Here is a 144,179-nt window from a genome sequence, read left to right on the forward strand (position 1 = left end):
GTCAACACCGTCCACATCAGAAACCGGAAAAGGAAATGTGATTGTGTACCATTGTGAAATATACTGAACATGCCAACGAGGTAGCAGCAAAAGATGTGTGTCTGCGCGCACACACACACACACTCCTACCTTAGAGGGAACATTGTGCCCAGCCCAGAAGAAGCAGCTGTTTCTCATGAAAACAGCCCTTGTCCTAATGCTACTGTATAGTAGCATTACCTTATCTGATGCTAGGGAAACTCAGCAATACCTTGTCCTTTGTAACTTTCAAAAACACTGTCAGTGTGAGACAGAAAGTTGTGTGAACTCCAAATAAAATAACAATAATTTTCCAGGCCTAGGTCATGAATACACCAATCAATGCTGTTTTTCTCTAGTTATGGAGACAGAACAGCATTTTTATTCTCTAATAAATGTAAATAAACCAAATAAATGTAAATAATCATGTAGGTCAGATCACCCCCAAACTTAATGAAATGATTACAGACCATTTGTAAGTTCAAAATGAATAAGAGCAGGTTTAATTTTAAGGGTCTCAAAGTTACCAACTCCAAGTATTAACATCATTGAATTAAATCTTTTATACGGTATGAATTGTAAAATGGAAAAAAAATCCGTTTGCTTTTCCAGATTATATCTTCACATCTATAGTTGTGAAGTGGCGGGCATACTGACTGGCTGTATCACAGCGTGGTATGGAAACACCACTCCCTTTGAACGTAAAATCCTACAAAAAGTAGAGGATATGGTCCAGTTCATCATGGGTAAAGCCCTCTCCACCACCCAGTTCATGCTCTCTTCTCGCTGCTGCCATCAGGAAGGTACGGGAGCATCCCAATTTACATCACCAGCTTCAGGAACAGTTATTATGTCTCATTCATAGGGCTCTTGAACCAGAAGCGATAACTTTACTTCCCAATCACGGAACCGTTCCCACAAACTATGGGCTCGATATCTCATGCTCTCGATATTTATTTATTTATTTTCCTTTTTCCTTTGTATTTGCAGTGTTTGTTATTTTTTGCACACTGGTTGTCCATCCTGTTGGGTGTGCTCTTTCATTTAATCTATTGCGATTATTGGATTTACAGAGTACATCTGCAAGAAAGTGAATCTCAGGGTTGTATACAATGACATGTATCTACTTGGATAATAAACTTACTTTGAACTTTGAAACCTAAAATATCTGTATTCCACTTCTGAATTAATTTTTGTATTCCACTGAAAACTCAGATCATGTTTTCAAGTAAATAAAAACATGAAAGTCTAAATAAATTTATTACTCCGAACAATGTAAAGGTGTGGACATTAAATGTATTTCTAGCGTTAAATAAAATATAATTCCAGTATTTATTACACTCTCAAGATACAGTTCTATAATACTTACAGATGCTTTATCCAGTACATTTTTAAAAATGATAATCAGTCACAGTATTTTTGAATCAACTAAAAGCTGTTTGAATAAATGATAACTCATACTACTAATTATTAAAGTAACATTTCTGCAGTAATTAGATATGCATTTCCATTCAATAAATATGCAAAGTGACAAAATGTCATAATTCAGTGACATTTGCAATGTTTCTAAAACGGGAAAAATATTTTCTGATTTTTTTTGTCTTCCTTCACTTTTCATATATGCTGAAAACGTCTGGGTAGAAACCACTCCAAATGCCTCAAATCATGTACAACCCACATTTCCACAGTGGACCCCTACTTGTGGACAAGCACAAATAAAACTCAATTGAAGAAATAAAGTTAACTGACATGAAAGTTTGCTTTTTGAATTTGAGACAGGCAACATCAAACAGGCATTAAACTAATCCACACACTTGTTTCTGTCCCACAACTGATTTCAAAGTAATAGTTTATTACATATACTTTGGTCAAGATGTTCATGGTAGAAATTCTTAGATTAGTGCCACAAATAACAGGATAGTCTGACATACTTAAATCAGAAATTTCCATTATCAATTTAAACAGGTATTTATAATTGCAAACACAAAGACAAAATAATACAATTTAAAAATGGCAAGTAAATGTCTGCATATGGCCTAATTCCACCTGTTCTTTATCACCCCTTTGACAAAAGTCTCTGTTTACAAACTCAAACTTCTCTTTGTGATATTATGTTGATTATTTGTAGATTTCTAATTCTTCTCTCTCCCATGCAACATGTACATGATTTCTAACTTAAAAGACAGACTTGATGGAAGTAGAACACACTAACTTCTGGAGGGTCTCAGCAGGTCAGACAGCATCTATGGAGATGAAAAGAGTCAACAGTCTGGGCTGAGACCTTTCATCAGGACCCATGGAGGAATTTGTACCTCTCCATAGATGCTGCCTGACCTGCTGAATTCCTCCAACATTTTGTGTGCATTACTCTGGATTTGCAGCATCTGCAGAATCCGTTGTGTTTATGAATTCCTGATTATATAATTTCAGCTTCTTTTGCCTTTGTTTTGTTTTGACAAGGTTAAAACAATTCAACAAAGGTACTTACTGTCGGAGAATCCTTAGTCAGCAAGGTAGACTACTGATTAGCCTGCAATTACATAGTTTGGAGTTGATAAAGCCTTGCACCCTTTTTTAACAAGTAGCCCTGGTCATTCAAAGAGTGGACAAATCCTTCGAAGTCAGATACCTGCATAATTTAAGACAATATAGTGGATTTTAATCTTGATCTGTGGTTACTAACACCGCAAGATCAGCAAAGCACCTTAAACATACAAGGTATTCCAAGGCTTTTTGCAGAGAAATACAATAAGGAAACATCAGAATTTAAAAAATGAGGATATTGAGATTCAGAAGAATTCACCAAGGTTAGGTGAAAAAGATAGGCTTGCAAGAGGTTTGAGGAGAAAAATGATTTGAGGCAACAGTTTCTAAGAAGAACCAAAATAACTTCCAAGTTCCACCAAAGGTGGGCTGAGAGAGCAGTCAGAAATTGCAATGTTGAATCAAGATGAGGCGGGTATGGAATGTAAAAGAATAGGGAAGACATGAAGGGAAAATAACTAAAGGACACAACAAATATAAAAAAAACAAATATCATTTATGCACTTATAAGCTTAGGGTATCTAAATTCATATGCCAAGCACCATATTTTTAAATTACAAGAAAGATTTACCTGTATTTGTATTTCTCTTGCTATTTCTTTGAGTTGGTGAAATTCAAAAATAGTTCTACAAGTCTGTTCTGCTATTCTGTTCAAAACAGCCACAAATCGTTTTGCCTGGGATCGTTTGCTCATACCAGATCCGTGCTGTGAGCGCTGAAAATCTAATCTTCCAAACTCATCAGAGAAAGTATCTAATAAGCTGTGAAAACAATGAAAATGATTTACTGCAACAAAAGAAATACATTAATGTGATAAAATAAATTATAAAGCATGCAATGTGGAACTGCCCAAACAAAAATCAACATGGCAGAAGTGAGTTAATGGAAGTTGTCTTTTAAGAATTTTAGTGTATAACTTTATTGATAAGGTATGACTGCCAAAAAAGATTAAGTAAATTTAATTGGCTGCAATGCGAAGCAAGGCATTTGATCTTTTGTTAACCACAGGACTTTTAAATTTGTTTAGTATAGAATCTAGAATACTAGTGCTGACTTTTATACATTTCTTAATATACTGTCTTATCTGATTAGGAAATTCCAATTTCTTAATGATCTGTGCCACCATTCAAAGTACTCCAACAAACTATCAATTTATATTTATTAGTCAGTTAATCCTATTACACTCTTAAATGGGGCTTTACAAAATTTTCAGAAGCTTCTTGCCACTCTCCAAACTACTAACATAGTAAAAATCAGGCCAATTCATACTATGTCAAATCCCAGAATCAGGAAAACCTTTGTCAGTTCTAAAGCACAATAACTTTCTGCTTTACTTCTCCGATGCTTTCTTGCAATCTTAAATTTTTATAAAAATCTTTGAAATAATTCACCTAATAGCATTCAACTAAACAGTACTAATTCTAACAAGAATCTTCTAGATTCATCAAATCAGTCATGGAATTAAAATGTTCATTCTGTTTCTCTCACAACTGATCCCACCTGACTTACTGGGTGCTTTCAGGATTTTCTGTTTTTATTTCATATTTCCTGAATATAAAGTTTTTTTTATTCACTGCCAACATTAAATACAATTATGAGGAAAAACTGAATTAGCCTATCTTCATAACTTAAGTTTCATAATGTAGCCTTGTATATTTTGCTCTTTAATTTCTACTTCTCATCCTGTAAAACAACATTTACAGGATATTCGCAAACACGAGGAATTCTGCAGATGCTGGAAATTCAAGCAACACACATCAAAGTTGCTCGTGAACGTAGCAGGCCAGACAGCATCTCTTGGAGGAGGTACAGTCGACGTTTCAGGCGAGACCCTTCGTCAGTCCTGAACTTTGATGTTTACAGGATATTTTCAAGTTTATTGAAAATACCTCAGTAAATATATTTAACACAAGATTGAATAGATTTTTGCCAAGTAGGGGAATTAAGGATTATGGGGAAAAGGCAGGCAGCTGATGAGTCCATGGTTAGGTCAGCCATAAACTTATTGAATGGTGGAGCCGGCTCGATGGGCCAGATGGCCTACTCCTGCTCCTATTTCTTATGTTCTTATTTGAAAGATTACCTGTGTTTCATGATATCCACAACATCCTCTGCATCACATTTTGATGCAGTTTCTCGAAGTTCTAATCTTGCTCTTGCCTTTGAAACAAAAATATAAACCAAGATTTATTTTCTAATATCTATACATATCAAACTGAACTAAACAACAAAGTATTCCCTACATAGAATGTGGTACAGCTATGCTTAAGATAACACTATTGATGACAGAAAACTCAGCCTGTTCCAAATATTTCAGGAGAGGATATCACTAATTTAATCACGAAGCACTTCACAAAAAGAATATTAAGGATCAAGATTAAAATAACCAGCAAAACACTTTTAATGAGACCATGGAAGATGAGGTTCAGATTGAGATTTAAGAACAATGAGTCAGAAAACTGCATCAATTCAGTTGAAAACATTGTTAATAATGGTGTACTGGAAGGAGTCTCAATGAGACCTTACCTATTAGATTTACCCTCCCAACCTGCACTCTGGACTACCAGTTTTGCCACTACATCTTAGGTTCAGGAACATCTACTTTCCTACATTTATCACTTTCTTGAACTGACCTGCATAACCCTAATTCTACCTCAGCAACAGAATACAATGGACTATCTCTTGTTTCTAATTGTTTTGCATGGTATTTTTCTTCACTGTTCATAATTGTCCATAATTCATGACTAATTTATGCTTTCTGTGTACTTTGAATCTCCATATATGCCTGCAATACTGCTGTAAGTTTTACATTGTATCTGTACTTCACCATGCTTGTGCATACAACAAAAAACATACAAATAAGTCCAGGAGAGAAATTCAGTAACTTATACCTTCATGATAGTGCTGAAATAAACGTAATTTTTTTCAAATTCATAAGCAGTTGTTAGGAAACTTTAGCAAGGTAAAGAAATGCTATGAGACACGACGCCAGAAATTAAAATTTGGGAGGACTAGAATTTAACAACTTGTAGCTCCAGAGACTGGTGAATCTTAAATAGCACCAGATAATCTCATATTCATCTCTAAAATATGAATACATAAAACTTGTCAAAGGAAATGAATCTGCATATTGGTCATTTGTTGTTGTTGTTGTTGTTCGTCCTTCTAAGTCGAAGATGACCATGGCTTAAAAGTCAAATGGGAGATTGGTGGCTGTGGGTCCGGAGGTGACTGATGAGGCCAATCCGGGCCCTGAATGCTCGCCCACATGTGGGACACAAGTGGGTGGGTGCTGTTGTGGCAGTGGATGCTGCTCGGGCCTTGCGCACAGCACGCTTTCGTTGCGCCTCGATGATGCGCCTGACTTCAACTGCACGGGCTCCTGTGGTGATCTTGCTGCGCCAAGCTGGACGGTCGAGGGCAAGCGTCTCCCACGTGGTGATGTCGACACCCAGGCCTTTGAGAGACGCTTTGAGGCAGTCTTTGTAACGTTTCTTCTGCCCCCTGACTGAGCGCTTGCCCTGACACAGTTCTCCGTACAGCAGCTGCTTAGGCAATGGGCTGTCTGGCATTCTGACCACATGTCCAGCCCACCTGGCTTGGGCTTTCAGCAGGAGGGTGTAGACGCTGCAGAGCCCAGCTCGTTCCAGGATTTCTGTGTCGGGGACTTTGTCCTGCCACCTAATGTGGAGGAGTCTGCGGAGACAGCTCAGGTGAAAGTGGTTGAGCTGTTTGGCGTGTCTGCTGTAGACAGTCCAGGTCTCGCTGGTGTAAAGGATGGTGGTAAGGACCACTGCACAGTAGACCTTCAGCTCTCCGCTCCCAGATGTTCTCACGGAGTCTCCCAAAGGCGGCGCTGGCTTTGGCAATCCTGTTGTTGACCTCAGCGACTATGTTCACTGCGCGAGAGAGTATGCTGCCCAGGTAGATGAAGTTGTCGACTGGCTGGAGGTTCTGGCCCTTCACCGTGATGCGCAGCTCCTGGTATGGCTTTCTTGGGGGAGGCTGGTACATAACTTCGGTCTTTTTGGTGCTGATAGTGAGACCGAAGTTGTCGCAGGCTTGTGAGAAGCAGTCCACTTCACGCTGCATCTCCTGCTCTGTGCTGGCGTTGAGTGCGCAGTCATCAGCAAACAAGAAGTCTCTGATGACAGTCTCTTGCACCTTTGTAACTGCCTGCAGGCGCCTAAGGTTGAACAACCTGCCGTCAGTTCTGTACCTGACGTGGATTCCTTCTTCGTAGTTACGGAAGGCATCTGTCAGCATGGCAGAGAATACCATACTGAACAGAGTCGGGGCAAGAACGCAGCCTTGTTTGACGTCATTTGTCACTGGGAAGGCCTCCGACTCGTCACCATCATCCAGAACTTTCACCATCATACCATCGTGGAACTGCCGGACGATTGTGATGAACTTGCTGGGGCAGCCAAACTTCTCCATGATCTTCCACAAGCCTTCTCTGCTGACCGTATCAAAAGCCTTGGTTAGATCGACAAAGGTCACGAAGAGGTCACTGTGTTGCTCCTGGCATTTTTCCTGGAGTTGGCGCGCAGCAAAAATCATGTCCGCGGTCCCACGTTCAGCACGGAAGCCGCACTGGCTTTCTGGGAGCGGACCTTGCTCAAGATGTTGGAGAAGGCGGTTGAGCAGGACGCGGGCCAGAATCTTCCCCCGCAATGGACAAGAGGGAGATGCCTCGGTGGTTGTCGCAAGACTGGCGGTTGCCTTTCCTCTTGTAGATGTGGACTATGCTGGCATCTTTCAGCTGTTGCGGGACCTGTCCCTTTTTCCACATGGACTGGAAGAGTACAGTCAGCTTTTGCATCAAGACAGGGCCTCCTGCTTTGTATACCTCAGCAGGGATTGCATCGGGTCCTGGCGCTTTGCCACAGGAGAGTTGCTTCACTGCCTTCCTGACTTCATCTACTGTGGGGAGGGTGTCGAGGTTCTTGTTGATCTCTACCTGGGGCAGGCAGGCATTTAGTAGTAACTTTATTTTAAATATTTTTAAAAAACTGGATGACTGAGAATTCCAGACTTCCTCTGGCAGCTGAAACCGGGGAAGGGTGAGTCCATGAGTGAAGTGACTTTGCAGCATTGTTTCTGGATCAGTAAGTACATAATCACCTGACCATCTAATTTCCCATTTTGACCCCAGCTGTTGACCCAGACCCCACGCAAACATGGGGATGTATATCCAAAATCTAAATCCTCCTTCCTCACACCATATCTGCGGCTCTTATCAGCCATGACCTCTTTAGAAAAACCTCCAATCCAAAAGGCAGAATTTACTCATATAAGTCACAACTTTATACTTTGAATAAGACTCAAAAACATGACCTGTTACAAGATCAAAATGTAGAACAAGGAAAATGGAAGACTCTGACATAATTATAAACTTTGTTTCTTTACGTCAAATGTAAAATAAGCATCACCAGACACGCCAAGAACATTACACGCACTCGATTAAAATTAAGAACTTACTCCATGAATTGCAAAGCCCACAATTTTCCTCTCAAGTCTTTTGTGCATTTGACACCTGAAAAGCTATCACAAGCTATCCACTCTTTAAGGAAGGAGGGGGGAAAAAATAGGAAATTATAAGCCAATAACCCTGACTTTAGGGTTGGAAAGATGTTGGAGTCCGTTAGTAGCTGACTGTGGGAAGCAAAAAGTGGGAATAAAGAAGGCCTTTTCTGGTTGGATGCAAGTGACAAGTGGTTTTCCACAGGTGTTGTACTGGGACAGCTTCTTTTACATTATATGACAATGATTTGGATGACAGAATTGATGGAATTATGGCCAAGTTTCAGGACGATAAAAGATAAATGGAAGAGCAGGTATTGTTGAGAAAGCATGGAGTCTGCAGAAGGACTAAGATTAGGAGAATAGACAAAGAAGTGGCAGACAGAGAACAGTGTAGGGAAGTGTATAGTCATGCACTTCAGTTGAAGGAACAAAGGTATATATTATTTCCTAAATAGGAAGCAAACTCAGAAATCAGAGCTGTAAGGGGACTTGGAAGTCCTCATGCAGGATTCCCTAAAGGTTAACTTAAAGGTTAAGTCAGTGGTAAAGAAGGTAAATGCAACGTTAGCATGTATTTTGAGAGGATTAGAATACAAGAGCAAGGATGTAATGCTGAGGCTTTATAAGGCATTGGACAGACTGCATTTGGAATATTATGAGCAGTTTAGGCCCCTTATCTAAGAAAAGATGTGCTCGCATTGGTGAGGGCCCAGAGAAATTTCATGAGAATGTTCCTGGGAATGTAAGATTTAACATACGAAGTGCATTTGTTAGCTCCGGGCCTGTACTCGCTAGAGTTTAGAAGAATGGGGGCAGGGTGATTTTATTGAAACCTATTGAATATTGAAAAGTCTAGAGTGGACGTGCAGAGGATGTTTTCTTTACAGAGGAGTCTAACAGCAATGAACACAGCCGCAGAATAGAAAGACATCCTTTTAGAAGAGATGAGGAAGAATTTCTTGAACCAGAGGGTTGCGAATCTATCAATTTCACTGCTACAGACTGCTTTGAAGGACAAGTCATTGGGCATATTTAAAGCAGAGGTTGATAGGTTCTTGGTTAGTAAGGGAGTCAAAGGTTACAAGGAAAAGGCCAGATAATGGGGTTGCGAAGGATAACAAATCAGACATTATAGAATGGTAGAGCCTACTTGATGGGCCAAATAGCCTAATTCTGCTCCTGTATCTTAACTTCTTATAGAAGTAGGAAACCTCTATGAATTTCAATTGCACGTATATACATGGGCTACATCTGAAGAAACAACTTTGCCCAGATAATGAGAGACATGCTTTGGCATAAGTAAAAAGAGGATCTGTCAGAGAATCTGGTGCTGAAAAACAGCTTTCGGTTGGGTTTACTCTTAAAATTAAAAATATAATGCTCAGAATGACTCTTGATTAATGACCCCCCCCCCCCCAAACCCAACTGCTTGATCCATTATCCCACATAACTAAATATGACACCCACCCTCTACAATTTTGAGGGTCCCCACTTACCTTGATCATGCCTCTTCTTCACAGCCCTTAGTCTAAAAGCAGAGTGTATGGTTTTGTCTACTGGTAAGAAGTAAGTCTTGTACAACACATACACAAGAGAATTTGTAGTTTCAGGCACTCTTAAGGGAAAAAAAATCTGTTGGCCCATTGAAAACTTCCCACTGAACTCATCCTTCCAGGCACCAAAGAATGTTTTAGCTTTTGAAAAGACATGCATATTTACCTCTGTGAGCCTTATAAGAGACTCCAGCTGTCTTGTGGTAATTGGAGTACTATCTGGGCCTTGATTTTGTCTTCTCAACTCTAGGTAAAACTCTTGCAGTACTTGAGCTGCTTCAGCTGATAACTTTGGACAAACATAATGACGCGCATATCCTACATATTTTCTTAGTAACTGATGAGGTATAGGATCAAAATTTTCTCCAGAGGAAACCTTTCAAACACAAACAGAATGTTATACTGTGAAGGTAATAGACATTAGATGTTTACAATTAATTATGGAAAATGACACCCCCAGTCAACAGGATGTACCTAATAAAGTAGCCACTAAGTTTGTATTCTTAGCCCACCCACTTCAAGATTTGATATGCTGTGTTTTCAGAGATGCTCCTCTGCACACCACTATTGTAACATGTGGTTAACTGAGCTACTGTTGCCTTCCTGTCAGCCTGAACCAGTCTGGCCATTCTCCTCTGAATTCTCTCATTAACAAGACATTTTCACCCATAGAACTGCAACTCAGTGGATTTTTTTTTTGTTTTTCGCATCATTCTCTGTAATCCCTAAGGGCTGTTGTGTGTGAAAGTCCCAGCAGATCAGCAGTTTTTGAGATACTCAAACCACCCCACCTGGCACCAACAATCATTCCATGGACAAAGTCACTTAGATCATACTTCTTTCCTATTCTGATGTTTGGGTCTGAACAACAACTGAACCTCTTGAACATATCTTTTATACATTGAGTTGCTGACACATGATTGGCTGATTAGATATCTGCATTAATGAGCAGGTGTAGACATGCACCTAGAAGTGGCCACTGAGTGTATATGCTTAAGTAGACGCAGAAGATTATTCAGTTTCTGAAATTCAATTCTGTTGGGACAGTAAAATGCACTAATGCTACATTATTGCACATTTATTGCTGCTGACAGGAAATTAATTTACAGACATGTGTATTCAATTATCCAAAAAGATACTTGTTTCAAATACAGAATGCTACTTCAGTGGAGCTTAGACAATCATAAAAGTCACAAAAATAGATTAATATGAGATTTTAGTTTTATGGGCCAGTACTCAATTACCTGGATCCTTAATTTCTAAATCCACATTGTTTCCCATTTCTTACTAAGTGACAATTGTCCAGGTCTCATGGAACAGTACTGCCTTCTTGGCACGTAGCTACAGCAGACATTAAAAACTATGAATTACGTATAAGTGCAGAAAAATCATCCTTTATTCTGTCCGTTATCCGTTATCAACCTAAACATCATTCTTCGAAATACATTATGAAGCTCAACTATGAATCTTATATATCTTATCCACACACCTGGTGAAAGGTACAAATGTACTAATTATGAAAAGATTTTGTTGTGCCTCCACACTCTAAACTTGATAAAAATTTATATCCAGACACCAACAGTGAAAGGATACATCCTCACCCAATGTAATGTACATTATCCCAGAAATTTTTTGATTCTAAATTTTGAAATTTTAGCAATTCCATTACAATTTCAGGTTTGGGTTATTGGCTGTTAAGAATTTAATACTTTAATTCCAATGCTGGTTAGGTGCTGCCTTAATCATGATTATTATATAATTAGATATCAATAAATATTAATAGTTTCATTATTTCTGCATGTGTCCTACCTTTAATCTGTCAGATAAAGGTCTATCTGATGCATTTTCAAGAAATGAACCATTTAAATCTTGTGTGCTTTGACGTGATATTGTGGCGCCGCTGAAGACTGCATTCTTCCCAGCATGCAAAGCCATCACATGTTCCGAGATAAGGTTGTCGTGATCTTCATTTGGAGTATCAAGCAGAATAAATACCAAATCAAACCTTGAAAGAAGGGCACTTCCCATTCTACAATATTAAATATAAAAATGTACTGTAGATATGAAACACCATTGTTATTTGTCTATAATTTCTTACCAAAAATGCAGTATATGATTCACACTGACTGCCATGCTTAGTATTAATCTACACAAAAAAAATCATATAGTTATCCTCAGGAAGCAATTTTTCCTCAAAAATACAACAAAATTTTACTATTTGAAACTTCAAGACCCTAAATTTAGTTCCCTCTAATTAATAAGGCTTAAGGAAAAGTGATAAGAAATTTGTAAGGAGAAATAGAACTATTATACAAGACAAAATGATATAGATTACATATACAGTATTATATATTATGGAATAATGGAAGGGCTGCCCGACACATAAGCAGAACTTACTTCAAATTCTCAGACACTGTTTTAGCTTTACTGTAGTGACCTCCTACTGGATTTGCAGCTGCAAGGATTGAAGTTCTGGCTGGTAAATTGCAAACAATTCCAGCTTTAGCTAGACTAATACTTTGTTGCTCCATGGCTTCCAGTAAGGCCTGATGTTGGTTTCCCATTTTATCAAATTCATCAATACAGCAAATCCCTGAAATGTGACAGAGAAAATTTAGTAAAATAACCTAACAGAAGAAATTTTAATTATACCAAAATGATTGAATAATACTTGTAGCTTCTGGCAAACTGATAACCCTACAATAATACAGACACAAGAAGGTCTGGAGGTGCTGGAAATCTTGAGCAACATACGGATAATGCTGGAGGAAATCGATATTGCAGGCAGCAGCAACTACGGATGGGAATAAACAGTCGACATTTTGGGGTGAGATCCTTCATCAGCACTAGAAAGAAAGTTTGGGGGTGGTAGAAGCCAGAATAAGGCAAGGGAAGGAGGAGGAATACCAGCTGGCTGGTGATAGATGAGACCAAGTGAGTGAGAATGTGTGTGAGTGGATGGAATGTATGATGTGAAAAACTGAGGCGGTGGATGGGAAGAGGTAAAGAGCTGAAGAAGAAAGAATCCAATAGGAGATGGCGTTGAACCATGCAATACAGGGAAGAGGGTAAGGAACACAAGAGAGGCAATGGGAAAGCTATGAAGGTGAGGGAAGGGAAGAGGGGAGAGGGTGGAAGTTCTATTTTACAGATCTTAATTCATGGAATAGTTTCTTAATTTTCCCTTTATTTTGCCACCTTTATTAGGAAGATGAAAGGTGCAGAAATATCCAACAATGATGAAATAGCAAAACCAGAAATGGATCCTCAAATTTGAATGGCTGTTTTCTCCTCACCTTTTCCTGCCTTTAGGAAAATAATCTCACCATTCCTTCAATCTTTACTTATAAACTTTATCCCAGATAAATTCATTCTGTAGTGTTTCCAATGTCTTGTCGAAACACAGAACTTTTCACCAAATTAAAGTCAACAAGCACAGAAACAGTCCTTCAGCCGACCAAGCTTATGCTCCCTTTCATAATCGTTCTATATGATTTCTTTTTTATTCTCCCCATTTCCAATACACTATACCAATCACTTACACAGTGGTGGGAATTTACAGTCGCCAATTAACGTACTGACAATGCAACTTTGGGACGAAGGTGGAAAATTAAGCAACCAGAATAAACCCATGCAGTCACAGAGGAATTGTCAAACACCACACAAACAGAACTTGAGGTCAGCATTCATCCTTAGAGTAAAAGGCAGTGGCTGTGCACAGAGGGACAAATAGTTACTTGCAAATGTGATTTCTTTATTTTGTATTCTCTGCCCCAAAATAAAAGTATCCCATACACTTTTCTCAGCTTCTTCACCAAGCTCATCTCAAAGATCAAAGTGTAAATTTATTATCAAACTACATATGTCACCATACAGAACCCTGAGATTCATTTTCTTGCAAGCATTCATAGTAAATACAAAGAAAACCAATAAAATCAATAAAAGACTGCACCCACTAAGACAAACACCGATGTGCAAATAAAAAAAGAGAAAAAAAACAATAGTGCAGGTTGAGTAGCCCTAATGCTTGCCGCCGGAAGTGGTTCAGTGTTTGGATATAGTTGGATTTTGGAATATATAATGAAATATATAGCTTGGGGTTGGCATAATTTCCAACTCTGACTTTATGTGTTACTGGTAGCAGTCACTGTCTTACACTTGTTCATCACACATATGTACCTAACAGTAAAAATTATTTCATATTATTAATATAATAAAAATATATTGTCCACAGGGTAACAAAAGCAGCACAGCAGCATTGGAAGAATACCTGAATCAGCTGTTCAACAACAAACAACGGCAGGCTTTCAGTCTCCACTTGTGATGCTGTGTTTTGATTAACAAGTTACAGTACACTGCATTTGTATTTTACTTTTTTTTAGGTTTTATGTAAGGTATAAAAACAATCAGTATTACATACTTGATCTGAAGTTAGATTTTCATCAGTAATGCTCTTCACAAACATCAATAAATTTCTCTGCTGCTTCGTCATCAGCAGATGCTTTATCTTTAAAAATTTTTTAATATTTTAAATTTGATGCCTTGCCTTTTCTTAATTTCTGTAACCAGCATGCTGAATACTCACAATTGCCTTCAATTTTCAGTTTGCTTGTTTCATGATCAGCATACCATTAAGCGGCATATGTTTAGTCTGATGCTGATGAATTCATTCTTTCAATGCACGATCGATTTCATTTTTCACTTTATGCAGTATTTTTCCTTTTTATTAATTTCTGTTCATTACGTATGTGCGGTCACTTCTCAGAAATGTTTGTGGTGTAGAGACTTGTGCATCACATGGGAACCTTCCTAGCACCTTGTGGAATTTTTCATTTGTAAAGCTGTCAGCCACTCAAAAAATTTTTGAATTTGGAATTTTGGATAAGGGATACTCAACCTGTAATAATAAATAAATAAGCAATAAATTTGAATAACATGAGATGAAGAGTCCTTGAAAAAGAGTCTATAGATTGTGGGAACAGTTCAGTGATGGAGTAAGTGAAATTAACTGAAGTTATCCCCTCGGGTTCAAAAGCCTGATGGTTGAGGAGTGATAACCGTTCCTCAACTTAGCGGTGTGGGCCTTGAGGCTCCTGTGCCTCCTTCCTAAAGGCAGCATCGAGAAGTTCATGCCCTGGATGGTGGGGTCTTTGATGATGGATGCTGCTTTCTTGTGACAGTGGTCCACGTAAGATGTGCTCAATGATGGGGAGGGCTTTACCCATGATAAACTGGGCCTTATCCACTACTTTTTGTTGGCTTTTCTGTTCAAGGGCATCGGTGTTTCCATACTCAGCCGTGAAGTAACCAGTCAGTATACTCTCCACCACACATCTATAGAAGTTTTAGATGACATACCAAATCTTCACAAACTTCTGAGAAAGTACAGGTATTGCAATGCCTTCTTTGTAATGACACTTACATGTAGAACCCAGGACAGATCCTCTGAAGTGTTAACACTGAGGAATTGAAAGTTTCTGACCTTGTCCACCTCTGATCTCTCAATGAGGACTGACTTATGGAACTTCAGTTTTCTCATCCCATAGTCAATAATTAACTCCTTGGCCTTGCTGACACTGAATGAGAGGCTGTTGTTGTGGCTTCTCAGCCAGATTTTCAACCTGCCACCTTCAGGAGGCAGGCATATTGAGCAGGTGAACAAGTTGAGCAGTATGGTACCCAACAAAGAGCTGGGGAAGGGGTTCCACTGAATGGGATCTTCAGAAGGAATTGTGATTTTTTTTCTTTTGCCTACTCTTATATGATACTTTTCTGCATTACTGTGTGCAATTATGCATCAGAAATTTAATATGTTAACTTCCAGCCACATTTGTTGCACATGTTAAGAGCATTTTTGTTTTTGAGTACTGGCATTGAAATTGCAGTGAACCCTAAGCAACATGTTAATTCAATACAAGGGCATTCAGTTGGAATAGCCCTTTATTTGTGATGACGTCATGTGCAATAGAGATTCCTCTAAATCAGGAAGTTGAAACAGAAGTTTCTCTTTAGGACTGCTGTCTCAGCATAAAGTGAAGGTAGCGCGGGTGGGGGGGGAAGGATTGTAGAGCTGTTGGGGTCAAGCGACAGTCCATAGAAAAGGAAAAGAGGTTGGGTGCCAGGAAGTTGGCAGTAAAAATCTGAGGGCATTGGCAGTGGAGAAACAGTGAAGTCTAGGAGAAAATCCAAAGAAAAACAACACTGGAAAGGTAGTGCAGTAACTCAGCAGGTGGAGCTGCTGTCTCACACCTTCAAGCACCTAGATCTCTGGTGCTGTGTACAGTTTGCATGTCTGCCCTTCACCCCTCACTCCCTCTCAGTTTCACTTATCACATACCACCTTCCACTTCTTCCTTCCCTCCCCCCTCATTCTTGCTCTGACTTCTCATCTTTTTCCAGTCCTGATGAAGAGTCTCGGCCCAAAGCATCAGTTGTTTACTCTTTTCCATAGATGCCACCTGGCCTGCTGAGTTCCTCCAGCGTTTTGTGTGTGTTTCTTGGTTGTATTTACTTTGTGACTATGAGATGGGGCAGGGAATGAAAAAGCAACAACACAGCTTTGTAATGTTATTACATAGAACAAAATCAGGATCAGGTTTATTCTAACGTTCATACAGTATGTTGCGAAATTTGTTGTTTTGTGGCAATAGTGGAGTGGAAGAAAAAAATTACTTCAAGTTACAATAAATTTATAGTGCAAAAGAGAAATAGTAAGGTCGTGTCATGGGCTAATGGACTGTTCAGAAATCTGATGGTGAAGGAGAAAAGGCTGTTCTAAAATGCTGAGTGTGGCTCTCCAGTTCCTATGCTACCTCCCTGATGGGTGTAATGAATATATGTCCCGGAGGGTGAGGGTCCTTGATGATGGATGCTGCCTTCTTCAGGAACTGTCCTTTGAAGACATCCTCCATGCTGTGGAGGGTTGCACCCACGATGGAACTGGCCAAGTCGGCATTCCTCAGCAAGTCAGTCCATGGCTTCCCCTGCCGCCGTGATGAGGCTACACTCAGGTTGGAGAAACAACACCTTGTATTCCATCTGGGTAGCCTCCAACCTGATGGCATGAACATCAATTTCTCAAACTTCCAGTAAATGCTCCCCCCGCCCTCTTCACCATTCCCCCATTCCGGTTTCATTTTCTCATCTTATCTTCTAACCTGCCTATCACCTCCCTCTGGTGCTCTTCCTCCTTCTCTTTCTTCCATGGTCTTCTACCCTCTCCTATCAGATTCCTCCTTCTCCAGCCCTTCATCGCTTTCACTAATCAACTTTCCAGCTCTTTACTTCACTCCTCTCCCCCTCCCGGTTTCACTCATCATCTACCACCCTGTACTTCCTCCTCCCCTCCCCCCCACCTTCTTGCTCTGACTTCTCATCTTTTTCCCCAGCCCAAAATATTAACTGTTTACTCTTTTCCATAAATGCTGCCTGGACTGCTGAGTTCCTCCAGCATTTTTTGTCTGTTGCTCGGATTTCCAGCATCTGCAGATTTTCTTGTATTTGAAATACTACCAAGAATTCTATTTGAAATCTACCGTTCTTAGCACATTGCACCTAGTTTCCTGTTTCATTTAAATAACTGGCAATTATTAACAGACAGCATCTCACAGACTGATGAATTAGACTAAATTAATTTTACAATTCTTAAACACTCAACTATGTACTGGGATGAGAAATACATTCAATGAACTTGCAGTTGTATTGTAATACCCAAGTTTTACAATATTATCAATATCTAATTTGTGAATTACCTTGATCGCCAAGTACAAGAGCCCCTGCTTCTAATGCAAAATCTCCTGATCCACTGTCCCGAGACAAAGTGACAGTAAGGCCTGAAGTGGTGGTGGTGTTGCCACAGACATATACTCCCCGTGGGGCAATATTGCATACTGCCTAAGAATAAAATTAGAGTAGGTATTCAAGTAGAAACTGTAGCTTAGCATACAGTGCTAAATTAACACCACAGTTACGCAGTCAATAGTCAGTAAAATCAAGAGAGCAAACTTGCTCACAGGTATTAAATCTTAGTACTTATTAAGCTTTTAATATTTCACAGTACACTATTTTTAAAAAGTATTCTCAACTAAATTTTTTAAAGGCATCCGTTAGTCTTGTGAGACCATGGATCTACGCCTGGAAAGTTTTCACTCTCCAGGGCGCAGGCCTGGGCGAGGTTGTATGGAAGAACAGCAGTTGCCCATGCTGCAAGTCTCCCCTCTCCACGACACCGATGTTGTCCAAGGGAACGGCATTAGGACCCATACAGCTTGGGACCAGTGTCGTCGCAGAGCAATGTGCGATTAAGTGCCTTGCTCAAGGACACAACACGTTTCCTTGGCTGGGCTCGAACTCACGACCTTCAGGTCGCTAGTCCAATGCTTTAACTACTTAGCCATGTGGCCACTCTCAACTAAATAAATCACATAAAATGCTCAACTATCCTACAGGGAACATCTGACTAAACAGAACAAAATAAATTTAAGGTATATAAATACAGATTTATTTTTTAACATCTACAACAGGTCCTTGATTTTAATGATATAACCTACAAGAATGGCATTCAAATTATAACATATCTATTTAACCATTTTCAGCCATTTACCAGGCACAGCTGTGTATTTCACCAATGAAAAAAGACCATTAAATTATTCTGAAATACTACTGCATGAGGAATCAACATATATGAAGTTACTTCATCAATATTTTATCTATAATAAAGGGTGCAATTCATATGCAATACATAAAAAGTGCTGGAGGAATTCAGCAGGTCTTGCAGATCTATGGAGTGAATTCTATTGAAGACCTATACATAGAGGGACGGTTTGCAACATTTAGTCTGCTGAAAGAGAAATTTGAGCTGCCTCATTTGCACTTTTTTCATTACTTACAAATTGGACACTACATTCAATCTAAGATATGTAATTTTTAAATCCTTCCAGGGAAACATATGTTTTTTGATATTTTAAAGAACCCTCCTGACTCCAGGCATCTCGTTTCTAAGTTCGTACTTTTGTTTGATAATTGCACTGTAGCGTTTACTGCAAAGATTAGAGACGCCTGGAGAGAGGAGTTGGGCATTGAATTATCTGAAGCTGCCTGGTAGAAGTGTTTGTCTATGATACAGGCTTGCCCTGTTAACAGCAGACACCAACTGATCCAGTTTAAAGTTGTCCACCGTCTCCATTACTCTAAAGTTAGATTGCACAGGATTTACCCTCCTGCCTCGCCAATGTGTGATAGATGCCAAGGGATGGAAGCCACGTTGTCACACACCTTTTGGTTTTGCCCATTATTGACTGGATTTTGGTCCAAAATATTTGACTGGTACTCAAAGGCCTATAAAAGATCATTCCCCTTGAAAGCTGGTCTCGCTATATGTGGCTGCTCGCAATCTACTATTTGTTTCCCCACAGCCATACAACAGTCTCTGATGCCAGGGATGATTGTTGCCAAAAGACTTATCTTGAGGGAATGGAAATCACCTTCTCCCCCTTCATTTCGCAGATGGATGGCTGATATGGTCTCAGTCATACAGATGGAGAAACTTAGGTTCTTGAGAACCAATTCAATTAAAAATTTTCAGCTATCTGGGATTCATTTCTTACCTACCTGGACGAGGCCGGGGGCGGATGAGCAATTTCTCACCAGCTGATTTCTCACGGCCCTCATTTGAGATTTAATGTTTAGTATTTTTGAGCATTTTGCACAATAGGCATCCCTCTAATGTTATGTCTTTTTTTTTGTTTATTTCATTTTTATACATGTCTGAGCTGGTACGTTCTTGTTGATTTCTTTTTTTTTGAAAATTTTTAAAATAAAGTATTAAAAAAAAGAAAAAAAAAGATCTATGGTGGGAAATGAACAGTTGATGCTTAGAGGCAAGACCGTTCATCAGAATCTCTTGTGGCACAAATCATAATGGGTATCAAATTGCTTAAATGTGCTTTGTTTCATAAGTGAGGTTGATAATGCAGAGACAAAAAAAATCCAGGAATCTTTTTTCCTAACAGTGCACTTAGTTTGCCCATTATAACCTGCTTTGGAATCAGCATGTCTCATTTGTATACTGAACTTTATCCAATGGTCCAATGAAAACAAACTAAATTGAACAGCATGAAAACTTAGGTTTTCTACAGTGCAATAGTATTAGCAGACACAGCAATGTAGAATTCAGTGGTGGGATTAAAGAACAAGAAACACATTCAGCAAAAAAAAAAAAAAAAAAGATACTATCGTAGTCCTGCTCTCATTTGCTGACATCCATTCTGGCTGAAATTTTTAGTTGTAAGATATCAGTTTGAGAAAAATCAGTTAGACATCCTCATCTTAAAAATACATTCAGCCTCTAAAGATATTTGATATTGATATGGAACCAGTATCAGATGGCAGCTGACTCTCCAGCTGCTGTGCCTTAGTCCACAACTCAAGAATAAAAAATGTTGAAGATATTTTGTTTTAAGGAAATTATTTATGCAAGTCTGATAATGGTCAAGTTTTGCTTCTAAAGGAGATACCTGTACTTTAATACTTGCCTGTAAGAGTTGGCTTTTTCCAAGTCCAGGATCACCAACTATCAGCACATGAGGATCACCTCGAACAGGAATACGATTTTTATCATCCACATATTTTTGGCAGCCTCCAAAGAGTGCTAATACTAATCCTGCTTTGACAAGCTACAAATAATGAAATAATTATTTATCTGTTGTTTAAGTTGTATTAAAAATGCTGAATTAAATATGTTTGAACAGGGGATAAAGTTGTGACTTTTTAAAAACTATACTGACACACTCACCTCATGACCATATATGGCAGGACATAATGAACTGCAAAACAAAATATAAATGTATATCTTTAAAATTGTGCAATTATTCTGAAAGGCAATTAAAGATGTAAGAATCAACATACTTAACAAATAACTTGAGAAGATTTTCTTCAGCCTGAATCTCTTGAATTGCATAAAGATCTTTAAGTGTAAACTCCATGGAAGATGAATCACCAGAAACTTCTTCAGAACTCATGTTCCTCCGTCCTTTACTATTACTTATAGAGTTGGCCTCAATATACAAGAGAAACATGCATTTGTCATCTTTGTTTTTAGATTTTCCTGAAGAGATATCAAACAGAATAATTAGTGCATAGATAAAATATAGAGGACGAGTATATTTTCCTTGAACCTAGTCACAGTTAACCAAAAGAATGAATGGAGTAAAAATTGCACAGGCTAGGAACAGTCTCCCACATTGATGTGATTTTCTGTATGCATCTGGTAAAGAATTCTACCAATTTCAAGCAGCTTTTCTGGAATATAAATGTGGGAAACCCCAAGTATTACTTAGCCCCTATAATTTGTTTGATTCAGAAACTGCCGCTAAGGGCACAATTTCCTTTATTATATCTACATGCAGCCAAAAATGACATCTTTGGCATAATGAACTCACCAAATGCACCATTTTTTTAAGCTGAAACATATCTCAGTGATTTAGGTTGCATTGAAAAATTAACTGGATGACTTACTGCTTTGAAGCACCCTCCATTCAAATCAGTTTTCTGATAGTAAAACCCATAAGACATAGGAGCAGAATTAGGCCATTCAGCCCATCGAGTCTGCTCTGCCATTCCATCATGGCTGATCCTGGATCCCACTCAACCCCAGACTCAGGAGCACTTAGTTTGGACCATTCTTTCTTTGCTTTGGCATTCTAGATTAGCATTTGGAGTGTGGTGTAGAGTATTAGTTTCTAACTAAACTATCATTCTAGTACACATCACTAACCTAGATTATTTGAATCTTGTACAATAGAATCAGTTGCAAAATTCAACACTATCTGTCTTTAAAGAACGACACTTTAGATTGAAAATACTTTACTAAATTCTTTCAAACAATCTTACATCATTTCTGATTGCTATGAAAGTTTCAAAGGAAATAATGTGGCAAAACAAGTTAGTTGGAAGTGTTAAATAATTTGAGTGCATAATATGTTGACAGGGGAAAAAACACTGAATGCAGCAATGGCACAAACACAGAGAATCGCTCACAGTGATCAAGATGAGAAGCCAGTTTCTCAGAAAATGAGAAAAATGGCAGACATGGTGGACTGTCAACAAAACTTTCAGGTTTTAAACCTTCCACAGTGGTGAGGGTCATTTGGTAAATAGTGAGACCTGAGTCTGGGGCTGGATAGGCCCAGTTTTAGAACTACAAAGATAATGAAACAACCCTACCCTCAGGTCATCAATGTTGACTGTTACCCTATTCAGTCCCTAGTCCTACCATCAGTGTTAAAATGGAAACATAAGAGAATGCAGGTACTGAAAACTGGAGCAAAAAACAAACTGCTGGAGGAACTCAACTGGTGAAGCAGCATCTGTGGAGGGAAAAATGCTGGATTGAGACTCTTCATCTGGACAGTATGATGATTGAGGAGGACAAGAGAATATCAACAGGAGTGACAGGACGACATGATATGAGGTTTTAAAAAAATATAAGATATCCTATCGCCCCACAAGCTTCAGTAAACAAATCTGCCAACTGTTTTTTTGAAAATTATTGGTATTAATAAATGATCAATATTACTTTTCCAGTTTGTTTTGTCTGTAATAGGGTGCAAACTTTTACCATTCCTCCAGCAATTTTGGATAGGAGTTTATGCATAAAGCATTACCAATGGATGGATTTTTTTTGCAATAAGCAACCTCAAAATATAACTGAATTTGGTAGCAAGAAAAAGATATACAATTTACTTGAACGTCAGTCATACCTTCACTACTATTTGCCACTTTGACAATCCCTGTGACAGTTACCATATCACCCGGAACACAACTGTCTACCAAGTCCTGAACAAGTTCACATTCTATAGTTCGAGGAATTCTCCCAGCCTCTCGCTTATCATCTGATGCAAGTTCTTGGAGTCTGTGTAACAATAAAATACAATACTTTACCTAAATTTTAAATGGGTTTTCCAGGCTGAAATATTTGTCCCCGTGTGCATACGAGAAGTAAATTAGTACTTCTACTTTTAAGATTTTCTTCTTGGAAACAAGTCAATTCTACCACATTTCAAGTACAAACTGGAGCTCTTTGACATAGAAAGCACCACTGCCATTAACATATACATTAAGAAGGAAACAACATAGTGAAAATACTGCTGATTATTTCAACATAATATAAACGTAACAGGCTCAGGCAAAAATAAGTGAGCTACCCAGATTCAGGAAAGAATGAAGAAAAAATTAGTTTTTTTTTCTGGATAGAATGACATTAAGGACAAAGTTGTTTTGTGAAAATTTTCAGACACATGCGCTCACTGAAGCACTATGTAGGACCCAATAATTTACTATCAATAGAAAACTACCTCCTCCCTTCCTCACTTTGGCCAAATCATACCTTCCCCATCACAGACTAAAAGAAAGTAATTCTACTGGCTCTCCATCCTCACCAACCCACTGTGCTAATACAATTACCTCTAACATTGATATATGATGAAATGCTTCTCATTTAATGTACAGAACAAAATTAAACCAGGGCTTTAGATGTCCTTCAATTTTCTCAATTTCAATTTTTCTTTTCAATCTTCCCAATAAAGACAATCAAGCTAAAATAATTACAATTTCTTTTCTAATTTGTTTCCATTGAAGGGATAAATTGAATCACAAGTCATCCCTGATTGAATACTTATTCATGTGATGACACAAAGGTTGGGGGTGTTGTGGATAGTGTGGAGGGCTGTCAGAAGTTACAACGGGACATTGATAGGATGCAAAACTGGGCTGAGAAGTGGCAGATGGAACTCAACCCAGATAAGGGTGAGGTGATTCATTTTGGTAGGTCAAGTATGACAGTAGAATATAGTATTAATGATAAGACTCTTGGCAGTGTGGAGGATCAGAGGGATCTTGGGATCTGAGTCCATAGGCCACTCAAAGCTACTGTGCAGGTTGACTCTGTGGTTAAGAAGGCATACGGTGCATTGGCCTTCAGCAACCATGGAATTGAGTTTAAGAGCCGAGACATAATGTTGCACCTATACAGGACCCTGGTCAGACCCCACTTGGAGTACTGCGCTCAGATCTGGTCACCTCACTACAGGAAGAATGTGGAAACTACTGAAAGGGTGCAGAGGAGATTTACAAGGATGTTGCCTGGATTGAGGAGCATGCATTATGAGAATAGGTTGAGTGAACTTGGCCTTTTCTCCTTGGAGCGGCAGAGGATGAGAGGTGACCTGATAGAGGTGTATAAGATAATGAGAGGCTTTTTCCCAGGGCTGAAATGGCTAACACGAGAGGGCACAGTTTAAGGTGCTTGGAAGTAGGTACAGAGGAGATGTCAGGGGTAAGTTTTTTTTTAAAAACGCAGAGAGTGGTGAGTGCGTGGAATGGGCTGCCGGCAACGGTGGTGGAGGTGGGTACAATAGGGTCTTTTAAGAGACTCCTGGATAGGTACATGGAGCTTAGAAAAATAGAGGGCTATGGGTAACCCTAGTAATTTCTAAAGTAAGTACATGGACACACCATTGTGGGCCTAAGGGCCTGTATTGTGCTGTAGGTTTTCTATGTTTCTATGTATAGTAACTTCAAACAGAAATGCTAAAACTCAATAGTTCACTTACTTGATAGATTGCCAGTCTACCGTAACTGTTAATGATGAACTTCTATTCGGTGTAAATGATCGACTGCGACAATCAGGTGCCAAACACTAAATAAGATTTTTATAATCAGTTTAGACATTTAATCACCAATTTATCAGTACTTTTTCTCTGCAAAATCGTAATCCAAATACCTTTGTTGGGAGTGTGTATTTTCCATCAGGAAGAGGTAGACTTTGAATATCGCCACATGTATTGCACAAAAAAGCCATTCTAGTACAAAAAGGTTTGACGTTGCTGACACGGACAACAGTTCCGCGCAAAGAAATATACTTTCCATAGCAATTAGCTCGCAAATTTTTTAACAATGTCAAAGGCTCATAGTTATAGACCCTAAAAACGAACAAACATTGCATTAGTTATATATATATTTTCTTAATTAAAATAAAATCTTTCAGATATATTTTCACATATCTTAGTTTTCTACATCTTTACGCAGATTTTCTGGAAAAATTACAAATGCAAAATTTGAACTTATAATATCACGCTAGTAGGAAGGTGATATGGTGACCAGACATCACAAATAAACAAAGTAATACTTAGCTTTCCTTCCAGCACATTCATATATATATATATATATATATATATAGTAGCATAAAATATACATTAGGTGAACAGCTTAATACTTAAAACAAATCATACATAATCACAAGAATAGTATATATTCAACTCAAATTTTATGTCATATTGCTATGTACAATGGCATCAGTGAACATTAAATTGTGAAAAATATTATTTGGGATAACATAGCTGAGGCATAGATAGCTTCCTTATCTGAAATGTTCTGAACTAGTGTTAATAATAGCAAGTGTTTGGCAAAGTGCTTCTATTAATGAGTCTAACCAAAAACCCTTGAAAGTTTGATCAATGACTCTGGTATTTGCGCCAGACATGGTATTACCGAAACCTTTCCACTAGTCATCAAAAATACAACTTTCAAGAAAATATTTTCATTTCTTGTTGTTCTTGTTGTTCAAATTCTTGTTGTTTCAACATACCGTACATGAATGAATGGAACATTTACAATTGCAGTCTCTTCACTTGGTAACCCTTGCTCCAACTGAGCTGCTTGCTTTTCCAGATCTCTAGTTATTACCTGAATTAATGTAGTATACAAAGTTAGAGTCATAGAAAAGTAGAGCACAGAAACAGAGTGTTCGGTACTTTTAGTCCATACCAAACCATTTAAACTGCTAGTCTCATCAACCTGCATCCGGACTATAGCATCTAATACCCCTGCCATCCATGTACCTATCCAAACTTCTCCTGAACATTTAAATTGAGCTTGCATGTACCACTTGCGCTGGCAGCTCGTTCAACACTCTTACAATTCTCTGAATGAAGAAGTTTCACCTCATGTTCTTATTAAAGTTTTCACCTTTCACCCTTAATCAATGGCCTCTAGTTGTAATCCTTTCCAAACTTAGTGGAAAAAGCTTGCTCACATTTGCTTGATCTATACCCTCATAAACTGTAAATCTCTGATCGATTTTCTACATTCTAAGGAATAAAGTCCTAAACTATTTAATCTTCCCTTATAACTCAGGTCCGCTGAGCCAGCAATATCCTTGTAAATTTCCTCTATACCCTGTCAACCTTTTTTACATCTTCCCTGTAGGTAGGTAACCAAAACTGTACATAATACTCCAAATTAGACCTCATCGACATCTTATCCAACTTCAACATAACATCGATTTTCTGTACTCAGTACTTTGGTTTATGAAGGCCAATGAGCCAAAAGCTTTCTTTATGACCCTATCTACCTGTGTCAGCACTTTCCATGAATTATGGACCTGTATTCCCAGATCCCTTTGTTCTACCACACTCCTCAGTGTCCTACTGGTGTTGATTTTAATCAACATTTCGATGACAAATTCTGCCACCTTCAGAGTTTATCATTGAACTGTTGGTTAAAATTGATACTTGTACCCGGCTGAAAGCCCGAGAAGAGTTTATTCGTTAAATACACCGGGAAATCAGTAGACCCCTTTTCAGATTTGACAAACTCTGTCCCATCTAGTTCTTTTATGGTATCTGAGTCCCAGTCGATTTGTGGATAGTTAAAATCAACTATTATAACAACCTTATGTTTCTTGCAACAGTCTGCGGTAAAATTCTTCCTCTAAATCCCTAGGACTGTTGGGTAGTCTATAATATAAACCAATTAATGTGGTCATACCTTTCATATTCCTTAGTTCCACACATAAAGCCTCACTTCAATCTGTCCTGACTGAGCACTGCCATGACATTTTCCCTGACTAGTAACCACACCCCCCATCCCTCCCGCTCTGTCGATCTAAATCAACAGAACACCAGAATATTGACTGCTAGTCTTGCCCCTCCTGCAACGAAATCTCACTAATGGCTACAAAATATTAATTCTATGTGTTGATCCATGCCCTGAAGTCATTTGCCTTTCCTACGATACCTCTTGCATTGAAATACACACAGTTTGGGCCAGCTGGTGGCGCAATGATATCGGTGCCGGACCCGAGAGTGCAGGTTCCCGGGTTCGAAACCAGTCGGGTCCGCTCCCGAGTACACTTTCCATCCGTGCCGGGTTGAGTATCGAGATCGCAACTCGACCTCGTAAAATAAAGGGAAAAATACTGCCAAAATATCTGTGTGAGGAGTGGCGCGCCACACAGTCCCTCTCTTGCTCTGCGCCTTGTAAAAGCCATGAAAAAGACATCATCACAGACGCACGCACGCACAGACGCTCCCGCACACACACGCAGATGCACAGACTCGCACGCATGCAGGCACACGCCAAAAAAAAAAGTAATACACACAGTTTAGAACATTAACCATGCCATTCTCAATCTTCTGATTCATGACTTTATCTGAAGTCTTAACAACATCTTTCTCCACAACCTCTCCAATATATGTTATGGCACTCTGGTTCCCATCCTACGGTAGCTTTACATTTATAGAGTAGTTTACTTTTAAAAGATACATTGAGACTTAAGAATAGGATTTTCACAACAGTAGAATTTTTGTAAAATAGAGAATGCCCTTTTACCTTTCGTTTCAAAAGAACTAACCAAAAAAAGTATCCATTTGTTTTTGTAAAATAATGCACATCATTTGTGGCTCAGTATGGACAATTAACTAAATGACTATGCAAAGAGTTAGAAGATACTTTACCTGATGAACTGCCAAACCCAGGCAATCTAACAATTTTTCTGGCATATCCCTCAATTCAGTGGCCAAATCAGGCATGAGAACACTTAGCTCCTTATCGTTCACAAGCTCCTTAAAGTCAACCAGGATGCTTCCTTTTCTTTCTATTTCATCCTTAGAAGAGAAATACTTTATATTTTCAAATGAATTTCATTTTTTACTTCCCCTATTACTAATTGCATTAATAGTGAACAGTGAATTAAATTTACTTCCTTTTTAATAACACTCTAATGCAGTATAAGAGTACGGCATATCATAATTTGCATTGACTATTGCAGCATTTTGGAAAGCTTGACTGAGAAGTCTCTCAAAAAGTGAATGTGTACTTCTGATGTTAAAAAAACACAAATATCATAAGACTCTGTAATACACGTTTCCAATGCAATCAAATACAAGTCGACCTTCACTAATCCAACTACTTGTAATCCGGTTCCTTCGATAATCCGGCACTGATTATGCTCAATGTGATCCTTCTGTAATTCGGCATTTTCACTAATCCGGCACTCCTCAGGTCCCAATGGTGCCGGATTAGTGAAGGTTAGCTATTGCTTAATGTGATCTTTCTGTAACTCGGTATTTTCACTAATGCGGCACTCCTCAGGTTCCAATGGTGCCGGGATAGTGAAGGTCGACCTGTATATAAATTCACGGGTGTAGCAGTTAGTGCTGATCACTGATCGGGGTTCAATTCCCACTGTTATCTGTAAGGAGCTTGTAAGTTCTCCCTGTAACTGCATGGGTTTCATCAAGGTGTTCCAGTTTCCTCACATTAAAAAAAAACTGACATACAGGTTAGGGTTAGGGATTAGTAAATTGTGGGCATGCCATATTGATGCCTGAAGAATGGTGACACTTGTGGGCTGCCTCAGTACATCCTTGGATTGTGTTGGTCATTAACGCAACTGATGCATTTCACTATATGTTTCAATGTATTTGTCAAGTACAGCTAACCTACATTATCTTACCTTTAAAATAAACTCAAAAAAGTTTCTAATAAACACTAATGCTTTAAAAGCACTAAACTAGTTCCTCTTTATTACCCATTTTGTAAGTCAAGTACTTGTTATAAAAATACTGAGGCTCAAAAGTACATAAAAGTATCTTTACCTTATCATACAAATCAATATGATTTGTGAAGAACTTTTCAAAAGCTTTAATCTTTTGTACAAAAGGGGAGCTTGCAGAATAAGCTTTAAAAGAAAGTTGAAAATCAAATTATATCATTTGCTTTATGAATGCAACAATTTAAATATATTAGCCTTACTGGGAATCTCAAATAAAGTTTCACAATAAAATGAATAAATTACTCAATCAACTTCAAACATTGATAGGGATACCGAGGGTCTTTATATTTCACCATGTACTGTACAAAGTTTATTTTCTTCTTGAATTCTTTCTCCCATTTATGTTTTAATTAGGCACTTACATTACTTTAATAAAAGATTTGCAGATTACCATTTGAGCAGAGCTCTTCTGCTGAAAGGAAATGCTAACTTGAAAGTGGCAACCAGTTCCTCTCATTGAAACCTATTGAATAGTGAAAAGTCTGGATAGAGTGGATGTTGAGAGGATATTTCATACAGTGGGGAAGTCTAGTACCAGAGGGCACAGCCACAGAATAGAAGGCCATCCCTTTAGAATTGAGATGAGGAGGAACTTCTTCAGCCAGATAGAATTCACTGCCACAGATGGCTGTGGAGGCCAAATCATTGGATATATTTAAAGCGGATGTTGATTGGTTCTTGGTATGGGTGTCAAAGGTTATGGGGAGAAGGCAGGAGAATGGGGATGAGATGGGGTTAATAAATCAGCCATGTTGGAATATAAGAGCAGACTCGATGAATTGAATGACATTATTCTGTTCCTATCTCTATTAGCTTCTTATGTGCTTACCTTGTCTACCACCAGTTTTTACATCCATAACACCCATATATTGATGTAACTACCTAGTTAAACATTTAGTTAAAGTAAGTTATCAAAATCATCTAGGCCCAAAACATTGGTGGACTGTTTGCGGAAAATCAGGTATGTGGTTCCTGCTTTTTCCCATTGAAGGAAATCATAACCTGGTATTTGCATCACCAATTTTACCAACATTTGTCAGTTCAATTTCTTCACAGGATACTTTATCACTGGTTGTAAGAGCCAATATAAGCACTGAAATTTCCAAAAATTATCACGAGTAGGTAGAAATGTGCAGCTAAAGTTACAATCAGAATAGTCATAATTTTGTTGAATGGTGTTGACTGAAAAGGGCTGAGCTACTCAACCAGAATAGCCTTATCTCATTGAACGACAAAGCTAGCTCAAGGGGCCGTCACACAAACTTGTGACTAATTCATGGTGCCTGATCACAGATACACAAATATTCTCTATATTTGTTAAAATTAAAGGAAAATGCTAAAACTTTCATACAGACAATTGCAATTATGTTCAATATAATTCCTTTTGAAAGTTTACCTTCTGAAAAGTAAAGCTTCCAACCCTCATAGGGTATAAATTCATCCAAAGTTCCTTGAATTAGGCGGGGATGAAGCTTTGGCTGTTGAATACCTAAAATAAATGAGGATTTTCATTTATCAGAATTGTTTGCAATATTAAAAACAACTTTTAACATTTTCAACTAATTAATCTGTGAATCTTAGAACAAATTACTATAATTGGATTATTCATAGATAATAATGGATAAATATGCTGCAAAATATTTAGCTTTGTGCAAACATATATTGGAAACACAAAATCAGCTTACATGGCTAAACATGATTTCAGTCTTGGTTACCATTCAAAATTTAAAGTACTTATATGTCACCATATCCAACCCTGAGATTTATTTTCTTGTGGCCATTCTCAATACGACTGTAGCATAATAACCATAACAGAACCAATGAAAGACCATTCAACTTAGGCATTCAACCAGAATGCAGAAGACAAAGTGTGCAAATACAAAATGAAAGAAATGATAATCATAAATAAGAAATAAATATAGAGAACATGAGATGAAGAGTCCTTGAATGTGAGTCCATGGGTTGTGGGAACATTTCAATGATGGGGCATGTGAAGTTAAATAAAGTTATCCACTTTGGCTCAAGAGCCAGATGGACGATGAGTCATTCACTGTTCCCAAACTTGGAGGAGTGAGCCCTGAGGCTCCTGTACCTTTTTTTTGATGGCAGCAGTGAGAAAAGGCATGTTCTGGATGGTGGGGTCCCTAATGATGGATGCTGCTTTCCTGGAAACTCCTAAGTAGAGGTGCTGCTGTGCTTTCCTTGTAATTGCACTTACAGGTCCTCTGAAATTATAGCACTGAGGAATTTAAAGTTGCTGACCTTCTTCACCTCTTCCCTCTGATGATGACTGGCTCGTGGACTTCTGGTTTCCTTCTCTTGATGTCAATAATCATCCTCTTGGTTCTGCTGACAGTGAGTAAGAGGTTGTTCTGGCATCACTCAGCCAGATTTTCTATCTCCCTCCTATATGCTGATTGATCACCATCTTTGATTCAGCCTACAGCAGTGGTGTAGTCTGGAATCTTGAATATGGCATCTGAGCTTAGCCACACAGTCATAGTCTAAAGCAAGTAGAGCAGAGGGCTAAGCACACAGCCTTGAGGTGCACCTGCGCTGATGGAAATTCTAGAGATGCTGTTGCCAATCTGAACTGACTGGCATCTGCAAGTGAGGAAATTGAGAATCCACTTGCACAAAGAGATATTCAGGTCAAGGTCTTGAAACATAAACAGTATATGAAATTTGCTAGCAAATGTAAACAAGTGGCTTCCAAACGCAGCAAGTTAATTAAATTAGATTCGAATGGGGTTAAGCACATTTTTTCTTCTGGGAAAAAGTGTCTAATTCACCTGAACGTGATATATTTTGCTCCTTTGCGTACTCTGAAATATGCTCAACTTGACTAACTTTAAGCCTTGGTGGAAAAGGCTCAATAGTACAAAGTTAATTTGCCCCTGGATAGAGTCTTCTAAATTAGATTGTCAATGAACGATAGGGGAAACCTGTTGTTCTTATGAAACACAGTTTCTTTTTATTTTCAAGATGGGGTTGTGAAACTTTGATAGACCATTAGTTACCGAATCTAGATGTAGAAAGTCCCTGTTTTTAGAGGCCTTGTTGCTTAAATAACTGTAGCTTTTGTTATATAAAGATACTTATTGATACTTTTCCTTTCAATTCAGTGCAAACATCACATGTAGTTGGGCTGCTCATCTAAGAAAAGATGTACTGGCATTGAAGAGGGTTCACAGGAGGTTCACAAGGATGATTCCGGGAATGTAAGGGTTATCATACAAGGACAGTTTGATAGCTCTGGATTGTACTTGCTGAAATTTAGAAGGATGTGGGGCGGGGGGGTGGGATCTCATTGAAACCTTTGAAATGTTGAAAGGCCTAGACAGATTAGATGTGGAAAGGATGTTTCCCATGGTGGAGGAGTCTAGGTCGAGAGGGCACAACCTCGGATAGACCAGTGTCCAATTAAAACAGAGATGCATAGAAATTTCTTTAGCCAGATGGTGGTGAATTTGAGGAATTTATTACTCCAGACAGCTATGGAAGCCAGGTCATTGGGTGCATTTAAGGCAGAGCTTAATAGGTTCTTGATTGGACACAGCATCAAAGGTTACAGGGAGAAGGCTGGGGAGTGAGACTGAGGAGGGGAAAAAAAAGGATCAGCTATGATCGAATGGCAGAGAAGACTTGATGGGTCAAATGGCCTAATTCTGTTCCTAGGTCTTATGGTAGTTGAGCAAAGGAAGAAAAGTGAACTTAAAAGAACTTTCTACAGGGGCATAATTGAGATAATCCTGACTGGCTGCATGTCTGCCTGGTATGGGAACTGTACCTCCCTTAATCGCAGGATTCCGCAGACAGTGATGCGGACATCTGTAGTTGTGAACTTCCCATGATTCAGGACATTTACAATGACAGGTGTGAGAAAAGGTCCCGAAGGAGCACTGGGGACCCGAGTCACCACAACCGCAATCTATTCCAGCTGCTACCATCCAGGAAACGGTATTGCAGCATAAAAGCCAGGACCAACAGGCTCTGGAACAGCTTCTTCCACCAGGCCATCAGATTGATTAACTCACGCTGATTTAAGTGTATTTCAATGTTACATTGACTGTTCTATTTATTATAAATTACTATGATTGCACATTGCACACTGAGACGGAGATGTAACGTAACGATTTTTACTCCTCATGTATGTGAAGGATGTAAGAAATAAAGTCAATTCAATTTAATTATTGAGTTCCTTTATGGTCTTCAAGACACTACTTAACTTTTAATGAGAGCACTCGTTCTCCCTCCCCAAAAAAATCTCAATAAATCAACTAGTTTTAAAATGCAACACTAGGATTTTGCATGACACTTCCTGCCAAGTTTGATACAGATCCTCCAATGTTACTTGACTCTGTTTTCAAATGGCAATAAAGTAAAACTGAAAATTAACTAACACAAGGGATTCTGCAGATGCTGGAAACTTCGAGCAAACTAGACAAAATGTTGTAGGAACTCAGCAAGTTAGGCAGAATCTTATGGAATAGACAACTGATGTTTCAGGCTGAGATCAGAGCCCTAATGAAAGGTCTTGGCCTGAAACATCGACTGTGTATTCCCCTCAGCTGCCTGATTTACTAAGTTCCTCCAGCTTTTTGTGAGTGGGTTTGAAAATTCACTACTGTTTGCCATGTGGGAATTACACTTGCATTTAATGTTTTGATACACTCTAATTCTTGCTGTACCTGCTTCTCTTAGTATTTCTGAGCAAATGAAGTTATGAGCTAATTGTCAAAAATCATTAATCCTGAGAGAAAAGTTTACACATTTCATTTTAATGAAAGTTAATTTTCTTTACATGATAATCAATTTAATCAGTTTCCCCCTACCATTTTCCCAGATAAGTGAAGAGAATATGAAGGAATGGCTATTTTTTCCTCATTTATGTTATCACTCTATCATCACCCTGTTGCCATGCTCCACCATCAAGTTTTTGAATGGACCACTAGTTATTGTTCTCAAATTAGAAATATTAACTATGAAATGTTCCACAGCCATCATAAATTGATATAAAATCCATGATTGTCATGTAACTATCCCCATCCTTTATTCAATTACAGACCTTTCCAAATGATCATCTTCCAACTTTTTGTAGCAATTTTGAAAACTTTTCATTCTCCAACTTCTACTAGTTTGAAGTATCAACGTAAAACAGTAACTGGAATGTATTTACCTAGTGTTTTCTGTACATTTCAGATCTGCAGCATTCAGTCACAAAGTTAATAAGGTCCTAGCATGCACTTGTGCCAACAATAGAAGTAAAATTAAAAATTATATTACCTATAAGTTATTACTCAATGATAATAACCTATATTACAATTAACAAAGATTTTTCCTCACTTCCTGGGAGTAGGGGAAGTGCATACTAGAACAGAAAAATGACAACAAAGAAAAATTTTAAAATGGATCCTTTGAGAACAGCTACACAAGAAATAGCAGTGTTAGTACTGAATAGCAGCAAATGAAATCAAAGTGATTCAAGGTTGATGTCCTGTACAAGACACAAAAGGAAACTGGGAGGGCTAATTTTGCAAGCAGTTTTCAGGAAGGTAAAGTAATGCACAAAGATTATAATCTTATATTGTAAATACTGGAAAAGAAGTCATTCCCTGACACAGTGGTGTCAAGAAAACAACCTCTCCCTCTGTTGCAAAAACACAGGAACTGGTTGTGGACTAAAGGAGGAATGGAGACAGGCTAACCCCTATAGGTATCAATGGATCTGGGGTTGAGAGGGTGAACAGCTTTAAGTTCCTTGGCATACACATCACCGAGGATCTCACGTGGTCTGTACATGCCAGCTGTGAGGTGAAAAAAGCACAACAACCCCTCTTTCACCTCAGATGGTTGAAGAAGTTTGGTACGGGCCCCCAGATCCTAAGGACTTTCTACAGGGACACAACTGAGAGCATTCTGACTGGCTGCATTCCTGCAGAGAGTACTTCCCTCAATCGCAGGACTCTGCAGAGAGTGGTGCGGACAGCCCAGCGCATCTGTAGATGTGAACTCCCCACTACTGCATTCAGGACATTTACAGAGATAGGTGGGGACCCGCGTCACCCCAACTACAAACTATTCTAGCTGCTACCATCCGGGAAACAGTATCGCATCCTAACAGGCTCAGGGACAGCTTTTTCCACCAGCCCATCAGACTGATTAAATCACGCTGATAAAATTGTATTTCTGTGCTATATTTACTGTCCTGTTGTACATTCTATTTATTACAAATTACTATAAATTGCACATTAAGACAGACATAATGTAAATATTTTTACTCGTGTGTGAAGGATGTAAGTAATAAAGTCAATTCCATTCAAAAAGTCAAAACAGTGTAAAAAAAAAAGTGGTGTGCTAATAAACAGGAACGGGACTGAAAAGGTTTAGATGAATTGATGCTTAGGGAAAGTTCAAAACAAATGGTTAACTACAAAAAGTACCGTGACAAAAATGCATGCGGACTTCATCAGTTAAAAAATAAGTCATTAAGAAAAAGCAATGAGGTGGGATTGACTGGATAGCCTTACAATGAATTGATATGAATTCTATAAATTCCTGAATTCTACAATTCTATTCACTGGGTACGATCAAACATCCAACGAAGGAATCAAATGCAACAATGTTGAGTGGGCATAAGGTTTCGCAGCGAGTGAACATAGTGTCTTGGTAGGGCAGAGGACAATTGATGAAAGAAGGTGGCATCCCACGGGCTAATTGGGAATAATCGTTCACTATATTTCTCTCTCCATACATGCTGCACGACTTGATGCACGTTTCTAGCATTTTCTGTCTTTAATATATTTTGTTTTCAGATTTCCAGCTCCTGCCATTCAAGTTTAGACTTTCATCGGACTTACTTCCATCACCTCGGCTGGATCTGTCCCAATTTCCTCTTCCTCGCCACGGTCTCCCCCTCCACGTTTCTCTACCAGCCCCTCTGGCTCCCCTCCAGCTCCTGCCGCCTCTCCACCCGGCTGACATTTGCAGACCTTTCCTTCTTCACTTCACCTCAAACCGGTTTCGCTGACCGAGTAGGAGGGTCGCACGGCCGAGTACCAGAATCGCTAGCTGACTAACGCTCAATCATTTGAGCGGTTCAAAGCGGTACGCCGGCCCCGCGCGCTGCGGCACATCACTTCCGCTTCCTGCCTGTGCGTGCGCGAGCGAGCGAGCGAGCGCGGGTGAGCCCGGCCGGGTGGCTTGATACCGGGGAGCGCAGGCGGTTCGCTGTGCTGTGTCTGTTTTTGTTGTTTTGTGTGGTTCCACAGCCCTGTTCGTTGGTCTATTCGGAAGGAATGTTGGAAAATGGAAATAATTTGAATATCCCTAATCGTGGGGGGGAAGGCGATGAGGAAACGGTGGCGACGTCAGCCGTGGCATATGCACCGAGTCCCGACGCGATCTGTGAGGGACACCATGTGGTCCTAAAGCGAGATGAGGTCTTTAAAGCCGTGCAAGTGTACAAGAGGAGGTATTCCTTGCTTTAGTACCAGTATGCTCGCAACCTGGTCGTAGATGGTGACTTAGGGGTGACTTCTGCTCGAACATTTTTAGTTCTATTGTAGATTTATTGTCATTTATATTAACGATTTTAACGTTCACTTCATTGTTAAAGACGATTACTTGTGGCATTTTCTGCCTTTTGAGCAGTTAGATGTTACAGTTAATTAGGATATTAAGCTGGAAAATGCCTGTGCGTAAATTCTGTCAGTGGGAAGCAGCTGTTTAACTCTCAGCCTCTTCCTGGACTTGACAGTTAGATCTTAACGACTGTAAGGAGGACCAAAAACTACAAACCAGGCTCGGTTGCATGGACTTAGACATAATGGGTGTGAGCATTTTGATTACCCTACGCGTATGCATGTGCATCCTGTTCTCTCACACAGAATTTTTTCCTTGTGCCTATGATGGAGCTGGCTGAGCTCTGCAGCTTTTGATCTTAAAAACAACTTGTAAAGCACCTTTAGTTCAAAGTGCTTTACAACGGTATAGAGTGTGAGCATGAAAATAAAAAAAAACGTGCAAATAAAATAATATGTTAGTTCAAAGGAAAGTTAAATAAGTAGGCTTTGAACTGCCGTTTAAAAGTGTAAACTGATTTTGCATCCCTTATGGTTTTAGGTAGCCGCAGTTTAGGAGCATAATTGAGAATAGTGGACCTGCCAATTATCTTTTGTTAGTTTAAATTTAAGAGAGTGGAAAAAGACGAGAGCTCTTACAGAGTTATAAAAGGAAAACAGTTCTGTGATGTACTCTAGTCCCAGACCATTGCTTTTTAAAAACAAGTAAGAGATCTTTAAAATCAATTCTAAAAGATACAGGAAGTCCCCACCAAGTAGCTAGGACAAGAATGATCTTTTTCCTCATCCTAGATCTTGTACATTGGAGCCTCAAAACCAGGCTGTGATGCATCCAAACACAAAATAATCTGCAGGTGCTGGGATCAAAGCAACACTCACAACATGCTAGAGGAACTCAGTAGGTCGGGCAGCATCTGTGGAAACGATGAGTCAACGTTTTGGGCCGGAGCCCTTCGTCAGGACTGTAGAGGGAAGGGTCAGAGGCCCTATAAAGAAGGTGGGGGGAGGGTGGGAAGGAGAAGGCTGGTAGGTTCCAGGTGAAAAACCAGTAAGGGGAAAGATAAAGGGGTGGGGGAGGGGAAGCAGGGAGGTGATAGGCAGGAAAGGTGAAGAGGGAATAGGGGGAAAACACAATGGGTAGTAGAAGGAGGTGGAACCATGAGGGAGGTGATAGGCAGCTGGGGGAGGAGGCAGAGTGAAATAGGGATAGAGGAAGGGAGGGGTGGGAATTACCGGAAGTTGGAGAATTCTATGTTCATACCAAGGGGCTGGAACTCAGGTTGGAGGAGCAACACCTCATATACTGTCTAAGTAGTGAGGCTAAACTCAGGTTGGAGGAGGAACACCTCATATACCGTCTAGGTAGTCTCCAACCCCTTGGTATGAACATAGAATTCTCCAACTTCTGGTAATTCCCTCCCCCTCCCTTCCTCTATCCCTACTTCACTCTGCCCCCTCCCCAGCTGCCTATCACCTCCCTCATGGTTCCACCTCCTTCTACTACCCATTGTTTTCCCCTATTCCTTCACCTTTCCTGCCTATCCCCTCCCTGCTTCCCCTCCCCCACCCCTTTATCTTTCCCCTTACTGGTTTTTCACCGGGACCCTACCAGCCTTCTCCTTCCCACCCTCCCCCCACCTTCTTTATAGGGCCTCTGCCCCTTCCCTCTACAGTCCTGACGAAGGGTTCCGGCCCGAAACGTTGACTCATTGTTTCCACAGATGCTGACCGACCTGCTGAGTTCCTCCAGCGTGTTGTGATGCATCCAGTTGGAACATTCTCCACTGTTCTGTTGTAGAAATTAGCTAGAGTCTTTGGTGACATACCAAATCTCCTCAAGCTCCTAATGAGGTATAGCCCCTGGCATGCCTTTTTCATAATTACGTCAATATTTTGGGCCCAGGATAGATCCCAGATAGGTTGACGCACCTGGGTGTGCAGTCTCGTGACTGTTGAGCATGGTGTTCGGCTACTTGCAGGTTAACTTCCTGTTTTAATGAACAATCACACTAAACATTGTTTATTCACCTTTATCTTGCTACTTAAAATATTTATTTCCTTGACAGAGAATAGTCAATCTTCCATTTACACCCTTTTGCCTACTGAACCTATCCCTGTCTCTCTGCAGAATCTTTATCTCCTCTTGCAAGTTACTTTCTCACTTGACTTTGTATCCTAAGCAAATCTGGATAAGTTATTCATTTTAATCTCACTCATTAAGATGCTAAGAGTCCAGTGCTGAAGTTGTGGTATCTTACTATTTATTACCAGTAAGGAAGTTTTATTTTATTTAATCCTGAATCAACTGCAGGCAATGGGACTAGTTTAGATAGGGATCTTGCTCAGCATGATGAGTTGGGCTGAAGGGCCTGTTTCTATGTTGTATTACTCACTGACTTCTCTATCTGTGCTAATACATTACTCCCTACTGCATATACATGTAGGTAAGATTGAAGACACAAGGTTTTTACCTATTCAGCTGTCTTTTAAAATTCAGATGTACTACGTTGATTCCCACCTATTTTTACTGGTAGTTGCATCTTAATAAGAAAAAGTCTGTTCATCCAACCATAGTGTAGCTAGTCAGATAATAAATCTTCCATTCATAGAACCATGCGAGAACCATAGAACCATGAGTATTCTCAATGTTGTGTGTTATGAACTGTAACATTTTAGAAACAAACGGGCAGCAAGAGAGTCGCACTGAGTCAGGTTTTAATGTTAAAACCACTATCTTTATTAGTAACTACTTATAATGTAGTAACTTAACCAAGATAAACAAAAGGTAACAATGTTATGTGTATATATGTTTGTAAATATAACTATTGAGCTCGGGGAAGCAAGGCTTAGAGTCTTGAGATGGTAAAGTAGGAAAGTTCAGTAATCCACGAAGTAAATGATAGGAGAGAGATATTTGTAATCCAGGGTGAAACATAGAGGAAAGGTAAGTACGAAGCATTCCACAGGTACCATGCTGGTAAAACGAAATAACAGTCGCCGTAGGACTTGTCCGTTGTGCTGTTCCAAATCCGCATACAAATTATCACCGAAAGTGACCTGTCAGGGGAATATCGTCTTCCAGTGGTTATCACACAACATACCCAGGTAAGGGCTACAAAAATGGTCCCACAAGAAACCCCAAAACCCACTCCTATGGATTGTGCGAAGTGACAGTCACATATTCGTTGTGCACCGTGTGCCGATGTTTAACCCACCCTTGTGGGCATAGGAGAGTTCCAAGCCCCAGCTTAGGTTACACAACTACTTCTGGGATTTAAATTACTTGGATCCAAACCAATGTTCATGATATGCTGAAATGTGTTCTTGAAGTTTCAAAAGTGTTTTGGTGATGAGACTTGAGATGAAAAAATAATTTTCAGGTCAGAGCTTAATATATTGCAAACATTTTCTCTCCAGAAAGATCACCTTTGAGAAGCAGTGGTTTTACTTGGACAATGCAATTGGATGTAAATATGGCACAACTTTTGAAGTTTCTGCTGGTGGGGCACTGCAACCACGAAAAGCAGAATCTGAAGAAATTGAAGGTAATGACAAGCTCTTGTTTAGGATCTTGATCCATGAGTTATACCTTCTGCAGCTTAGTGCCAGTGGTGCTGTTGATATGCAATTAAGGAACTGAAAAAGAAGAGGAGTGAATTTGCTAACAAAATTAAATGTGATTTATTTGTTCCTTTTATTTGAAGAGAGGGGAAGAAGGGGAAAAATATGCTTAATTTTTTCTGGGTGTTTGTAAGAGTATCAACAATACGGTGTTGCTCATAAGATTGTGTGTTCAATCATAGAAATATGGAGTACACAACTATAGTTGCAAGAAAAAGTTTGTGAACCCTTTGCAATTACCTGGTTTTCTGCATTAATTATAATATGTGGTCAGATTTTCATCTGTAACAATAATAGAAGAACACATTCTACATAAACTAGTAACACACAAACAATTGTACTTCTCATCAATACTTAGTACACCTTTTAAACAATCACAGTCTAGGTTTAAAAAAAAAGTATGTGAACCACTGGAGTACTGCCTTCTACAAAAGTTATGCAAAGTCAGGTGTTCCAGTCAATGAAATGAGATTGGAGGTATGGGTTGTAGAAGTGCCTTGCCCTATTTAAAAAAAAAAGTCAGGTTACTGACAGAGTCTGCTCTTCTCAAGAAAGATCTCTTTATGTGCACTATGCCTCGATCAAAACAACTTTCAGAGGACCTTAGAAGAAGAATTGTAAAGATGCATGAAGCTGGAAAAGGCTGCAAAAGCATTTTTAAAGACCTGAGTGTTCATCAATCCACAGTAAAAGAAACTGTCTACAAATGGAGGGAATTCAGTACTGTTGTTACTCTCCCTATGAGTGGGCAACTTGCAAAGATCACACTAAGAGCACAACGTGCAATGCTGAATGAGGTGAAAAAGAACCCAAGGGTAACAGCAAAAGGCCTGTAGAAATATCTAGAACTTGCTAAAGTCTCTGTTCATGTGTCCACTATAAGAACAACACTGAACAAGAATGGTGTTCATGGAAGAACACCATGGAGGAAGCCACTGCTCTCAAAAAAAACCATTGCTGTACGTCTCAAGTTTTCAAGAGACCACCTGAATGTTCCACAATGCTTCTTGGACAGTGTTCTGTGGACAGATGTGACAAAGATTAAACTTTTTTGGCAGAAATGCACACCACTATGTTTGGAGGAAAAAGGGTACTGCACACCAACACCAAAACTCCATCCCAACTGCAAAGCGTGGTGAAAAGAGCATCAGGTTTGAGACTGCTTTGCTGCATCAGGGCCTAGACAGCTTGCAATTTTTGAGGGAACAATGAATTCAAAATTGTATCAAGACATCTTACAGGAGGATGTCAGGGTAGCTGTCTGTCGCCTGAAGCTTAATAGAAGTTGAACGATGCAACAAGACAATGATCCAAAACACAAGTAAATCAACAACAGAATGGATTAAAAAGAAGTAAATTCGTGTTTTGGAATGGCCAAGTCAGAGTCCAGACCTTTAACCCAATTGAGATGTTGTGGCATGACCCGAAGAGGGCTGTTCATGTAAGGTATTCCAGAAATATTGGTGAATTGAAATAATTTTGCATGGAGGAATGGTCTGAAAGTCCTCCTTGCCATTGTGTAAGTCTGATCAACAGCTACTGGAAACATTTCAGTGGAGGTTTTCGTTGCTATAGGAGGTTCTACCAGTTATTAAATGGAAGGATCACATACTTTTTCCAGCTTGAACTGTGAATGATTAAACAATGTGTTCAATATAGACATGAAAAGTGCCATTGTTCATGTGTTATTAATTTAGGCAGAATGTGTTTGTCTATTATTGTGACCTAGATGAAAATCAGACCACATATTATGAGTAATTAATGCAGAAAGCCAGGTATTTACAAAGGGTTCACAAACTTTTTCTTGCATGCTGCTATACTTGGCACTGTGTGCAGTGGAAGAGCTTTGTAATGATGTGTCAGATTAAATAGGGTGCTGGTTATTGCAAGATTGCATCCCAAATCCTGGGTAGCACAAAAACCCTGACCTTTAAGCTGACTGACTAGGTTCTTCAGAGAAGGAAATCTACCATCTTTCATGGTCTGACCTATATGTGACTGCAAACTCACCAATGTGTTTGATGCTTAATTGTCTCCTTGGTTCAATGGCAATTGGGAATAGGCTATAAGTATCAACATTTTGCCAGAGATGTCTGTGCTCCTTTAATGAATAAAACAAATTTTATTTGGTCCTGTGGCTTTATGCCAATTATTCATGGAAAAGTTGAGTAAATATTTATATAATTGATGGCAATATTTTCATTTAATTTGCTGTTGATATAATGGCCTATAAACATCAACAATTATTTTTAATTATACAAATCTTACAATTTTATTTGGACGTTTCTGATTACCAGATGCATACAGAAGTGGTTGGTAGTCTAGGGTCCTGTTGCATTGGCCTAGTCACCACTTCTCACAGAATGACCCAATGCAGGTGAAGCTTCAAGCTCAATTAGCCCTGCAGGGCAGCAGAAATTAATGGTGGAAACCACAATCAATGGTAGGGTGTAGGTAGGAATGCAGAATTGAGGTTGTAGCTTGATCAGCCATGATCTTATTGAATGACAAGTGATGCTTTATTGTGCCATATGGCCTGTTTTGAATTTGTGTGCGTGTAACTCATGGCACAGCCCTGTCAAACAACTTCAGGCGCAAGATGTCTTCTCAATTCCCAATTGTTATTAAATTAACTAGAATGCTTATACCTTGAAAATCAAATTAAACAAATGAGTGAAGCTAAATGTTTGTTCACCTTCACAAAGTAAAAAGAATTTGAGTGCTTTTGTTTTGGAACGTGACACATTTGTTTGCTACAGAACTCAATGAAGCTGGTATTGATAACCGAAACATAATTGATGATGGCAAGTCTCAGAGGCTCAGCAGAGACGATATTGAGGCACTTAAAGGGCAAGGCTTGAAAGGGCAGGTAGGAAATATTTTATACTATTGAGGATGGGCAATTGCAAAATGTTAAGTTTACGACTAGTATTCACAAAAAACACTTTATTCTTCAAAGCAGTCTTTTATTTTTGCAGGATATTGTTCAACGATTAATAGAAAACAGCACAACATTTAGAGATAAAACTGAATTTTCTCAGGAAAAATATATCAAGAAAAAGAAAAAAAAGTAAGCTTCTGTTCATTGAATGAGGGATGAGGAAACAATTTTTCCCGTTTTCACCAAATTTTCATCTTTTCTCAGTGGGTATAATTTATAAATCAGTGGAGGGGGTGGTTGGGTGGTGGATAGTGATACCAGTTTCATGTATTTTGATTGCTTTTTTTTGTTAGTTGTAATAAACAGTAGGAATTGTGTTTTGAGGTCAGTTTTTCCTTTGGTAAAATCCTGATTCAGCGGTTGTGGCATTACACTGCAATGAATACGGCATATGTAGTTAACCAATGTGTTGTATTGATACAAAATGTAAGCAAATTGCTAAACACTCGTATGGCAAACTTGTTTGTCTTTGTATGTGGAAGCAAATAGTTCGTGTAATTAATAATTAATAGTTAACTAACAGTTTTTGTAATACAGGCAGTCCCCAAGTTACGAATGAGTTCGGTTCCTGAGTCCGTCTTTAAGTCGGATTTATACGTAAGTCGGTCGGAACAGGTACATCCGGTTATTTAGCGTCAGTTAGTCAAATATTTGTCTTAGTATATAGTATATATTTTACCTTTAAGACACTTAAGAAACATTTGCATTTCAATAATTAAATCAGTGCGTTGCTTAGTAATAATTGTAGCTTTCATCGGGGCAGGGCCTTTCACATGCTCCATTATTCTCACTTTATCTTTTATCCTTTAAAATTGTTCCGGTTGTTGACCGACTATAGCTTAATGCTTTTCCAGTGACCGATGGCATTTCACCTCTTTCCGATCTCTTTATTATTTTCACTTTATTTTCAATCATGATCGTTTTCCTTCAACGGAACAGAAACACTGCCGATTCAGCAGCAGCCACGGGCGGCAGGGCCTGACCTGAGCTCCCCCGGGTCCTAAAGTCCACCCGTACTGAGACAGGTTAAATGGGACAAGTGGGCGGTGTTGACTAGAAAAAGGGGGGGGGGTTCAGGGTAAATCTTGCTAAGAAAAATTTAAGCCAAATGCAAAGTTACACGCTCAACAACGACTTAAAATGGTGGATGGCGTCATGATCCGACTTAAAATGGTGGACGGCGTTCTCCTTCCTCCGTTCTGAAGTACGAGTTGTTCGTAAGTCGGACGTTTGTAACTCGGGGACTGACTGTACAAAATTTTTATTTTTCTCCCAGATGGTGAACCCCAGATCCTAGTAACGTTTGAACTTGGTTACATCTTGTTCACAGGTATGAAGCATTTATAACTATCTTGAAACCCACTGCAAGAATAATGGCAATGATGTATCATTCCCGTGAACCAGGTAAAATTTGGTGAGTGATCGTGCTGATCTTTTTTCTCATTCATGTTTAAAACATATTCCAGACCAGTCACTGCTGCTGTTTCAGATCTATTTCAACAACTGCTGTTTCACCATAAATAAAGCAGTTTGATAGCTTGCTATAAAAGTCTCTGTGTGACTAATGGAGACTTCTTGATTAACATGTAGTGAAATTACTGTATCAATTGTAGGGCTTGTCAATGGGTTTGTTGTGCACTCAGGCTGTGCTATCTCCAATCACTTTACATAGAAAGATTAGCGTTAGTCTAGGATTGAAGGTTTGTGTTAGTATGTCTGTGAAAGTGATTTTTGTTTTGGGGGAAGGCACAAGGAAGAGAAAAGCAACCTGTTTGGCTCAGAAATCAGTTCTTCTACTAAACTTAATCTATTATTGTATTGGTTACTTCTGTATTTTTAATGAGTGGAAAATTTGGGTCATTTGTGTTTTATGAGGCCTGCGTCGTCAGAGTCGACCATGGATGTTGTGTCCTAGATGCTGAGATATGCCATCCAGGACGGTATGATATAGACAGCAAGCTGTTGCCAATGTAGCAAGCTCCTCTTCTCCATGTGTCTGATGAACCCAGAGGAACAGCAGAGACCGATACAGTTTGGTACCAGCAGCATTTGCAAAAGTTGCCAGTCAGCATTGAACTCGACATAAGGCTGCATTAAGGACTTCAGCTCTGGATTTCTCCCTCAGGATTTAGTTCCAAAGCCTCCCCTATGAGTGGGTATAGGCATAAGACAGTGGAGGTTTGATATCAGAGTTTTCCTTCACCTAGATGAGCTGTCAACCACAGCCCCATCTGTGTGAAGTGACTGGTTTTAAGGCACCAATAACCTGTCATTGCCCCTTTTCCTGGCAGAAGGAACAGTTCCACTGGGCTTAATACCTAAGCCACATGTGAAGGCCAGGAGCTGGACTTGGTTGTCAGAGGCTATTTGAGGTGCAGACCATTGGGAGCATTTAATAGGTAGCAGGAGCTTGTCCCTATAACCACCACATTTCTCCCCCCCCCCCCGAAGTTATAACAACCTTAAGGAACTCATTTGTGTTGAATACCACTGAGTTAATAGTGCATTACTTTCCAAAATGATTATGATTAATTGTCTGACAATGCCATTAAAAAAAAACTATTAACTAAACATTCTTTTCCAGCCATTTACGTTATGACACCCTGGCACAGATGCTCGCATTTGGGAATATCCACGCTGGCTGCAAAGTAATTGTAGTGGAAACATGTGCTGGCCTGGTACTAGGCTCTGTAATGGAAAGGTTAGGAGGTAAAAAAAGAAATCTAAATTTGCAGACTTCTAATGTGAGGATCTCAAATGTTGCAGACATATTTCTTTTAAAATTGCATTGTCTTCTTCCCCCATAACAACCCTCTCCCAACTCCCTGAGAACTCTGTTGCACAAAGCATTCATTATTTACACTGAGGTCCTAAAACACGGTAGGAACTTCCACACTCAGGCCCTGTCACATTAGCCTGATTGGCTTGTAAACCTCTGCCCTTGAAAATTGGTGGTTAATGGCTATTCCGCCTGCTTAAAGTACTAAACCCTTTTTCATAATCTGAAGTATTGAAAAATATTCCAAATCTGTTATGAAATCTATTAAATTTGAAATAGTTCCATTTAATATCAGAGAATGTATATGATATACAACCTGCAATTCTTGCTTTTCGCAGACATCCAGGAACACAAGAGTACCCCAAAAAATGACAGTACAAATGTTAGAACCCTATAGCTCTCTCCCTCCCCCCCGCACAAGCAGCAGCAAAGCAACAACCCTCCACTTTCCCTGACTTATTTCAGCAAAAAGCATCAGCACCCACTTATGTATAAATATTACATATTTCTGAAGGAAAAAGATTTTTAAAAAATCATGGGCTTAATTGATCCTGAATAACCATGCACATTACTCTCCTCTTGTCCAACTTCAACTCCCTCTAGTCTGGAAGGAATAGAGCTTCCCAAGTTACTTATAACTAACTTTGCAACTTTGTTGTTAAATCTTTGATCTAATACCACTCTATCACCTCCCCATTTGATGCTCTTGAGCAAATATCAGCCATTCCTACAAAATCTGTGTCCTTTTCAAATACACCACTATCTTTGCATCACGTGTGTGACCTTTAGCATAAATAGTAGTGTTTTCATCTCTTGAGTGAATAAGTTATGGGTCCATATTGCACTCTGGAGAGCTGAGCACAGAATTCCTGGCTGAAACTCCAATGCATGGTTGAGAGAGTGCTAATTTATCTAAGCTATTACCTTTTTTGATGAAGCATTACATTGAGGTATCATCAACTCTTGCAAGTACACATAAGCCAGGAGTTCCCAACCTGGAGTCCAGTGACCCCTCTGTTAATGGTAGGTGCCATGGCATAAAAAGGGTTGGGAGCCCCTGATGTAAGTAAACTCATGGCACTGTTTTGAAGGAGAATCACAGTTATATGACTCATGTTTTCATCAATCTAATCAGCACCATTAAAACAGATGTATTTGTTGACAATAGCATTGGTGGATTTTAGTTGATGAACTAGCCACCTTGATGCCAATGTTTACAGCAGTCATTACATTTCAAACATGCTTCATTAGGTATGGAACTCCTTGGGGTGTCCTGATATTGTCTACATAGATGCTGCTTTCAGTCATAAATGGTTTAACAGTCAATCTCCAGATCACTGCCTCACAATCTGACCCGCATGAAATCGAATCAAAGATAATCTGCACTGCTCTTAAGCCTACTTTGGCATTCATTAAGATAGCCCTTGATTCTCTTATTATCCAAAAATCTGTCAATCTCCACCTTAAATTTAATCAAGGCTGGCATCTATGGCTGTCTAGAGTATTTTCATCCCTTTGCATTTTTTTCTTCTTATGCCCTAAAACGCTGAATGTTTTATCCTACGAATATGCCCACAATTCTAACACTATGTCTCAAATCACATGGACTTTCAACTAACTGACTCCACAGAGTAAGGGAGCTAGGCAGGCAGGCAATTAGGGAGACTTCTAGAGTATATCTTACTCCACGTTCAGTGCTCTGTGTTGGAAAATAATAGGCTTATTTTATCTTTGAGGAATCTCAACTAGAATCAAGATTACAGACTGGGTAGCTGGGCTGCACTAGGGAAACAGATTAAAAGTCCAAGTGATGAGAGGAATGACGGGTGCTTCTGCAGTCAAAGACAGGAACGCAAGATTGTATTTTGCCTCTCCTTGGTACCAAGTTCACGGTTGTCCCAGAAAGGTTGCAGGACAATTGAAAGGAAGATAAACAGCCCAAAGTCATTGTCCACATTGTTTCTCAAGCTGTAAGTAAAAACGCAGGTGACATCTTTATTGAATACAGAGAAGAAGGAAATTGCAGTGGAAAGATTTGGGGAGGGGAATGAGGAAATTCTGCAATGTGTTATTATAAGGGGTATGGTAATTGCACTGTGGAGAGTGTAGTGGAGATCCACCAGGATGTTGCACAAGTCAGAGTGTTTCAGTTCTAAGAAGTGAATGGATCAGCTGGGTTTGTTTTCCTTGGAAAACAAAGTTGCTTTTATTGTCATATGCACAAGTACATGTATACACAGACACAGAATTATATAAGCAGAAACATACTGAACAGAAATTATGCACAAATTTTGTAAGAAAAATTTCATTTTAATGCAAAGTGATCAAAGTATTCATAGTATTTCAAAGATTCAAAGTACTTTTATTATCAAAGTATGTATACAGAATACAACTCTCAGATTCATCTTCCTGCAGACAGTCATGAAACAAAGAAAGGCCATGGAACTTGTTCAAAGAAAATATCAAACACCTGATGCTTAGTGAAACTGCCATGATTAGGGTTGTAATAATAGGTTCTAGAACCAAATGGTTGAAGAGAAGTAGTTTTTCTTGAACTTGGTAGAATAGGACTTCAAGTTTCTGTACTTCTTGCTCATTAGTGGCTGTAAAAAGAGGCAGGAGTCTGAAGTAAGACCTAATAGAAGTTTGCAAAATCATGAGGAGCATAGGTAATCTCCAAATTAAGAAGCTTTTCTTCATGGTGGAAGTGTCAGTCTTACAGGGGATTGCTTTTGCATAAGCAGTCAGATATTTAAAGGGAATGTTAGGAAGAACTTTTTATCCAGAGGGTAATTAAAATCTGGTAGGTGCTCCTTGAGTGAATGGTCAACACAATTCTAAGAAATATCTAGACATTCTCTTGAATTGGCAAGGTATAGAAAGCTATGAACCAAGTGTTAGTAAAAGGGATTAAAATAGATACTTGTTCTAGTGACCTATATTCTGGTACTCAGGCAACATTGTACCTCATTTTACTCTACTTTGTTGGCATGGTCATGGTGGGCTGAAGGGTCTGATTCTGTGATGCCCGCATCTTTAAATCTTTCAATGTTTTAAGAAATTCCCCTTTATTTTTCTATCAAAATGGATGACACTTTTGAACATTATATTCCATCCACCTGTCCTTGCCACCTAGTCTTTCTGCATCCCCTCAAAGCTTCTGCATAGCCACCTCATAATTTATCACTCAGTTTTGTATCATCAGTAAACTTAGCTCCATTAATTGTGATACCATCAAATAAATCACTGATATTGATTGTGCATAGACCTAAGCAGTAGTCCATACAACCACCTATTATTTACGGCCTCCCAAGCTGAAACTGGAAAAAAGTTTACATTTGCTATTCTGACTTTACACATAGTTGTTCAACTATCCTTAACAATTTACACTTGTATGTTACCTTTTCTATTGGTGTTTTAGTCATCTGTTCCAGATTACATAAACTCCAGCATGCAAGCAACTCTTGGCAACTTTTAGCTTCTTATTTCAGTTTATTGTTTTTTCTAAACTCCATAGGTTCTCAAAATGGAATATGTGGTTGTTGAGAATTAAAATACGTATATACATATTTGCTATTGTCTATCTGCTGGAAAGCCGTGTCTTATTTCCCAGTCAATCTTAACCAAATTGCCCATCAGGCCCATGTGATTTACTTTGTTTAAATACAAAATTCTAGTAGAGAATTGAATTACATTCACTGAAAACAAAATTCCTATATTTATGTAATAAATTTTCCTCTGAGGATTCTTTGCAATGAGATTAGTAATTAACCAGGCCATTTTTTATATAAGTTAAGTCCCAGTGTAGGTGTCCTTTATCCGTCTATATTCCACCTAAATATTTTGCTCCAAGATACTGTTCCAAATGCACCTCATTCTCTGCTTGATCAAGCACTGTTCAGGATTATCCAGAAAGTCTACTCTAATTCTTGATGTTTCATCGTCACTCCCGACAATCTCTTTGTATCCCATTTTTGCAGCCCTCCGGCTGATTGCTGATAAATTTGTGGGGTTTGTGAAATTACCTGCCACCAAAAATGAAGGCTATATATTTTGATATTCTTTCTCTTTACTAACACAATTTATAGAAGTATGAGCATAATAATCCTTGAAATCTTAATTTATTAATCTACAAGATAGCTCCAAACCAAATTACAAATGTATCTGAAATTAACATTCAATTTCTTATTTAACTTAAACTATTCAATTTTTCTCTGCAGGTTATGGCTCTGTTGTCCACATGTATCCAGGTAGCATGCCTGTTAGAGCAGCAATGGAGAACTTTGGATTTCCAAAATCATTTTATGATCACCTTTATGATTTTCCTATAAACAAATTAAACAGTCTTCTTTCTGGAAAATCTTTAGCAGAAAATGAAACATTACAGAATCAAACCAAAGTTATGTTGGGAGAAGGTAATAGGAGTCCACTGAGCACACATCGGGGTGATGAGGTGCCTTGTGCCAAAACTGTGATGGATAACAACCAAGCTGGGACAGCTGAGGATGTTGCTTTTTGCACAGAAGATAAAGACACAAATACAGCTAGGAAATCCAATGTAAGATTTGTTTCAGTAAGATATCGATGGAGAATGCTTCTGATTTGTGGGGCTCAGTAATGAAAACATTTATTGTGTGTGAGGGATAACTACTTCTTCAGACTGACTTTTTATCTGAAGATAGTCAATTTGGTTGATTGATGCTGAGAGCAGAAAATGGTGCCCATCCCCACTAACTTGAGCAAATATGAAGGCCAATAAAATAATGTTCAGTATTTTCCATTTTCACAATGAGGATAGTTGGTTTGCATTTTATAACTGAAATTATGTTTTAACGTAATTAACACCTTACTTAGCTCTGCTCTTGACTGTTTTGTAAGTTTGGTCTAGTGAAGGAATTGGGGTATGTACTTTAGCTGTCTAATGGCAGTGTCTCAGTCAATTATTTATCCATTCTCTCTTCACATGGGTCACAAGAACCATATCGCCGGTGTAGAAATACTTGCTGTGGTGTAGATTTCCTCACTGCAATCAATGCTGCAAATTACAGTATATATATTCTTATATTCATACTACGTGTAATGCTTGAATTTCAGCCTACAGAAATTCCCAAGAGGAAATGTTTCTTGGCAAATAAGTATATAACCATTGACTTAAAGCTATACCCAGAAAATTCTGAATAGTCCCTCTTTGAATGTCCCAGCTGAAACACATCCTGGGCAACTGTTGGCAACTGTTTTTTAAAGCTCACCTGCTTTTCTGCTGAAAAAATTTGGTGGGGAGAAGACTGGAAAGAGCTTGATCTTTCCCTTTCTTATAGTTCCTTACTTCCATATAGGGCCATGCTTTTCCTACCTGATTCTGGCTATTAGTTGATAGCAGTATTGTTGATTTACTTCCTGTAGGATGAGATTAATTTTAATATAAAAAAACTAAAGAGTGTGATCTTTAGGTAGATCTTGTTCTTGAAAAGCATTGTAAAGGCTTTTCAGAGCAAATTTATATTAACTTTTTTTTTTACACAAGTCTAAACATCTCTTGGCAGGTCGAAGAAAGGAACAGCAAGCAAGAAGATCGACTTAAGAAGCTACAGGCTGCTGCTGCTGTGCTTCAGGAGAGAAATGCAGATGGGTCTGTTTTTTTAAAACACTTACATTCTGTTGTTGAATGTCATAACAGATTTGGTGTGTATTTGATCTGTATTTTTAAGGTGAATATATCGTAGTTATGTTCATAATCAAGGGAGATGAGCCAAAGAAAGGAACTCATTGAATCATCACCGGGGCAGTTAATTTCCTGAAACTTTTAGCAACTCTTGCTATTTTGTAGCCCCATCTCCTCTGACCACCACCAGTATAACTGACACAGAACCAAACCTACATGTGTTAGACTCTACACATGCTCTTTTCCCTTTAACTCTCCTTTTTTTCCCCTCCACCTCTGTATGTGATGCCCCAGATGATGTGAATTATTGCCAGCTGATATCCATTAAAGGGCTCTCTCCAACATGTGTAGTCTTTTTAAGCAAATTTTATTCATTTGAAAATGAAACTATGACCCCTTCCATAAAATCTATGATAAGGTCAGATATTTTATGAATACCAATCTATTTGTAAATTATTTATAGATATGCATAATTGCTTGTTTGCAGCAATCTCTTCTGATATAGCTTGTCATGTTTGAATGTACTGTAATGTCTTTTGGTATCTCTTTCCTAAATCTATGCTTTCACTTCAGTTCTATCATTAAAATCTATTTTTAACCAAGTTTGTACTGATATAATTATAGTTTTGTGAACTCGCTTGGGACATTTTACTTTGGAAATGCATCATTCAAATGCAGTTTACTGGTAATGGCAGCTATATAGAAATGCTGTGTGCCCACTTTGCTTTCATATAGAACAATTATAGTAATTAGCTAACCTCATTTAAATGAAAATTCTTACTGTTTATTAAATTTTGATGTTTTAGGTTAATTATTGCAAGTCGACTGTATCCTAATCCCTTACTACTTTCTCTTCTGGAATTTGTGGCACCATCCAGACCATTTGTCATCTACTGCCAATACAAAGAGGTAAAAACTAGATATTTGATACATAATTAGTTCGATTGCATATTTGAGAGCATAGCTTAATTCATTGATTATTTTCTTACCCTGTCTAGCCATTGCTCACATGCTATGCAGATCTGCGAGAAAGAGGTGGAGTTATTAACTTACGACTATCTGAAACATGGCTGAGAGGTTATCAGGTAAATTTTAATTCTTGAAGTTTAAATGTGCAATCTCCCCACTGGAATTTCAGAAACACATTTATGGCATCTTCAATTTTTATTAAATCTTCTTCAAGGTTCAAAGTAAATTTTATTATCAAAGTACATATATGTCACCCATATACAATCCTGAGATTTATTTTCCTTTGGGCATACTCAGCAAAGCTATAGACTAGGAGCTATAACAGGATCAATGAAAGATCAACTAGAGTGCAGAAAACAGCAAACTCTGTAAATGCAAATATAAATAAGTTGCAATAAATAATGAGAACATGAGGCTCTATAAGGCACTCGTGAGACCACATTTGGAGTATTGTGTGCAGTTTTGGGCTCATTATAGAAAGGATATACTGACATTGGAGAGGGTTCAGAGAAGATTCACAAGAATGATTCCAGTAATCAAAGGGTTACCATATGAGGAACATCTGGCGTTTCTTGGGATGTATTCCCTGGAGTTCAGGAGAATGAGTGGGGGTCTCATAGAAACATTCCAAATGTTAAAAGGCCTGAACAGATTAGATATGGCAAAGTTATTTCCCATGGTAGGGGAGTTTAGGACAAAAGGGCACAACTACAGAATTGAAGGACGTGAGGCAGTGGGAGTGTTTAAAAGTGAGCAGATTGTGAAGGTTGGTGATTTCTTCGGCAGTTGAACGGGGCACAACTGCGCAAGCGCGTGTAAGTCGGACCGTGAGGCAGCGGGAGTGTTTAAAAGTGAGCAGATTAACAGAGTGGGCGATGGAGTAGAGGGAGGCAGAGTAGGAAGGCTTTGGCTCGAGAGGCTTCGGCGAGCAGAGGCTGAGGACCAGCTTCACTCCAAGTGAGGTAAGGCCGGGTAAGTTCCTTAAATTAATTTAATTACCTTAAGAGTAGGTAATGGAGGCATCAGTTAGGGCAGTTGAGTGCTCCGTTTGCAATATGTGGGAAGTCAGGGCGAGCACAGTTTTCCCTGATGACTACACCTGTGAAAGGTGAATCCAGCTGCAGCTTCTGACAAACTGAGTTAGGGAACTGGAGCTGGAGCTGGATGAACTTCAGATCATTCAGGAGGCAGAGGCAGAAATACACAGGAGTTACAGGGAGATAGTCACCCCTAAGAGTCAGAAGACAGGTAGCTGGGTGACTGTCAGGAGAGGGAAGGGGAATAGACAGAATAAGCAGAGCAGTGGGATGTCGTGGTCCATGTAGGTACCAATGACGTAGGTAGGAAGAGTGAGGAGGTCCTGAAAGGTGAGTTTAGGGAGTTAGGCGCCAAGTTAAAGGACAGGACCTCCAGGATAGCAATCTCAGGATTGCTACCAGTGCCACGTGCAGGCGGGTTTAGAAATAGTACGATAGCGCAGATCAACACGTGGCTGAAGACATGGTGCAGGAGGGAGGGCTTCAGATTTATAGATAATTGGACAGTTTTCCACGGAAGGTGAGACCTGTTCCAGCGGGACGGTTTACCTCTGAACTGGAGGGAGACAAATATTCTTGCAGGTAGGTTTGCTAGAGAGGCTCCAGTGGATTTAAGCTAGATACAAGGGGGAGAGGGGAACCAGAGTGTAGGAACAGATGTAGGGGAGAAGGAAGAAAAAGGAGATAGTAAAGTTGTTTGCACGGTTAGTAATAAACAGAGAGAAAGAGGTGAAAAATTTCTTAAATGCATTTATTTTAATGCTAGGAGCATTGTAAAAAAAGTGGATGAGCTTAGAGCATGGATTGATATCTGGAAGTATGATGTTGTAGCTATTAGTGAAACATGGTTGCAGGAGGGGTGTTGATTGGCAACTAAATATTCCTGGATTTCATTGCTTCAGGTGTGATAGAATCGGAGGGTCAAGAGGGGGAGGTGTTGCATTGCTTGTCAGAGAAAATATTACAGCGGTGCTCTGGCAGGATAGATTAGAGGGCTCGTCTAGGGAGGCTATTTGGGTGTAATTGAGGAATGGGAAAGGTGTAGTAACACTTATAGGGGTGTATTATAGACCACCAAATGGGGAGCGAGAATTAGAGGAGCAGATTTGTAAGGAGATAGCAGATATTTGTAGTAAACACAAGGTTGTGATTGTGGGAGATTTTAATTTTCCACACATAGACTGGGAAGCCCATACTGTAAAAGGGCTGGATGGTTTGGAGTTTGTAAAATGTGTGCAGGATAGCTTTTGCAGCAATACATAGAGGTACCAACTAGAGAAGGGACAGTGTTGGATCTCCTGTTAGGGAATGAGTTAGGTTAGGTGACAGAGGTTTGCGTTGGGGAGCACTTCGGGTCCGGTGATCACAATGCCATTAGTTTCAATATAGTTATGGAGAAGGATAGGTCTGGACCCAGGGTTGAGATTTTTGATTGGAGAAAGGCTAACTTTAAGGAGATGTGAAAGGATTTAGGAGGAGTGGGTTGGGACAGTTTGTTTTATGGGAAGGATGTAATAGAGAATTGGAGGTCATTTAAAGGTGAAGTTTTGAGAGTACGGAATCTTTATGTTCCTGTTAGGGTGAAAGGAAAGGTTAAAAGTTTGAGAGAGCCATGGTTTTCAAGGGATATTGGAAACTTGGTTCGGAAAAAGAGAGCTATCTACAATAAATATAGGCAGCATGGAATAGAAAGAAATTAGAAAAGCTAAAAGAAGATATGAGGTTGCTTTGGCAAGTAAAGTGAAAATAAATCCAAAGGGTTTCTACAATTATATTAATAGCAAAAGGATAGTGAGAGATAAAATTGGTCCCTTAGAGAATCAAAGTGGACAGCTATGTGTGGAGCCAAAAGAGATGGGGGAGATTCTAAACAATTTTTTTTCTTTAGTATTCACTAAGGAGAAGGATATTGAATTGTGTAAGATAAGGGAAATAGATAAGGAAGTTATGGAAACTATGAAGATTAAAGAAGAGCAAGTACTGGCACTTCTAAGGAATATAAAAGTGGATAAGTCTCTGGGTCCTGACAGGATATTCCCTAGGACCTTGAGGGAAGTTTGGAAATAGCAGGGGCTCTGACAGAAATATTTCAAATGTCATTAGAAACGGGGATGGTGCTGGAGGATTGGCGTATTGCTCATGTTGTTCCATTGTTTAAAAAGGGTTCTAAGAGTAAACCTGGCAATTATCAGCCTGTGAGTTTGTCGTCAGTGGTGGGTAAATTGTTGGAAAGTATTCTTAAGGATGGTATATATAAGTATCTGGATAGACAGGGTCTGACTTACGAACAGTCAACATGGATTTATGCGTGGAAGGTCATGTTTGACAAATCTTATTGAACTTTTTGAAGCAGTTACTGGGAAAGTTGACGAGGGTAAAGCGGTGGATGTTGTCTATATGGACTTCAGTAAGGCCTTTGACAAGGTTCCACACAGAAGGTTAGTTAGGAAGGTTCAATCGTTAGGTATTAATATTGAAGTAGTAAAATGGATTCAGCAGTGGCTGGATGGGAGACACCAGAGAGTAGTGGTGGATAACTGTTTGTCAGATTGGAGGCTGGTGGCTAGTGGTGTGCCTCAGGGATCTGTACTGGGTCCAATGTTATTTGTCATGTACATTAATGATCTGGATGATGGGGTGGTAAATTGGATTAGTAAGTATACAGATGATACTAAGATAGGTGGAGTTGTGGATAATGAAGTAGGTTTTCAAAGCTTGCAGAGGGATTTAGGCCAGTTAGAAGAGTGGGCTTGAAAGATGGCAGATGGAGTTTAATGCTGATAAATGTGAGGTGCTACATTTTGGTAGGACTAATCAAAATAGGACATACATGGTAAATGGTAGGGCATTGAAGAATGCTGTAGAACAGAGGGATCTGGGAATAATGGTGCATAGTTCCCTGAAGGTGGAATCTCATGTGGATAGGGTGGTGAAGAAAGCTTTTGGTATGCTGGCCTTTATAAATCAGAGCATTGAGTACAGGAGTTGGAATGTAATGTTGAAATTGTACAAGGCATTGGTAAGGCCAAATTTGTAGTATTGTGTACAGTTCTGGTCACCGAATTATAGGAAAGATGTCAACAAAATAGAGAGAGTACAGAGAAGATTTACTAGAATGTTACCTGGGTTTCATCACCTAAGCTACAGAGAAAGGTTGAACAAGTTGGGTCTTTATTCTTTGGCGCGTAGAAGGTTGTGGGGGGACTTGATAGAGGTATTTAAAATTATGAAGGGGATAGATAGAGTTGATGTGGATAGGCTTTTTCCATTGAGAGTGGGGAGATTCAAACAAGAGGAAATGAGTTGAGAGTTAAAGGGCAAAAGTTTAGGGGTAACATGAGGGGGAACTTCTTTACTCAGAGAGTGGCAGCTGTGTGGAACGAGCCTCCAGCAGAAGTGGTTGAGGCAGGTTCGATGTTGTCATTTAAAGTTAAATTGGATAGCTATATGGACAGGAAAGGAATGGAGGGTTACGGGCTGAGTGCAGGTCGGCGGGACTAGGTGAGAGTAAGAGTTCGGCATGGACTAGAAGGGCTGAGATGGCCTGTTTCTGTGCTGTAATTGTTATATGGTTATAGTCAGAGGGTGGTAAATCTGTGGAATTTGCTGCCACAATCGGCTGTGGAAGCCAAGTCATTGGATGCATTTAAGGCAGAGATACATAGATTCTTGATTGGCCAGGACATCAAACAGTATGGAGAGAAGGCAGGGGAGTGGGGATGACTGGAAGAATTGAATCAGCCCATGATTGAATGGCGAAGCGGACTCGATGGGCTGAATGGCCTACTTCTGCTCCTATATCTTATGGTCTTATAATCAGATAAGAATCATTAAAGTGATATTATCAGTTGCAGGAATATTTAGATGATTGGCAAGTAATTAGTTATCCCCTTTTGTTCAAGAGCCTGTTGATTGAGGGATAGTTACTGTTCTTCAACCTGGTGGTGTGGGTCCTGAGGCTTTTGAGTTCCACTCACTTACAGACTAGGGGGAATTTACAGTGGCGAACTAACCTGGGATGCATTGTTTGTACCATAAAGATGAATGTAAGATATATTTAATATGATCTTTTCACAACCTTCTTCAGGTGCTGATGTCACCTTGGAGATTTGTCTTCCTTTTTCAACACTTAAATTGTTGTTGTTTGTTCTTGTTTTCCTTGAGACTTTTCCTTCATGGTTTATTTTGTTTGTCCTTTTATACCGGAATCTGAATTTATTTCAGTCTAAGATTCTACTGCCAATATTTGGCTAATTGTTTTCTCCTTTGACTTAATCAACAAAACGAATCCTGTTTACTCAACCCTCCCATGGAACCATGGAATCTTTTCTCATTACTGGAATATTTTTTTGGATTAATATCATGGATTACCTCCGTAAATGTCTGTCTCTGCTTGCTCCCTTTCCACCTATTCTGTCTGCCTCAACCCCTTTAGCTAACTGCGTCCTTCCTTCAGTCAAACACAGTTGTTTCTAACCCTAGTTTCCACCTCCTCAAATCTAGTGGTAATCATCTCAAATAACCTATGCTAGGTTGATATAGAGACCCAAGTTTAGTGAAATGACTTTTAAATATTTTGATTGATTTTAAAACTTTAATTCTAATCTTTCTGATTTCAAACCCTTTTAATAGCTTGATCTGTTCTTAATCCATTTTATGTTTTTGAAATGTATCTTGAGAACATTGCAAACTTTTAGCAGCTTTTATGCTTCTAGCTAAGGCAAAGAAGTATGACTTAGTGTCACTTTTTTTCATCCGTTTTGTGTGCAAATCTTATCTTTCTTCCTACTGCGTTCAGACTTCATCCTCCACCTTCTCCCACCCTACCCTCACTGGCACTCCAGTGATACCATTTATATCATGAGTGACTTCTCTATACATTCTCAAATTATGACTAAGTCTTGTCCTGAAGATCCTCATGAAAATGAGTTTCAGAATGGCTGACTGTAAATTCTGGGCCATTGACACCTGTTCACAAATTGACCAAGCAATTACCACTTTTGTGAACAGCTATTTGAAATGTGTCACTTTATAGAAAATACACTGAATAACTTTCTAATCCTAGCTATTTATAACAGTGTACAAATTATTTGTCCAAATTTTTCAGGTTTTGCCTAACCGAACTCATCCAAAATTGACAATGAGTGGAGGTGGTGGTTATATCCTGACTGGTATCACTGTTGCTATGGATAGAGGCAAATCTGTTGCCAGTATTCCTGAGCCACAGAAGTTTGAAGAACCTCTAGCAAAAAGACAAAAGGTAGAAGAATTTATAAGTTAGCTGTGCATCGTCCCTTCAAGCATTAGTGATTATCCTGAAGCTGCTCAATACTGGAACATCGTGAGAAGTTCAAGCCCTGGGTTTTGAAAGAGAATTGTAAAATGGAATGTGTGCTTTTTGGAAAGAAAGTTCAAAAGGTGCAGTCAGTGCAGTAAAATATATAAATGTATATCATTGTAAAATCCTTATTTTTGTGTAGATTAAAAACGAAAGAAAGTATTTTGGAAAATGAGCACGCTGAAGTTTAGTTCAAGAGCAGGTTGTAGAACTCTTATGCAGACAATGCTAATTGATTATTCCATTTGTCTTGTGCTGTTGGGCCTCCAACTATAGAAAATAAAAGTCCTATTTATTCTAGAATTCTAGAGAGATAACTTGCAACAGGCCCTTTGGCCCATTGTCCATGCTGCCATCAACAACTCATTTGTCTTAGTCTTTTTTTTATTCCACCCATTTTCCACTGAGCTACATTATCAGGGACAATTTCAGCAGCCAATTGATGTGCAGCTTTGGGATGTAAGATGAAATTGGAGTGCATGGAGTAACACGAAGAATGTGTTAATAACTCTGCAGTCAATATTGAGGTCGTGATTGAACCCAAACCTCTGGTACTGTGGATTTTAATATATCTGTAAATCAAGTTGTGGAAGCTAATTTACTGCACTAAATGTTTTTTTACTCAGTATTTTTTTTAGTGGATTTATTTATATATTTTATAAATGTTTTCAAGAGTAATTTAACCACATGGTCCCATCATTTTAATCAACAAATGGAATTACTTCAGATTTAATCAAATTTGGCTGCATTTTAAAAGTTATTCTATGTATCTTTCTGATATGTCCAATTGCTTAGACAAAATACAAGGATAAAAAAACTCGTATAATGCTTCCTCTTTGCAAATCTTGTTACTTTGAAAACTATTTTATTCTTTAACCCTTTTTTAAATGCTTTAAAATCAACAGCTGCATGTGTGTTCAGAAAGCAACTTGTATTATAAAAGTTAGCATGCATGGAAGACTTATTATTTTGCTTTCTGGGTTATAAACCAAGTTCCCAAATTGTAATAGAAGTACTTCCATATTTAAATGTACTCATTTTAAATCGCAATAAATTGTCATTTAATTTGCTACAAAAAATCATTTATATACATTTGAAAGTCTTTAAGAATGTTTTGATCTATTTTAAAATTGTGACTTTTTGTTATCGTGCAAACGTTAATGTTCCTGTTTAATGTTCCTTTTGGTTTTGACTCTTTCATTTCATCTAGATGATTCTAACTATCTTAAGATCATAATTCACAGTGTTAGATGAGCCTTCACAGTTTTCACTCCCAACATTCTGTTTGCATGTACATTCTTATAATATTTAAAATGATTAAACCATTTCTGCCATATTCCTTGTATTGTTGTGTAATGTCATGTAATTTTTGTCATGTTTTGCTTATCTAGTAACAGTGAAAGTATGTGTGTCAGGAAGAGAAATCCATTTTGAGCACAAAGCATAAACGATGGTTGAATAGCTGTTAACTCATATTTATGATTGCTGTTGTTAACTTATTAGTGTTATGAGGAGGGTTGCCTGATTGGCACAAAAGCACACAATTCCCAGGGTGCATTTATAGAAAGTTAAACAAATGTTTGGAGTTATAGAGTGGGCAAGGGGCAATGTAAAAGTTAAAAGATGATACATACATGTATATAAAACAGAATTTATGGTCAAAGTGCGACACATCTTTCAGAACTTTGAGATTTTAATTTGGTCATGGTCACGAATATCAACAATACTACATTGCGGTACTTCCTAAAGCTATGGGTGGACGTAAATTAAGTGTTGATTCTCCAGACCTCTCTTGCCTTTTCAATAGCTTTGTGATTAGATCTGTACCCAAGTAGCAAATATACATAACATTGGAGGAGGATGGTGTTTTTCTTTTCCAGTCCTTGTGCCATGCCTATGTTGGGGGTGTCGTTGCTGCAACTGACAAAGTTCTAAACTAGTGATTCAAAGCAAACTAAAGCAGTTTTGCATATCTTCTAGGCACTGCCAAATGATCTTGGCATGCTTTTATTGTAAACCATTTGTTGCTAAAATGCTAAATAATTATAATCTGTCCCTGCTTTCAGAAAAGAGCCAAGCAGACTGCCAAAAGGAACCCTTAGGAGGTTGTGAATATAATATAACAGATTCACTCTGCAGTTTGAGAGGGAGAAGATTAAAGTCAGATGTATCAATATTACAGTGGAGTAAAGGAAATTACAGAGGCGCATGAGAGAGGAGCTGGCTAAAGTTGATTAGTAAGGGACACTTAACAGGGATGACAGCAGACCAACAATGGATGGAGTTTCTGTGGTCAATTTGGAAGGCAGAGGATAGATACATCCAAAGATGATGTATTCTAAAGGGAGGATGAGGCCACCATGGCTGGCAAGGGAAGTCAAAGACAGCATAAAAGTAAATGAGAGGGCATATAATATAGCAAAAATTAGTGAATTGAGAAGCTTTAAAAAATAACAAGGCAACTAAAAAAGATGACATGAAGGTAAGCTATCTAAGAATGTCAAACAGGATACCAAAAGTCTTTTTCAGATATATAACGGGTAAAGGAAAAGCATGAGTGGACATTGGACTGCTGGAAAGGTAGCAATAGGGGATAAAGAAATGGCAGACTAACCTAATAAGTATTTTGCACCAGTCTTCACAATATTGCATCAATTGGAGTGTGTTGGGGGCAGAAATAAATGAGGGCTTGGAGTAAATGAGGTGCTTGAGGAATATAAAGAATGTAAAAAGAATCTTAAGAAAGAAATTAGAAAAGCTAAAAGAAGATACGAGTTTGCTTTGGCAAATAAGGTGAAAATAAACCCAAAGGGTTTCTACAGTTATATTAATAGCAAAAGGATAGTGAGGGATAAAATTGGTCCTGTAGAGAATCAGAGTGGAGGGCTATGTGCGGAGCCAAAAGAGATGGGGGAGATTTTAAACAATTTCTTTTCTTCGGTATTCAGTAAAGAGAAGGATATTGAATTGTGTAAGGTAAGGGAAACAAGTAGGGTAGTTATGGAAACGATGATGATTAAAGAAGAGGAAGTAAAGTACTGGGGCTTTTAAGGAATATAAAAGTGGATAAGTCTCCGGGTCCTGACAGGATATTCCCTAGGATCTTGAGGAAAGTTAGTGTGGAAATAGCAGGGGCTCTGACAGAAATATTTCAAATGTCATTAGAAACGGGGATGGTAGGGGGACGTCACGTGATGACGTGGGATTGAGACGTATGAATCCAGCTCTCCCGTAAAAAAAATCAGCAAAGTACAGTTTAAACAAAGCAAATTTAATAAATACTTTCCGAAAACTACTTATAAACTTCTCAAGACTATTTTACGATATGCCTCGTAAATCGCAACAGAAGAAGTCTGCCGTTGTGAAGTCGCCGGGAGACGGGAAGAAAAAAAGGCCTGCACCGATGGATCCTCAGACTCAGGTTGGATCTCCTTCGGAGGAGACGCATTTTATCTCTGGCGTAGAAGAACGGAGCAATGGCGGTGGTAGTGGTCCCTGGGAAGAAGATGCCGGAATTGCGCATGTGCAAAGAAGTTGGCATGCGCAAAGCGATACTACTTAAACTACAAGAACCGACGGCCACTGCAAGCGAAAGTGACTCAGAGTCAGAATCAGATTCCGCAGAGAACACAGATGAAGAAGAGGAGGAAGAACTGGAAGAGACTAAAAGCAAAGGATATGATGGAGACATAAAAAAGGCTTTATTGCAAGTAATGACTGAATTAAAAGGAGTAAAAATAAAGATTAGAAACATGAAGCTGAGCTATGATAAAAGCTATGAGAAGACAGGAAAAAATAGATAAGAAACTTCAAAAGTTGGAAAGAACAATGGAACATATTAACGACAGAGTGGAAAAAACAGAAAATGATATGCTCGTCTGGAAAATGGAAAAAAATCGACTGTTGGAAAAAGTGGAGGTGCTGGAAAATTTTCGTAGACAAAATACTATTAAAATTGTTGGTCTTAAAGAAGGTATAGAGGGAGACAATCCAATAGAATTTTTTCAAAGATGGATCCTGGAAACTTTGCAAATGAAAGAGGAAGACCGATCAATTGAAATTGAACAGGCACATAGAGCTCTAAGACCAAAACCACAAGATGACTAATATCCATGATCAATTTTAATAAAATATTTAAGATTTCAAGACAAAGGATTCTACGGATGGCTGCTCAAGGTGCCAAGAATAGAAAAGGGCCATTGATGATAGAAGGGAAGAAAATTTTTTCTACTCAGACATAAGTTATGAACTTTTGAAGAGAAGGAAGAAATTTAATCCAGTGAAAAAAGTCCTTTGGGATCACGGTTATCAATTTATACTGTGCTATCCTGCAACCTTGAAGATTTTTTTGGCTGCCGGAGAAAAAAGATTTTTTTGATGACTACCAGAAAGTGGAGGAGCTTGTGCGAGAGTCTTTGAAGATACAAGAACAAACCCAGGGGAGCGAGATGGATTAAAGATGAAGATTTTGTCAAGGAATAGACTTGGTGGATTTTTAAAGGCGAAAGAATATATAAATATATTATTAATTATATGATAGAGGGGAAGAAAGGTTAAAGTTTGAAGAATATTAGTTGGGAATAGTGACATTAACTTTTCTATATATATATACCATTTTTTTGTTACCGGGGAGCTGGAAGAAATACTGACCAATCACTACAGAATTCATGTGTGCAAGCGTGGCTATAGCCACGACCCGCAAAATGGATGGGGGTAGTGTTGTGCTTTTTTTCATTCACAACATTAGTATGGGGATATTTTGTTGTTTTTCTTTTTGTATCGTATCTATCTTTTATTTCTTTCTTTTTGCCTGGATGATTGGGAGGGAAACACATAGCAACATGGTGAAGTTTAAAGAGATTCCCCAAGGAACTATGAAAGTTGAGATGTTAAGTAATGTTTTAGATTGGAGTAACTTTGTTAAGAATAATGATTAATTTATTGAATTTTTTTGAGTTTTAATGTTAATGGGGTTAATGGACCGGTGAAAAGAAAAAGAATCTTAACACATATTAAGAAAATGAAGGTAGATTTGGCCTTCTTACAGGAAACACATTTAACAGAAGCAGAACATCAGAAATTAAAGAGAGATTGGGTGGGTAGTGTTGTTGCAGCTTCATTTAATTCAAAAGTGAGGGGAGTAGCAATTTTGATTAATAAAACATTACCAATTAGAATACAAAATGTAATAACCGATTCTGCGGGGAGATATGTGATTATACACTGTCAACTTTTTTCTGAATTATGGACTCTCATGAATATTTATGCACCAAACGAAAATGATGCAAAATTCATACAAGAAGCTTTTTTGAATTTGGCTGATGCACATGAAAAAATATTAATAGGAGGAGATTTTAATTTTTGCCTCGACCCAGTCTTAGACAGATGAACTAAGGCTGTCACAAAATCGAAGGTAGTAAAACTAACTTCATCATTGATGAAAGATTTAAATTTGATTGCTATATGGAGAAGAATATTCTAATAGACACAAAACTTACTCAAGGATGGATTTTTTCCTATAATCAATCAATATTCAACACAATGAAAAATATGGAATATAAAGCAAGAATATTGTCAGATCATTCTCCTTTTTTAATGACAATAATAATGACTGATAAGGAAGAAGTGACTTATAGATGGAGATTTAATTCAACATTATTAAAACGTAAAGATTTTTGTGATTTTATGAAAAAACAGATCCAATTTTTTTTGGATACAAACTCTCATTCAATGGATGATAAATTTATACTATGGGACGCGATGAAAGCATATTTGAGGGGTCAGATAATAAGTTATATGACTAAAATTAAGAAAGAATATATGGCAGAACTAGATCAATTGGAAAAAGATTACAAAATTAAAAAGAATCTCAAAGACATATGACAGAAGAAAAATGAAGACAACTTGTCAATAAGGAGTTACAATATAGTATGCTTCAGACATATAGAATGGAAAAAGCAATCATGAGAACTAAGCAAAGGTATTATGAGTTAGGTGAGAGAGCACACAAAATTCTTGCTTAGCAGTTGAATACAGAACAAGCTTCCAAAACGATAAATGCAATTAGAACAAGTGCAAATAAAATTACTTATAAACCTCTAGAAATTAATGAAACCTTCAAAAGTTTCTATTCTGAATTATATCAATCTGAATCACACAATGATGTTAATGAGATAGAAAGGTTTTTATCACAAGTAACTCTTCCAAAATTGAATTTGAAAGAACAGAAGGGATTAGATACGCCTTTTACATTAAAAGAGGTTGAAGAAGCTTTAGGATCACTCCAAAGTAATAAATCTCCAGGAGAGGATGGTTTTCCACCTGAATTTTATAAAAAGTTTAAAGAATTACTATTTCCTCCTTTTATAGAGTTAATACGCCAAGTGGAAAAAATACATAAACTCCCAGAATCTTTTTCAATAGCGATTGTAATAGTATTGCCAAAAAAAGATAGAGATCCTTTAAAACCAGCATCATATAGGCCTATTTCTTTGTTGAACATGGATTATAAAATAATAGCAAAAATTTTATTGAATAGATTATCTAAATATTTACCAAAATTAATACATACGGATCAAACAGGATTTATTAAAAATAGACAATTGGCAGATAATGTATCTCGGCTACTCAGTATAATTCATTTGGCACAAAAAAGGGAGGAGATGAGTATAGTAGTAGCCTTGGATGCAGAAAAAGCACTTGATAGATTGGAATGGGATTTCTTATTTAAAGTATTAGAAAAATATGGGTTAGGATCACCTTTTATAAACTGGATTAAAACTTTAAATACTAACCCTAATGCTAAAGTAGTGACAAATAGTCAAATTTCTACGCCATTCCAGTTAAAAAGGTCAACTAGACAAGGTTGACCATTATCACCTGCTTCATTTATACTGGCGATAGAGCCATTAGCAGAACTAATTAGAATTGATCCAGATATTATGGGTTTTAGAGTTAATCAGGAGGAATATAAAATTAACCTATTTGCTGATGATGTTTTGATTTATTTAACAAACCCACAGCATTCGTTACATAAATTATCTTCTAGATTGGATGAATATGGGAAAGTATCAGGGTATAAAATAAATTGGGATAAAAGTGAAATTTTACCTCTTACTAAAGGAGACTATAGCCAATGTCGATTAGCAACCCAATTTAGATGGCCGGTAAATGGTATAAAGTATTTAGGTATAAGACTTGATAATGATGTAAAGAATTTATATAAATTTAATTATTTGCCACTATTGAAAAAAATTCAAGAAGATCTTGACAAATGGATGATACTACCAATAACATTAGTGGGTAGAGTCAATGTTGTAAAAATGAATATATTTCCTATATTACAGTATTTGTTTCAAACATTACCGATACAATTGCTACAGAAATTTTTTCAAGAGTTAAATAAATGTGTGAGAAAATTTCTTTGGAGAGGTAAGATGTCAAGAATATCATTGGAAAAATTGACATGGAATTTTGAGTTAGGAGGGTTACAATTTCCAAACTTTAAGAATTATTATAAAGCAAATCAACTTAGATTTGTTGCATCTTTCTTTGATGAACGAAAACCGGCATGGATTAGAATAGAATTAGATAAGATAGGAGAAAATACACCCGAAGGTTTTATATATAAATGGGAATCTAAATGGATACGGAAAAAGAAAGAATCTCCTATATTAAAATAATTGATAGATCTATGGAATAAGATAAATGTTGTTAATGAAATAAAGATATCTTTGTTAGCAAGGAGACCTTTGTTCCAAAACAGACTTATTCCTTTTACAATGGATAATCAACTTTTATATAATTGGTACCAAGAAGGGATTAGACTGTTATGAATGAGGTATATTGATGTCATTTGAACAACTAAAGAATAAATATAAAATATCAAATAACACTTTCTTTTGTTAACCTTCAATTAAGGGCTTACTTAAAAGGCAAACTGGGTCAAACAATGTTTTTGCCAAAACCCAATGAAATTGAAATTTGAATTCAAAAAGGAAACATTAAAAAATTTATTTCTTGTATTTATAATTTGATTCAAAAACAGACAATTAATCAAGGAATCCTCAAGTCGAAACAAAAATAGGAAACGGCTCTGAATATTAATATTGATGAAACAAATTGGTGAAGACTGTGTCTTGACAGTATGACAAATACAATAAGTGTTCAACTTAGATTAGTACAATATAATTATTTACACCAATTATATATTACACCACAAAAAATAAATAGATTAAATTCAAACTTATCTGATCAATGCTTTCGGTGTAATCAAGAAATTGGTACTTTCTTACATTTTACTTGGTCTTGTTCTAAAATTCAACCTTTTTGGATAAATTAAGAGTCTTATTGGAACAAATTACTGGAACTCAACTTCCACATAACCCTGTATTATTCCTATTACGTGATATTGAAGGGATAAAACCGAAACTTAAACTGAATAAATATCAGAAGGAATTCATAAAAATTGCATTGGCAGTAGCCAAGAAGGCAGTTACTTGGAAATGGGATTCGTACTTAAGTATGAATCGTTGCAACAATGAAATGTCTAGTTGTATTCCACTCGAAAAATTACTTATAATTTAACAGATAAATATGATACATTTTTGAATATTTGGCGCCCTTATTTACAAAAGATAGGATGGCATATTTAGTTGCTCTGATGATAAAGATGTTGGTCCCTTGGGGAAAGTAATAAATAAATATACTAAATTTATTTTGAATCCCATGGAGCATGTGGAAACCTTCCAATATCCAGGCAGTTCTTCTTTCTTTCTCTTTTTATTTCTTTCTTTTTTTTGTCAGGTAGGGGTATATATCGGGGGGAAGGGTTAAGGGGAGGGGGGAGGGTAGACATTATATTTTTATGTAATTACTTTGAAAACTCAATAAAAATTATATTAAAAAAACGGGGATGGTGCCAGAGGGTTGGTGTATTGCTCATGTTGTTCCACTGTTTTAAAAAAGGGTTCTAAGAGTAAACCTAGCAATTATCAGCCTGTGAGTTTGTCATCAGTAGTGGGTAAATTGATGGAAAGTATTCTTAGAGATGGTATATATAATTATCTGGATAGACAGGGTATGATTAGGAACAGTCAACATGGATTTGTGCGTGGAAGGTCATGTTTGACAAAAATTATTGAATTTTTTGAAGAGGTTACTAGGAAAGTTGACGAAAGTAAAGTGCTGGATGTTGTCTATATGGACTTCAGTAAGGCCTTTGACAAGGTCCACACGGAAGGTTAGAAAGGTACAATCGGTAGGTATTAACATAGAAGTAGTAAAATGGATTCAGCAGTGGCTGGATGGGAGACACCAGAGAGTAGTGGTGGATAACTGTTTATCGGATTAGAGGCCAGTGTCTAGTGGTGTGCCCCAGGGATCTGTACTGGGTCCAATGTTGTTTGTCATATACATTAATGATCTGGATGATGGGGTGGTAAATTGGATTAGTAAGTATGCAGAAGATACTAAGATAGGTGGAGTTGTGGATAATAGAAACATAGAAACATAGAAAATAGGTGCAGGAGTAGGCCATTCGGCCCTTCGAGCCCGCACCGCCATTTATTATGATCATGGCTGATCATCCAACTCAGAACACCGCCCCAGCCTTCCCTCCATACCCCCTGACCCCCGTAGCCACAAGGGCCATATCTAACTCCCTCTTAAATATAGCCAATGAACTGGCCTCAACTGTTTCCTGTGGCAGAGAATTCCACAGATTCACCACTCTCTGTGTGAAGAAGTTTTTCCTAATCTCGGTCCTAAAAGGCTTCCCCTCTATCCTCAAACTGTGACCCCTCGTTCTGGACTTCCCCAACATCGGGAACAATCTTCCTGCATCTAGCCTGTCCAATCCCTTTAGGATCTTATACGTTTCAATCAGGTCCCCCCTCAATCTTCTAAATTCCAACGAGTACAAGCCCAGTTCATCCAGTCTTTCTTCATATGAAAGTCCTGCCATCCCAGGAAACAATCTGGTGAACCTTCTCTGTACTCCCTCTATGGCAAGGATGTCTTTCCTCAGATTAGGGGACCAAAACTGCACACAATACTCCAGGTGTGGTCTCACCAAGGCCTTGTACAACTGCAGTAGTACCTCCCTGCTCCTGTACTCAAATCCTCTCGCTATAAATGCCAGCATACCATTCGCCTTTTTCACCGCCTGCTGTACCTGCATGCCCACTTTCAATGACTGGTGTATAATGAAGTAGGTTTTCAAAGCTTTCAGAGGGACTTAGGCCAGTTAGAAGAGTGGGCTGAAAGATGGCAGATGGAGTTTAATGCTGATAAATGTGAGGTGCTATACTTTGGTAGGATTAATCAAAATAGGACATAAGTGGTAAATGGTAGGGCATTGAAGAATGCAGTAGAACAGAGGGATCTAGGAATAATGGTGCATAGTTCCCTGTAGGTGGAATCTCATGTGGATAGGGTGGTGAAGAAAGCTTTTGGTATGCTGGCCTTTATAAATCAGAGCATTGAGTGCAGGAGTTGGGATGTAATGTTGAAATTGTACAAGGCATTGGTAAGGCCAAATTTGGAGTATTGAGTACAGTTCTGGTCACCGAATTATAGGAAAGATGTCAAAAAAATAGAGAAGATTTACTAGAATGTTACCTGGGTTTCATCACCTAAGTTACGGAGAAAGGTTGACAAGTTGGGTGTTTATTCTTTGGAGTGTAGAAGGTTGAGGGGGGATTTGATAGAGGTATTTAAAGTTATGAGGGGTATAGATAGAGTTGACGTGGATAGGCTCTTTCCATTGAGAGTAGGGGAGATTCAAACAAGAGGACATGATTTGAGAGTTAAAGGGCAAAAGTTTAGGGGTAACATGAGGGGGAACTTACTTACTCAGAGAGTGGTAGCTGTGTGGAACGAGCTTCCAGCAGAAGTGGTTGAGGCAGGTTCGATGTTGTCATTTAAAGTTAAATTGGATAGCTATATGGACAGGAAAGGAATGGAGCATTATGGGCTGAGTGTAGGTCGGTGGGACTAGGTGAGAGTAAGAGTTCAGCATGGACTAGAAGGGCCGAGATGGCCTGTGTCTGCGCTGTAATTGTTATATGTTTATATGGTTAAGTGAGTGTTGTTACTATTAATATGGAGAAGGTGCTTGGGAAGTTGAAAGGTCTGAAAATAGGTGTGTCATCTGGGCCAGGTCGACTACACTCTATGGTTCTGAAAGAGGTAGTTGAAGAGATTGTGGAAGCATTAGTAGGTTCAGGAAGGCTGGAAAATGCATAAGTCATACCATTCTTTAAGAAGGGAGCAAGGCAGAAGAAAGGAAATTATAGGCCAGATAGCCTGACTTTAATGGTTTGGAAGATGTTAATGTCCGTTATTAAGAGTGAGGTTTTGAGGAACTTGGAGGCACATGGTAAAATAGGCCAAAGTCAATATTGTGTCATTGATGGGAAATCCTGGCTGACAAATCTGCCTGTTATTTCCTCAAAGAATTCTCAAAGGAGAGTCAGCTGATGTTTGCTTGGATTTTCAGAAGGTCTTTGACATGCTGTACGTGAGGCTGCTTAACAAGATAGGAGCCCATGGTATTACAGGAAAGATACTAGCATGGATAGAAGATTGACTAGCAGGAGGCAAAGAGACTGTTGGAGATTAATAGTAATTCATAGGTGTCAGTAACACGCATAAAAGTTGCTGGTGAACGCAGCAGGCCAGCCTTCGTCAGGACTAACTGAAGGAAGAGTGAGTAAGGGATTTGAAAGTTGGAGGGGGAGGGGGAGATCCAAAATGATAGGAGAAGACAGGAGGGGGAGGGATGGAGCCAAGAGCTGGACAGGTGATAGGCAAAAGGGATACGAGAGGATCATGGGACAGGAGGTCTGGGAAGAAAGACAAGGGGGGGGGGACCCAGAGGATGGGCAAGGGGTATATCCAGAGGGACAGAGGGAGAAAAAGGAGAGTGAGAGAAAGAATGTGTGTATAAAAATAAGTAACAGATGGGGTACGAGGGGGAGGTGGGGACTTATTTTTATACACACATTCTTTCTCTCACTCTCCTTTTTCTCCCTCTGTCCCTCCGAATATACCCCTTGCCCATCCTCTGGGTTCCCCCCACCTTGTCTTTCTTCCCGGACCTCCTGTCCCATGATTCTCTCGTATCCCTTTTGCCTATCACCTGTCCAGCTCTTGGCTCCATCCCTCCCCCTCCTGTCTTCTCCTATCATTTTGGATCTCCCCCTCCCCCTCCAACTTTCAAATCCCTTACTCACTCTTCCTTCAGGTAGTCCTGACGAAGGGTTTCGGCCTGAAACATCGACTGCACCTCTTCCTAGAGATGCTGCCTGGCCTGCTGCGTTCACCAGCAACTTTGATGTGTGTTGCTTGAATTTCCAGCATCTGCAGAATTCCTGTTGTTTGTCATAGGTGTCAGTGTTGAGACCACTTCTTTTCACATAATGCTGCATGCTGATGGTTTGAATGACATAATTGATGGCTTTTTGACCAAGACTGCAGATGATACAAAAGAAGCAGGGACTCTGCAGGACTTGGACAGATTGAGAGAATGGGCAAAGAAGTGGCAGATGTAATAAAGTATAGGGAAATTTATGGTCATGCACTTTGATAGAAGTTCTAAATGGGAATAAAATTCCACAATCAGAGGTGCAAAGGGATTTGGGAGACCTTCAGCAGGATTTCCTAAAGGTTAACTTGAGTCGGTGGTAGGAAAGGCAAATATAAAGATAGCATTCATTTGGAGAGGATAAGAGCATTCATAAGAGCAAGGATGAGGCATTGGTCAGACTGCACTTAGAGTATTGGAGTATTGTGTGCTGTTTTGGGCCCCTTAACTTAGAAAAGATATGCTGGCATTGAAGAGGGCCCAGAGGAGGTTTATGAGAATGCTTCTGGAAATGAAAGTATGAGAAGTGTTTGTTGGCTGTGGGCCTATGCTAGCTGGAGTTTAAAAGAATAAGGGGATATCTCATTGAAACCTATCGAATATTGAAAGGCTTCGACAGAGTGGACGTGGAGAGGATGTTTCCTATAGTGGATGAGTCTACACCAGAGGGCACAGCCTCAGAACAGAGGGACGGCCATTTAGAGCAGGGGTGAGATAGAATTTCTTCAGCCAGAGGGTGGTGAATCTGTGGAATTCATTGCGGTGGATGGCTGTGGAGGCCAAGTCTTTGGCTATACTTAAAGTGAAGGTTGAGAGGTTCTTGATTATAGTCAGAGCATCAGTGGTTACAGGGAGAAGCAGGAGAATGGGGTTGAGAGGGATAATAAATTGGCCATGATGGCGGAGCAGACTTGATGGGCTGAGTGGCCTAGTTCTGTTCCTATGTCTTATGCTCTAAAAATCCTACAAAATGTTTTTATAAAATTCTGTGTAAGGAAATACCGTCAAGAACAATGGAGACATTTTAAGAAATATTCTTTCACCCAGATCAAAGAAAGTCTGGTGCAAGTTTTGGCAAAGATCGGGGCTGCTTTAAATATTTGTGCATGAAAGTAATCTGTGGGCATGAAAACTGTGGTATAACTTGACCAAGTAAAGAAAATGAATCCTTGAAAGAAATTGGCAAAAAGCTTTCACTTCCAATTCTGGTCAGTAGTAGTCAATTCTCTGAGATTAATGAACTAGTAAGGGGCCTTACATGATATTTCTGATGTCGATTCCAAAATATCAGCCATCCTTTTTCTTCTACAGTGCTGCTTGACCTGCTGTGTTGCTCTAGAACTTTATTTTTTGCACTATTATTATTTTCTCCTTTGAAGTGATCATAAATTAGATAAAATATCTAGCCTACTGTTTCCCTATCTTTTGTATATGTCTGCACAAATACTGTATATCATTTCACACATGCTGCTTGGGCTTTGAAGATCAAGTAACTTTGATGCTGAGTTGACCAGTTATAAATACTCCATTTTTACTTACATAACTGTTTAAAGTAGAGGGGTCTGAACACGCTGTGATTTTTATTTCATCCAAATTGCAAGCTGAACTAGTACAATAACAACATGAAATCAGAATATGAAAATTAAATTATAATTTTCTCATGACTATTATGAGAAAGTGATTCCAACATGACCAAAATGTTGTTATCCAGTTTTTCATGCCTTTATATCTGTGTGATTAGAAATATAGGAATACACAATAGAAATATATATCCAACAGTTTAACATATGACACAAATGGACAGCAAAAGATGATCAATACTTTACAAGTAGCCTCTTCGCTGATTTTTTTGTATGTATTATATAGAATTATTTTTTTTAGTTTTTTTTTGAAAAACAAGTTCAATATAGCATGAGGTGTCTCGATAAGTAATTGACACTGCTAGCAACATTCTATTAATTTCTTTGATGGCCATTCATCTTCTCTGCTATTTTCTCCAATTCCAAGTCCATTGCTGCCAGATTTTCAAGTTCCTTCTGCTTTGGAGACAATGGAAAGCATTTAGTAATTAGTATGATCAGCCTCTTCCTGACATTTAACAAAAAATTTACCCACTGTGGTACAAGTAGTATGACATTCTAACTTCATCAGTGTACTTTTGAGACAGGTTGTTCAATTACCAATATGCTCAGTGTGAACAAAAGCCTGTGTAAGATCAATAAGAGAAAAGATTTTAAAAAAGCTAATATACATCATTTTTTATAACTTAAATGGGTACAGGCAAAACCCTGATTTCATTATAATTTAATTATAATTTCAGATAATGAATTCATTCATGTCCTAGTTTGATTGAATGTGAGAAACATTCCATCTTATTTCGGTACCTGTGGAATTGTCAAGCAACAGTTCATATGGATGCCGTTTGGGCCATTGTGGCTTTGCCAACTCCCTGAAAATAAACTACCTTATGAATCACATTCCACCCAGTATTTTCCACTTTCAGTCACTTACCGATTTCATTCTTGAAGTTCTTCTTGAGTGTACTTCCACTGCCCAGTCAGATAGTATACTCCAGGTCTCATTTATAGAACAAAGAACATTATAGCACGGTACAGGTCCTTAGGCCCAAAATATTATGTCAGCCTTTTAACCTACTCTAAAATCAATCTAGCCCTGCCCTCCCACATGACTTATAACCCCATTTTTTCTATTATCCATGTGCCTATCTAAGAGTCTCTTAAATGTCCCTAACGTATCTGCTTCTACCACCAATCCTGATAGAACATACTATGCACCCACCACTCACTGTGTAAAACATTTACCTCTGACATTCCCCTATACTTTCCTCCAATCACCTTAAAATTATGACACCTCATACTAGTGCTTCTTTCCTGAAAAAAAGTCTCTGGCTGTCCACCTGATATACAATACTTCTCTTATCATCTTGTACACCTCTGTCAAGTCACCTCTCATCGTCCTTTGCTCCCAAGAGAAAAGCTCCAGCTTGCTCAACCTATCTTCATACGACATGCTCTCCAATCCAGGCAGCATCCTGGTAAATCTCTGCACATTCTAAAACATCCATATTCATCCTATAACAGGACACAGGACTGAACGCAATGGTCCAGGCATGGTCTAACCAAGGCTTTATAGAGCTGCAGCATAACTTTATAGCTCTTGAACTCAATCCCCCAACTAATGAAGGCTAACACAACGTACACATTTTAAACAATTCTATCAACAGTTGCAGCAACTTTGAGGGATCTGTGGATGTGGACCCCAAGCTCCCTGTCTTCCTCCACATGGCTAAAAATCCTACTATTAACGTTGTATTCTGTCTTCAAATTCAACCTTCCAAGGTGAATCACTTCACACTTTTCCGGGCTGAACTCCTGCTACCACTTCTCAGCCCACCTCTGCATCCTGTCAATTTCCTATTGGAACCTACGACAACTTCTTACATTCTCCACAGCTCCACCAACCTTTATGTCATCTGCAAACTTACGAACCCACCTTGGCACTTCTTCATACAAATCATTTATTAAAAAAATCACAAAGAGTGGAGTTTCCAGAACAAATGCCTACAGAATACCCTCTATCTACAACTATCCTCATGGGCAAACCAATTCTGAATCCACACAGCCAGGTTTTCCCAGATCCCATGCCTCCTAACCTTTTGAATGAGCCTACCACAGGGAACCTTAGCATGCCATAGACCTTACTAAAACTATATACACCACATCCACTGCTCCACCATTGTTTCTGTTATTACCTATGTTTCTACTTGCATTCAGAAAATCATCATAGCTTTGAAAACTTTTATCAAACTGTTTTACTTGGTTTAAGGAGATGAAATCCAGTTTCTCAGTTCACTCTGATTCTGTTCCAAGACTCTCACCTCACTAAGGCATTGATGTGCTTTCTCAGGCATGAAATGCCCAGACTTTTTTACAATGCTTCAGGTGGGGTTTGAAAATGGGTCGATCAGATATAGGATGACCAAACTCGGTATGTAAAGATGGGCACATATAATTATATACGTTACAGTGCAGAAGTCTTAGGCACACATATATAATAGCAAGGCTGCCTAAGATATTTGCACAATTTTGTAGTAGTTTTATGTATTGCACTGTACTGCCGCCCAAAAAAAACAAATTTTATGACAGATAGTATGTGAGTGATGATAAACCTGATTCTGATATGGGTCTCTATTGTGGACTGAGAGTGGGAAGGGGGCAAGGACAGGGGAGTCATGGTTGGGAAAAGGGGAAGGGAGAGGAGAGGGAGCAGGAGGCACCAGAGAGACATTCTGCAATGATCAATGAATCAATTGTTTGGAATCAAATGACCTTGCCTGGTGTCTCAGGACTGGGTGTGTCTGCAACAGCTCCCCGCCCCCAACCCCATCCCTGCCACTCCTTCTCTGCCACCTGCCGCACACTGTCCCGCAGAGCTCCATCCTCGCCATTCCCAACATCCTTTGCTCCCACCAGATTTACAAACTCACTTTCCGCTCCACATTGACAAATACCGTATTGTGCAAAAGTCTCAGGCACCCTAGCTATATATATGTACCTAAGACTTTTGCACACTACTGGATATATATTTAATAATATTTAACAAAATACATGTATCAATAAAGGATGTGGCTAAAATGCCAACAATCTACTGAAAATCTGGTGTTTGGATTAGGAAAATAAGGATGGTTCTGCAGGAATTCAAAAATACGAAGTTATGTTGAATACAGTGCCTTGCAAAAGAATTCAGCCCCCAACCCTTTGTTCACATAATTGAGTATTACAACCAGGGATTTTGATCAATTTAACTGAGAATTTTTGTTTGAGAATCACATGCTCCTTTTTTTCACAGTAAAGCATAGTAAAAGTAAAATTGTAAAGCATGAAAAACAAAAAATTTAAAAACTGAAATGTCAGCAATTCAAAAGTATTCATCCCCCTTTGATGTGTACTTGGTTAAACCCTCTCTTGCAGCTATTACAGCTAGTATTCTTTTTGAATAAATCTCCGTTAGCTTTGTGCAATATGATGGAGCAAGACCTGCAGAATTGCTCAAGCTGCGCCTGGCTAGTTGGGGGTCAGTGGTAGACAGCAATCTCAAGGTCTTGCCGGAGCGTTAAGGTCAGGACTCTGACTGGGCCACTCAGGTACATCAGTTCTTTTTTTCCCTTTGAACCTACTACATGGTTGCTGTGGTGGTGTGCTTTGGGTCACTGTCCTGCTGAAGGACAAACTTCTTCCCTAGTTTAAGCTTTCTGGCAGAAGCAAGCAGGTATTTATCCAGGATGTCTCTATATTTAGCAGCATTCATCTTCCCATCAATCTTGAGCAGATTTCCAGTCCCTGCTGCTAAAAAAACATCTCCATAGCCTGATGCTACCTCCATCACACTTTACAATAGGGATGGTGTTTCCTGGCTGCAGTGCAGTTTTAGAATAACGCCACACATTCTGATTAGTGTTGACGCCGAAAAGTTTGACTTCAGTCTCATTGACCACAAGGCCTTCTTCCACATCTTCTAAGTGACGCTTTGCAAAGCCTTTACAGGCAAGGATATGCTTTTTTTCAGCCAGAACTTCTTCCTTACCACTCTTCCATAAATACCCTTCTTGTGAAAGGCCTCAGAGATCATGGAGCAATCCTGATGAAGGGTCTTGGCCCGAAACGTCGACTGTACCTCTTCCTGTAGGTGCTGCCTGGCCTGCTGCGTTCACCAGCAATTTTTATGTGTGTTGCATGGAGCCTTGAACTTCATCTCCAGTTGCAGACACTGACTCCTGCAGCTCACTCAGGGTGACTGTGTCATAGTAGCTTCTCTTACAAGTGCCATTCTTCTCTGGAGACTAAGTTTAGAAGGGTAGTCTGACCTAAGCAGAGTAGAACTGGTTTCATATTTTTTCCACTTTTTCACAATAGAGGTATGTTCAGTGCCTTTGAGAAGGTCTTATGCCCTGCTCTAGGTATGTGCTTCTCCATTATCATTTCCCTGACTTGATTTGGATGTCCTTTTGTCTTCAGTCTGGTTTGCTCTGTTGAAAATTTGCCATACTATTGGACCTCACAGAGAGGGGTGGTATTTATTGTTACTAATTCATTGAAAACAGGTGATCCTCAAATTTTCTACAACAAATTGGGTGAGTTGTAAAGTAATATACAGTATTGCACCTGAGGAAAGTTAGCATAGTAATTACAAAGAGGGTGAAAACTTTTTCAGCCTCAATTTTGGTTTTTAACTTTTAATGAATTGTTGACAGGTTTTCAAATTGTTCTTTTGATTTGACATGATGCGCAATGTTTAGTTCATGAGCTGAAAAAAATCCTACTTCAATATATTTTATATTTAGACTATGAGACATTAAAATGTGAAAATAATTGTGGGGGCTGAATACTTTTGCAAGGCACCATATAATCCCCAAATGCCTAATGCTAGTTTTCTAGTGGCAGCACTTTATTACTAGTTTACATAAAAAAATATATAGTTATTCTTGAAATTATATCACTTTCTTTTAACTTATTACTTAACATCTCTTGAATATTAGTGAAAAAAACCTAACCATTCCCCCATCATAAATTAGCAGTTTATGGTCAGTAATTTGAGAACGATTGATCTGGATTAGATCAGATTTTGCTACCATCTTCCCCTCTATGTTCCACAGTTTCAGCAGCAACTGGTGGATCAAGGACAACTTGAAAACAGATACCTTACTATTTCAGCTCAGCATAGAAACATAGAAAACCTGCAGCACAATACAGGCCCTTCAGCCCACAAAGTTGTGCCGAACATGTCCCTACCTTAGAAATTACTAGGCTTACCCCCATAGCCCTCTATTTTTCTAAGCTCCATGTGCCTATCCAAAAGTCTCTTAAAAGCAAAGTAACCTTTTATCTGTTTCAGTTGCAATTCTGAGAAAACCTTCAAGAAATCCTTGGACAGTGGAAGTAAAGATATTAATATTTGTTCAGATGGAGATAATGGAGAGGATTATAAGCATCAGCAATAAAATAAATGAACTGAATGTATATTTCATTTTATGTGTTTAAATTATTGCATTACTTGTAATCTTACAAAACACTATCTTACTAAAGCTCCAGCATGTTTCCTATGTATTATGAATTTTCTTCATTTTCAATCTTTTCAATATTATATTTCATGTTTGCTGCATCAACATATTTTCAAATGCTCTATTGCTTTTTAAAATTTCACAATATCATTTCATGTCTTGGGCACGAGATGGCAGCATGGAACAGGAATCTAAGTCTCCCAACTGGAAAAGTTTACTAATTACTTGCTTACTATAGATGTACCTGTATCACTGGGACTTTAATGGTTTAAGAAGGTGAAGCACCAGTATCACCATATCAAGGGACTGGAATGGACAGTAACGCTGATATGGATTAACAAGAACAAAAAAAAACCTTACATTTCTGAACTAATAAGCATTCTATTTACTAGCACAACAAATATCTCAAATATTTTTAATCTCTTGTTTGGAATGATCGGGGTATGAGAAAATAAATTTAGTCCATTCCTAAAATTAATGAATAATCATATCTGTGCAACAAAACAATGAGAACTGGCAACAATTGCACAAAAATCCCATTCTAGTTTCTATCAAGAGAGATTTTATCTGTAAGTCCAAGAGGATAACCTTATTGAGAGCTAAGTTGGCTGGAATCAGGATTCAGGAATCAAGTTCTGAGTCAGCACCCAGAACTTGTATGACTGACAGTAGTGAAAACTGAGCAACTGACACAATAAAGGAAGCTGTGAACACCGACAGGGATGGGGGACCTTTATTGCTGCCCTAAACGTCAGCAGTATAACAGGCAGTAAGAAGGGTATTTGCTCCATTTGAATTTCTCTGCTAATCCTCATCAAATGCTGACTTACACTTGTAAGTATTTTTAAATATTTAAATAAATATACTAAGGTGCATATTAAGAAATAGCTGATGAACTTGGAGCTTACAAGATGGCACAATGGATCTCCACTCAAGTACATACAGGAGTTGTAATGTTCCTGTGTTTGCTTCCACTCCAGTTCTGTAACTTTCAAAGTGACAAAGGAGATCTCTGCAGAATCTGCAAACTCTGCCACAGAGGGAGTAAACTGAGTGTGCTGAGGTCGATGGCTGGATTTGAGATATTGTGCCCTCTCTCCACTATTTGTGCGTGGTCTTCGGATACATCCTGGATATTTCCTTTCTGCTTCTCCAGCAATCTTATGCCATGGTTTCTCATGAATTGATGAAAGGAATCAAAACTTCAACAAACTTCTATAGATGTGTAATGGAGAGTATATTGAATGGCTGCATCACAGCCTGGTATGGAAGCACCAATGCCCTTGAACAGAAAATCCTATGAAAAGTAATGGATTCAGCCAAGGCAATCAGGGGTAAAGTCCTCCCAACCATTGGGCACATCTACATGAAACGTTGTAGGAAAGCAGGATCCATCATCGGATTCTTACCACCCAGGACATTCTCTCCTTTTGGTGCTGCCATCAGGAACAAGGTAGAAGAGCCTCAGGACTCACCCCATCAGGTTCAGGAACAGTTACTACCCCTTAACCATCAAGCTCTTGAACAACAGGGGATAACTTCATGCAAAGTCACTTGCCCCTGCTTATTTATTTATATTTGCATTTACACAGTTTGTTGTCTTCTGCACTCTGGTCGATCTTGTACTGATCCTGTTATGATTACCAATCTATAGATTTGTTGAGTATGCCCATAAGAAAATGAATCTCAGCATTGTTTATGGTGACATATATGTACTTTGATAATAAAATTTACATTGAACTTTGAATTTTGTCTTTGAAATCCAACATCAAAGGCTGCCTTTGCTGAAAGGTGGCTCACAAAATTAGGGAAATGAGCCATGTTGACCACAATCATTGTCTGAAGGAATAGGATTTGTAAAGAGCCTTTGTTCTCCCAGCTGTTTAGTATAACACTTAACCTCTCAAACAGCTCTGTGAAGAAATCCACAATGATTTAGAGCTCAGCGGATTTAGAGCAAGCTTCATCTGAATACTATAACTTAATGATTTTGGTTCAGGAAACAGAAAAAATAGTTTTTATACTCATCCTATAAATTAAGTGAAGCAACTTATACAAAAATTGAGGAAGGGGTTGAAGCAGATTCCAATAACACAAACTTCTGTGATACCTCTCTGCATTGAGGTTGGGTCTGTAGTGGTTCATAGTTTGCATCATGGTGGAATAAATGGAGGGTATCCAACTGCTGCCAATTTGTTTTTCAGGCTTCCTAGACGTTGATGAAGTTGACTTCCATCTTCCAGACCTTTTCCACCCAAGGGATTTCCACTAACTATACTTTGCTTGGTTCGTCCTATTAAATAATGCCACTGCAGTTATTTTCAGGTGCTCCAGCATCTTACAGCCAGAAACTAGATGCCAAATGGTCTCATATGATGACAAAGCAAGTGTGCTTCTTCTGCACCGAAAAGTACAATCCAACATATCCATAAGAAGTAGGTTCAGTATGAGCCCACAACAATAAAGATCCACAATTGATCCTAGGAAAAAGATCACATTCCATTTCTTGATGTCCACCTCTCCACCTAGACATAGATGATGAAATTCAACACTGCTCCAATATGCCAGCACAGTCTTTGGCAGTCTGAGAAAACAGTGTTCAAAGATCAAGACCTCAAATCCAGCACCAGTGCTATGTTCTACTAGCCGCACCTGTATGCTTCTGAGGACATATCTCAAAGTACTGGTGAAATGCCACCAATGCTGTCTCTGCACATTCAAACTACTTAATTAGTAGGATAAGCAAATAAATATGAGCATCCTCTCCCAGGTCAATATCTCCAGCATTGAACATAAGAACATAAGAAATAGGAGCATGAATAGGCCATCTGGCCCATTGAGCCTGCTCCACCATTCAAAAGATCATGGTTGATCTGACCATGGACTCACCTCTACCTACCTGCCTTTTCTCCATAACCCTTAATTTCCCTACTATACAAAAATCTATCCAAACTTGTCTTAAACATATTTGTTGAGATAGCCTCCATTGTTTCATTGGGCAGAGGATTCCCCAGATTCACCACTCTTTGGGAAAGGAAGTTCCTCCTCAGCTCTGTCCTAAATTTACTCCCCTGAATCTTGAGGCTATGTCCTCGAGTTCTAGTCTCACCTACCAGTAGAAACAACTTTCCTGCCTCTATCTTATCTATCCCTTTCATAATTTTATATATTTCTGTAAGATCTCCTCTCATTCTTCTGAATTCCAGTGAGTACAGTCTCAGGCAACTTAATCTCTCCTCATAGTCTAACCCCCTCATCTCTGGAATCAACCTGGTGAACCTCCTCTGCACCGGCTCCAAAGCCAGTATATCTTTCCTCAAGTATGGAGACCAGAACTGCACGTGGTACTCCAGGTGTGGGCCCACCAGTACCCAGTAATTGCAGCATAATCTCCCTGCTCTTACATTCAATCCCTCTAGCAATGAAGGCCACATTTGATTCTTGATTCCCTGCTGCTCATGCAAACCAAAATCTTCTGCGATTCATGCACAAACACTCCCAAATCCTTCTACACAGTAGCATGCTATCTTTTAACATTTAAATAATAATCTGATCTCCCATTTTTCCTTCCAAAGTGGATGACCTCATATTTACCAACATTGTACTCCATCTGCCAGACCATTGCCCACTCAATTAACCTATCTATATCTCTTTGCAGACTCTCCTTTTCCTCTGCACAACTTGCTTTTCTACTCAATTTAGAGTCATCAGCAAGCTTAGATACATTAGACTCGGTCACCTCTTCCAGGTCGTTAATGTATATCGTGAACAGTTGCGGGCCCAGCACCGACACCAGCGGCACACCACTCAACACTGATTGCCAACCAGAGAAACACCAACTCTCTGCTTTCTATTGGCTAACCAATCCTCTGTCCATGCTAATACATCACCCCCAACTCTATGCATCCTTATCTTATGGAGAAGTCTTTCATGTGGCACCTTATCAAACGCCTTCTGAAAATCCAAGTAAATAATGTTCATCTGTTCCCCTTGATCCACTGCGCTTGGTATATCCTCAAGGATCTCCAGTAAGCTTGTCAGACCGGACCTGCCTTTGCTGAATCTATGCTGTGTCTGCCTGATGGATCCATTTCTTTCCAGATGCCTCGCTATTTCTTCTTTAATGATAGCTTCAAGCATTTTCCCAACTACAGATGATCCAATTACATTAAGTCAGCTCTGTTTAGCAAGCTGTCTAATGGACATGTCCAACATTAGACCCTTCAAAGACATTTTAGTCCAAGCTCCACGATTAATGAACCAGTACCAGAACCCCTGGATCAGTAGTTCCATGCGAGCATATCTTACCGTGTGACACAGAGCTTATGCTGCCGACAATCAGCAGGAGCTCAAGAAAAGCAACTATGATCTACGCAAAGCTCTCAAGGCTGCAAAACAATACAGGGACAAGATTGAGTCAAGATTCACAACGAATAGCACATGTGACTTGTGGCAAGGGTTGCATACCATTGCAGACTTCAAAGCCAAACGTTGTTGTGCTGCCAACATTGCGTACTCTCTCTCAGATGAACTCAATTCCTTTACTGCTCAGTTCGATGTTGCTAACTCTGAGCCTCTGAGGAAAGCCACCGCTACAACCTGCAACCCGGTCTTCTCTGAGGCTGAGGTACGCAGATGTTTCCAACGAGTGGAAGCGCTGCGGGACCTTACGGCATCCCAGGGTGAGTACTCAGGATGTGCGCAGCACAACTGGCAGGTGTGTTTACTGACATTTTTAATCCCTCCCTCTCCCAGTGTAGAGTGCCCTCCTACTTCAAATTATCCACCATTGTCCCTGTACCAAAAAAGACCAAGGTAACATGTCTGAACAACTGGCATCCTGCTGCACTCACCTCAATAATAAGCAAATGCTTTGAGTGGCTGGTTAAGGATTACATCTGCACCTTGCTACCAACCACACTGGATCCCCCACAATTTGCCAACCGACACAACCGATCAACAGACAACACAATAGCCACTGCTCTACATACCGTCCCTACACATCTGGAGAAGAAGGATGCTTATGTGAGAATGCTGTTCTTGGACTACAGTTCAGCATTCAACACCATAATTCCATCCAGGCTCAACAGGAAGCTCAGAGACCTCGGTCCTGACCCTGCCTTGTGCAGCTGGATCCTGAACTTCCTGTCAGATCGCCAGCAGGTGGTAAGAGTGGTAAGGTAAGCCCCTTAGGGCTGTGTACTAAGTCCCCTCTTTTACTCATTGTAGACTCACGACTTTGTCACCACCCACAGCTCTAATCTGCTAATTAAATTTGTCAACGACACCACATTGATTGGCCTAATCTCAAACAATAATGAGGTGGCCTACAGGGAAGAAGTCATCTCTCTGATACAGTGGTATCAAGAAAACAACCTCTCCTTCAATGTCGCAAAAACAAAGGAGCTGGTTGTGAATTACAGGAGGAATGGAGACAGGCTAACCCCTATTGACATCAATGGATCTGCGGTTAAGAGGATAAACAGCTTCATGTTCCTCAGCATCACATCAATGAGGACCTCACGTGGTCTGTACTTACCAGCTGTGTGGTGAAAAAGCCACAACAGTGCCTCTTTCACCTCAGATGATTGAGGAAGTTTGGTATGGGCCCCCAAATCCTAAGGACTTTCTATAGGGGCACAATTGAGAGCACCCCAACCACAATCTATTCCAGATGCTACAATCCAGGAAAAGGTACTGCAGCATAAAAGCCAGGACCAACAGGCTCTGGGACAGCTTCTTCCACCAGGCCATCAGACAGATTAACTCACGCTGATTTGAGTGTATTTCTATGTTACATTGACTGTCTATTTGTAGTAAATTATTATAAATTACTATAATTGCATATTGCATATTTAAATGGAGATGTAACATGAAGAGTTTTACTCCTCATGTATGTGAAGGATGTGACAAAAGAAGTCAATTCAATGATCAATTCAATTTCAGTCCAATCTCCACAATTGATGTATGACTTATTTACAAGTTGTATTCTGTATGCTGTTTGAATTTACTGTACGTACTGGTATGCTGATGGGAAGAAGTTTTTCATTTAATCCAGACCTCACCATACCTGTCCACATAATAATAAACTCAGCTTGACTTAACAGCAGGATAGGGGAAATGATTCAAAGATTTTCTTGAAGCTTCTATGAAAAATGTGATATCCACATTGGCTCTTGGGAATGGCTGGCTATGACCACTCAGAAATGGAGAAAGCATTGAGAAGCTGCTATTTCTTCATTAGGAGCCACGTGGAAACCCAATGACATTAATGTTAAAAGAGTACCACTGGCCATACTGCCCAACCACTTGTCCCATTAAACATCTCCTGTCCCACTTGTGGCAGAGTCTTCCCACATTGGCTTCATTGTGCATGTCAGAATATACAAAACTGGAGAGGAAGCAATCTACTCTTGGCCTTGGCAAGTTGTCAGAAAAGTAGAAAGAATAAGCATCCAGGACCCATGGATGAAGGAGTTGTTAAGTATGCAAATGTGATACTTAAGACTAGCTCCAAGATACTTTCTGAAAACAGAGCTGGCTTCATTTGTGATAGACAACATAGATTTAGACTAACCAGTGATCTTCAGAGGGACCACTGGAAGTGGATATCAGAAAGACATGCTTGAAAATGCCTTTCGTGACTATGGAACTAGATTTACTTCCTAGCCACATGCACCAAGCAATCATTTCTGGCCCTCCTCAACCCTATTCTCAATCATACCCTCCTCTTGCTAACCGTCATTGACCTTCTGGGGCTTCTATCTATTTTACTAAATGGATAAATAAGGTTTTGTTTTTGTTTTACTAAATGGATAAAAAAGGTTATGACATAACTGTGGATTATGATGTTTTATAAATGATCATTGCTTTATTTATGTAATGATGTATCATTTTAGGGTTCATCAGATTGTTTCAGAATAACAATGGAAAACTGGTCATTTTGCCTATCAGTTATTTCCTCAAACATTAGGTATGTGTTCCTAAAACTAAGAAATGTAACTGAGGTAATACCTTTATTATTGTTCATTTAAAAATATTATTAGGCCTACCTCTTCTTCGGTTAGTACTCTGTGGTTCATTTTCTTCTTTCCCTCGTTATGATGTTGTTTTCCCTTCTCATTCTCAGAATCATAGTGTTTTGGGTTTTCCATGGATGACTTCCTAGATTTCAGATAATGTGCCAGCATGTCCATTCTGTCATACAACCTTTTGTTTTCGAAATCATTGTCAAGGTTTTGCTTTATGTGGTGTTCTTCAATACTTTCCCCATTCTGGCCTTGGTCTCCCTCCTTGTGTCTTTTATCATAAATTGTTCTCTGCTTCTTGTCATCATGTCCTTCGTATTCCGGATAGAAGTGACTATGCTCACTGCGCTCGATTTCCTCTTCACTACCAGGATTTCTATCAACCAAACTATGCCTTTTCTTCCACCAAAACTGTTGAACTGTATTTCCTTCTTCCTCTTTATCTTTTCCATTGCTTGGGTATCTTTCTTCTGTGCTTTCTTCTCCTTGCTTATTATCATTAGGATTATTTATTTTTTCTTCACTGTTGTGTGGTTTTTCCTCACTGTAATATCTCTTCTCATTCTTCTGTTCTTCCTCTTCACTGTGGTGTCTCTTGTAGTCAGTATGATGTCTCTTTTCTTCTTCTTCACTATACTTTTTTTCTTCACTCTTAGTCTTTTTGTTGAGATGTTTTTCCTCCTTTGATTCCTCTGAGCTACTCATCCAGTGCCTGTTAGTTTTATCCTCAAACTCCACCTGGTTTTTATTTCTCTTAAGGTAATTATGAATATTTTTGATAGGTTCTAGATCTTCACTAGATTCATCAGACATATCTAAGTCCTCCTTATTATTGTAGACATTCCTATCCTCATCTGAATGGCCATAGTTCTTTCCCACTTGGTAGTGTATGGGATCATTTTGTAATTTCTCGCCTTCTTCACTATTTTTCTCTTCCAAATCCTCAGAGTCATATTTCTTGTGTTCGTATTGACCATCCCTGTTATCTTCATTATTGAGATCTTCATTGAATCCCTTTGCACCTGTGTCAATATGTCCAAATCTTCTTTCATTTGAATGTCCATGAATGCCAAATTGCTTATCCTCCTTAGAAGACACTTCTTCACTTCTAAAGTCATGTCGCTTATGATGAGACATATTGATTGTACTCTCAGTACTGTGTGCTTTTTCTGAGCCTTTTTGCTCATGAGTAGTATCTTCCTCGCTGTGTTTCCTGTATCTTCTTTCACTATCTTGCTCATTTCTGTTATCTACATGTCTTCTTTCTTCATGTTGTTGAGTAGAATGATGATCTTCACGGCTTCCGACATGATACACGTTTTTTACTGGATAGAAATCTTCTATAATTCTACTATCTTCCTCACTGTTATTCACTTCAATATTTTCTTCGCTATGGTCTTGCTTGTAATGTCGCTTTTCCTCTCTCTCATCTTCACTTTGTTCATCTTCCTCATAACGTGTCCTCTGGTACTCCTCAACAGCCCTCTGGTTTCCTTTGTCTTCATTGTGAGGATTTCCAGAGTCCTCAGTGTGTTTGTCATCTTCATAATAATTATTTCTTCCTTCAAAGTTCTTTTCTGTTGTTTCAGGCTTCTCACCTGGAACAGGATGCAACAAAAAAAGCTTTAAACAACCATTATTAGAAGAAGGCAAACTGAACATTTATTCTTGTGTCTTGAGAACAAAGTGTAATAGTACTACAACTAATACAACAAACAATAAATTTTACATTATTTAATACAGTGATAATAAGCCTAATTCTGATTCTGCTAAAGACAATCAGTGCATTACAGACATGCATAGAATATCAGCGATATTTTGACCATGTGATTCCATGTATGTAAAGCTGGCTTTGCAGTGGTGATACCAATTATTATCCATTACAGGCTTGATTTAGCCACATCAGACTCCATATATGCAACAGATTAATGGGCAGCATCATATAAATAATAACAGACAATTGGATACTAACAGAAGAAAACAGTATTGTTAGTGTAACACTCACAACACACTGGAGGAACTCAGCAGGTCAGGCAGCATCCGTAGAAATGATCAGTCAACGTTTTGGGCTGGAACCCTTCGTCCTGACGAAGTGTTCTGGCCCGAAACATTGACTGATTGTTTCTACGGATGCTGCCTGACCTGCTGAGTTCCTCCAGCGTGTTGTCAGTGTTGCTTTGACCCCAGCATCTGCACAGTATTTTATGTTTAGCATTGTTAGTGTAACACTTACTGATGATTTTGTGGATGAGCAGGTAGGAGAAAGGTTTGTTGTATCAAATATTAGAGATAAGGTGAGTCACAATGATGGAACAGATAATTGAGCCAAATATTACAACACAGAATGAAATGATTCAGGTTCAGTCCATTTAGTGTGTACTACCTCTCTGTCAGAGCAAATCTCCAGTTCCATTCACTGTCCCTTTCTTTGCAGGCTTGCAAAATTTTCTTCATCGTATATTTATCCAGTTCCTTCTTGAAGGGCACAGTGAAAGTTGCTGGTTCCAACTGCATAGTTACAAACATGTTTTTTTCCTCACATTATTCTTAGTTCTCTTCTCCTTTATGTTATACCTCAGCCTCCACTCTTCAGTACAGAAAAGGTTCAGCAGGATATTGAATAGATTGAAGACCATTAACTTTAAGAAGATGCTGGACAAACTTGGATTATTCTCTCTGGAATGCCAAAGACTAAGAAGTGATTTGATAGAAGTATTTTCAGGTTATGAGAGGCATAGATAGGTAGAAATTCAGAGTCTTCCTTCACCATCCCTCACTACCCCCAGCCCCCAGGATGGAGATGTCCAATACAAGTTTACAATACCAGGAACAAGTTTAAATTGAGCGTGGGTAAGTTTAAAGGAGACATGCAAGATAAGTTTTGCACAGAGTGTGGTAGATGCCTGTTATATGCTACCAGGGGAGGAGGTAGAAATAGGAACAACACCATCATTTAAGAAGCTTAAAGACAGGTATATAAACAGGCAGGGAAAAGAGGGATATGGACCATATGAAGAAAGAATTGAATAGTTAGATTGGAATTGTGGTTAATGCAAGCATGCATTAGCAACAGCCTTTTCCTCTGCTGTGCGTTTTATCATCTTCCACTGAAAGCCCCAATCTCCCACACTAGCGGGACAGCAATGAAGAAGAGAATATAGCTGTAAAATAAGGGGCAAGTCCTTTAAAATTTAGATGTGTAAATATATCCTCTCTCAGAGCGTGTTGAACCTGTGGAATTCTCTGTTACAGCAGGTGGTCTAGCCAGAGCATTAGATACATTTAAAGAGGAGATAGATGAATATCTGAAAGTAACTGAGAGTTCGGGGAACGAGGGAGTTGAGGCCTGCATAGATTGTCCAGGATCTTATTGAATCATGGGCAGGCTTGTGGGCCTGGTGGGCTACACCTACTCCTATTTTCTAGTGTTCTGTGTTGTCATCTCCCCATTGATAGACCCTCATCTTTTCATAGACTTCTACCAAATGGCCCCTCAGCCTTTTCTTCATGGGGCAGAAGCAGTCTGAACCTCTCCAACCCTTTTTTATAATAAACTCAGTGATCACTTTATTAGGTACCTTCTATACCTAATAAAGTGATTACTGAGCATGTGTTCATTGTCAACTGATGCTGTAGTCTACCCACTTCAAGGTTCACTGTGTTGTCCATTCAGAGATGCTCTTCTGCACACCACTATTGTAACATATGGTTATTTGAGTCACTGTCGCCTTTCTGTCAGCTTGAACCAGTCTGGCCATTCTCCCCTGACCTCTCTCATTAACAAAGCATTTTTGCCAATAGAACAGCCACTCTCTGGATGTCTTTTTGTTTATTTGCATCATTCTCTGTAAACTCCAGAGAATGTTGCCTGTGAAAATCCCAGGAGTTCAGCAGTTTCTGAGATACTCAAACCACCCCATCTGACACCAACAATCATTCCATGGTCAAAGTCGTTTAGATCAAATTTCCTCCCAATTCCGATGTTTGGTTTGATTAACAATTGAATCTCTTGACTATGTCTGCATGCCTTTATGTATTGATTTGTTGCCAGATGATTTGCTGATTAGATATTTGCATTAACAAGCAGATGTACAGTGTTACTGAATAAAGTGGCCTCTGGGTGTAGTTCCTAATCTGAGGAACTATTCTGGTTAATTCTATCTGGACCCTCTCCAATGCACTCATGTTCCCTATAACGTGGCGACCAGAAATGAACGCAAGATTCTACCTGAGACTGGGCGCTCCATTATATTTTTCAGTGCGGAAGAGTTGAAGTCATCTTATGTTACTTTTCTTCGGGTTTCTGTATTGTGCTTGATTTCCTTGTCACTGATTCCTTAACTAACATCGTTTGCTTATTATTGCGTTGCTGCTTTAAGATCTAGATGTGGTAACTCGAACCCTGTACATTCCATATTGCAACAGTGACTTCGCTTCAACGCCAGTTCTGGTGGCTTCGGAAAGCCCGGGTGCAAAAAAAAAATCAGTACATTTACACGGCTCTTACTCTTACCCGGTCTAAATGCGAGAAGTAAAGACAGCGTTTTCACTTTGAACTTTGTAATACAGGTACATGGGACGGGCAGGGGTGGGAGAGGGTGATGCGGGGGAGGGGTGGGGAGAGAATCCCCATAAAACAAAACTACCCTGGTGAACACTTAAAGAAAGTGTTTGAAAGACCTGGAGCTCAAAATCCAGGCTTCTACCTCCACAAGGGTTTCAGCACAGCCCTTCTCGGGAACCCCAGTCAAGCAACTGGAGCGGGATAGATCAGCTGGTTGACTGATACCGCAACAACAACCTTACACTCAACGTCAGTAAGACCAAGGAACTGATGTGGACTTCAAGAAAGGGAAGTCTATGGAACACACATCAGTCTTCATCGAGGGATCAGCAGTGGAAAGGGTGGGTTCTGACGAGCTATCCCGGCTTCAGCATATTGAATTAATTATAAAGAAGACTCATCGGCAGCTCTATTTCAGTCGGAGTTTGAGGAGATTTCGTATGTCACCAAAGACTGGTGCAAATTTCTTCAGGAGTACTGTGAAGAGCTGGTAGCAGCACGGGCAAGTATGGAGGATTCACTGCACAGGACCGGGGAAGGCTGAAAGCAGCTGTAAACTCTGACAGGTCCATCATGAGCACAAGCCTCCCCAGCATCGAGGACATTTTCAAAGGCGATGCCTCAAATCTGACATCCATTATGATAGACCTCCATCACCCAGGACATGCCCACTTCTCATTGCTACTGTCATGAAGGAGGTACAGAAACCTGAAAACACACACTCAACTTTTCAGGAACAGCTTCTTCCCCTCTGCCCTCAGATTTCTTGAATAGGCAGTGAACCTATGTTGACAACTTCATTACTTTTGCTCTCTTATTGCACTACTTATTTAATTTACTTTATATATGTACATATATACACACACATATTTCTTATTCTAATTATAGTTCTTTAAAATGATGCATTGCAATGTACTGCTGACGCAAAACAACATAGTTCACGACATTTGCTGGTGATATTAAACCGAATTCTGATTCTGATTTTGATTCTATTGCATCACCGTCAAGATATCGGGGCGGTTGATAGTATTGACTTAAAAAATATATTCTCTTACTTCTTAGGATTTCCTTGCATTCTGAGGTCACTGGAGAAACGTTTTGCTTCGAAAGAGCGCTGGAAATTGCTTCGATTATACACCGCGTTACCTAAACGAGAAATGTCGGACATGGTCAGCACTCGTTCTCTGCCCGAGTGTCGGAAAGAGATAATTAAGATTCTGTTTTGGAGACACATTCATGCACCTTACCAGCTCATCTTTCTGTACGGCCCTTTCCGCTGGCAGCGGTCTGACCACTGTCAAAAACAAACAAAAATAAACACAATGACTGATCCTGGAACAAAAAAAAGGTGTCCCACGGGAAAACAGACTGGAGACCCACAAACAATCGAGTTTTCTTTCATCTACATTGCAGGTGAGATTCTGACCTTGTTTTCAATTTATAAAGGTATGGACGCCAAAGAAACATACCATAAACTCTTCCTAGGATGAAGAAATTGTGAAGGTTGAAGAGGTTGGGACTGTTTACTTCAAGAAAAGGGCGAGGGATGTTTCATAAGAAGTCTATAAAACGGTGACAGTCTGGACGGGGTCGATAGAACACAATACAAGAACACAGGAAAACAGGAGCTAGACTGGGCCACTCGGCCCTCGGGCCTGTCCCATTAGTCGATATGATCATGCTTGATCCATACTGGTCTCATCTCCTCTTCCGTACCAGCTCACCCAAAACCCTTAATTAAAACAGAAATGCTGGGAGAAAAAAAACTCATCCCGCATTCTCTGGTGGAGCACAATTTCAGTGAAAGGTTTCAATTTAATATTAGAAAGAGCCTTATTGGTTTGCTTGACATTTTGCGTATTATTGATTTTATAATGAGGTTACTGACGAAGAAATATTGGGGTATCTGCGTGAGTTCTTGACGATATCTTTACAATATGCCTAGTCCCATGACCTAATGTACAGAGTAGCCTGCCAATGGAACTGGTTGCAACTGTCCTTTCATGATACCGGTAATTGATCTTGACAATAAATGACTGGTACTCTGGACAGCGGTTGTTAATACGTACTTTTAACAAAATAAGGAAGAAACGATAGGAATAAAAACATAAAATATTGGAAATACTCAACAGGTTGGACAGCGTCCGTAGAAAGAGAAGCAGAAATAACGGTTCGTTTCGAAATCCCTTCAAAACTGAGAAGAGAGAAAACGACCGAGGGAAAGAAATTATGGAAGTACTAAGAGGGTGTGGGAAATCTTGTAGAGTGAAATATAATTAACATGCCATTAGAACCACAAGCCCCACGGAAACTTGTCCTGAATATATTCTAACATATTGCTTTCATTTCCACTGTCTATATCACTGTATTTAGTTTGGATATCACAAATCTAGTTGTTTTTGTTATGTCATCAAGACTATGGGGAAAAAATGTCACCTAACTGCCTGCCCAATCCGACTGGGGCAAGGCTCGCTAGGCTAACGGGATTAGCAACCAGGACCTATTCGCTATCCAAGGTGCTGAAATCGAGAAACTGGATTAAGACTGCGAATTGTTATAAATAAACAGAAGCAAACATTACCTGCTACGGTAGTCAGAAAAATCAAGGCTAGGAGAAGAAAAAAACGCATAGTCTTGTCGAAGCCGTGCGCGCTGAGGAGTTTGTTGGATGAGGGTGCTTTCGACCCCCTCTCTGCAGTCTCTGGATGGAGACGAGCAACAGCGATCCAAATTTAAAGCGACCGCACAGCGCATGTATCGCTGTGTTGGTTTTGGAGGCGGAGGCAGACTCCACACCCGAGAATTATCATCATCAAAGCTCCATAAAAGCTTCAGTGAAAAATATTTCTGCGTAATTGTTCACTTCCATTTATTATTTAGTTTTTTTTATTATGTAGGTAGACTGGATGAGTGAAGCTTTATCTCGTTTGTTTAGCTCAATCACACCTTGGCGTTCTCGATTTATAAATTCTTTGTAGCAGCTTTTCAGTTACTGGGCGACGATATCAGCCCCAGAACATATTGAAAAAATTATATTACACCTTCTGTTACCATCTTAGGCCAATCTTCTCCCGTTTATTTCTCGTTGTGGTATAATTCTTCAGGCAATCAAAGCCCTTCAGCAAAAGATATTCTTTAAGAGAAGATAGCAAGCCGAGAAACAATCTGACTGCAAAGTTTGAACTTTTGAAATATAATTAATTGACTTTCCCTAAGTATCAGACCTTACAAAAAAAAACTGGTTCTTGGATTTTTTTTAAAAATTCCAGTTTCCTTTACAAGAATTGCTTGAAGGTTTAGCCTCGGTAGTACTTCGACTTTTTGACCTGTGTTGAAGTTAATGATGGACACTAAATGCCTTTTTTATCTGCTTAACACTATGTTTTTATATTTGTATGTTGTCAGTTTCTTTATGTTGGTCAGATGCAATTGAACTGAGGATGAAAGAGAAATTAGTCTACCAATTTATTTTTAATGAGAATAGCCTAAAAGTTTCCTTAATTTAAGCTATGTTTCAATTCATACATACAATTGAGATCATGTAATATTTAAATGGAATCCAACTCTAGAAGGAACATTTGTGGTTAATTATGGAAAACTATAAACAGTGACTGAAGATTTTTCCAATACAATACACTTGAATTTAAGAGCTGCAGCCAACATCATTGTCCTTAGTCATAAAATAAGTCTTGCAGGACTGTTGGAGTACGCTGTTGTATGATATTCCATCTGGATAGCCTCCAACCTGATGGTATGAATATCAATTTCTTCAACTTGCTGTAATTTGCCGCATTCTCTTTCCTCTTCTTCAGTTCCCCATTCTGACCTTCTTACTTCTTCTCCTCACCTGCCTAGCATCTTCCCCTGCTGCCTCCTCCTTCCCTTTCTCCCATTGTCTACTCTCCTCTCCTATCAGATTCCTTGTTCTCCGTATCCTTACCTTTTCCATCTATCACCTCCCAGCTTCTTAATTCACACCCCACCCACCTGCTCTCACTTATCACCTTCTAGATTGCATTCCTTCCCTTCCTGCACCTTCTTATGCTGACTTCTTCCCATCCTGATGAAGAGTCTTGACCCAAAACATTGATTGTTTATTCATTTCCATAGATGCTGCCTGACCTGCTGAGTTCCATCATTTTGTGTGTGTTATTCCAGTACTGTTGTTTACTTTATTTGAACTGAGATTTAAAAACACTTTCTTCTCAGCCATTAGAGGATTGGAACATTGGAGGATCAGAATTCAAATTCATTTTATCTTGTCTGTAAAATGTGACCAAAGGGAAAATAGAATTAATAAATCTATGGAGAAAGTGGTACATTTCAGAAGGAAGAGTTTTTATTAAATGTCAATAGACTCAGAAGTTGCAATTTGATGTTTGATATAACACACTCAGTGGGCACTTTATTAGGCACAGGAGCAGTGGAACCCAGTGTGGTCTTCTGCTGCTGTAGCCCATCCACTTCAAGGTTTGATATGTTGTGAGTTCAGAGATGTTCCTCAGCATACCACTGTTGTTATGCATGGTTATTTGAGCCTTCCTGTCAGCTTGAACCAATCTGGACATTCTCCTCTAACCAATTTCATTAACAAGGCATTTTCAGCAAAAGATCTGCCACACACTGGATGTCTTTTTGTTTCTTACACCACTCTCTGTAAACTCTAGAGACTGTTGTGTGTGAAAATCCCAGGAGATCAGCAGTTTCTAAGATACTCAAGTCAACTACCAACAATCATTCCATGGCCAAAGTTACTTACATTACATTTCTTTCCCATTCTGATGATACCATGATGCATTTCTAGGCTAATCCAATTTGCTTGCATTAGGCCAATATCTGTCTCTGCTTTTCCTATCAAAGTATTTGTCAAGATTTACCTTTTAAATATTTTCACTGTATCTGCCTTCACCACTTTTCTGGCAGCTTATTCCAGATATTTATTACCCTCATATTTCCTTCAAATTTCTTCCCTCTGACATTCAACCTGTACCCATTCGTTCTACTGTAGCCTTCTCTGTCTTTGGGAAAAAAGATTCTTACTATTTATCAGATCTATAGACCAAATAATCTTATAAACCTCTATAAAAGCATTCATTTGGGCTCCCATACCTCCACACCTCTGACTCTCAACACAGGAGCCCCTCAGGGCTGTGTACTAAGTCCTGTCCTTTACTCCCTATATACCCATGACTGTATTGCCACCCATAGCTCTAATTTGCTAATTAAATTTTCTGATGACACTACATTGATTGGCCTAATCTCAAACAATAACAAGGTGACCTACAGGGAAGAAGTCGTCTCTCTGACACAGTGGTGCCAAGAAAACAATCTCTCCCTCAACGTTGTGGATTCCAGGAGGAATGGAGACAGGCTAACCCCTATTGACATCAATGGATCTGGAGTTGAGAGGGTAAACAGCTTTAAGTTCCTCGGCATCCACATCAGCGAGGACCTCATGTGATCTGTACATACTGGCTGTGTGGTGAAAAAGGCACAATAGCTCCTCTTTCACCTCAGACGGTTGAGGAAGTTTGGTACGGGCCCCCAAATTCTAAGGACTTTCCACAGGGGCACAATTGAGAGCATCCGGACTGGATGCATCACTGCCTGGTATGGGAACTGCACCTCCCTTAATCGTAGGATTCTGCAGGGAGTGGTGTGGACAGCCCAGAGCATCTGTAGTTATGAACTTCCCATGATTCAGGACATATTTAAAGACAGGTGTGAAAAAGGTCCCGTGGGATCACTGGGGACCCGAGTCTATTCCAGCTGCTACCATCCGGGCAACAGTACCACTGCATAAAAGCCAGGACCAAAAGGCTCCAGGACAGCTTCTTCCGCCAGGCCATCGGACTGATTAACTCACGCTGATTTGTGTTACATTGACTCCTCTATTTATTATAACTTATTACAGAGACGTAATGTAAAGATTTTTACTCCTCATGTATGTGAAGGATGTACGAAATAAATTCAATTTAATTCAATTCAATTCATTAGTCTCCTATGTTCCAGTGAGAATAAACCCAGTTTGCAATTTTGCTTATAACTATCATCCTCAAATTCTTGACAACACCCTAGTTTATCTCTTCTGCATTCATCTTAATTATGTATATAGGTATGACAAATACACTCACTGACCACTTTATTAGGTACCCCTTGTACTTAATAAAGTGGCCACTGAGTGGACAGTATGTTCATCATCTTCTGCTGCTATAGCTGATCCACTTCAGGACACGACATGTTGTGCATTCAGAGATACTGTTCTGTACATCACTGCCGTTATCATATGGTTATTTTAGTTACTACTGCCTTCCTGTCAGCTTGAACCAATCTGGCCATCTTCCACCTACGTCTCTCATTAGCAAGTTCTTTTCACCCACAGAACTGCTGCTCAGTAGATGTTTTTTTTTGTTTTTTGCACCATTCCCTATAAACACTAGAGACTGTTGTGCATGAAAATCCCAGGGGATCAGCAGTTTCTGAGATACTCAAACCACTCCATCTGGCACTAATGATCATTCCACAGTCAAAGTCATTTAGATCTCATTTCTTCCCCCATTCTAATGTTAAGTTTGAACAACAAGTGAACCTCATGACCATGTCTGCCTTTATGCATTGAGTTGCTGTCAGATGATTGGCTGGTTAGGTATTTATATTAATGAGTAGGTGTACAGGTGTAGCTAATAAAGTGGCCACTAAGTTGAACGTATCAAACTGATGGTATGTTGTGCATGCCTTGTGGTAATGTGTAGGCCCTAGAAATACAGTGATGGTGACAAAGCACAGAAACAAGTCCTTTGGCTCACTACATTTGTCATGTCCATCAATAGTCATAGTCATAGTCATACTTTATTGATCCCGGGGGAAATTGGTTTTCGTTACAGTTGCACCATAAATAATTAAATAGTAATAAAACCATAAATAATTAAATAGTAATATGTAAATTATGCCAGGAAATAAGTCCAGAACCAGCCTATTGGCTCAGGGTGTCTGACCCTCCAGGGGAGGAGTTGTAAAGTTTGATGTCCACAGGCAGGAATGACTTCCTATCAAACACACATTTTCACACAAAGCATACCCTAACCCACTTTATGCTCCACACAGTTCCAAAAATCCCCTCCTAGGTTCTTGCATACCACAACACATGGCGTATCCAACTATTATCAGTTTTAGCCTATCAGCCTGCACGTTTTGGACAATAGGAGGGAAAAGAGGACCCAGAGAAAATCCACACAGTTGCAGGGAAAATTTGTAAACACTACACAGCCAGCACTTGAGGTCTGGATCAAAACATTCTTAGCACAGGATTAAGTGTCCTACGGTTTGACTGGTATTCAACAAAATAATGTCTGAATTACCTACTGTGAGGCAAGGAAGATCCTGATGCTCAATGTGACAGAGATCGGGCCATTATAACCAACCATGGCAGCTTGGGAATTTGCCTTCAAGTGATAAAGTATATCCAGAAGTTTGAAGAAGCTCTTTTCTGTCATGATGATCTTGAAACTACTGATTTGTCATAACAACCTCGCATATTCTTCTGTGGAAGACATCTTCTCCATGTCATGTTTCTGTCATGTGACTTCAAACGGACTCTTAAATAGACGGGTAAAAATCACCTGGAGCACATAAAGGTGATGAATAAATGTCATTCCTGTAAGTGACATTCATGCTTTGGAATTAATTTTAAAAAATAATTTAAAAATTGGAGATCCTTAAGTAAGTGTCATATTACTATAGGTGCTACCTCACAGCTTCAGTGGCCCAGTTCAACGCTGACCCCTAGTGCTATCTGTGTGGAGTTTGTATATTCTTCCTGGGTTTTCTCCAGGTGCTCTAGTTTCCTCCCACATCCCAAATACATGCATGTTGGTGGACTAAATAGCCATTGTAAATTGTCCCTACAGTGTAGGTGGGCAATGAGAATAGTGTATCCGGTGCTTGATGGACAGCATTGACTTGGTTAGATGAAGGGGCCATTTCTGTTCCGTTTGACTCTATAGAACCATAGAACCATAGGACTGTCATGGTCTGGTCCGTGAAGTCCGCATTCCGGTTCACGGTGTGGTCCATGCACTCAGTACTTCGGCTCTTCCAGCTGTCCCTTGTTTGACTAAATCAAAGGCGCCTGATTCCCATCTTTGGGCTTGCAATATAAGTAGCCTTGGGATTGAGTGTGGGCTGCTGGTTTGTCTTGTCAGTCCCCCCTGGAGCAACCTTTTGATGAAACCATTTGTGATCTCTAGGCCTGGTTGGAGGACCACTGCTTCATGGAGCCTTGTTGCCACTGTTGGAGTAGTCTTTGTGGTATGGATCTGACTGTTTCTCAGGCCAGCTGAGGTTGCTTGGAGCTACCCTGGAGCAGAAATGGAACTGTCTGTTGTTCTTTGGTGTTTGTCTCTTCTTGCCCTTGCCTCTGTGGGGTAAGTCAGGCTGTCTTGCTGTTGCCCTGTGGGGGTGGGGGGGCATGTCTTGTCTTGTCCTTGCCTCTGTGGGGTAAGTCAGGCTGTCTTGCTGTTGCCCTGTGGGGGGTCATGTTTTGCCTTGTCCTTGCCTCTGTGGGGTAAGTCAGGCTATTTTGCTGTTGCCCTGTGGGGGGGGGGGGGGTCATGTCTTGTCTTGTCCTTGCCTCTGTGGGGTAAGTCAGGCTATTTTGCTGTTCTTGCCCTCGCCTCCATGGGCTCCAGCCTCCGTATTTCAAGATGAGGATCCTGTAGCCAAGCCCCAAGAACCCAAGCCTGGAGGATCCCGCAGCCAAGCCCCAAGAACCCAAGCCTGGAGGATCCCGCAGCCAAGCCCCAAGAACCAAGACCCCAGCCGGCAGCCAAGTCATGTCCTTGCCTGCTTCTGGGGTCCGAGCCTGAGGCAAGACCCATGTTCTGGGTCCTTGTCCAGTCTCTGGCTCGGAGTCCAAGCCTTGTCTCCTAGTCCATGGTTTCTACTCCTGGTCCCACTTTCCCTAGCCCTAGTCTGCATTCTTGTCCCTGCTCCTGGTCTGAATCCTGTCACATCCCTACTCTAGTCAAGTCCTGTTCCTTGTACTTCAGTGTCTGTGTCTTGCATTTGGCCCTGTTTCCAGCACCTCTCATGTGACAAGGACATTACAGCACAGAAACAGGCCTTTTGGCCCTTGCTGTGCTGAACCATTTTTCTGCCTGGACCATATCCCTCCATACACCTCTCATCCACGTACCTGTCCAAGTTTTTCTTAAATCTTAAAAGTGAGCCCACATATACCACTTCATCTGGCAGCTCATTCCATGCTCCCACCACTCTCTGTGTGAAGAAGCCCCCACCTAATGTTCCCTTTAAACTTTTCCCCCTTCACCCTTAACCCATGTCCTCTGGTTTTTTTTCCTCCTCTATCCTCAGTTGAAAAAGCCTACTTGCATTCACTCTATCTATACCCATGATAATTTTGTATACCTTTGAGTCGCCTGGGACTACTCTCTGTGATTCAGAAGAATGAGAAGGCATCTTATAGAAACACACAAAATTTTGAAAGGGGTAGATAAGATAGAAGTAGGAAAGTTGTTTCCATTGGTAGGTGAGACTAGAACTAGGGGACATTGCATCAAGATTCAGCAGAGAAGATTTAGGACGGAGATGAGGAGAAACTGTTTTTCCCAGAGAGTAGTGAATCTGCGGACCTCTCTGCCCAGGGAAGCAGTTGAGGCTTCACTAAGTATATTTAAGATTCAGTTAGATTTTTACATAGTAGGGGAATTAAGGGTTATGGGAAAAAGGCAGGTAAATGGAGTTGAGTTTAAGGACAGATCAGCCATGATCTTAATGAACGGCGGGGCAGGCTCGATGGGCTGGATGGCCTACTCCTGTCCCTATTTCTTATGTTCTTGTGTTCTATCAAATCTCCCCCCATTCTTCTATGCTCCAGGGAATAAAGTCATAACTTATTCAACCTTTCTCTGTAACTCAGTTTCTCAAGTCCTGGCAACATCCTTTCAAGATTAAAAAAGACATGACCTTTTAAATGTGTGGTAATTAAAATGCGTTTAGGAAGATGTATTTCAGAAATAAGTAACAGAAGTGCTCTGCCATTACAAAACCAGAAAATTAAGGGAGGCGTGGATCAAGAAAATGCAGGGCAGAACAGAAGTTAATGTAAAAGAAAAATGGCTTCAGAATGGCTACAAGGCAAAAAAAAAAATTAATTAGGCCTTTAAATGGGCAGATGGAAAAACCAGGAACCCTAACAACAAGGAAGAACCTGCTATTACTGCATGTCTTCCCAATTTTTCCACAGTTTCTGGGAGGATTGCCAGGATCCTGAAGAAATACCAGATTATCACTATCCACAAACCCATAAGGAAGCTCAAATCCCCACTACGTGGCTCAAAGATGACTTGGGATTCAGGATGACTGGCATTTACAGGGTTTCCTGTGAATGCAGAGCAGCATGTATTAGCCAGATGGGGTGCATGGTGGAAAGCTGCATCAAGAAGCATAAGAGGTGTATCCATTTGGGTTACCCAGTGAGATCAGTGGTTGCAGAACATTGCATACGCAATGGTCACAGGATTGACTTCATTGGCACAAAACTACTGCGTTGTGCAAGTGGCTTTTGGGGCTGCCTTGTGAAGAAAGCCATTGAAATAAGATGATAGTCTCACTCTAAGTAAGAACTAGAATACAATTGTAAACAAGGTGGGACAGCAGAAACCTAATTGGTTGAGGACTAATGAGTCAGGTAGGACAGATGACAGGGAACTATACACCACTGGACTAGATGTGCCTAGGCATCATCCCTGAAGAAGATGGCGGAGTTTATCATCAAAACATTGGTTAAAATTGATGCCTGTACCTGGTTGGAAGCCCGAGAAGAGTTTATTCGAAAAGTTAGTGTTGATTTGGAATGGTCAACTGAATAGCAGCTGAGTGTAATCTCATCCAGATGAGGATAGTGTGTATATCCACATCAAAGTCCATATACAGGAATTTGAGGGGAAATAAATTAACTTTATCACAACTTCACAGAAGTTTTTTAGAAACTTCGGTTAGAGTTGTCACGGTATCAACATAAAGGCAGAAAGCCGATCAGAGGGATTCAATCAAGGATATCTAAATAAGAGGGGCTTGAATTTGGGAGGTTGCAATATATTCAAGGCCATTGGCTGAATGGTTGACTCCCATTCCAGTATTACAATGCAATCTTTTCATATTTGTGTAAATTATCTTACATGCATTTGGAGAATGTTCTTGGGAGAGGAGAAAGTTTGAAGAAGGTGAATTTTGCTGCTGCGTTAAACAGGTAAAATGGTCTTTGAATGTTCATTAATTTCATCCTGCAAATGACATTTTGCTGCAACTATGATAACTTTACACAGCAATATATAAACAGAAGAACAGGACCTTTTCCACCAGTCAATTATGCCTTAGCTGATTCATCAATGACATTTGCTCTAAAACCCTTCGAATCTTAAGTTTACAAAAATCTATCCTAGTTTTGAAATTTTCTATGAATTTGAGAACGCAGAAAATCAGTTATTTAGAAAAAGCCTTTACAGTGTCGTGCAGAATTAGTTATTATAGAATGAATTGTTGAGAGATTTCCACTTCTGTTTTAAGAAGTACAGATTTTTTCAAACAGCTTTGCACTTTATTTTGTAAAATCTAAATTCTTCTCTGGTGTCTCTTGACAACAGAAAGACTACCAGCCAAGAGGGTTATTGATCTAACTTCTAGTCCCCTTAATGGTGTCTTACATAATGGAAAAAGGCACAATTTTTATAAATGCTTCAATTCCTCTATGCCTTAACATCCTAAAAGACAATGGGCTATGACAGGCTCCTCTTTATGTAGCATTAATGCAGATGTGCTTCAGGATGAAAATTTATGGCCTGCCAAATTTATATGTACTGTATAATCCTACAGAGAGCCATACCATATATATATGTAACAAATTAATACATACTATATAATCCTACAGAGAGCCATACCATATAATATATATGTAACAAATTAATAAATACTATATAATCCTACAGAGAGTGCCATACCTTGTATATCACTCAACCAGCTGAATTTATCTTTGTGACTGAAAATGCCTTCCTCCAATGCAATCAATCCATGCAAATGGTGGAGTATGAAGATGTTCCAAAATAGCTGGAGGCACACAAAAATAGTGCATAAGGAAAGGAATAAGGCCTGAATTTACACTATCTTTCAAATTTTCAGATCATTCCATAGAAGTCACTGTTAGCCATTGATGTTTTCTTGAATGAGTTTCATTGTGTCTTTGTTCCACAGCTGCCTGTGTGAGGATGAACCTCAGAGTTGTACTGTGTATACATACTTTGAATATAGGAAACACAATGGCTAATTTGCATACAATCAAGCATTCACAAATAACAAACAATACCAACCAGAGGTTCATTCAAGACTAAATAAGAATTAAAAAAAACTGACTACTACTGTTATCACTATAAGAATAAATAAGAACATTGGCCAGGAATTATGCTGCCTGCCCAAACTAATTAGAACTGTTTGTGTCATGTCAATACACAAAATGTCAGGAATGATGGGAGTAATGACGTACTTCCACAGTTCAAAGCAAAAAACTTAAGGAGACAGCCCTTGTAAACCATAAAAAACTGAAAAAAGAAACAGATTGAAGAAGTGCTGGTCATTTCTATTTGGAAAGAGGGGAAAAAAAAGTTTCAGAAGTGACCATACCTGGCAAGGCAAAGGTCCAAGATTCAGCACTGGCCATTTTCCCCTTTCCCAGATGCTGATTAATCTCTACAGGCACATCCAGATCATTATTTTTAATTTGCTCTGTTGTTTTCCTATTGGTTTTGCCCTTTTGACATATTGATTGAACCCAGTGTTCATGCTGAGCACCAAGTGAAGTAAAAACAAAATGTTTCAAGTTGTCTAATGAGAGGCATTTTATTAATTGGCTTCAGCCAGTCCTGACTTGATTAGTGAATTTAATAAATCTGACTATATTCTCTGAAAATGCAAAATCTGTTTCTTAATTCCAGATTAGTCTGCTCATCTCAGGTCATCCTAGAATCAAGGTACAGTGTAATGAAGTTAAAGCCAATCTTTTCCTCAATTTATGTAATAAATCATTTAAACTTCAGGCTTATGTGGCAGCAAATTAAATTATATATTTAGTTGTCTCCCCTGTAACGCAAAGTATGTGTCATTAAGATGCATATCAGGCTCATTTCATTGATGCCTACGAAGATTCCCTTCACAGCACAGAATTCAATTGCTTTCACTGCAGGGTATGTAGCTGTCTGCCACACTTTCAGGGAGCAATGGTTTCTTTCACAAACCAGTCTATCCAAATCAATAACGACAAGTTACAGAAGACTTTCAGGACCATTGTCTGGTTAAAAGTGCTGATTACAAAGAGATGGAACTTAAGACCCGGATATATGAATGATATTAAACAATTCATGTCACTTAATGTGATTATATTAGTACTCCTGTTAGACAACACAAAGCTTTCAGTATTTGGTCCTGATTTAATCTCATGGACAATGAGAGCAGTAAATCAGAACACCCCAAGTGTTTCGAGAAAGTAATTTTAATACACACAACTTCATAGATGCTTATAAGATTTCCAATTACAGTACTTCTTTTCACCCCTATGGTGTCATCCAAAGCCCCATTGTAATCAGGAGCGAGCATTTTCAATTCTATTTTTGAAACGTGAGCATTCATTATCCATCCCAAGCAGCCATGAGAAGGAAGTTGTGTGCTTTCATTGTGAACTACTGGAAGATTTTACCTGCAATGGAGAGCTTGCAGGAGAGGTTCAGATTTAAGCACATCAGTTGGAAGGTGGATTTTATTTCCAAAGGGATGCCTGTTAATAAGCTGTGTCTTTAAAAACAAAATGGTGGCTTTGTATTTTCCTTCTGTTTCCTATACCAGAGAATAAGGCTCACTGAGTCTCTGCTGGCTCTCAGCACACTCCCATCAGTCTCTTTCCTCCACTATTTCCTATAACCTATTCTCTTACACATGCTGATTAACTTATCTTGATTCTTCTGGCCACCCACTTATATGGGGGAAGGGACATGTAATTATATGGCAAGAGGAGATGAGCCCACTTAGGGTGGCAGGAAGAACACACAAACCCCATGTAGACGACGTCTAAGGTCAGGATCAAACTCTGATCTCTGACGCTGTGAGGCGGCTGGTCCAATTCTGTGCAGCCATGCTTCATAAGAATTTCCATGGGTATTAGCTTTTCCTCCCCCTCATTAGATTTCTGAATGGTGTACGAACCCATGAACATGACCTGATTATTTTTTTTGTACTTTAAAAAAATTTATGTATATTTGCACTTCACTGTTGCAGCAAAATCACAAATTTCATTGACCTATAAGTCAGTTATAATAAATCTATTTCTGATCTGATTCCTATACCTTGGTGAGTAGGGAACAGAACTGCACACAGCTGAAGTGTGACCGAAGTTTTATTGAGAGTAACTTCCCTATCCAGTGTCCCGACTAATGAAGTCCAGTAGGCTTTGCTAACAATGTTGTACACTTGCATTACCACTTTCAAGGATCCATGGACATACTTCAAGATCCCTTTGTTTCTCAATATTCACTAAAGCTTTACCATTCATGGTGTATGTCTTTGTCTCATTAATGATCACAAGTTGCACCATCTCACGTGTCTGGAAGAAACTCTGCTTGTGTTCAATCCATTTCACTTAAACATCAATATCTCTCTGCAGCAGAAGACTGCCTTCCACACTCTCAACAATTCCATCGACCTTTGTGTCTACCACTGTACCAAATTACAGATCTTGTCTCCCACATCGATATCCATGTCATACATGTATATTACAAACAACAATGGTTCCACCACCAATCATTGTTGGATACCATTAGTAAAAGGCATCCATTTGCAAAAACAACCCTCTACCAGCATTTTTCATCCCTGCTGTCAAGCCATCTTGGGGTCCAGTTTGCCTGGATCCTATAATTTTTGAACCAGTCTCCCAAGTGAGATCTTGTCAAAGGTTTTACTAAAATCCATGTAGCCTTAGTCCTGCTGAAGGGTCTCTGCCCGAAACGTCGACTGTACTCTTTTCCATAGATTCTGCCTGGCCTGCTGAGTTCCTCTGGCATTTTGTGTGTGTTGCTTGGATTTCCAGCACCTGCAGATTTTCCTCTTGTTTGTGAGCCTTAGCTTTATTTATTTGTCACATGTACATCAAAACATAGAGTAAAATTCATCATTTGCATCAAATCAAAAGAGTGTGGGTTGTGATGGGTAACCCACAGGTATCACCATGATTCTGACATGCCCACAACTCTGTATAACTTACTGCCCTTACTGTATAACTTTGGAAAGTGGGAGGAAACTGGCACACTTGGATGGAATCCATGTGGCCATAGGAAGAACTCCTTAAAGGCAGCAGCAGGAATTGAACCCCAATCCACAATCGCTGGCACTGTGAAGAAGTCGACTAACCACCACGCCACTATGCCACCCATCTGTTGCACTGCCCACGCCGATTCACGTCATTACCTCTTCTAAGAATTCATCTGACAATAACTGCTCTTGACAAAGCCATGCTTATTCTCCCTGATTAACCTCTGCCTTTGCAAGTTATAATTAACCCCCTTCCTCGGATTTTTTAAATCAAAGATTATGAGGTAGGTTCAGGAAAGAAGCACTGAAATAGAGATCAGCCGTGGTTTATTGAATGGGGGTGCACTCTTGGGGACTGAATAGCCGATTCCTGTTTCTATTTGTTATGTTCTTATTGCAGCACTGAAATAAGTAATTTGATCCCATAATCTATGTCTGTAATTATAGCTCACACAAGGTGTTTCCATTTGACTTCATCTAATTCTATGAACATATTCTTCTATTCTTTTCTTTGCCGTGTATTTATTTAACATCCCACAATGATGCTATTCACCTTAGCTAATTTTTTTCTGTTGGTGAACTCCATGTTTTAACACATTTTGGGAAAAAGATGTTCTCCTGACTTTGCAATTTACGAATGACATTCATTTGTTATTCCAAGTGGTTTTGGTCTTGCCCACAAGCTGATAAACTGGGGAGAAGTCCAACATTGGTGAGCACTTGCAGCAGGACATAATGGAGGAATGAGGAAGGTAAAATATCCTTGCTGGGAAGAAGCTCAAATCCACCTATACTTCCGAGGAACACACATAAAAGTTGCTGGTGAACGCAGCAGGCCAGGCAGCATCTGTAGGAAGAGGTGCAGTCGACGTTTCAGGCCGAGACCCTTCATCAGGACTAACTGAAGGAAGAGTGAGTAAGGGATTTGAAAGTGGGAGGGAGAGGGGGAGATCCAAAATGATAGGAGAAGACAGCAGGGAGAGGGATGGAGCCCACAGCTGGACAGGTGATAGGCAAAAGGGGATATGAGAGGATCATGGGACAGGAGGTCCGGGGAGAAAGACAAGGGGGGGGGAACCCAGAGGATGGGCAAGGAGTATAGTCAGAGGGACAGAGGGAGAAAAAGGAGAGTGAGAGAAAGAATGTGTGTATAAAAATAAGTAACAGATGGGGTACGAGGGGGAGGTGGGGCATTAGCGGAAGTTAGAAAAGTCGATGTTCATGCCATCAGGTTGGAGGCTACCCAGACAGAATATAAGGTGTTGTTCCTCCAACCTGAGTGTGGCTTCATCTTTACAGTAGAGGAGGCCGTGGATAGACATGTCAGAATGGGAATGGGACGTGGAATTAAAATGTGTGGCCACTGGGAGATCCTGCTTTCTCTGGCGGACAGAGCGTAGGTGTTCAGCAAAGCGGTCTCCCAGTCTGCGTCGGGTCTCGCCAATATATAAAAGGCCACATCGGGAGCACCGGACGCACTATATCACCCCAGCCGACTCACAGGTGAAGTGTGGCCTACTGACCTCTACCTTGCCGAGGCACAGCGACAACTCGCGGATACCTCCTCTTATTTACCCCTCGATCGTGACCCCACTAAGGAGCACCAGGCCATTGTCTCCCACACCATCACTGACTTTATCCGCTCAGGGGATCTCCCATCCACTGCTACCAACCTTATAGTTCACACACCTCGCACTTCCCATTTCTACCTCCTACCCAAGATCCACAAACCTGCCTGTCCTGGCCGACCTATTGTCTCAGCTTGCTCCTGCCCCACGAACTCATTTCTGCATACCTCGACACGGTTTTATCCCCCCTTGTTCAATCCCTTCCTACCTATGTTCCTGACACTTCTCACGCTCTTAAACTTTTCGATGATTTTAAGTTCCCTGGCCCCCACCGCTTTATTTTCACCATGGATGTCCAGTCCCTATATACTTCCATCCCCCATCAGGAAGGTCTCATAGCTCTACGCTTCTTTTTGGATTCCAGACCTAATCATTTCCCCTCTACCACCACTCTGCTCCATCTAGCGGAATTAGTCCTTATTCTTAATAATTTCTCCTTTGGCTCCTCCCACTTCCTCCAAACTAAAGGTGTAGCTATGGGCACCCGTATGGGTCCTAGCTATGCCTGCCTTTTTGTTGGCTTTGTGGAACAATCTATGTTCCATGCCTATTCTGGTCCCCCACTTTTTCCTTCGCTACATCGACGACTGCATTGGCGCTGCTTCCTGCACGCATGCAGAGCTCGTTGACTTTATTAACTTTGCCTCCAACTTTCACCCTGCCCTCAAGTTTACCTGGTCCATTTCCGACACCTTCCTCCCCTTTCTAGATCTTTCTGTCTCCGTCTCTGGAGACAGCTTATCCACTGATGTCTACTATAAGCCTACTGACTCTCACAGCTATCTGGACTATTCCTCTTCTCACCCTGTCTCTTGCAAAAACGCCATCCCCTTCTCGCAATTCCTCCATCTCTGCCGCATCTGCTCTCAGGATGAGGCTTTTCATTCTAGGACAAGGGAGATGTCTTCCTTTTTTAAAGAAAGGGGCTTCCCTTCCTCCACTATCAACTCTGCTCTTAAACGCATCTCCCCCATTTCACGTACATCTGCTCTCACTCCATCCTCCCGCCACCCCGCTAGGAATAGGGTTCCCCTGGTCCTCACCTACCACCCCACCAGCCTCCGGGTCCAACATATTATTCTCCGTAACTTCCGCCACCTCCAACGGGATCCCACCACTAAGCACATCTTTCCCTCCCCGCCTCTCTCTGCATTCTGCAGGGATCACTCCCTATGCGACTCCCTTGTCCATTCGTCCCCCCCCCCCATCCCTCCCCACTGATCTCCCTCCTGGCACTTATCCCTGTAAGCGGAACAAGTGCTACACATGCCCTTACACTTCCTCCCTTACCACCATTCAGGGCCCCAAACAGTCCTTCCAGGTGAGGCGACACTTCACCTGTGAGTCGGCTGGGGTGATATACTGTGTCCGGTGCTCCCGATGTGGCCTTTTATATATTGGTGAGACCCGACGCAGACTGGGAGACCGCTTTGCTGAACACCTACGTTCTGTCCACCAGAGAAAGCAGGATCCCCTAGTGGCCACACATTTTAATTCCACATCCTATTCCCATTCTGACATGTCTATCCACGGCCTCCTCTACTGTAAAGATGAAGCCACACTCAGGTTGGAGGAACTACACCTTATATTCCGTCTGGGTAGCCTCCAACCTGATGGCATGAACATCGACTTCTCTAACTTCCGCTAATGCCCCACCTCCCCCTTGTACCCCATCTGTTACTTATTTTTATACACACATTCTTTCTCTCACTCTCCTTTTTCTCCCTCTGTCCCTCTGAATATACCCCTTGCCCATCCTTTGGGTCCCCCCACCCTTGTCTTTCTTCCCAGACCTCCTGTCCCATGATCCTCTCGTATCCCTTTTGCCTATCACCTGTCCAGCTGTTGGCTCCATCCCTCCCCCTCCTGTCTTCTCCTATCATTTTGGATCTCCCCCTCCCCCTCCAACTTTCAAATCCTTTACTCACTCTTCCTTCAGGTAGTCCTGACGAAGGGTCTCGGCCTGAAACGTCGACTGCACCTCTTCCTAGAGATGCTGCCTGGCCTGCTGCGTTCACCAGCAACTTTTATGTGTGTTGCTTGAATTTCCAACATCTGCAGAGTTCCTGTTGTATACTTCCGAGGGATGTGGGACAGGAGTTGTGCAGCCAATTTCTTTGGAGGAGACAGCTGGGAATTTGAATATGAGAAAAACAACCACTACATTAATAAAAACTGAAAATTATTGAAACACTCACCAGCTAAGGTAGCTTAAGTTGAACAAGACTGTTAGTTAGCTTCGTAGAGTCATAGAGCACTAAAGCACAGAAACAGGCTATTTGGCCCATCTAAAAGATTATTCTGCCGAGACCCATTGCCCTGCAACTGGGCTATAGCCCTACATACTCCTCCCATCCATGCACTTACCTTAACATCTCCTAAATATTGAAATCAAACCCTACATTGCTTTAGCTTGCTTTGCAGGCTTTACTGTGGGCAGGTGGGTTTCCAAGCTGAAGAGAGGTTTGGGGGTAGGTAACTGCCTTTTTAGTAGCACTAATTGGGAAAGAGAAACAGGAACTCTTCCCACATTCCGCATCAGGTTACATTATTGTCACATTATGTTCCTCTAAGTCCATTCAAAAATTTGAAAATCTTGATTAATCAAAAGCCAAACTGGAATAGCCAATAAGAACAGGTCATTTTACTTAACCTAGTTCTATGAAAATATATTTATCTAACATCTGCAACTGTAATTTTCCTGTTAGTGAACCCATGTTCTTAACTATCTTTGGATCAAGAGGTTCTCCTATTGTGCTTACACCCACTAGCCTGACTTCCCAAAGGCACCTAGGAGTTGTACGTCAGGGATATGATAAGAATGCTCCACCTGCCTCATTGCATGTAGTTTCATTTGTATTCATGTAGCTCAAAACCAAGGAGGACAAAGTATTCTGTGAATTGAGTACCTCATTTACCATATTCTCTACCACCACTCCAGAGTGACTGTTGTATGCTCCATTTAACACTGTGCTGCTTTCACTTGTCAGGGATTCTTTACCAGTCTTGCAAAAAATCCGCACCCTCTGCCGTGAAGAAGGGCTCGGGCTGCACGTGCATGGGGACACCGCCATTCGCATGTTCCCCTTCATCTCACATTTCATCCCGTAATTGCATACCCAGCTTTAAACACTTGCTTGGAAATTTCTATTGTAAGGTTGGATAAAATGACTGGCTTTTCAAAACTGTTTCCCCCTTTGTTCATCGTGCCACTGATGTTGTGAAATTGAAGTCATTAACTGACTGCTGATTGTCTTAGCCTTGGGTCCCTTACCACCAGTTTCAAAGTTCAATGTTCAAAGTAAATTTATTACCTCTATGTCTCCATATACAGTCTGGAGATTCATTTTCTTGTGGGCATTCATAGTAAATCCAACAAACACAATAGAATCAATGAAAGGAGGAACAAACAATTGACGTGCAACAGGCAACAAACTGTGCAAATACAAAAAGAAAAAAAGAAATAATAATCATAATAAAAAATAAGCAATTAATATCAAGAACATGAGATGAAGAGTATCTGAAAGTGACTCCACAGGTTGTGGGAACAGTTCAGGGGCCAGTGAAGTTGAGTGAAGTTATCCCCATTGGTTCAGGAGCCTGATGGTTGAGGGGAACTAACTGTTCCTGAACCTGGTGATGTGGGTCCTGAGGCTCCTGTACCACCTTCCTGATGGCAGCAGTGAGAAGAGAGCATGGCCTGAATGGTGGGGGACCCTGAAGATGAATGCTGAATTCCTGTGACAGTTCTCCATATAGATGTGCTCAGTAGTGGAGAGTGATTTACCCGTGACGGACTGGGCTATATCCACTACTTTTTGCAGGATTTCCTTGTTCAAGGGAATTGGTGTTTCCATACAGGCCATGATGCAACCAATCAATGTACTCTCCACTGCAGATATATAGAAGTTTGTCAAAGTTTTAGATATCATGCCGAATTTTCACAGATTTTTAAGGAAGTAGAGGCACTGCCCTGCCTTCTTCATAATTGCATTTGCGTGCTGGGCCCAGGACACATCCTGTGAAATGAAAACACCAAGGAATTTAAAGTTGGTGATCCTATCCACCCCTGAAACCCTGATGAGGACTGTCTCATGGACCTCCAGTTTCCTCCTCCTGAACTCAGTAATCAGCTCCTTAGTCTTGCTGACATTGAGTGAGAGGTTGTTGTTATGGCATCTCTCAGCCCAGCTTTCAATCTCTGTCCTATATGTTGATTTATCACCACCTTTGATTCAGTCAACAACAGTGGTGTCATCAGCAAACTTAAATATGGCATTGGAGCTGTGCTTAGTCTCACAGTCATAAGTATGAAGTAGATAGAGGGGTTAAGCACACAGTCATCTGGTGTTCTTGTGCTGATGGAGATTGTGGAGAAGATGTTGTTGTCAGTCTGAACAGATTGGGGTCTCCAAGTAAATAAATTGAAGATCCAATTGCACAGGAGGTATTGATACCAAAGTCTTGGAACTTATTTATTGGCTTTGAGGAGATGATAGTATTGATGCCAAGCTGTCGGCACTAAAGAACATCCTGATATATGCATCTTTGCTGTCCAGGTGTTCCAGGATTGAGTGAAGAGCCAATGAAATGGCATCTGCTGTGGACCTGTTGGGCTGGGAGGTAATTGAAGCAGATCCAAGTCATTTTTCAGGCAACAGGTGATATGTTTCATCACTAACCTCTCAAAGCACTTCGTCACAGTGCAACTGGATGATTAGTCATTGTGGCCAGTTACAATATTCTTCTCAGGCACCTTTAGAAACAGATATTACATTACAAACATCAAGCTCCTGAACCAGCGTGGATAACTTCACTCACCTCCGCTGAAATGACTCCATATCCTATAGACTCATGAGTAAGGACTCTCAACTCAGTATTATTTTTTTATTTGCATGATTTGTCTTCTTTTGCTCATTGGTTTTTTGTCAGTATCTCATTGAAACCCTTTGAATGTTGAAAGGCCCAGACAGAGTAGATGTGGCAAGGATATTTCCCATGTAGGAGAGTCTAGGACAAAGCATAACCTTAGGATAGAAGGGCACCCTTTCAAAACAGGGATGTGGATAAATTTCTATTGCCAAAGGGTGGTGAATTTGTAGAATTTGTTGCCATATGCAGCTGTGGAGGCCAGGTCGTTGAGTACATTTAAGGCAGAGATTGATAGGTTCTTGATTGGACATGGCATCAAAGGTTACGGGGAGAAAGCCAGGAACTGGGGTTGAGGAGGAGATAGAAAAAAGGATCAGCCATGATTGAATGGTGGAGCAGACTCGATGGGCCAAGTTGCCTAATTTTGCTCCTATGTCTTATGGTCTTATTTGTAATTTAATTTTTTTCATAAATTCTCTTGTATTTCTTTATTTTCTGCAAGTAAGCAAATCTCCAGGTAGAATATGGTGACATAGGTACACTTTGATAATAAATTCATTTTGAACTTTGATCTTTGATTTTAATTCACTGAAAAAACTGGTTTACAGCTGGAGAGCTAACCCCTTTTCTCCATATTCCTTCAGTCCAATAGCCATGGAAGTACGTTTGACAATCGGCAGAAATGCAGTTGAAATTCACCCTACAGTGACCTTTAATAGGAGACCTGCTATAGAGAAGCATAACTGCAGTTTTACTGACGATATGCCTCTGTTCATTTGCAGCTCTTAACCCCACCCTCGTACGTGCTTAGATTTTGTAATTAAAGCCATGAAAGCTTCAGAAGAACCAATTCAATCAAAAGGGGCCACGGCAACCATCACTGCAGTATTTCAAAGTATGCTTTCATATTCTCACAAACTTGTGAATAATGCAACATGCCACCAAAGACTCTAGCAAATTTCTACAAATGTGGAGAGCATTCTGACAGGTTGCATGACTGTCTGGCATGGAGGAGCCAATGCACAGGATGGGAAAAAGTTGAAGAGGGTTGCAAACTCATCAGCTCCATCATGAGCACACGCCTCCCCAGCATCGAGGACATCTTCAAATGGCGATACCTCAAAAAGGTGGCATCCATCACTAAGGACCTCTGTCACCCAGGACATGCCCTCTTCCTATTACTAGCATCAGAGAGGAGGTACAGGAGCCTGAAGACACACACTCAATGTTTTATGAACAGCTTCTTCCCCTCTGCCATCATATTTCTGAGCATACAATGACTCAACCCATAAACACTAACTCACTATTTTTACTCTGTTTTACACTACTTATTCAATTCAATTTGTAAATATAGATTAGTGTTGTAATTTATAGTTTTTTAAATGAATTGCGCTATTCTGCTGCCACAAGGCAACACATTTCATGACACACGTCAGTGATATTAAACTCGATTCTGATTCTGATTCTGACTGTTTCAGGTACAAACCTTAAACAAAAACACTCTACCTGCAACACTCTGAATTTCTTTTGATTTGCTTTATTTCTATGCATCATAACACATACCATATTCCGTTGAGTATTTCCCTGTCATATGCACTAACAACTGTATTTGAATAAGTGAGTAATATCCTTGTAGTCCCTGCCAACTAGCTTTTGCTTATCACCAGCATCAGTGAAGGAGAATTGTCACTTCATGTACACTTTTCATTTTGGGTCAATTGCATCATTGGTTTTCTTTCTGTGCTGAATTAGAGAGTTTGTCAAAGTTACCTGCAATGTCTTCACAGGGCATTCTCTCAACATGTCAATGTGTCAGATGACACTCTAACTCAAACTCAACAGTCTGACACTCCAATGCAGTTGCATTCCAGAGCTGTACAGAAATAAAAGAAAATCAGTATAATTAATAGGAAAGGGGGCTTAAGTGGCTGAATAAAAATATATATGCCAGTTATTCTTAATGGATTCATAAAGTGATGTGGGGCTTTGAACAGAATGTTAATAGTGAAATCCCAATCAACTGAAAAGGTTGATTACATATTAGATAAATGAAGGGACCACTTAAGAGTTGTGAAAATTTTGCCAGTTGAACATCATTTTGGTCGACTCTTGACAGATATGGAAGGATGGATTCTGAATGCGCATGCCGAATCTAATTTCACAGCCTATATGATCAGGTACTGTAATATTCACTAATAGCAAGTTCCTTGCATAATGCTGAATAAACAAGCACAATGCTATCTTATATAAGAGTTCATATTATAAAATGTGCACAGCTAAGGGACACATTTAGTCCATTTTTATCAATGTGAAACAACAGATCCCACTTCATTTATTACATAGCAAAATCAACTAAGTAAGTCTTCAAAGACTGCTAATGATTTTTGTGTATGAGTTTGTTCAGTATCTTATAAACCCATTTTTATTACCATGCATTATTGCAGTGTTCTCACAGGAGCCCTCAAGCAAAGTTTGCATCTGCAAACATTTATGTTTATCAAATGTTAAAGCCAACAGCACTGTGGAGTAAAGACTTTATCGGGCCTGACATTTGTAAAGCTAACATGATTACCAAGGCAAACCACATAGAGACTGGAGAAGTTCTGAAGCATACTGAGCAGCTTCAGTTGAAAGAGATTTAAATTTTAATCTGATTTACTCTGGCAAGGAACAAAAAAGTCCTGGAACCATCAATAGTTGAAGAACTGTCACAGCACAGATACATGTTTTATGATTCCATAAGGTATCTTTTTTGTCACAATCTTTCAAATTTTTTCATGTCTTCCTGCTCACCATAACTTATATTTCTCCTTTTCCAAGTACTCGTTATTTTTTAAAGTAAATCATTCAGTGAGAGTACTATAGATAGGTATTTGTGAGTTAACATAGACACAATGGGCCAAAGAGATTTTCTGAGCTGTTTGTTCTATGCCCCTATGATTTAACAACTGAGTTCTGGATGCAGCTTTAAGATTCCTCTATCCTTTTGTGTAAAGTTTAATTTAATTTCCCAAACCACCACTAAAATTGGTTTTGCCATTATCTTAAATCAGTGCTCTCTCTAGTGGCCACAATCTCTGGCTATTTATTTATCTCATCACTTCTTCCCTTTGCCATCAGATTTATGAATGGTCCATGAATCCATGAACACTCCTTATGCATCTTTTGCACTTCTTAGTTATTTTATAACATAGTTTTTTTTTTGTTTTGCACTGTATTGCTGCTGCAAAGCATCAGATGTCATGACATATGTCAACGTTAATTAACCTGATTGTGATTCTAATGACATTATTAGAATTCCAAAGTGCAATGCACAGACTTGCATTCCATACTTTAACAACAAAGTTACAAAGAGCTGCAGGGACATTAGAAAATCTTGTGCTCAGGACATCAGAAAATCTTGTGTTTTACATACGTACTCAGGAAGAACCACCAAAAAGAAAATTGGTTCAAAGGAGAATCTCAAGTTATTGACATGAAAAGCCAAGAAGCCCGTGAGGTTGCATTCAGGTGTAAGTTGTTTTTATAGCTGCCAGTTTCTCAACCCACACCAGACGGGATTATATAAACAACCTGCATTTTATTCATCCTCTTTCATGCAATCTAGTATTCAAAAGCACCTCAGTGAAATGTAATCAAGCATAATTTGGGAACAAGTTATAGAAGGAACTATTAAGAGATTGATCAGAAGTTTGGTCAAAGAGCTAGATTTTATGGAAATAAGGTGAGACTTATAGAATGGTGGCAAGGTTTATGGATTTAGAATGTAAACAGATGAAAGCACAGTGCTTTTCTGAAGAATGATTTTTTTTCCATTTAGTAGGATTGTCATTAACAGGTTTTTGATGGTTAATATGGACACAATGGCCTGACGGGCCTGTTTCTCAGCTGTTTGTTTAATTTGTGCATATGTTGAACTAGGAGTCAACATATGTTTTTAAGCACAAAGCAAGATGTGAATGGGAATGGTTTAAGAGACAGTTCTGCCTATGAAATCAAACATTGCAAATTCAGAAAGGATAGAATGAGGGAACACAAACCAATCCTCAAAGAGGTATCGGAAGTGGAGAGAGTGAGCAACTTCAAGTTCCTGGGTGTCAATATCTCTGAGGACCTAACCTGGTCACAACATATCGATGCAGCTATAAAGAAGGCAAGACGGAGGCTATATTTCATTAGGAGTTTGAATAGGTTTGGTTTGTCAACTATAATACTCGAAAACCTCTACAAATGTACCATGAAGAGCATTCTGACTGGCTGCATCACTGACTGGTATGGGGTGAGGGGGGGAGGCGGCTACTGCAAAAATTCAAAGTAAGTTGTAGAAACTTGTAAAGTTAGTCAGCTTCATCATGGGTACCAGCCTCCGTAGTGTACAAGACATCTTCAAAGACTGGTGTTTCAGGAAGGTGGCATCCATTATTAAGGACACCCATCACCCAGGACGTGCTCCCTTCTCATTGCTACCTTCGGGAAAGAGGTACAGAAGCCTGAAGGCACACACCCGGTGATTCAGGAATAGCTTCCTCCCGTCTGCCGTCTGATTTCTAAATGGGCACTGAACCATGAATACTACCTCATTACTTTTTTTTTACTTTTTTCTGGTTTTGCACTACTTATTTAACGTTACTATTTAAAATACATATATATACTTAATATAATTCATTTTCCCTCCATTAATCAAGTATTGCATTGTACTGCTGCTGCAAAGTTAACAAATTTCATGGCCTATTAAACCTGATTAGGGTTCTGAAAATCTTTAACTGTACATTGAAGAAACAGTCCTGATCTGCTCACAAGGAATATCAATTGCTGGAAATACCTAGAGGAACTTTATCTATGTGTTGTTTATAGTTATCTAGCATTTAAATTGCATTCCAAACTCACGGTTGTCCACAACTCCCTGGGTTTATCAGAAGTAGAGAATTTAAGAAACTTTTCACTGATCTCCTAACAAGAATGAAAGTACATTTGAGAACATTTTTGTGGAACACAGCAGTGATGTACACTTCAAACCCTAAGCATCTCGAGTTTCCTATTCAAAATATTTGCTAGTGGTGATATGAGAATTAATTCTATTAGAAATAAAAGGGGATAGAGTTTCCATTTGACACCGCCACCCCTAAAAAAAAGGATTCATTTGATTGAGTATGTTGGCCTGAAGAGTCCTTTGCAAATAATTTGTTCATCTTGTTTTTATTTGCTGAACTATACTGGTCACTGAGGATTCTCAAAGTAAGGCCAAGAGATGGTTTCCTCATTGCTAGGAAAGTTTTGAATTCTCATTATCAGCATAGAATATTCTGTATATCATTAGAAAGCACAATAGCAAGGCAGATTGTTCCATCAGGCTTTATCTCAATGTTAAACCTCAGGAAGAAGATGCTAATAAATGAAGAGGATGCTTGATGTAATATTCGCAGAGATGGCTTTTGCATCTGTGGGATGTTCTAAGCAGCAGCCAACTTAAATCTGTTCCATAAGTCCCTAACCAATCTGGAAGTCTGAATATAAACCTTAAAACATAAGAGCAAAATTAGGCCTTTGGCCCATTGAGACCAAACCACCATTTGATCAGCATCCTACCACGGATGCAGTATCATGAAGAGTCTAATTACATTGAAGGAGGCCATTCAGCCCATCAAGTCCATGCTGGTCCAAAGCAAGACAGGCTCTTTTATTGTAAGATGCTGGAACATAATGAGGCCATTCAACCTGATTCATAGTTTTTTTCAATAAATAAAAACAAGCAAGGTCCTTAGGAGTATTGATGTACAGAGGGATCATGGGGTACAACCCCATAGCTCACTGAAAGTGACAACACAAGTAGATAGGGTGATTAAGGGGGTACACAGTATACAGTACACAGTACACAGCCAAGGCAGGAAGTCATGTTGCAACCATATAAAACTTTAAGTAGGCCACATTTGAAATATTGCGTGCCATTCTGTTCGTGCGATTACAGGAGGATATGGAAGCTTTGGAGAGGGTGCAGACGAGGTTCACCAGAATGTTGCCTGGGTTAGAGAGTATTAACTAGAAGGGGAGGTAGGACGAACTTAGGTCGTTTTCTCTGGAGGGACAGACTGACAGTAGTATATAAGAGTCATTGGCAGGGTAGATGTCAGATTCTTTTTCCCAGGATTGAAATATCAAATGATAGAAGGCATAGCTTTTGGATAGCCAGCTGGTGTAGTGGCAACCGCACCGGGCACCAGTGGTTCTGGGTTCAAATCCAGCCAGCTCCTCGTGTGCTTTCCATCCATGCTAGGTTGAGTGTCCAGCAGCAATTCAGCAGATAAATGCTAAAGAGACAGCAAGGTTGCTGCCTGATGTGCTGGTGGGCATAGAGAGGAACAATGATAGCTTCAGGATGAGAGAGGGAAAGTTTAATGAAAATTTACAGTACGAGGCAAGTGTTTTACTTCGAGAGTGATGGGTGGCTGAAACACACTGCCTGGGGAGGTGTTAGAAGCGATACAACAGCAGTATTTCAGATGCATTTGGGCAGGCACATGAATGAAACGGGCTATAAAATACGTACAGGCTGATGTACAGTTTAAATTGACACCATGGTCTGGACCAATGTTGTGGGATGAGGGGCCTCTTCCTGAGCTGTCCTGTTTTATGTACTCTGTCCACTCCATATCTAACTACGATACTCCACTGCCCTTTACAAGTTTATTTTCAGTTTCCATACTGGGGTCACAAGGGATTACGGAGCTGGCTAGCGAGATGGCATGAAACCAAAACAAACTCTTGCTCAAGTATTTTGTCAAGTTCCACTTCCAAAATGTATTCATATTAATTAAATTTGGAAGGAAGTATTTGGAACACACAATAATCATCAGATTTTATTTTTTATTATTTATCTGGCCCTTCGATCCACTTTGCCAGGCAATCCCCAACAAACCTGATTAACCCTACCCTAAACACAGGACAATTTACAATGACCAGTTAATCTCCCCAGTACGTTTTTGGACTGTGGGGGGAGACCGGAGGAGTTTGCTGGTAGTCAGTGGGAAACTTGACAAAGTACAAGACCTCCAGTGATATCTCAAAATCTCATGCATTAAGCCAATAATTTGTGAAAGTTCTTCTGCCTTCAAAGACTTTTTGGAATTTTTTTGAGGAAATAGAATTTTTTATTCATACTTTCAGAGATACAGAAGTTTTATTAAAAAAATATTTTAAATATTTATCAACAGTCTAGTACTTTGGAATGAAAATTTAATCTCAACTGCAAAATCTTTCATTTCAGAAACATTGAAGTTACAAAATATCTAACATATCAAACTTAGTTTTTAAGTATTTATAGATATGTGTCTCATTGTATAAAGAATTTTTTTCTGAGAGGAAAGCGTAAGAAAGGCATTAACATTAAATACGGTAGAATGTTAAACAGTGAAACATTTCTATAATACTGTTAAAAAGTTAACATTAGCATTTATTTATTCTTTATCGAGGTTTTTTTGAAAATTTCATAAGCTGTTCACAAATTTGAGCAGGTAATGGTAAAAAATGTTCTAGAATTAATAGTTCAACACAAGATATTTACTCAGGATGAATAATAACATCAAAGGCAGTAAATTTTCAGAATTATTTTTTTACTTATTTGAGACTCATGATTAGGTCCAAAATGTCAACTGTTTATTCTCTCCATGGATGCTGCCTGACCTGCTGAGTTCCTGCAGCATTTTGTATTTGTTGCTAGGAAACATGGTTGGCATGGAGGAATTGGGCCACATGGTCTGTTTCCAAACTATAATACTCTGTATTAGCAATCAAGCTGAATTACATATCTTTTCAAACAATACGTTTTGTTCAAATTCATTAAGCATATATACAATAATTTTGCACCGGCAAAATTTCATTAAATATTAATTTTACTGAATCTATAAGTATATTCTTCAAGAACTGAAACACACCATTTCATTTTTTTTCCCTAATCGTTCATTGTGTGCTTGTGTGATAACTTGCACAAAACCTACACATTATAATCTTAAAAGTCTTTTATTTTCACCATAAGACCATAAGATATAGGAGCAGAATTAGGTCATTCAGCCCATCCAGTCTGCTCTGCCATTCCATCATGGTTGATCTCGGATCCCGCTCAACCCCATACACCTTCCTTCTCGCCATATCCCTTGATTCCCTGACCGATCAGGAAACGATCAACTTCCACCTGAAATATGCCCACAGACTTGGCCTCCATTACAATCTGTAGCAGAGGATTCCATAGATTCACCACTCTCTGGCTAAAAAAATTCCTCCTTATCTCCATTCTTAAAGGTAGTCCCTCAATTTTGAGGCTGTGCTCTCTAGTAGTGGATACCCTCAATATAGAAAACATTCTCTCCATGTCCACCCTATCTAGTCCTTTCAACATTAGTCCTTTCACTTTCATCTCTGCTTATCAAGATGATAACAGTCCACCAGTAATTCATTTCCACTGGAAAAAAAGCATGTCTAAAGGAGAAGTGAACAGTCAAATTAACATGATCAGGGGCATGTCATCTCTGACCTGACAGGGCAGTGAGAATAAAAACAGAAAATGCCGGAAATTCTTAGTAGATCTAACAGTGTTTATGGAGAGAGAAACAGAGTCAACAGGTTCAATTGTCCAGCCCACTGATGGGACAGAGGTGATTTGGTCGAGGCATATGTTGGTTACCAAAATGGTGGCCTTATTGTCCCACTCCCATCAGGGAGAAGGCTACGTAACATCTGTGCCAGGACAACCAAACTCAAAAACAGTTACTTTCCTCAAACAGTAAGGCTGATTAACTCCTCCACCTACTAACACACCCCTCCACACCCCCTACCACCACTACTTTATCATTTCCTGTCAATCATATGTACAGACACTCCCATGCCTTGAATCACTTTATGGAAAATCAATCTATGTATATAAACTATCTAATGTATTTATATTTATTGTCTATTTTTGTTATTGTGTTCTTTATCTTATTGTGTTTTTTTGTGCTGCATTGGATCTGAAGTAACAGTCATTTCATTTTCCTTTTGTCTGCTTGAAATGACATTAAATAATCTTAAATCTTGAATCTGACAGGAGAAAACAGGAACGCTCTCGTAGCCAATTAGATTTTGGGGATAATGGCACAAGTGGAGATAAGCAACAAGAGATGGATAACTATTCTGCACGTATCCTTTGCAGGCAGAGTCTTTAGTGTTGGGGTACTAGCCCAAGGATTTTTGGATATTGCCCACTGCCTTCCTCCTGTCATCCCCCTCCTCTTGTCTAGTCCTTGTCTTATCCCCCTCTATCCTTACTATGAAGAAAGACGGGCAAAATTGTGAAGGAGTTGCAAGGAATATGATGGAAGAATAGTTTACAGACAAAATAAAATTGCTCAGTGGGTTGGTGTACATTTGATATGCCAAAATAGCCATTATTAATGTTGCAAGGAAATAGGGAATCATGGAAATTCTGCTGACAGGTTAAGTAACTGGTTATTTTTCTGAGATAAATGACCTTGCTGTTATGTAGTAGTTATCTGTCATTGGACCCCTTAGCTATGGCGTTACAATGTTTCTATCCTTGTGTTCATTTTCCTCCATTGCCTTGCCCCTTCTTTTTACCTTTGTAATCTGCTGCTCAACTATACAAAATTTTTGAACAGCTTACCAATTCTGGCCACTTGAGTGCCCTGTGATGTTAACTATTGCAGTATCCATTGCTAAAGTGCTAAACTCTGAGATAAGATGACTAGGAACAGGAGCTGGTGCGGGCTGCACAACTCTTCCAGCCTACCCCTCCAATTCAATAAAATCATGGTTAATCTAATTGCAGGCCTCAATCTCACTTTCCTACCTGATCCTCACAACACATAATTCTCCAGTAGTCTAAATATCTACCCCAGTCCTGAATGAAAAAGCTCTCGAGAGTAAATGCTACCATTCACAACAACCTTAAACCTGTCTGCCTTGCTTTGCTCCCGACAGAAATTGTACCTCTTTCATTCACAATAATATCTCATGTGGCTTAGAGACCACCTCAGTTTGATAAGGCTCCTTTCAAGTTATTACTCATAACAAGAACGTCGGCTGGATACAAGGTTGTTGTTGAAAATGAAGTATAAAGCTCTCAAAATCTTTCTTTATTCTCAAATGACAGCAAGAAAATGCTACATTTAAGCAATCAACCTACTTTTTATGCAAAGGCTCTTCGAAGTGGCTTGAACATTTAATGCTCCCCGTACAACTATACACTCAGAGAAAAGCTCCAGGTATAGGCAGGGTGTGATGAACTGGTTGCTGGTTAGGAATGGTAGCAAAAGGAATCACAGTAAATCCAGCTGAAGTATACTAGTGGATTGATGGCATCATATGATGTGGTTTCTAAGGAGATGGCATTAACAATCTCGAGCTTAGTTCAACTCCCACTCAGGACAGCTGGGGAAGTTAAATACAATTAGTAACCTGGAATAAAAGGGAGGGATATAGGGGAGTAGTGAATTCCAGTGATTCATGGCTCTGTAGTGTAGTGGAGATAAGGGGAATGATCATGTAGCGGAGAGGTGAAGGATGACTCCACAGGGTTGGTACCAGGCAGTGAAAGTCTATAACAGGCTCAAACTAGCCCAAGCTACAAACTGTAGCTAAGCCATATTAAACTCGTGTCTGGATACCAGCTTAAAATTAACTCCATAAACTCCAGAAATTAAGGACCTGGGTTCCAGAGAATGGTTGATTCAGTTAACACTTTATTCCCTGGAGCATAGGAGAACTAATATCCTAGGGTTTAAACAAAGAGTTGTAGGGGAGTAGGAATCAGAGTTCCAGAACAGATCGTGGAGAGAGTGTGGAGACAGATGTTAAGACCTCAGACAAAGATAGGAATCAAAAGATAGAGCATGGTGCAAAAAAATCTTCTGAGCAGCGTATATTTCCATGCAAGAAGTATTGTGGGAAATGCAGATGAGCTCAAAGCATTGATCAACACATGGAGTTATCATATTGTAGCCACTGGTGAGACTTGGTTGCAGGAGGGACAGGATTGGCGGCTCAATATTCAGTGGTTCTGTTGTTTTAGATGTAACAGTGTGGGAGGGATTAAAGGAAGAGGGGTGGTTTTATTAGTCATGGAAAATGTCACGGCAGTGCTCAGTCAGGGTAGACTGGAAAACTCATCTAGTGAGGCTTTATGGGTGGAATTGAGGAATAAAAAAGGTATGGCAATGTTAATAAGGCTATATCATAGAGCACCCAACAGTCCACAGGATTCAGAGGAACAAATTTGTAGAGAGATAGCAGACTGTTGCAAGAAACATAAGGTTGTTATAGTAGATGACTTTAACTTTCCACATATTTACTGGGACTCCCATACTGTTTAAAGAACTAATTGGGATAGAGTTTGTCAAAGAAGCCCCAGTGAGAGATTATGCAATATTTGATCTCCTATTAAGGAATAAGCAAAGCAGATGACAGAAGTTTGTATAGGAGAACACTTTGCATCTCGTGATCACAAGGCCATCAGTTTCAAAGTAACTATGGAAAAAGATAAGTCTGGTGTGCAGGTTGGGTTTCTAAATTGGAGAAAGGCCAATTTTCATGGTACTGTATCAGAAAAGAACTGGTAAGTGTGGATTGGGACAGGCTGTTTTCTGCCAAAGGTGTAGTTGGTAAGTGGGCTGGTGGGGGGGGGCTTCAAAAATGAAATTTTGAGTGTACAAAGCTTGTATGTGCCTATCAGAATAAAAGGTAAAGGTACCAGGTTTAGGGAACCTTGGTTTTCAAAAGATATTGAAGCCCTGGTTAAGGGGAACAAAGGAGCTGCATAGCAGTTCAGTCCTGACAAAGGGTCTCGGCCTGAAACGTCGACTGTACCTCTTCCTAGAGAAGCTGCCTGGCCTGCTGCGTTCACCAGCAACTTTGATGTGTGTTGCTTGAATTTCCAGCATCTGCAGAATTCCTCGTGGTAGCAGTTATTGGAAGATATTCTAAAGGATTGGTCAGGAATAGTCAGTATGGCTTTCTGCAGGGTAGGTCATGTCTAACCAATCTAATAGAGTTTTCAACCGAGTTATTGGGAAATTTGATAAAGGCAAGGCAGCAGAAATTGTCTACATGGAGTTCAGCAAGGCATTTGACAACGTGCCACATGAGAGGTTTAACCAATTTCCCCCAGGATCAATAAAGTATGACTATGACTATAAAAGGTTCAGTCGCTTGGCATTCAGGATGAGGTAGTAAATTGGATTAGACATTGGCTTTGTGGAAGAAGCCAGAGAGTGGTGGTAGATGGTTGCCTCTCTGACTGGAGGCCTGTGACTAATGGATTGCTGCAGGGATCAGTGCTGGGTCTGTTGTTGTTTGCATCTATATCAATGATCTACTTGATAATATGGTTAGCTGGATCAGCAGACTTGCAGATGGCACTAAGATTGGGTGTGTAGTGGACAGTGAGGAAGGTTATCAGAGCTTGCAGTGGGATCTGGAAAAATGGGATGAAAAATGGCAGATGGAATTTAAAGCAGACAAGTGCGAGGTGTTGCACTTCAGTAGGACCAACCAGAGTAGGTCTTATACAATGAATGGTAGGGCACTGTGGAGTGTGGTAGAACAAAAGATCCGGGAATACAGGTCCATAGTTCATTGAAAGTGGTGGCACAGGTAGTTAGGTTCATAAGGAAATCTTTTGGAACATTAGCCTTCAAAAATCAAAGTATTGAATACAGGAGATGGGATGTTATGTTGAAGATGTTGGTGAGGCCTAATTTAGAGTGTTATGTGCTGTTTTGCTCACCTACCTGCAGGAAAGATGTAAATAAGGTTGAAAGAGTACAGAGAAAATTTAGAAGGATGTTGTTGGGACTGGAGGACCTGAATTAGAAGGAAAGGTTGAATAGGTTAGGACTTTATTCCTTGGAACATAGAAGAATGAGGGGAAATTTGATAAAAGTATACAAAATTATGAGGAGTATAGATAGAGTGAAAGGAAGCAGGCTTTTTCTACTGAGGTTGGATGGGACCACAACTAGAGGTCATAGGTTAAGAGTGAAAGGTGAAATGTTTAAAGGGGAACATGAACTTATTCACTCAGAGGGTGATGAGAGTGTGGAATAAGATGCTTGTGGAAGTGATGGATGTGGGTTTGATTTCAACATTTAAGAGAGGTTTGGATAGTTACTTGGATGGGAGAGATGTGGAGGACTGTGGTCCTGGTGCTGGTCGATGGGACTAGTGAGGATAATAGTTCGGTACGTACAAGATGGGCCGACTCTATGATGGACGTTTGCCGTTGTACACATAAGGTAAAAGTGGAATGTGTCACAGCTCATATACGCATAAAAAACTGAAGCTTAAAACTTTACATAGCATGTAGGCGCTGAAGCTGAACACTGGAGAAGTCCTCACTCTGTCTATACACAACATGCAGGGGAGAGATAGAGGAGGGAAAAGCAGATGAGAATTAATATCTGAATAATGAAGACTTTTGACTGGGAAGTGTTTGATTCAGGATGAGCAACTCCCCTGTTGACGTCAGCTTGTAACAAAGAAAAAACCTGTTCTGAAAGAAAAACCCAGACTCTGCGGGAAATCTTTCCATCTACAGCACGAAAGTTTTAAAGTTACTATCTGGTTCACCATTGCCCTTCAAGGGAGGAAACTAGTCTTCAATGTAATCTGTAATGTTCTGATGAAAGGTCATTGATCCAAAATGTTTTTCTCTCTCCACATTTTCTGTTCAAGAGTCCGATTTGTTAATCACATGCACATCAAAATATACAATGAGAAGCATTGTTCGTGTGACCATCTACCACACCCACGCATGTGCTGGAGGGTAGCCTATAAATATTACCACACATTTTGGCACCAACATAGCATGTTGTCCACAATACTCAGCAGAACAACACAGAACACAACATGCAACAAAATAACAAAAGCAAAAACAAGCCCTATTCCTCCCTCCCACCTACCCACCCACATACACGGTCCTCCACCCTCAGGACAGGTTGTCTTCGAGCTCCAGCCTCTAGTGGACCTGGACACACAGATGTTGGGCCTTCAACTTCCCCAGCAGACATAGACTCTCAGACCTTGGGCCTTATAACATCCCCAGCAGAATTGGACTCACAGATATTAGGCCTTCAACTTTCCTAACAGAATTGGACACACAGGCATTGGGCATTCAACTTCCCCGGCAGACTTGGACACGCAAACATTGGGCCTTCACCCTCCTCAGCAGGCTCGGGGCTCTGGCTATCAGGCCTCGACTTCCAGATTTTTGATCGACCTTTGGTCTTTGGTATTCAGTATCAACTCCAGGACTCACCGATCACTGAACACTAGTCCTCCTTTACATTCCCAGTTTTCTTTTCTATAGCTTATAATGTTACTCCATATGTGGCTAACTAAAGTACTTCAGGATACCACCCAGTTGTATCAAAGTGCATTGACCTCAGTGTTTCAAGGAGAAACACACCATCTCCTCCAGGAGATGAATATTAAATACTGGCCTTTGCAATAAAACCAAGGTCCCATGAGAAAATAAGAAATATCATCAGTGCTAGATTCCATTCTGTTCATTTAATAAGTAAAGAGGGAAGGAAAAGGATTCAAAAATTTATCTGTGGATTGCTCGTGACTTCACCTGTGGTCATGTGTGGCAACGTGACTTAGCAGGATTATTTATGGATTTCAAATATCAGGATGTAAAAACAGCAGGATTTTGTTTTTAATTATTGATGAACAATTTGTAGCTTCTGTGAAAGAACATTTAAATAAACATTTTAAGCTGCACATCTTTGTAGCTGTAATGAGAAGAATTTTCGACATTTTAGCAACTTTTCCTCAAGGCATTGCTGTTAGTTTAGCCCTCAATTATTTTGCAGTGCCGGAGCGCTTGGGCAGTCCATTGAGATTTGGGTAGGAACTTCAATTCACTGTGGTACAACATGGATTTGTAGCTCTGATCTCCTCATGTCAAGTTTTAAAGCTTTAGCTGTGTTAATTAGAACAGAGGTCAGAGGTACCTCGGCTGAGAAAGAAAAGGAATTAAATTCTCAACTGCATTGCCTTTGCACATCACGATGAGTGGGTTATAATGCAGGGAATTTCTAATTTTATCAACACAGGAACAGCAGGATGTCAGAATGTTTCTGTTGAATTAGATGCAGCTCTCAAGGGACAAATTCACAAACAGCAGGGATGGGAAATTCAGATTTAGATTTCTGCCGAAGTATTTTGACCAATAAGAGATGGCGTGGAAATTCTTGTGAAAACTCACATTTAGTTTTGGGAAGGACAAGGCCACGAGAGCAATTGCTGTCAGGCTGACTGGCAAATCACCGAACAGGAAAAGAAGTTGTCATCACAAAGACTAGTTCAGAGCAAATAATCTAACAGCACCGTTTAAGAAACTCACAATTTCAACAAGAGGTAAAAAAAACAACAAAAGTGTAGAATGGGCTGCCAATTTGCTATTGGCACCATACATTGTTGCACAAAATTAAAATATCTTAAAATGCCTCTGTTTTATTTTCTTAAAAATGTAACATTTATAACCTTCCAAATGTTCTTATTTTGCATGGGTGGGAGATGTATTTCAATCCTCATGATTTCAGGACATCAGCAACTTAATTGATGGAATCTTCTCTTTGTTCTCTGAACCTGACTCTTCCAGCTTATTCTGACTGGTCTCATATCTTCCTTCCTTTATAACATCTACAATTCAAATATCCATGTCCTAACACACCGCAGGTCCCCTTTACTAATCACCCGATTTACATTGGCTCCCAGGAAAATGAACGGCTTGAGATTTAAATGCTCATCTATGCTTTCAAGTACTTCCAGAGCCACCATTCCTTTCCTCTATAACCTCGTCCAACCCTACCATTGGATTGTCACAAAACCCCACCTCTTTCATTATTGTATTTTACAGAAGGAAATTTCATCCTTACTGTCTGCTCCATATTTCCAGCAATGTTGTTGGCTTTCAGCTGCCTCTGAAAAGACCTAACAAGCGACTCAGTTCTGTAACTGCTACAAAAAGTGGTGGATTTAGCCCAGCCCTTCACAGGAAAAGCCCTCCTCACCATTAAGCACATCTACAAGGAGCACAGCCACAGGAAAGAAGCATCCTGGAAAGACCCCCACCATCCAGTCCGCGCTCTCTTCTTGCTGCTGCCATTGGGAAGGAGTTACAGGAGCCTTAGTTCCCACACCACTGGGTTCAGAAAGTTATTAACCCTCAGCCATCGGGTTTCTGAACCAATGTGGATAACTTCATTCACCTCAACACTGAACGGATTCCATATCCTATAGGGGGAACCATCAAGGACTCTACAACTCATATTCTCAGTATTACTTATTTATCTATTTAATTATTATGATTTGTACGTGCGTGGTTTGTCTTCTTTTGCACATTAGTTGTTTGTCAATCTTTGTGTGTAATTTTTCATTGATTCTATTGTATTTCATTATTCTACTGTGAATGCCTGCAAGAAAATGAATCTCAGGGTAGGGTATGGTGACATATTCGTACTTTGATAATCGTTCTATTTTGAACTTTGAACATTACAACATGAATTAAACTGCACTGACCACTCACCTTCTGCCTAGGTACTCAATTTGGATGCAGCAAAGTTGCTCCATCCTTGCAAAGCCATTCTCACAGACATCTGGGGGGGGGCGGATCTTGTGTCAAGACTGACAGTGCTGCCCCTCAGACTAATCAAGCAAGAGAATGACATACTGTAATTGTCCTCGGAGAATCAGATCTCATAGGCAGTGTCTCACAGACTCTAGTACATCCAGCCTCACCAGCAGGGCAAATCGGGCCAGAGACTGTGGCACAGTGTTATTCAGAGAGTGTGACCCTTGGAATCTTTAATATTGACTCCAAAACCCATGAAAACTTGTGTCATCAGGTCAAACACGGATATGGAAGCCTGCCCCTGAATACCACCTCTGCTACTGTAACAGTATTTCTCTTTGATGATCAACACATGGAAGTATGCCAGCACGGTAGCATGGGGGTTAGCAAGATCCCTTTACAGTGCCAGTGATCACTGATCAGGGTTCGATTCCTGCTGCCGTCAGTAAGGAGTTTGTATATTCCCTCCATGACTATGTGGGTTTCCTCCCATAATCCAAAGATACACAGGTGAGAGTGAGTAAATTGTGGGCATGCTGCCTTGGCACTGGAAGTGCGGTGACATTTGCACACCAGCACAATTCTTGGACTGTGTTGGTCAGTGATGCAAACTGTGTACATGTAACAAATTATGCTAATCATTAATCTTTTAAAAAAGAAAGTACTTAAAAAATTGTACTTATGCACAGAAACATTAAAGATAGTGAGGAAATAGTATGTGAGAGGCTTCAACGTATATTACCATGACTTGGCAACACCACCACTTATCAAATTGGTGGAGCATCAAACGATATAGCCAGTAACAGCTTACAGCAGGAAGCAAGTGAATCCAACTGAGGGACAAGGCTATTTAACCTCATTCTCACAATCTCACCAAAAATCTGCCCTTGAGTATCTAAGCAGAAAGGACCAGTATAGTATCTTTCTAGGTGCAACGTCATGCCCACATTGAGGAGAGCCTCTGCCACACTGTTATCATGCTAAAAGGGAATGACTCAGAACAGACTCCCGATTTCTGAGAAAAAATAACAAATAAGTGTACTTCTAAGATTTGTTTGCACTTCCATTCTGAGCTATTTTTGCACTGTTAATTTTAGTTGATCTACTACTAGTGGGGCTGTGCTTTCATCTGCTGAGCTTGAAGATCTGGAATTACACACTGTTTCTTATTTTCCAGTAAGACACACCTCTTGGGCTAAACCTTTGTTTGTCTGAACATAGAGGTCCTTAAATGGCTTGGAAACACTTATTTGCTGCTTCTTCTCAGGCAGTTCCCAAGGATCGAGAATGACTTATCTCCACTGCAGTTTTGTGGGTTCTGAGGCAGCTCAGGAACACAATGGACTCTTTTGTAGATGGGGCAGATGGATGGGCTGCTCGTGAGGTGCTCTGTTTTCCCTGCCACCTACACAGGGCTTCAATGTGCTCTGGATGCATGGCCTTAAGATTCCTGATACCCTAAATTCTCTTTCTCCACCTTGACAGTCATAACCCAGAAATTCATGGGAGTCAAAAGGGACATTGCATTCCTTCAAATAGGCTTAGAGCATACCCTTGAATCTTTTTTTCTAGTTGTCTAGCTAATGTGGTCTAAAATGTTTGAAATCTTTGTGAAGTTGTTGTTGTGAGATAATAAAGTGGAACACTGTTGCTTGATGTGGCATACAGGGACTACGACTTAGACTTGAAGGATAGACGACGAGACAGTGAATCTTCTTTATAAAGTGATCTTTGCCTGTGTGAATATGAACTGTTTTCAACAGTAATTTGATATTCATTGCTGGGATCTAAACTGGATTGAAGGTTCAAGTCACTCCTTATTGTAATGTCACTTGTAAGTAAATAGTCATATTAACTGGCATGTTCTTCTAGTCAATATGAATAAAACCGAGAAGCTGCATCTATCTTCTTTGAGGCAACACAGATGAATTTTAAAACATTGCCTTAGTTAATAATCAGACTGTTCATAATTGCAACCACCTCCCTTTGAAGCAAAGCCTACTAATCTCTCAATAGTCTGCACTTCTTCCTCAAATCAGTGGACGCATTGGGATCAGTAGACTTTGGCCCAATTAAGCGGCTGCCCCAATCATGGAAATAGTTAAAAATGTATTAAGAAGAAGACAAACTACCCTTTAACTAACAAACTAAGTATTTAATTGAAATACAGAACAAAATAGTACGCTACCAATGCTACCATAGTAATATAAAACTATGTACTGGTTATCGATGGAGGAATTCATTTAGTGTACACTGCTGGGCAAGGGGTGTCCAGGTAGGGGTAGCACTGGTGGTGAAAGGGATTGTTACGTCCATTGGGGCAGCTCACTTGCTTTTGGTTCCTACCAGACAATCAGCTCTCACCCGTGGCTTCAAATAGCTGTTTGTGTGTGACAGCGACCACACCCCAGTAGACCGCTTCAACAGGCAGGCTAGACCAGGTGAGGGTAGCTGGATGGCCTTACACCCCAGTTAAATAGGGACTGCCTGTCCTAGCATGTGAAGTCAGCTCTGGCAGACTGGGCAGATGAGATCAACACCCAGGAGGGCAGCTCTGCAAGTCTTCCTGGAGAGCGAAGGGCATGATAAGGCACAGAATAAGTCATGGTATGAGTATAACGAAGGAGGACCCAGAGGGTTTCACACAGAGGGTTGCGGATCTGTGGAATGCTCTGCCTCAGAAGGCAGTGGAGGCCAATTCTCTGGATTTTTTCAGAAAAGGGTTAGATAGAGCTCTTAAAGATAGCGGAGTGAATGGATATGGGGAGAAGGCAGGAAAAGGGTACTGATTGTGGATGATCAGCCATGATCACAGTGAATGGTGGTGCTGGCTCGAAGGGCTGAATGGCCTACTGCTGCACCTATTGTCTATTGACCCCAGTATGTGACAACTACTCGTACCACTGGGAATGGACTTCCAGGGTCGAGAGAGTGGAACTGTCTCAGTGCAACAGCTTTTCCACATTAAAACTCCCCACACAGGTTTCACTGTCATTGCTGGATACAACAAACAACCAACACGCTGCCATCTTCCTTTGATTGACTGTAAATGAACAAAATCAGTGCAGACACCTAGTGCAGATAATGGACTGCCTTCATGCAATGCTTTTGCCCATTGCATCCTCCAAACCTTCACATTCATTGTAACATTCAAGATAATTGTTGATACCTTCAATTTTTTTGTAGTTCCTAACTTGTTGAAGTAGAGAAATCATTTCATTCTCACTCCTGTCATTTCTGGCATCTCCAAGCCTGAATGCTTGAAGCCGCCGTGAGAAAAATAGTTCTAAATAATCTTACTGCTTCTGTCTTACCAACTATTAGGGACACAATTACTGCTTCACGAAAACAAATGATGCTATTTAAGAATTCTTCGCTGTCAGCATGGTGAAATGCCTAATGGCCAGCCATAAAGTTCACATGACTGACACTAGTTAGAAACTGTTTGGTAACAGTCTCCTGTCCCAATTAAGTGGCATAGTGTCCCAAATAAAAGAAGCAAATGTTGGCTATTTCCTTGATCAGTATTTGTTCTTTACGAGTTGTCTCAAATAAGTGGCTGCCCCGATTAACCGATAGCCCAATTATCTGGAATCCACTATATCAAAAATAGAATAAATTTCAATCCTATTTTAAAATTATTCACCAAACAGTTCATAAAATGGCGACTGCAAGGACAGTCTCACAAAATGGCCCCTTTCATTCCTGCAACTGCAGAGCAAGAACAAGACTTTTGCTTTGTCTGTTGCCACCCCCCTTCCCTCATCCCTGTTCACAGATCTGTAAATTGTAGATTTTACTGATAAACAAGCATTTCTGTTAGCAATAAATGTCACAAGGTAACAGCTGAACATTCTTGTTTGTACCTAGAAACGACAAGTAATAACAATATTGTTACAAAAACTGGATTTCTGTATCTGGCAGATGGTTAAGTCAATCATTGTTCTTCACTTTGAAATCTCTCGTTGTATAAAATTGACAACATTCTGTGAGAGTCCAGGCAAAAGATGTAATTCTGTAGAATCACTTGCTAAATTGACAGAGGAACAGAAATGCATATTGTTAGAATTCCTTTGTTTGAAAATATCAGGGCCATGTGTATGTAACAAGACTAGTGCCATTTGAAAACTTCGAAGGAGATATTGGCCACCCTTCTCTTGTTTCAATTGTGCAATTTTTGAGGTCAACAGATGTACAATTTTCTCTGAAAGAGCGTTAGGTTCCAGAAGCTTCCTTCGTTCTGTCTCTTGGAAAAAATCTTCCATTGTTTGTGTGACACCAGCACATCGCTGCTTGTCATCACTGTTTGGATGCAGCTCTGCAGCCTCAACAGATGCAATGCCTTCTTCACAATCTGGATGGTCTGAACCTGCTGACAACATTAATTAACAGATTTAATTATCATTCTCACCTTTATAATTTAGAATCAAAATAAGAACAAATGAATAACAAATGACATTAATATCAACAACTTCACTTTTTCATTTTGTTCATGACTTTAAAAGTGCTGAATTAACCTTTCATTCACTGATATCATTTGTTGAACAAAACTGTACAAATAACTTTATAATTGGATTATGCCTGGATAGAAAAGTTAAAAGTATGGCAGTCCATGTTGGATGTTATTTTAAATGCTCTTTTAGTGCTCCTACACAGCTTAAATAGATTGTTTAATATGGCATTTTAAAGCAGGCATTCCTATTCTCATTTTTAAGTTGTAGGGAGGAGAAGAGCAGCGCGCACAGCTCTCCGGTGAATTGATATCGTATTTGTAAGTAGGATGCCATGCACAATTCTGATTTGATGGAGACAGACGTGAGAAGGCATAGAGGAACATCTGGAGAAATTTCAGAAATGCCCAGTTCGCTACCACTGCTACTGTGCGATCAAGAATCTCCGGAGGGAAGGCCCCAAAATCCTCGGCTTTGCCTGCTGCTGGTGACCAAGGTGGAGGTCGAAGCGTTCGGCAGAGATGGTGCTTGGTACTCGGTGTCAGAGGGCTGATCGGAGCTCGAAGTTTTCGGACGATTCAGAGTCGGACTGTGGTCGGGATGGCAGGGAGAGTTTTCTTCCTTCTCCCGTCTGAGTGAGACATGGGACTTTCGAGAGACTTTGAACTTTTTTACTGTGCCCATGGCCTGTTTGTTCATCAAGTTATGGTATTGTTGCACTGTTGTAACTATATGTTATAATTATGTGTTTTTTGTTAGTTTTTCAGTCTTGGTCTGTCCTGTGTTTCAGTGATATCACACCGGAGGAATATTGTATCATTTCTTAATGCATGCATTACTAAATGACAATAAAAGAGGACTGCGTGTCCTCATAATCTAATCTAAAAAGGTTAATTAATTCATTCTGATTAATAACGATTAGCTGCTGATTATTAGTATATACTCTCTCATTGGTATTGCATTGATTTACTGGGATAATCATTGGAATAAAGAACAACGAGAGAGAGAGTCTCATCAAATCATGCAAGATCTTGAATGAAATTGACAGGTTAAATGCTGGAGGGTGTTTCATTAGGATGGAGGACATAGAGCGAAGGGGCATTGTCCAAATGTATGGAGTCAGCCACTCAAAACTGAAATAAAGGTTTGTTTTTTATTCACAAGGCTAGTAATAGTTAGAATTCCCTATTGCACTTGGAAGCTCAGTCACTGGGCACACACAAACTGAGATGGAGAAATCTAAAGCTGTTAATTGATATGGAACTGGGCAGCAAACCAAAACTGAGAACTGGGATTGGCTGTGAAGCTAAATGTCAGAGTATGGCTTGGTGTTATTGCTTACATTCTTAAGTAACTATCAGTCTAGTCACCTTGTGAACATGCACATTAATAAATGGATTATCATCAAGGGCACCATAAAAACTTGGTGACTTATTGACTTATTGGTGAGTTATTGATTGGCACTGAGCCAGGAGGTCTTGTACTGTTGTAATCACAGACCTCTGGATGAAAGAAAAGCACATATATATAATCATAACTTACAGGCAGACATTAAAAATAAATCAAGGAGAATTCCAATTTCTGCTCATGTGTGCTTTCTAGGCTTGTTCAAAACCAGCATTGACATGGATCAAATACAGTGCCTATAAAAAGTATTCACCTCCTTGTAAGTTTTCATGGCTTTATTGTTTTACAGCATTGAGTTACAGTGGAGTTAATTTGGCTTTTTTTGACACTGATCGACAAAAGAAGACTCGTGTCAAAGTGAAAACAGATCTCTACAAGGAGATCTAAATTAATTACAAATATAAAACAAAAAATAATTGATTGCCTAGTCAGTAATTAGTAGGTGCAACTATGGCAGCAATTACAGCCTTCAGTCTGTGTGGATAGGTCTCTGTCAGCATTGCACATCTGGACACTGCAATTTTTCCCCATTCTTCTTCACAAAACTGCTCAAGCTCTGTCCGATTGTATGGGGATCAAGAGTGAACAGCCCTTTTCAAGTCCAACCACCAATTCTCGATTGGGTTGAGGTCAGGACTCTGACTTGGCCACTCCAGAACATTAATTTTGTTGTTCTTAAGCCATTCCTGTGCAGCTGTGGCTTTATACTTGGGGTCATTGTCTTGCTGGAAAATAAATCTTCTCCCAAATCATAGTTCTTTTGCAGATGGCATCAGGGTTTCCCTGTATTTTGCTGCATTCATTTTACCCTCTACCTTCACAAGCCTTCCAGGGTCTGCTGCAGTGAAGCACTCCCACAGCATGATGCAGCCACCACCAAGTTTCACGGTAAGAACATAGAATAGTACAGCACAGTACAGACCCTTCGGCCCACAATGTTGTGCCAACTCTCAAACCCTGCCTCCCATATAAGCCCCCACCTTAAATTCCTCCATATACCTGTCTAGTAGTCTCTTAAACTTAACTAGTGCATCTGCCTCCACCACTGACTCAGGCAGTGTATTCCACGCACCAACCACTCTCTGAGTAAAAAACCTTCCTCTAATATTCTCCTTGAACTTCCCACCCCTTACCTTAAATCCATGTGCTCTTGTATTGAGCAGTGGTGCCCCTGGGAAGAGGCGCTGGCTATCCACTCTATCTATTCCTCTTCTTATCTTGTACACCTCTATCATGTCTCCTCTCATTCTCCTTCTCTCCAAAGAGTAAAGCCCTAGCTCCCTTAATCTCTGATCATAGTGCATAGTCTCTAAACCAGGCAGCATCCTGGTAAATCTCCTCTGTACCCCTTCCAATGCTTCCACATCCTTCCTATAGTGAGGCGACCAGAACTGGACACAGTACTCCAAGTGTGGTCTAACCAGAGTTTTATAGAGCTGCATCATTACATTGTGACTCTTAAACTCTATCCCTCGACTTATGAAAGTTAACACCTTATAAGCTTTCTTGACTACCCTATCCACCTGTGAGGCAACTTTCAGGGATCTGTGGACATGTACCCCGAGATCCCTCTGCTGTTCCACACTACCAAGTATCCTGCCATTTAGTTTGTACTCTGCCTTGGAGTTTGTCCTTCCAAAGTGTACCACCTCACACTTCTCCGGGTTGAACTCCATCTGCCACCTCTCAGCCCACTTCTGCATCCTATCAATGTCTCTCTGCAATCTTTGACAATCCTCTACACTATCCACAACACCACCAACCTTTGTGTAGTCTGCAAACTTGCCAACCCACCCTTCTACTCCCACATCCAGGTCGTTAATAAAAATCACGAAAAGTAGAGGTCCCAGAACAGATGCTTGTGGGACACCACTAGTCACAATCCTCCGATCTGAATGTACTCCCTTCACCACGACCCTCTGCCTTCTGCAGGCAAGCCAATTCTGAATCCACCTGGCCAAACTTCCCTGGATCCCATGCCTTCTGACTTTCTGAATAAGCCTACTGTGTGGAACCTCGTCAAATGCCTTACTAAAATCCATAAAGATCACATCCACTGCACTACCCTCATCTATATGCCTGGTCACCTCCTCAAAGAACTCTATCAGGCTTGTTAGACACGATCTGCCCTTCACAAAGCCATGCTGACTGTCCCTGATCAGACCATGATTCTCTAAATGCCTATAGATCCTATCTCTAAGAATCTTTTCCAACAGCTTTCCCACCACAGACGTAAGGCTCACTGGTCTATAATTACCCGGACTATCCCTACTACACTTTTTGAACAAGGGAACAACATTCACCTCCCTCCAATCCTCCGGTACCATTCCCGTGGACAACGAGGACATAAAGATACTAGCCAGAGGCTCAGCAATCTCTTCCCTCACCTCGTGGAGCAGCCTGGGGAATATTCTGTCAGGCCCCAGGGACTTATCCATCCTAATGTATTTTAACAACTCCAACACCTCCTCTCCCTTAATATCAATATGCTCCAGAACATCAACCTCACTTATATTGTCCTCACCATCATCGTTCCCTCTCATTGGTGAATACCGAAGAGAAGTATTCATTGAGGACCTCGCTCACTTACACAGCCTCCAGGCACATCTTCCCACCTTTATCTCTAATCAGTCCTACCTTCACTCCTGTCATCTGTTTTTTCTTCACATAATTGAAGAATGCCTTGAGGTTTTCCTTTACCCTACTCGCCAAGGCCTTCTCATGCCCCCTTCTTGCTCTTCTCAGCCCCTTCTTAAGCTCCTTTCTTGCTTCCCTATATTCCTCAATAGACCCATCTGATCATTGCTTCCTAAACCTCATGTATGCTGCCTTCTTCCACCTGACTAGATTTTCCACCTCACTTGCCACCCATGGTACCTTCACCCTACCATCGTTTATCTTCCTCATCGGGACAAATTTATCCCTAACATCCTGCAAGAGATCTCTAAACATCGACCACATGTCTATAGTACATTTCCCTGCAAAAACATCATCCCATTTCACACCCGCAAGTTCTAGCCTTATGGCCTCATAATTTTCCCTTCCCCAATTAAAAATTTTCCTGTCCTCTCTGATTCTATCCTTTTCCATGATAATGCTAAAGGCCAGGGAGCGGTGGTCACTGTCCCCCAGATGCTCACCCACTGAGAGATCTGTGACCTGACCCAGTTCACTACCTAGTACTAAATCCAGGATAGCATTCCCCCTAGTCGGCCTGTCCACATACTGTGACAGGAATCCATTCTGAACACACTTAACAAACTCTGCCCCATCTAAACCGTTGGAACTAATCAGGTGCCAATCAATATTAGGGAAGTTAAAGTCACCCATGATAACAACCCTGTTATTTTTGCACCTTTCCAAAATCTGCCTCCCAATCTGCTCCTCTGTATCTCTGCTGCTACCAGGGGGCCTATAGAATACCCCCAACAGAGTAACTGCTCCCTTCCTGTTCCTGACTTCCACCCATATTGACTCAAAAGAGGATCCTGCTACATTACCCACTCTTTCTGTAGCTGTAATAGTATCCCTGACCAGTAATGCCACCCCTCCTCCCCCTTTTCCACCCTCTCTCTCCCTTTTAAAGCACTGAAATCCAGGGATATTGAGAATCCATTCCTGCCCTGGTGCCAGCCAAGTCTCTGTAATGGCCACTACATCATAATTCCATGTATGTATCCAAGCTCTCAGTTCATCATCTTTGCTCCTGATGCTTCTTGCATTGAGGTACACACACTTCAGCCCTTCTACCTTACTGTCTTTACACTGTTTATTCTGCTTCTCTTTCCTGAAAGCCTCTCTATAGGTTAGATCTGGCTTTACTCCATGCACTTCTTTCACTGATCTATCGCTATGAAGGATAGATGTGTAAGGATGGTGTGTTTTTTATGATGTGCAGTGTTTGGCTCACATCAAGCGTAGCCTTTGGTCTGATGGCCAAAAGCTTAATTTTGGTTTCATCAGACTATAGAACCTTCTTCCAGCTGACTTCAGAGTCACCCACATGCCTTCCTGCAAACTCTAGCCAAGATTTCATGTAAGTTTTTTTCAACAATAGCTTTCTCTTTGCCACTCTCCCATAAAACTGCGACTGGTAAAGCACCAGGAGGACAGTTGTTGTATGCACAGTCTCTTCCATCTCGGCCACTGAAGCTTCTAACTCCTCCGGAGTTGTCATAGGTCTCTTGGTGACCTCCCTCACTAGTCTGCTTCTTGCACGGTTACACAATTTTTGAGGAGGGCCTGCTCTAGGCAGATTTACCATATTCTTTCCATTTCTTGATGATTGAATATCCAAGGGATATTCAGTGACTTGGAAATTTTCTTGTATCCATCTCCTGACCTGTGCTTTTCAATAACTTTTTCGTGGAGTTGCTTGGAGTGTTCTTTGACCTATCTCTGACATCCCCCCTACCTATACTTTCCTCCCAAAACCCTAAACTTGTGCCCCCTTGTATTAGCCATTTCTGCCCTATGACAAAGTCTCTGGCTGTCCATTGATTGCAGCCTCTTATCTTGTACACCTCTATCAAATCACCTCTTATCCTCCTTCACTCCAAAGAGTAAAGCTCTAGCTCGTTCAACCTATCCTCACAACGTAAGCTCTCTAATCCTGGCAACATCCTGGTAAACCTTCTCAGCCCTTCTCTAAAGCTTCCACATCTTCCTATAATGAGGGGACCAGAAAGGAATATAATATTCCAATTGGTCATTTACTTGAGGAGGTAGGGTGGGGAGTTGGGCTGTATAATTTTAATCAAAGGACCGGTTCTGTGTAAGGTTAATAACCTGAGACACTCTCTCTGGTTCACTCTCCACAGATTCTTTTTAACGTGCATTTGCAGTCTCTTCTTTCTCGGTTTTATTCTGTGTTTTCAGCATTCGTAGTACTTTATTTTGGACTGAGTGGTGCATTAAGCATTTACCACTAAGGGGTTTCAGAGGATGCAAACCGTTTCCATAGCCAACATCCTGAAAAGCAAGCAAAGCAACACAAAGGTCTCACTGATAAAATGTATGTCAGATCCAACTGCTTGTTCAATTAATTCTCTGAGGTAAACAAGAAAAAAAGAGATGGTAATTTTTCTGTTCCAATTCTTTATACAGTGTATTTTATCCTTGATCATGCCGTAATGGATATTCAGCTGCAGCTAACCTAAGGTCACTGTGACACCAACTCACTGGAGGCTGTAATTAGATCTAAATTCGGTACTCAGTCTTTTCTACAGTGCTTCAGACATTCAGTATAACTGCACTGAGCAAATGGTTCCAGTGCACATAAACAGAGAACGAGCACAATACCTGACCGAGTACACCTCAAGTAACACTTTGGTTAGACCCTATTATAAAAATAACTGACTATGTGGAGCTCACTGCCTCAGCAAGACTGAAGCATATCACTGTGCGCACATTATTCATGGTTTGAACCCGGAAACCTTGAAGTGATGAATAATACACAGTACACTGGGGGATAAGGGCTGCATTATAATTTCATTCTGTCAAGAGCAATAGCTTATATTTTGAGCAAAGAGATCTCTGTGGCAAAGCAAATATTTCCTTTTCCCTGATGCCATCCAAAAAAAAATAGAAATTATATCTTAGAAGAAATAAACTTTTTTTTGTTAACCGAATGCAATTTGACAATCTTGAGCACAAATTTAAGAATGAGTGATGTCTCACTTCCCATTTGTTTTACTTTCTTCACAGTAATTGACCTCTGATGCATATCAATGGAATAAACTAAATCAGCATCTTTCGTATCTCTATGGTAATGAAAGGCAGAAATGGTATCATTACTCCCAATCAGCAGCAGAAATTGTTCCAATATCAAAAGTCAAAGGTACAGGTTTTGATTTGGTAAAAGCTGGTCAAAATCTTAACGCTGTTTTGGTCCTTAAAAGCTTTCTTTTTAGATTTCTATCTGTATCCTATTTCATGGTTGCCAGCCCAGTCTTTGATTAGGTGGGATGGTACTTGAGGATCAGGACAGCAGATCTGACTCAGTATTTTTAGTGGACTGAGCTGCCCTTCCTATATGCTCCTGGAACCTGAGCTACCTGCAGCAAGTTACCGCAAGGGGTTGCAAAGAGACCACCAACTCTGCAAAACTCTCCCAGTTTCCTGGAAAGTTAATTGTACCAACAACCGTGTCCTCTTCCAGGCCAACATCCCCTGTGGCTCAGTTGGCTTTGTTGCACTACATGATTTGCATGACCAACACCACTCTGCTGAAACAGATACCTCTATTCATGAGACACGAAAGACTCCAGATGGTGAGATATGGAGCAATAAATAAACTGGTGTGGGAGCTCATCAGGTCAGGAAGCCCCAGTAGAGGGAAACGAACAGTCAGCATTGCAAGGTCGACACATCGGGCCCTTTCTACACACCACTCGCCGTAAATGCCCTGAATAGTGGGAAGTTCGCATTCACAGATGCACTGGGCTGCCCGCACCACTCTCTGCAGAGCCCTGCGATTGAGGGAACTACAGTTCCCATACCAGGCAGTCATGCAGCCAGTCAGGATGCTCTCAATTGTGTCCCTGTAGAAAGTCCTTAGGATTTGGGGACATGCTGAACCTCTTCAACCGTCTGATGTGAAAGAGGCACTGTTGTGCTTTTTTTTAACCACACAGTTGGTATGTACTGACCAAGTGAGATCCTCGGTGATGTGTATACTGAGGAACTTGAAGCTGTTCACCCTCTCTTTCTTTTTCTTTTTCTTCACCCTCTCATCCCCAGATCCATTGACGTCAATAGGGGCTAGCCTGTGTCCGTTCCTCCTGTAGTCCACAACCAGCTCCTTCATTTTTGCAACATCGAGGGAGAGGTTGTTTTCCACTGTGTCAGGGTGACGACTTTTCTGCAGGCTGTCTCGTTATTATTTGAGATAAGGCCAATCAATGTAGTATCATCTGCAGATTTAATTAGCAGATTGGAGCTGTGGGTGGAGACACAGTCATAGGTATACAGAGAGTAAAGGAGGGGGCTTAGGACACAGCCCTGAAGGGCACCTGTGTACTAATCCTATAACTCTACGCATCTTTGGAACTCCCATCATCAAAAGGCAGTGAAAACAGGGTGTTTGGATAACTCTATGACGGGGTTAGATAGATTCTTATTAAAGAAGGGGGTGAAAGGCTAGAATATAATGAACCAGAATCTTATTGAAAGGTGGAGCAGTTCCTAAGGGGCCAAACAGCCCACTTATGCTCTTAATTTGTATGTCTCAACATTTTATACAAGTGATGAACGTAGAGAACTACAGTTTGGAAGGAGTTACAATTTACCAGGGGATGGCGATTGTAGAATGCTGTAACTTTAAGAGATGCTGTGACCCATGGAGTCAGGGGAATTTTGGGCATAGAGTGCTCATAAAGTACAGGTCCAGTCATTCGTGGTGGTTGATGACAATCAAGTGAGGTTGGGCCTGTGATTCAGATTTATTTATCATGTGTATATCGAAACATACAGTGAAATACGTTGTTTGCGTTAACAGGTAACATGACCTAGCGATGTGCTGGGGGCAGCCCGCAAGTGTTGCCACGGATTCTGGTGGCAAAATAGAATGCCTACAATGTTTGGCAGAACAATGCCAACAAACAAAAGAACAACAACAGCAAAACAAGCCCCTTTCCTCACAGTCAGGCCTCCAACTTCCAGTCTCCAGGCTTCAGCCATTGGGCTTTGACTTCTGGTCTTCTGCTCAACACCTGGACTAGCCAAAGATGGAACATCAAATTTCAGATGACCTCCAGCATTGAACTCCGGGCCTGCTAACCGATGCGCCTCATGCTCGTATGGCCTTTGAGCACAGAGCAGAGGCCTGGACTGTGGATATCCTTCGTCACCCATCCACTTCGAACATGGAGCGGAGGCCTGACTTCTAGCTTCCCCACATCACTGTCCCTAAACCCTAACCTGATATCAAGCTCCCCTCTCTGTCCCCAAAACCATCCCTACGAACTTAAAAACACAACCAAAGTCTGAGCCACAATCTCAATGGGAAGACATGGAATGCAGGATTATGCAGAAAGAAAGGGAGCGCGCCAACAGGCTACTGATTCAGAAAGTCTGCATAAACCAGTGGACCAAATGGTGTCCTGTGCTGTAAGACCAGTAACCTCTGACAAATCCTAGCTAGTAGTGTGGAACAGAGAGTGATTGTGCAATTGTGTGAAACATGTAGATATTTTGCACAGAGCTTTGCTGCATGCTCCCAGGTTAACACAAGAAGGACAGTCACTTATTCAAATATTAAGAAGGGTGGTGCCTGAATTATTTTAACAGAGGACTCTAATCAACCCAAGAGAGTTTATTTCGGAATCGATGAATGAAAAATATTGTGGCTTCACAATGCTTTGCTTAAGGGAAGAGAAGAAATGGTCACCTCAGTCAGGTATATGGGAATGTTCCAGATAGTGTTGAGGAAGGGAAACATGTGGTACCATTTGGAACACTGTCGCACCAGAATAATGAATTTCCACGTAATTTGTGATGTGATTACAACAAAAACAGGGAACAAAGTTAAAAGAGTTAAAATTCAAAATGAGGAGGGATAAGAATTGCTGGAGAAGGATGGTTGTCTACATGAGCTAATTTTAAGGTAAAATACAGAAGCAGAACATAACTAAATGTTCAGAACATTTAATAAATAATTCAGAACATAACTGAAACATAACTAGGTGTATAAGGTGATGAGAGGCATTGATCGTGTGGATAGTCAGAGGCTTTTTCCCAGGGCTGAAATGGTTGCCAAAAGAGGACACAGGTTTAAGGTGCTGGGGAGTAGGTACAGAGGAGATGTCAGGGTAAGTTTTTTACTCAGAGAGTGGTGAGTGCGTGGAATGGGCTGCTGGCAATGGTGGTGGAGGCGGATACGATAGGGTCTTTTAAGAGACTTTTAGATAGGTACATGGAGCTTAGTAAAATAGAGGGCTATAGGTAAGCCTAGTAATTTCTAAGGTAGAGACATGTTCGGCACAACTCTGTGGGCCGAAGGGCCTGTATTGTGCTGTAGGTTTTCAATGTTTCTAAATATGCAGAACATACTTAAAATACACCCAGTGGCAACTTCATGAGGTACAGGAGTTCATGGTCTTCTGCCACTGTAGACCATCCACCTCAAGGTTCAACATGCTCTGTGTTCAGAGATTTTCTTCTGCTCACCACTGTTGTAGTGTGTGATTACACTGGACAACAAATGTTTTCAAAAATGTTGCTTCCTCAGAATTTTTTAAATTTATGATAGACTACTTGAAGATGAACACAAATATAATTTCAGACTACTTGTATCACGTAGGAATTTGGAGAAACAACAAATTAACTTTTATTGAATATAATGTGTTTAACTGCATAATGGTGCTGATGCTTTGCAATAGTTCAACTAAGATTTTTATTTGTACTCAGTGTCTGAGGCTTCTCGCTTAAGTGTCCAACAATAATTCGCCAGCATTGATGGATTCCAGTTGCCCTGGTATCTTTTCTCCATGACCGCAATGTCCTGGTGAAACCTTTCACCATGTTCATCACTGACAGCACCAAGATTTGCAGGGAATAAGTCTAAACGGGAATGCAGAAAATGAATCTGTAGTGACATCTTGCATTTCATGGTTTTATATGCTTGAAGCATGCTTTCAACCAGCTGCATGTAGTTTGGTGCTCTGTAGATGCCGAGAAAAGTTTCAACAACGTCCTTGAATGCCTTCCATGTGATTTTCTCTGGTCCCACTTGAAATTTTCAAATTGCCTGTCATTGATGACCTGTTTGATTTGTGGACCAACAGAAATGCTTTCCTTAATCTTAGCATCAGTTATTCTGGGAAGCATCTGTCTCAAATATCAAAATCTTTCATATAAATTTTTGTGCCTGGTGATAGCAAATTCCATCCTTACAGTCCTGAACCCAATATTTATTACTAAAACTTGTCCTGCCATGCAGCAGCCACGCCGCCTAAGCATGCCTGGACAAAATAGTAAACTTTTCAGCTTACATTGTAGGCAACATTTTAATTGACTTGAATTATGAATTGAAATAATAAACATAAGTTTATTAAAAATGGTGTGTGATAGGGAAATTTCATGGTGATTTTCATGATCAATAGCCCAAAAATCATAAGATACACCTAAAGGTATTCAGGAAGCAAAATCTTTGTTGTCCAGTGTTATTTGAGTACTGTCGCCTTCCTCTCGGCTTGAACCAGTCTGGCTATTCTCCTCTGATCTCTCTCATTAACAAGGTGTTTTCACCCAGAGATTTTTTTTTGTTTTCACACCATTCTCAGTAAACTCTAGAGATCTATGTGTGAAAATCCTAAGGAAGTAACAGTTTC

General features: G+C 39.9%; 3 protein-coding genes across 7 annotated transcripts; 1 reads left to right on the plus strand and 2 right to left on the minus strand.

Moving 5' to 3' along the window:
- Positions 1–519: 519 nt before the first annotated feature.
- mcm8 (minichromosome maintenance 8 homologous recombination repair factor) lies at positions 520–35,770 on the minus strand. Of its 4 annotated transcripts, none has more exons than XM_072265541.1 (19): positions 35,397–35,770; positions 29,933–30,025; positions 28,580–28,662; positions 27,437–27,586; positions 25,288–25,385; positions 24,424–24,622; positions 24,254–24,339; positions 22,403–22,554; positions 20,550–20,748; positions 20,437–20,467; positions 20,173–20,317; positions 17,396–17,533; positions 12,042–12,237; positions 11,454–11,673; positions 9,811–10,020; positions 4,646–4,722; positions 3,134–3,323; positions 2,507–2,647; positions 520–1,098 (listed from the first exon to the last, which is right to left on the minus strand). In XM_072265541.1, the coding sequence occupies exons 1-18, from the start codon at positions 35,518–35,520 to the stop codon at positions 2,555–2,557; spliced, it is 2,484 nt and encodes an 827-aa protein (XP_072121642.1). In that variant the 5' UTR covers positions 35,521–35,770; the 3' UTR covers positions 520–1,098; positions 2,507–2,554. The 4 variants fall into 4 exon arrangements, with proteins under 4 accessions (XP_072121642.1, XP_072121643.1, XP_072121641.1 ...); XM_072265542.1 differs by having other exon boundaries at positions 520–1,713; XM_072265540.1 differs by having other exon boundaries at positions 520–1,716.
- trmt6 (tRNA methyltransferase 6 non-catalytic subunit) lies at positions 35,692–59,829 on the plus strand. The gene is made up of 11 exons (XM_072265543.1): positions 35,692–36,010; positions 39,537–39,664; positions 42,500–42,609; positions 42,719–42,810; positions 44,012–44,095; positions 45,266–45,390; positions 49,681–50,018; positions 51,004–51,089; positions 51,929–52,031; positions 52,121–52,207; positions 58,236–59,829. Exons 1-11 carry the CDS (start codon positions 35,835–35,837, stop codon positions 58,407–58,409), a joined length of 1,503 nt encoding a protein of 500 aa, XP_072121644.1. The 5' UTR covers positions 35,692–35,834; the 3' UTR covers positions 58,410–59,829.
- Positions 59,830–72,558: 12,729 nt separating this feature from the next.
- LOC140202224 (uncharacterized) lies at positions 72,559–92,183 on the minus strand. Of its 2 annotated transcripts, none has more exons than XM_072267096.1 (5): positions 92,085–92,183; positions 90,751–90,797; positions 90,559–90,649; positions 84,964–86,537; positions 72,559–72,869 (listed from the first exon to the last, which is right to left on the minus strand). In XM_072267096.1, the coding sequence occupies exons 1-5, from the start codon at positions 92,131–92,133 to the stop codon at positions 72,789–72,791; spliced, it is 1,842 nt and encodes a 613-aa protein (XP_072123197.1). In that variant the 5' UTR covers positions 92,134–92,183; the 3' UTR covers positions 72,559–72,788. The 2 variants fall into 2 exon arrangements, with proteins under 2 accessions (XP_072123197.1, XP_072123196.1); XM_072267095.1 differs by having other exon boundaries at positions 72,559–72,872.
- Between the last annotated feature and the right edge of the window lie 51,996 nt (positions 92,184–144,179).

The sequence above is a fragment of the Mobula birostris genome, chromosome 8 (genome assembly GCF_030028105.1).
Source record: "Mobula birostris isolate sMobBir1 chromosome 8, sMobBir1.hap1, whole genome shotgun sequence".
Lineage (NCBI taxonomy): Eukaryota > Metazoa > Chordata > Chondrichthyes > Myliobatiformes > Myliobatidae > Mobula > Mobula birostris.

What these genes read in the sequence shown, in the direction of transcription:
- LOC140202224 (XM_072267095.1), bottom strand. Translation starts at nt 92,133, where the DNA reads ATGCGTTTTTTTCTTCTCCTAGCCTTGATTTTTCTGACTACCGTAGCA. An exon ending in ATGCAAGGAAATCCTAAGAA is followed by an intron (nt 86,538 to 90,558) that starts GTAAGAGAATAT and finishes ATCCTGTTCCAG; the next exon opens with GTGAGAAGCCTGAAACAACA. An exon ending in GAGTACTAACCGAAGAAGAG is followed by an intron (nt 72,873 to 84,963) that starts GTAGGCCTAATA and finishes TTGTCTCCAAAG; the next exon opens with CAGAAGGAACTTGAAAATCT.
- trmt6 (XM_072265543.1), top strand. Translation starts at nt 35,835, where the DNA reads ATGTTGGAAAATGGAAATAATTTGAATATCCCTAATCGTGGGGGGGAA. An exon ending in GTGCAAGTGTACAAGAGGAG is followed by an intron (nt 36,011 to 39,536) that starts GTATTCCTTGCT and finishes TTTTCTCTCCAG; the next exon opens with AAAGATCACCTTTGAGAAGC. An exon ending in AGAATCTGAAGAAATTGAAG is followed by an intron (nt 39,665 to 42,499) that starts GTAATGACAAGC and finishes TGTTTGCTACAG; the next exon opens with AACTCAATGAAGCTGGTATT.
- mcm8 (XM_072265541.1), bottom strand. Translation starts at nt 35,520, where the DNA reads ATGTCAGCCGGGTGGAGAGGCGGCAGGAGCTGGAGGGGAGCCAGAGGG. An exon ending in ATCCAGCCGAGGTGATGGAA is followed by an intron (nt 30,026 to 35,396) that starts GTAAGTCCGATG and finishes CATTTATTTTAG; the next exon opens with GTATTCAACAGCCAAAGCTT. An exon ending in TCTTGTACTTGGCGATCAAG is followed by an intron (nt 12,238 to 17,395) that starts GTAATTCACAAA and finishes GTCACATTTCAG; the next exon opens with GGATTTGCTGTATTGATGAA.